Source organism: Mixophyes fleayi, chromosome 1, assembly GCF_038048845.1.
Source record: "Mixophyes fleayi isolate aMixFle1 chromosome 1, aMixFle1.hap1, whole genome shotgun sequence".
Taxonomy (NCBI): domain Eukaryota; kingdom Metazoa; phylum Chordata; class Amphibia; order Anura; family Limnodynastidae; genus Mixophyes; species Mixophyes fleayi.
The window spans coordinates 197,704,833-197,849,011 of record NC_134402.1 but is presented as its reverse complement, the minus strand read 5'-3'; the positions used below and the strand labels follow the sequence as shown (position 1 = coordinate 197,849,011).

The 144,179-nt window shown below is 42.8% G+C and overlaps 2 protein-coding genes across 4 annotated transcripts; one reads left to right on the top strand and one right to left on the bottom strand.

The window, feature by feature from the left end:
- Positions 1-45,016: 45,016 nt before the first annotated feature.
- FZR1 (fizzy and cell division cycle 20 related 1) lies at positions 45,017-91,455 on the top strand. 3 transcript variants are annotated; one of them, XM_075204745.1, is made up of 14 exons: positions 45,017-45,115; positions 53,237-53,409; positions 57,700-57,825; positions 58,146-58,209; positions 60,457-60,584; positions 60,724-60,806; positions 60,890-61,073; positions 64,349-64,414; positions 70,358-70,460; positions 70,578-70,762; positions 70,845-71,078; positions 83,245-83,349; positions 84,129-84,221; positions 90,053-91,455. In XM_075204745.1, exons 2-14 carry the CDS (start codon positions 53,341-53,343, stop codon positions 90,092-90,094), a joined length of 1,482 nt encoding a protein of 493 aa, XP_075060846.1. In that variant the 5' UTR covers positions 45,017-45,115; positions 53,237-53,340; the 3' UTR covers positions 90,095-91,455. The 3 variants fall into 3 exon arrangements, with proteins under 3 accessions (XP_075060846.1, XP_075060848.1, XP_075060847.1); XM_075204746.1 differs by lacking the exon at positions 45,017-45,115 and adding an exon at positions 45,451-45,556; XM_075204747.1 differs by lacking the exon at positions 53,237-53,409.
- A 2,839-nt stretch (positions 91,456-94,294) lies between these two features.
- Positions 94,295-139,398, bottom strand: TEKTIP1 (tektin bundle interacting protein 1). The gene is made up of 4 exons (XM_075204748.1): positions 139,278-139,398; positions 136,289-136,470; positions 126,725-126,850; positions 94,295-94,414 (listed from the first exon to the last, which is right to left on the bottom strand). Exons 1-4 carry the CDS (start codon positions 139,352-139,354, stop codon positions 94,380-94,382), a joined length of 420 nt encoding a protein of 139 aa, XP_075060849.1. The 5' UTR covers positions 139,355-139,398; the 3' UTR covers positions 94,295-94,379.
- Between the last annotated feature and the right edge of the window lie 4,781 nt (positions 139,399-144,179).

Here is a 144,179-nt window from a genome sequence, read left to right as displayed (position 1 = left end):
AGAATAGTAAATCTTTTAAGTGTTATTATGCAAAGATGTTTTATACAGATGGTAGTTATCATAGATAAAATGAGACTGGAGAGTTATGTAAAGGATATGCAAGTAGCACTCACAACAGTGTGTGAGTGGGCGCTCACACACTGTAAAAGAGTAAAAATAAGTTAAAGAGTTAAACATCTACACAGATAGTAGATATGTATTTGGTGCATTATGGTGTCTTTGAGATTTTCTAACTGCAGTAGGTACTTCAATAGCACAATTTCAATATGTAAGAAGTTGTTAAATGCTATTCAGATGTTATTGCAAGTAGCAGTGATTAAGTGTGAAGATCCCACATGTAATGCTGATCCAATTGCATTTGGTAATAAAAGGGCAGATGAAGTTGCAATAGGTGTAGCAAGAAGTTCATTACTAAATAACATGTTTTCACAGGACATGAATTTGATGATGTTTCACTTAATTACTGATCAGAAATTAATCAGAATGTAAAAGTTTTGTTATCCCCAGGAAGTGTTCCTCTGGAAGTTTAAGGGATGTGTACAAGATACCAATGGTTTGTGGAGAGATGGTAAAGATAGATCAGTGGCCTCAGAGGCTTACCTACCAGCACTAGCATAAGCAGTCTATGGACTGACTCATTTATGCAAGGATGGTATGTGTGGACTTGTTGAGGCCTACTGGTGTGCACCTGGCTTCTCTTCTAATGCAGGTAAAAAGGCTGGTTCATGCTTTATTTGCCTGAGGAAGAATCCAGGTAAAGTCATATCTGTAGAACCATCACATATCCCTCCTGCAGAGGCCTATTCCAGGTAATAAAAATTGACTTCATCCAAATCCCAAAATGTCGCAATCTACAGTATGAACAAATGTTTGTAAATGTGTTTTCTAATGAGATAGAAGTGTAATTCAACTGCAAGTTGCACTGCAGTGTTTATAGCAAGGAAATTGGTATATGAATTGCAAGAAGGTATCGATCTGATAGTGACCTCGAAAAATGCAGAGACTAATAAAGTTTTGAAATCAGATATAACAATTCTGTTTCAGGTCTCTGACAAAGATGTGGTTCAAGAAGAAGAATCTAACCCAGAAGTCAAAGAATAATATCCTTATTACTGATGCCATCTCTATAGGCATGATCTTTTTTTTTGATTGTTAAACCTTATATTATTTTTGGACATTTCTTTAATGATGGTAAGATCTGGTTGCCGTAATGGAGTGCAGAGTGCATTTCACTCCCGGAATGAAGTGCAGAGTGCATTTCATATCCATTCCCGCTGCTGGAATGGAGTGCAGAGTGCATTTCACTCCCGCAATGGAGTGCAGGGTGCATTCCCCATCCATTCTGGTTGCCTGATGGAGTGCAGAGTGCATTTCACTCCCGGAATGGAGTGCAGAGTGCATTCCATATCCATTCCGGCTGCCGGAATGGAGTGCAGAGTGCATTTCACATCCCCAGGAATGGAGTGCAGGATGCATTCCCCATCCATTCCGGCTGCCGGAATGGAGTGCAGAGTGCATTTCACTCCCGGAATGGAGTGTAGGGTGCATTCCCCATCCATTCTGGCTGCCGGAATGGAGTGCAGAGTGCATTTCACTCCCGGAATGGAGTGCAGAGTGCATTCCCCATCCATTCCCGGCAGCCGGAATGGATGGCAAAGGTACAGGCAAAAACATTCTCGTATCTTGAATAAGGCCTCTCTCACTTTTACATGGAGTTCTAGCATAGTATATGTATTGGAAACTTTTGCCTAAACCATTAAATCTGTCATTTATACTCAAAGTAAAATGGGTCTTGTATCTACACATCTTTCCTATTGTATGTAAACCAAATTGCTAAAAAACGCTACTCAGATTTATACTGCTACATTGTCACTTTGATTGGCAGAAGTGGTAGAAAATAGAGCTAGCTAACTTTTACAATAAACACACTTTAGATCTTAATACATAGATACGAAGTAGAAAATTAGTGATTACACAAGTGTGTTGGAGAGGAATTGAACTCAGGTTTAGAGTGTGCAAAGGTGCATTCTCTAACTGCTACACCAATTAGCAAGTGATCTCAAAATGATGTCAAGTGTATAGAATTAAATACACACCAGCAACCTTAGCTAGGGCCAAGTTTGGGGATTTATAGGTAGGGATAATGGCAATCATTTCACGATAAATGATTAGAGATGGCACTCCTTGGGATATGCACTGTGTAACATAGAAAACATAAAATCACACAGGTATTTTAAATGTGGGTTAAACATTTCATTTACCATTTAGGACACTTTCGGGTCAAAGGGGTTTGGGGGTCATTTTGGAAATTACACCACTCTCATTAGTGGATGAATCCTAAAAGTGTTTGCAATCAACTTATTAGGTTCAGCTGCTTCTCTGGCTTGTTCCTGTATACTGTTTCATTTTGCAGTTATTACTATCAACATGAGGGATAACGTGCTATCAAGTAGATCACCCTACATACACACACAAAAATGACTGTTTTTCGAAACCTGCAGAGCTGTAAAGACTAAAATAGAAACAATGAATGATTGCGAATGCGAATCTTAGGCCGAATTATGAGCATTCGCATATTCAACTTGACTTTTATTCTTGTGTGGAAACTTAATGAAGGCTCTTATACCACTTTGTACTAAAGGTTGACTTGTGGGCTCGAAATTTAGACCTTAGCATTGATGGGTGGAATACCTAACCACCACACTATCATCTACACCAAATAGTAAATATGTTCTCTGACATACCTTTCAAATGTACACTCATCAAACCATGATATTTGAACAACACAGTCAGCTAAGCTCATTTGTCAAATATGTGAGCAATCGTTAGAAAATACACTTACCATACATTGAATACACTTTGCTAACATGTCAGATCGCTTTTCTAAACAAACACACTCAGTCACTCGGAACGCACCTGTGTGCTCGTAATGAAGTCCGGCGTACTCACCGGCATATAATTCTCTAATCACAGTGGTAGTTAAAAACGCCTTTCTCGAAATTCAGTGTTGTTGGGAGTTTCAGCGGTCTGGGTGAGTAGACTGCAGATGGTCAAATGATGTTTCAAGCCGTTTACTGCTGTACCTGTGTCATCCTTCAGTATGTTTAATTACTTATCAAAGCATTGCTAGGTGTTGGAGAGCTAGAAAGGCCTATATCATATCCCTATCATACTATATGTTTTATGTAACTTCACTTGCTGCTGAAAGGGGTTAACATACTGTGTTAGAGGATTATTAATGAATGTGTAACGGATTTACTGGATTCACTACTAACCTTGATTAACGCTGGCTTACCTGAGGTGCGGAGTCTAACGATCTCCCCGGTATTCACCAAGAACCGCCGCAAGGCGGGATGGGCTTTGCTGCCAGGAGTCGCAGGTCGCGGTCCTCAGGTTTGCCCCAAGGTGTAGTACAGCGGAGCAGGAGCGAGATGAGAGTAGTCGGACAGGCCGGGTCGGTACACAGGCAGGCAATGCAGACAGAATCAGGAAGCGGTCTCGGAGTCAATCAAACCGGGTCGGTACACGGGTCACAAGAACAGAAGTGAGGTCAGCTAGCTGGGTCGGTACACAGAGGACAACAGAATCCAGAAGAGTGAACAAGCCGGGTCGGTACACTGGGAGTCCATACACACGAAGCAGGAACAAGGAAGGACACAGGAATCAGGAGCCAGGAACTGGTAAGTTGCTCTGACACTCTCCAAGTGTCAGAGCTAGGTTTTTATGCAGAGTCCCATTTGAATTCCCCGACCTGGGTGATCATGTGACCTCCCTAGGTAGCGGTCACGTGATGCTGAACCCGGAAGTGCGGCTTCCGGGTCCGATGGAGCGGCGGGGGAGCGTGGAAAGGTAAGTATCGTAACAGTACCCCCTACCTTAAAGGTGGACTCCGAACACCTATACAGGTTTACAGGGGAATCTTTTATGAAAGAGTTTGAGTATACGGGGTGCATGAAGGTCGACTGCTCTTACCCAGGAGCGTTCCTCGGGACCGTAACCTTTCCAGTCTACTAGGAATTGTACACCACCTCTGTTTTTACGGGAGTCCAAGATTTGTTTCACTTCATATTCACCCTGATTCTGAATAATAACAGGGGGAGGAGCCCTAGGAGGGGTGGAAAACTTGTTGGTAACCAATGGTTTCAGCAATGATACATGAAAGACATCTGGGATACGTAGAGAACTTGGTAAGCTTAATCTGAACGCTACTGGATTGATAATCTCTGAGATGGAAAATGGACCAATGAACCTGGGAGCAAATTTCTCACTGGGAACCTTTAACCGAATGTTCTGTGTAGATAGCCAAACTTTATCCCCGATAGAGAGATTAGGGCCGGCTCCTCTCTTTTTATCATAAGACTCCTTAGAACGAGAGATGGCTTTTTTGAGACTTGATTTGGTTTGTTCCCAGATATGTGCGAAGTTACGAAATAATACGTCCACTGCTGGGACTTCAGAAGCAGTAATTTGGGAAAAGGTGGGTAATCTAGGATGACAGCCATAGAGAACGAAAAAAGGAGAATTAGAGAGAGCCTCATGGAAATGGTTATTATGGGCAAACTCAGCCCATGGAAGGAGGTCCACCCAGTTGTCTTGATTGGCAGATATGAATATTCTTAAAAATTTCTCCAACTCCTGGTTGGTTCTCTCTGTGAGACCGTTAGACTGGGGGTGATATGCAGAGGAAAAATCAAGCTTGACCCCAGATTTATGACAAAAGGATCTCCAGAATTTGGATATAAACTGAGATCCTCGATCGTAGACAATGTGATGAGGACAACCATGAATGCGGAATATCTCTTTGATGAAAATATCAGCCAACGAGGAGGAGGATGGAAGACCTTTCAATGGAATGAAGTGAGCAGTTTTCGAAAAGCGGTCTGTGACCACAAGGACCACAGTACAAGACTTGGAGGGAGGTAGGTCAGTGATAAAATCCATGGAGATTTGTGACCATGGGTATTCAGGAACTGGTAATGGAAGTAGATGACCATAAGGCCTCCTCCTGGGGGTTTTGTGTTAGGCACATATGGAACATGAAGACACAAACTTCCTTACATCTTCCCGTATGGAAGGCCACCAGTAATTGCGAGATAACAGGGCCCAAGTCTTGCGGATGCCAGCATGACCCGAGAAGAGGGAACGATGAGCCCATCGTAGAAGTTTGATGCGAAGAGGTGCAGAAATGAAGGTTTTGCCTGACGGACAGCTTTTCTTGATATGGGTTGCTGCCAATATTCGACTAGGGTCCAGAATAAATTTATTCTCCTCCAAGGGTTCCGAGTCAGCAGGATCAAATGGGTGAGATAGAGCATCTGCCTTGATATTTTTAGATCCAGAACAGAAGGAAATGTTGAAGTCAAATCGGGAGAAGAATAAGGACCATCTTGCTTGTCGAGGATTTAGGCAGCGTGCCATACGTAGATATAGCAAGTTCTTGTGATCAGTGTAGATGGTGATGGGGAACTGGGCTCCTTCTAGAAGATGCCTCCATTCAAAAAGAGCCAATTTGATGGCCAGGAGCTCCTTATCCCCGATACCGTAGTTCTTCTCAGCAGAAAGAAGATGACGGGAAAAGAATCCGCATGGACGGAGTTTTCCGGTAGTGTCTCGTTGAGAAAGAACTGCTCCTGTACCTACGGAGGATGCGTCCACCTCTAGAATGAACGGGCGGGAACAGTCAGGTTGCTGGAGGATGGGTGCTGAGGAAAAGAAGGATTTTAAGGTAGTGTCACTCACCGGACCGTGAGTGCCTCTTCCCGGACATTTAGGAACCGTGGCCGTCCGCCATCCTGAGGGTCTGCGCATGCGCAGCCCTTTTCTATACTTCAGTGTATACTCCTTTAACTTAATTGGCAGATCAGGCAACCTCCCTATATTAAGCACCTGTGGTCACCACCACGTTGCCTGATCTTGGAGTCTCATTCCTCATGAGTCTCTGAAGGTGTTCCTGTATTACTCGTTTATTCAGCGCTGCTGATTCCTGTGGTTTCCTAACCACTTCTTCTACTGTGGTTCCATACCACTCCTACCATCAACTGTATCATCATGACTGTTTGCTGATTCCTATCCGCTGCCTCCGTGCACTACAGTCTTCTACACCACTTCAACGTTATTTTATATCAATGTGACTGTTTGCTCATTGCTATCCGCTGCCTCCGTGCACTCCAGCTTTTATCTCACTCACCTGCTTCTCATCAAGTCTGTTTGCTGATTTCTATCCGCTGCCTCCGTGCACTACAGTCTCCTGCTTGCAACTCGCCTGTGTTCAACATCGTGACTGCCAGCTGACTACTATCCGCTGCCTCTATGCACTACAGTCTCCTGCTTGCAACTCGCCTGTGTTCAACATCGTGACTACCAGCTGACTACTATCCGCTGCCTCTGTGCACTACAGTCTCCTGCTTGCAACTCGCCTGTATTCAACATCGTGACTGCCAGCTGACTACTATCCGCTGCCTCTGTGCACTACAGTCTCCTGCTTGCAACTCGCCTGTGTTCAACATCGTGACTGCCAGCTGATTACTATCCGCTGCCTCCGTGCACTACACTCTCATCTCATCTTTGCTGTGACTTCCTCGAGACTGCCGCCTTTCATTACCATCTGCTACACTTCGTGATCTACAGCTCCTGCCCTGCGCTGCACTCCTGTTTCCCATCGCTGTTGGTTCCTGTGGTTGCTACTGGTTACCTCCGTGAGCCGCTGAGTCCTGCCGCTGTGGTCAGCGCTATCGTCCATCTCCTGCTGATCCACTCTCCACGCCTTCACGTGTTCCACTGGTCTCTACCCTCCTGTCAGCATTGGATTTGTATCTCTTCTACTACCCTCTGCTGGATCATCTCCATTCTCCTGGGTTTCCTATGAGTCCAGTTCCACGTGTTGCTGACTCCTGTGGATTCGTGTCCCTGTCGGTCTACTCACCTGTGCGCTGCACCTGCTAGACCGCTGCTTCTCCTATCCAGGGACTTCCTATCCAGTCGGCCTCCAGCCGCTCAGGTACCGCTGCAATCCCATCTGACTGCTACTGCTGAACCACGGTATGCATACTTCTCATTGACTGTGCTGTGTATTGCATATCTTGCTGGACTGTGTTTGGTTCTCTCTGGAGTCTGCTATCCGCTGAGTCTATTGCCATCATTGACTGTGTTATCATTGTGCTGGACTACTTCAAGAGACTTTCTAGATTGCAGACCTGATCAGTCATTTACATATATATATATCTATATTGTGCATATTACTGTGGATCGTGTATAAGGTGCCTGTGTATATCCTGTGTTGCAGTCTTCCCCCGTGCACCTCCTCACATATATATTCAGTGGTACAACTTGCTGATGTCAGACCACTGATCCCTGTTTCCGGTATCACCTGTTCCATTATCCTTTCACATAGCAGTGGTACAACTTGCTACCGCAGACCACTGACTACCTGGATACCTCCACTTGGATTCCATTCATTCACTCAGACAGCGGTACAACTTGCTACCCGCAGACCGCTGACTCTCATCACCTCCTTGTTTCTGTTGGACATTCCTCCTCACTATAGCAGTGGTACAACTTGCTATCGCAGACCACTGACTACCTTCACGTGTCCTTGTCCATACAGTTCCTTGTGTATTATTACCAGTGTTGCTAGTCATAGACTTTCCTGAGCATCTCATCGGCCATCATTTCATGTTCCGTGATCACCCAGCTACCAGAGTACCCTATTACCATCTACATTGCTCTGGTAAGCCTACCATCTGGTGATCCCTGGGTAAAGACTCCTAGTGCCCGTGACAGTAAGATCAGGCCATGACAGACCCAGATGTGGAACCTACCGCCAAAGAGATGCTGCAACATCTGGTTAGCCGTGTGGAGCAACAGGATGCCCGCCAACAGCTGTTACTTCAGTGCTATCAGTCATTAACCTCCCAAGGAACATCTGGACAGACTGTGACAGCTACTACTGAAGCTCCTGTGCTTTCCTCCGTTTCCCCATTGCCATCCCAGGTGTCTATAGCTTCCACGCTTCACCTGCCTACTCCGTCAAAGTACGATGGAGACCCCAAAACTTGTAGGGGTTTCCTTAACCAATGTTCAGTCCATTTTGAGCTCCAACCTCAAAATTTTTCTACCCATCGTTCCAGAGTGGCCTATCTTATCTCTTTGTTTTCAGGACAAGCCCTGGCTTGGGCCTCCCCTCTGTGGGAGAGGAACGATCCAATATTACAAGATAGTGCCAAATTCATTTCTACATTCCGAAGTGTGTTCGATGAACCAGGTCGTGTGACCTCCGCTGCTTCCAGCATCCTCCGTCTGCGACAAGGATCTCATACTGTAGGCCAGTACGTCATTCAATTTAGGATCTTAGCCTCTGAACTTCAGTGGAACACTGAAGCCCTAGTTGCCGCCTTCTGGCAGGGGCTTTCCGATAAAATTAAAGATGCACTGACTACCCAAGAGCTTCCTTCGTCACTTGAAGATTTGATCTCTCTATGCCATCGTGTTGATATGAGATTTCGTGAAAGAGAGGCTGAGAAAACGACTTCTGCTAAAGCACCTTTTCGCTCTAACCCTCAATTTCGTCCAGTGTCACCCGCTGTGATTCCCATGGAGATTGGACGTTCCAAGTTATCTTCTGAGGAGAGGAAACGAAGAGTCAAGAATAGACTCTGTATCTATTGTGCTGATTCCACTCATGTCCTCAGCTCCTGCCCTAAGAGATCGGGAAATGCCAGGCCCTAACTAGTTCTGGAGAGGTGAAGTTAGGGTCCCTGGAGTCCTCTCCATCGTCTATGAAATCTAAAGTCTGCGCTTTTGATGTGACTATTTCCTTTGCTACCAAGACCTTTGAGTCACAGGCATTGATTGATTCCGGAGCAGCAGGAAATTTTATTTCCAAATCGTTAGTTAATCAATGGTCTCTACCAATGATTACCTTAAAAACTCCCATTACTGTGACGGCTATCGATGGATCACGTCTCATCAACGGTCTCATCACCCAGAGTACGTCTCCAGTAACCCTTCAGATTGGTGCTCTGCATCATGAAGAGATATCGTTTTTAATTCTTCCTGTTACGACAAGTCCGATTGTCCTAGGCCTTCCATGGCTTCAGTGTCACTCTCCCCAGATTGACTGGCGCACCCCTCAAGTCACGTCTTGGGGGCCTGAATGTCACCATCATTGCCTTTCCCAAGTCATCCCTCTCAAGGTACAGCAAGCTTCCATCTCAGCTATTTCACCGGGACTCCCTCCTCAATATGCTTCATTTACCGATGTTTTTGATAAAGCTCAGTCTGAACGTCTTCCTCCTCATCGTTCTTGGGATTGTCCGATTGATCTTCTTCCTGGCAAGACTCCTCCCAGGGGCCGGGTCTATCCACTCTCGTTACCTGAAACTCAAGCTACATCTGAATATATACGGGAGAACCTCCAGCGTGGGTTCATTCGACCTTCCACCTCGCCCGCTGGAGCTGGGTTCTTCTTTGTCAAAAAGAAGGATGGATCATTACGCCCTTGTATAGATTTTCGTGGACTCAATGCCATTACTATCAAGAATCGGTATCCCATTCCGTTGATCACTGAGCTATTTGACCGCATCAAGGGAGCCCGTATTTTTACTAAGTTGGATCTTCGTGGTGCCTACAATTTAATCAGAATCCGTTCCGGTGACGAATGGAAGACGGCGTTTAACACCAGAGACGGGCATTACGAATATCTGGTAATGCCTTTCGGGCTATGTAATGCCCCCGCTGTTTTTCAGGGCTTCATCAATGAGATTTTTCGGGACTTATTATATGTATGTGTCGTCGTCTACCTGGACGACATATTGATTTTTTCACAGGACCTGCCTTCTCACCACCAACATGTGGCAGAAGTCCTCTCCAGGCTACGGAAAAATTCATTGTTCTGTAAATTAGAAAAATGTTCATTCGAATTACCCCAGATTCCATTCTTGGGGTATATTGTTTCCGGAGTTGGTCTGAAGATGGATCCTGACAAAGTAAATGCTGTACTACATTGGCCCCAGCCAACTACTCTTCGTGCCATCCAGCGTTTTTTAGGTTTTGCCAATTACTATAGACGCTTCATTCAAGACTTTTCTTCCATTGCATCTCCTATTGTGGCCCTGACTCGAAAAGGGGCTAATCCTAAGCAATGGTCTACTGAGGCTATTCAAGCCTTTCAAACATTAAAAGAGTCCTTCTCTTCGGCTCCAATCCTTCGTCAGCCTGATGTGACACTCCCCTTTTTTCTAGAAGTAGATGCCTCTAATGTGGGCTTAGGAGCTATTCTCTCCCAACGCTCGGAACAGCAAAAATTCCACCCTTGTGCCTTCTATTCTCGGGGTCTCCTACCCGCAGAGAAGAATTATACCATCGGAGACAAGGAATTACTGGCTATCAAAGCCGCATTAGAGGAATGGAGATACTTGTTGGAGGGAGCTCGCCATCCGGTGACGATCTTCACGGATCATAAGAACTTGTCATATCTCCAGTCTGCCCAATGCTTGAACCCTCGTCAAGCAAGATGGTCTCTTTTCTTTTCCCGTTTTGAATTAATAATTACCTTCAAACCAGCTGCCAAGAACAAAAAAGCTGATGCCTTATCTAGAGCCTTTGTTACGTCCTCTGATATAGAAGAGGTTTCCAACCATACCATTCTAGATCCCAAATGTATCTCACTGGCTGCTTCATCCACCAAAACGCTACCATTTGGGAAGACCCTCGTGCCTCCTACTCTAAGGAGGAAAATCCTTTCGTGGTTCCATGCCTCTCGTTTTTCTGGACACGCCGGTGAACACAAGACTTTTGAGATCCTCTCTCGAAGTTACTGGTGGCCTTCAATGAGGAGAGACGTCAAAGAGTTCATTGCTTCCTGTGAATTATGTTCGCAATTCAAATCCTCTCGCAGAACCCCAGCAGGGTTGCTGCGACCACTACCCATTCCGTCCAAACCATGGACCCATATTAGTATGGATTTCGTTACTGACTTACCACCTAGTAAGAACCATAACACTATTTGGGTGGTAGTGGACAGATTTTCGAAGATGGCTCATTTCATCCCTCTGTCTGGTTTGCCTTCCTCGTCTATCCTGGCTGAACATTTCATTAAAGAGATCTTCCGTATCCATGGATGTCCATCTGAGATTGTGTCTGATAGAGGAGTACAATTCGTGTCCAGATTCTGGCGAGCCCTTTGTAAAACCTTGGGCATACGATTAGCACTCTCATCTTCTTACCATCCACAATCCAATGGACAAACCGAACGTGTCAATCAAGATCTTGAGACTTTTATAAGGATATTTTCATCAGCCAATCAAGACAACTGGGTAGAGTTACTCCCTTGGGCTGAGTTCGCCCATAACAACATGTACCATGAGTCATCATCCAAAACTCCATTCTTTGTGGTCTACGGTCACCATCCGTCTTTTCCGGAATTTCCTGCCCTCCCGCCCACCCAAGTTCCTGCGGTGGAAACGGTTTGTCAGACCTTTAAAAATATCTGGTCTCAGGTCAGAACCTGTTTAAAGAAGACATCTGTCAAATATAAATCTTTCGCTGATAAGAAGAGGCGGGCTATTCCACCACTAAAAATTGGAGATCGTGTCTGGTTATCCACAAAAAATATTCGTTTGAAGGTTCCATCCATGAAATTCGCCCCTCGTTTTATTGGTCCATATAGGATCATTCAAGTTATCAATCCAGTATGTGTGAAACTCCTTCTTCCTAAGAGTCTTCGGATTTCTAATGCCTTCCATGTATCTTTGCTCAAACCTCTTATTATCAACCGTTTTTCAACTCCTCCCTCAGCTCCGCAGCCAGTTCAAGTTCATCAGGAGGAGGATTTTGAGATTACCGAGGTATTAGATGCAAAAATTTCGCGAGGAGTCCTCCACTTCCTCGTTCATTGGAAGGGCTTTGGTCCTGAGGAGCGCTCTTGGATCAAAGCTGAAGATCTTAATGCTCCTGCCCTTTTGAAGAAGTTTTACTCCAAAAATCCGGACAAGCCCGGTTCCAGGCGTTCTGTGCCCACCTTTAAAAGGGGGGGGTACTGTCACTCACCGGACCGTGAGTGCCTCTTCCCGGACATTTAGGAACCGTGGCCGTCCGCCATCCTGAGGGTCTGCGCATGCGCAGCCCTTTTCTATACTTCAGTGTATACTCCTTTAACTTAATTGGCAGATCAGGCAACCTCCCTATATTAAGCACCTGTGGTCACCACCACGTTGCCTGATCTTGGAGTCTCATTCCTCATGAGTCTCTGAAGGTGTTCCTGTATTACTCGTTTATTCAGCGCTGCTGATTCCTGTGGTTTCCTAACCACTTCTTCTACTGTGGTTCCATACCACTCCTACCATCAACTGTATCATCATGACTGTTTGCTGATTCCTATCCGCTGCCTCCGTGCACTACAGTCTTCTACACCACTTCAACGTTATTTTATATCAATGTGACTGTTTGCTCATTGCTATCCGCTGCCTCCGTGCACTCCAGCTTTTATCTCACTCACCTGCTTCTCATCAAGTCTGTTTGCTGATTTCTATCCGCTGCCTCCGTGCACTACAGTCTCCTGCTTGCAACTCGCCTGTGTTCAACATCGTGACTGCCAGCTGACTACTATCCGCTGCCTCTATGCACTACAGTCTCCTGCTTGCAACTCGCCTGTGTTCAACATCGTGACTACCAGCTGACTACTATCCGCTGCCTCTGTGCACTACAGTCTCCTGCTTGCAACTCGCCTGTATTCAACATCGTGACTGCCAGCTGACTACTATCCGCTGCCTCTGTGCACTACAGTCTCCTGCTTGCAACTCGCCTGTGTTCAACATCGTGACTGCCAGCTGATTACTATCCGCTGCCTCCGTGCACTACACTCTCATCTCATCTTTGCTGTGACTTCCTCGAGACTGCCGCCTTTCATTACCATCTGCTACACTTCGTGATCTACAGCTCCTGCCCTGCGCTGCACTCCTGTTTCCCATCGCTGTTGGTTCCTGTGGTTGCTACTGGTTACCTCCGTGAGCCGCTGAGTCCTGCCGCTGTGGTCAGCGCTATCGTCCATCTCCTGCTGATCCACTCTCCACGCCTTCACGTGTTCCACTGGTCTCTACCCTCCTGTCAGCATTGGATTTGTATCTCTTCTACTACCCTCTGCTGGATCATCTCCATTCTCCTGGGTTTCCTATGAGTCCAGTTCCACGTGTTGCTGACTCCTGTGGATTCGTGTCCCTGTCGGTCTACTCACCTGTGCGCTGCACCTGCTAGACCGCTGCTTCTCCTATCCAGGGACTTCCTATCCAGTCGGCCTCCAGCCGCTCAGGTACCGCTGCAATCCCATCTGACTGCTACTGCTGAACCACGGTATGCATACTTCTCATTGACTGTGCTGTGTATTGCATATCTTGCTGGACTGTGTTTGGTTCTCTCTGGAGTCTGCTATCCGCTGAGTCTATTGCCATCATTGACTGTGTTATCATTGTGCTGGACTACTTCAAGAGACTTTCTAGATTGCAGACCTGATCAGTCATTTACATATATATATATCTATATTGTGCATATTACTGTGGATCGTGTATAAGGTGCCTGTGTATATCCTGTGTTGCAGTCTTCCCCCGTGCACCTCCTCACATATATATTCAGTGGTACAACTTGCTGATGTCAGACCACTGATCCCTGTTTCCGGTATCACCTGTTCCATTATCCTTTCACATAGCAGTGGTACAACTTGCTACCGCAGACCACTGACTACCTGGATACCTCCACTTGGATTCCATTCATTCACTCAGACAGCGGTACAACTTGCTACCCGCAGACCGCTGACTCTCATCACCTCCTTGTTTCTGTTGGACATTCCTCCTCACTATAGCAGTGGTACAACTTGCTATCGCAGACCACTGACTACCTTCACGTGTCCTTGTCCATACAGTTCCTTGTGTATTATTACCAGTGTTGCTAGTCATAGACTTTCCTGAGCATCTCATCGGCCATCATTTCATGTTCCGTGATCACCCAGCTACCAGAGTACCCTATTACCATCTACATTGCTCTGGTAAGCCTACCATCTGGTGATCCCTGGGTAAAGACTCCTAGTGCCCGTGACAGGTAGCAAAGGCTTGGATGGCCTCTCCAGACCATATTTTGGCATTCGCAGACTTACGGGTTAAAGCAGTGATGGGAGCCACCAAGGTAGAGTATCCTTTAATGAACTGGCGGTAGTAATTGGAGAATCCCAGGAACCGCTGTGTAGCCTTAAGGCCCGAGGGTTGAGGCCAATCCAGTATGGCTTTTAACTTGGTAGGATCCATTTGCAATCCAGTGCCAGAGATGATATAGCCTAAGAAGGGAACTTGCCTTTGTTCAAAGATGCACTTCTCTAATTTACAATATAGATAATTCTTCCTAATGCGGGACAGAACCTCCAAGAAATGTTTGCGATGTGATACTAAGTCTTGGGAGAAGATGAGGATATCATCCAAGTAGATGACCACACATTGATATAATAGGTCTTGAAAGAGTTCATTCATGAAGCCTTGAAAAACAGCCGGGGCATTGCATAACCCAAACGGCATGACCAAGTATTCAAAGTGACCGTCCCGGGTGTTGAAGGCGGTCTTCCACTCATCTCCATCCTTAATGCGCACCAGGTTATAGGCCCCTCTGGGGTCCAATTTAGAAAAGATGGTAGCCCCCTTTATCCGATCAAATAATTCTGAGATTAATGGTAAAGGGTACCGATTTTTTACGGTGATGGCATTAAGGCCTCAATAGTCAATACAAGGGCGGAGGCCCCCGTCCTTCTTTTTTATGAAGAAAAAGCCTGCCCCAGCAGGAGAAGAGGATTTCCGGATAAAGCCTTTTCTGAGATTGTCTTAGACATAATCCTCCATGGCCTTAGATTCGGGAACGGAAAGTGGATAAACTCTGCCTCGGGGTACTGGTTTGCCAGGAATAAGATCTATATTACAGTCCCAAATTCTATGTGGAGGGAGTTTCGTGGCCTCTTGTTCACAAAAGACATTGGAAAAGGTTTGGTAGGGTTCAGGAAGCAGTGCCAAGGGTACCCTCCTGTGGCGTTTGGGACCCTCCTTGGGAACTACTTTTGATAGACAATGATTAAAGCAATGTTGTCCCCAGGATAAGATATGACCGGACTGCCAATCCACGTTAGGAGAATGGAGACGGAGCCACGGAAGTCCAAGGATAACAGGATTGGTAGTTTTATGGATGACGAAGAAGGAGATACTCTCCTGATGTAGGGCTCCAATCTGAAGACAAAGAGGAGAGGTGCGTAAAAAGATAGATCCTTCAGGGATTCTTCCCCCATCGATGGCTAAAAGGGAGATAGGTTGTTCTAGGGCTAGCGTGGAGATAGAGAATTGCTTTACCAAGGCAGCCGAAATGAAATTCCCAGCTGCTCCGGAGTCAAGGAGTGCGGATTGAGAAAAGGTATGTTGTCCAGACTGTAAAAAAATGGGAATAGTGACACAATCATTATTATAAGGAACTGAGGAAGAAGAAATAAGGAGGCCTAACGACACAGTTCCTGAACACGTAAGCCCTGTCGTTTCCCGGACGTTTGGGACAAGAGTTCAGAAGATGCCCGCTCTCTCCACAATATAAACATAACTTGTTTCGGAATCTTCTCTCTCTCTCTTCGGCCGATAGGCGGGTCCTTCCCAATTGCATTGGTTCCTCGGGTGGAAGAACAGGGGTTTGGAAATTGGGAGCTAGACGGATCATACTGCGTCGGGACTGTTCCTTCTCAGAACTACGCTCCTTGAAACGTAAGTCAATCTTAACGCAGAGGGAGATGAGATCGTCTAAAGATGCAGGGAGTTCCTGAGACACCAGCTCGTCTTTAATTTGATCTGAAAGACCCTGCCAGAATGTAGCTACAAGAGCCTCATTGTTGCAGGGGAGTTCCGAGGCCATAGTTCTGAAGTGGACCGCATATTGACCCACAGACTGGTTTCCTTGGCGGAGACGCAATAACCCAGCAGCGGCATTGGAAACCCTTCCGGGCTCGTCAAAAATCTTCCTAAAGGTGGACAAAAAGGTGGATAAACTATGCAGGATAGGATCATTCCGCTCCCATAATGGAGATGCCCACGTTAAGGCTTGACCAGAGAGCAGTGATATTACATAGGCCACTTTAGCCTTTTCAGAAGGAAAATTCCCTGGCAACAGTTCAAAGTGGATGGAGCATTGGTTCAGGAATCCTCTGCAAAGTTTAGGGTCTCCACCGAATTTAGGCGGATTAGGCATCCGAATTTGGGAGGAAGAAGCTGCTGCTGCAGGAGGGGGGTCCGGAGCCGCACTCACTGGTGCTGGAGGTCCGGTAGCCACTAAGGTGTTCTGAACAACGTCCAGCCGGGTAGATAAGCTCTGAAGGAATTTTAAAAGTTGCTCTTGGTTCGCCTCCTGTTTATCCATTCTACCCACTATATGCTCCAGTAGATCTTTAACCGCTGGATCCATGGTCAGAGCAAACTGTAACGGATTTACTGGATTCACTACTAACCTTGATTAATGCTGGCTTACCTGAGGTGCGGAGTCTAACGATCTCCCTGGTATTCACCAAGAACCGCCGCAAGGCGGGATGGGCTTTGCTGCCAGGAGTCGCAGGTCGCGGTCCTCAGGTTTGCCCCAAGGTGTAGTACAGCGGAGCAGGAGCGAGATGAGAGTAGTCGGACAGGCCGGGTCGGTACACAGGCAGGCAATGCAGACAGAATCAGGAAGCGGTCTCGGAGTCAATCAAACCGGGTCGGTACACGGGTCACAAGAACAGAAGCGAGGTCAGCTAGCCGGGTCGGTACACAGAGGACAACTGAATCCAGAAGAGTGAACAAGCCGGGTCGCTACACTGGGAGTCCATACACACGAAGCAGGAACAAGGAAGGACACAGGAATCAGGAGCCAGGAACTGGTAAATTGCTCTGACACTCTCCAAGTGTCAGAGCTAGGTTTTTATGCAGAGTCCCATTTGAATTCCCCGCCCTGGGTGATCATGTGACCGCCCTAGGTAGTGGTCACGTGATGCTGAAGCCGGAAGTGCGGCTTCCGGGTCCGACGGAGCGGAGGGGGAGCGTGGAAAGGTAAGTATTGTAACAGAATGTTAGTTGTAAAGTGTTTGTTTACCTTTTGGAGTTAGAATCTTTCCGGCACTGTGTATACTTTGATGAGGGACTGCATACAGACCTCTAGAATGTAGTAAATAAACTAATTTTTATCCCTCTTCCTGCCTTGATTTGTTACCTGTTGACCCTCCCCCACAGATTTTTGATCTCTGCTGGGATTTTGGTCCAATTAGTTGCATTTGCTGTTATTGTGCAGAGATATCTGTAAATTGTGGCGTCTGTGTGTGTCGTAAGTATAGAGTGGCAAAATTTAATAACATATACAAATGTTTTGGGTTTGGCACTAATAAGGGGCATGCTGTGTTTTAGTGTGTTTTCCATGGGTTTTTTTTAAAAAAAAAATAATCATACACTATTTGCTTAACAGTCTGTATTTTGTGTTGCACAATCCATAATAGATTACATCTGAACAATTTTAATGTAACTAATGTGATTTGCACAAGGTGATTTGCCTATGGTAAGTATCACGTTTGCATGCACATTGGTGGTGTTTCTATATGGTGAGGTGCTGCTTGTTCATTCAATAGGGCTGTTTGTTAAAAAAATGCAATTTTTTTTTTCCCTTATGTAAAAATCCATTATTATGGACTGTTCTTTGCCACAAAAAGCTTGAGGATGGATTTCCATTACATTGTAAGTATTGGTTGCATCATTTGTGGCAAAGTTAGAAAAAGCAAGGTTGAAATGTGTCACCTACTTTTTGGTTTGTTAACTCTGGCTTTTGCAACACATACAGGGGCTCCTGGAGTTGGACCACAATCTGTTTCACGGGGGGCCTGCTCCTCCGCCCCATCCAAACCAGCAACTACGACAACATCGCCGTCCGAGAGAGCGTGTCTTCAGGACACGTGTCAGCCTCTTTGGAATGTCGGATGCGGAGGTTGATCTTCGTTTCCTCCACATGTGATCTTGAACACCCTGCGCATTGTGCAGCGTGACCTTGAGCCAATGCGCAACATCCCGACAGCAGTACCGCCTTTGACCAAACCTGTGGCGGTACTGCACTTCTGTGCCTCTGGATCCTTACAGAGCACAGTCAGGGTTGCGGCAGGTATGTCCCAGGCGACCTTCAGCCGCACGCTGGAGGTTGTCCTAAGGGCGTTCCTATCGCGACTCTGGCAGTTTATCCATCTGCCACTCGATGAGGTGTCTCTTGTGCGGATTAAGCAGCAGTTTGCCACCATAGCTAGCTTTCCGCACGTCATAGGGGAAGTAGATGGGACTCATGTGGCACTGGTCCCATTGAGTGGAAATGCTTCGGCTTTGATGAACCGTAAGTATTTCCACTCAATCAATGTCCAGGCCATATGTGACCCGTCTCTCCAGATTCGGAACTTGGTTGCGAAATGGGGTGGGAGTACCCATGACTCCTATGCCTTTCGTAATTCTGAGTTGTGGCCTAGATTGCAACAGAGGCAAGGGGGTGTCAGGCCACATGGAGATGCGTGGCTTCTTGGTAATTATTAGAATATATTGGATCTGTGAAGTTGAATTTGTTAGTAAAAATGTATTTCAAATACAGATTTCGTAAATATAATATAGTACTTGAGATGTTACTGTTACACAATGTGTTATATAGTGCATGTGCTTTGTATTTATAGTTGGCCCAACTATACAGTACTTATAGAAATGTTACCACATTTTGGAGATTTAATGGTAATGTAAGTCTATTACTCAAGCAGACCTAACAGTTAAGGTTATGTGTCCTGTGAAAAGTGTACACCGGCAGGTGTGTAAGTATTAGTTTGGTGTACAGTGTAATACTAAAATATGGAGTGCACTTTGGTTTGCGGCCATTCTTAGACATTGTTCATTTTCAAAGGATGGTAATTATACAGTATTATGACTCATTAACCTTACTATTTAGCATAGAATGAAGCTATGACTCATAATTTAGTGTGTTTTGATATTGATGCAGGTCTATTATTACTCTTAAATTGTATTAATGTTTGTTTCTTATGTCTTTCCTCTCATCCTACATAGGATACAATGTGTATCCCTCCTGCCCTTGGCTCCCCACTCCCATCTTGAACCCACACACAGAGAAGGAGGAGGCCTATAACTCGGCTCATCGCGCCACCAGATCTGTCATTGAAAAGGCGTTCAGAGTCCTTAAGGCGTGATTTCGATGCCTTGACCGGTCTGGTGGTGCACTCATGTATGAGCCGAGGAAGGCCTGTAAGACCATCGCTCTGTGTGTGGTGTTCCATAATATTGCCATCAAGAGTGGGGCTCCAGGGGTGATGGACGAGGTTGCTGGGGTGGACGAGGCGGAGGAGAAGGGGGAAGATCTTGAAGACCCCCCTCGTGAAGCAGTGCGTGGCTCCAACTTCAGGCAGTATGTTGTTGAGAGATACTTCTGAGGTAAATTAGTTTTTGGAACTGTTTAATTTTAAACAACAAAGCTCTCTGCTGTAATAATGACCAAGCTTACTCAAAATAAGAATCACTAATGTATGGCCAGTCCAAATGTGGATAGAAATATACATGGACTGGTGTGATAGTGAAATGTCTTACATGTGTCCTAATGGTAAAATCAATGACAACCTATAAGTTAGTTTTCAATTGTGTGTTGGATGTCTAGGTAAATGCCTCTAAGTTTAACCTCAGTGTCTTTTGTGAAATGCACCTTAATGTGTTTGAGTTCATCTCCTGGCTAATGTGCCTACATCAACGTCCTTGCGTTGAAATGTAGAGTACAGTTTGCACAGTCCATGCTTTGCAAATTTGCTGCTTGTATTAGCTATGTAACTAAAGGCCAGAATGGTCCAGTATGTAAATGTCCCCTAGTGTCAAACTGTTAATGTCAAATATTTGTATTGAAATTGTAGCCTAACTCTGGTCAGTCATGCATGTGAGGTTTATATGTTATTGTACAGCACATACAGTGTTGAGAAGTGCACATTTGAGATACTTTGTGTTTCTTATATATACAGGCTGTTTCTACCATTAGGCCGTTAGTGCTGGCCTTAGTGCCATAGCACTTTCCATTGGAGTTGGTGGATGTTGCCATGGTGAAGGTTGTTGACAAATGTAAGTATCTATAGTGTTATCATCACTAAAATGTAACTGTCAAGTGTGTGCTGCATCCAATAATGACGTTTGTAAGCATTGAATGTGTGGGTCTGCTAAGTCAATGTATGGCCATGTGCTAGGTATGTTACTTATGGGTTTGGGAGTTACTTTCCTGTCAAATAGAACACTCTGAAACCAAGATTTAGCTCACACAAGCCAGTATTAGAGAATACTGTGTAGAACCTTACAAGACCTTTAAAATTTCAATACGCAACAATCTATACGTAGTGCTTTTGTTACCATTGTGGTACATGTCTACTTGTACAATATATTGAATCAATGTGTGGTTCTTTTGTCCTTTGCCACAGACACACCGTAGCCTACAAACCCACTCTCTGGAGTGGATTTAAACTAATAGCCATTATGGTTAGTTAGGAGGTTTGTATGTGTGGTTGCTTGTTAACTAGCCATTTTGTAGTCTTTTCTGAGCTTGAATGTCAACATGGTATGTGTACACAAACCTCTTAAATGTGAAATATAATATGTTAAAAAATGTCCCTTAAATGTTAGAAGAGTTGCCTCAAACACTACCAAGTTGTGGACCTTTTGCAAACAGGGCCAAAATAGACTTCTGGCCCAATTGGCACTTTGTTTACAAGTGGGCCCACACCCAAATGGCAACCACAAAACCCACACAATCAATGTAAACGCGTTTGTGTCTGACGCTAGTGGAGCATTTTTGGAAGGCCGTATCCACATTACGTGGAAACCAACTTTTGAACAGCAGATAAACCATTAATCACCCTTTTCAGTGTGTATTTACATTGTAAGCTATGTGTGATATGTTATACATCACCTATATTGATCATTGGTCCAACCATACAATGTTCCATTCACGGCCCACACAGATACTCATTTTTGGTGCTTCAAAAATGTGTCTGGATACACATATTGATAGCCAGCACACACTGGCCATGTTTTGTGGCCCTCACAATGTATGCTCAAAATAGTTTGTGTACAAAATAGAGATTGGATCATGGTTTAAAAATGTTTCATTGTTTGTCAATACAATTTACATTGATATTGGCCTCTGAAAGGGGCAAGTCTCCAAAATAAGCCACATTCAGGATGGGTTTCTCTTCAAGTTATATCTGTCAGTGTGTGTGTGTGTGTGTGTGTGTGTGTGTGTGTGTGTGTGTGTGTGTGTGTGTGTGTGTGTGTGTGTGTGTGTGTGTGTGTGTGTGTGTGTGTGTGTGTAAAGAATCTTTAGGGATACTTTGTGGCATAGTAACAACTATGCCTGTTTCAACATGATAGCAAATGTAAGGAAATTACCAGTACTTTCAAAGTGTTAGACATCACATTATTGTTATCTAACTTACATACTGACTCGTATTTCATGAGGCACACGAATACTTTATACTTTATTTGTACAATGAAACGAAAAGATTCTATTTTTGTGCTAAATGCTAAAACAGTCATTATGTAATTTATGTGCCAAACCAATTACTCATTTTCACCTCTTGCATTTTGACATGGTTTGGGCAAGGAGACTTATTTTATAAACATTTTAATGTTAGTGGCTTTAAGATTAAGGGCTCATGTACAATTTTCTTTAGGGTCTCCATCTTATCCAAGAGTGTCTGCCCTAGCACACATTAGTCCTTTGACTGTTTAATATCTGGGTGATATTGTAGCTAATGTATTAATGGAATTGTGAGGCTTCATAGTTGATACTTTCATAGTTGAGGCTTTTGCTAAATGGGTAACTGTCTATTATCAAACAATCCAAACATACCTAAATAACAATTTGATGTGGTTGGGCGTAATTTCGAATACCATGACCTTGCTTTAATTAAAGCAACTACTGTAGGGAAGCTTTAGCCTACTGACCTGGCCTCTATAAAAGTGTATGCATGCAAGTGTTCTGAAGCAAACAAACACAATGGGCAGAATTGGACAAAAAGCCATACAGAATGACGTATTGTATATATTTGGCGTGGTTGGCCAGGCTCAGACCATTGTGATTTATTACATCACTACTGGATAGTGCAGTTTTAGAGACAAATGAGCTCTTGGACATCCATCACTAGTCGATGGAGATAAAGTGCTGTCTACTTACTAGGATTACAGGGTGTGTTTCTTTGGCAGAGGTAATAATTCCAAAACCTCCCTGTGTATTATATTACCAAACATTAATATCCACACACACAGCAAACAGCTCACACAACACAACAGCCTCAGGTTGTTTCCCCAAATATGTGCCTATTGCAATAAGGACAAGAATTACCATTGATCTAAGTGATTTGGTGAAGCCCTGTCGGTGTGCCAGTCACTGTGCATTATCACTATTCTAAAAGGCTAATGGCTTCGTATATATTATAAATTTGCCCATAATCATACCAGTACATATTTTTAGTTACCATTCATGACCTTGTTGCATACCTAGAATGAATTAAACTACTCCATTAGCTGCATTTTCACCTGTGATTTGTGTCACATTATTGACAGGTAATTAAAATAGTCAAATATCCTTGACTGGAGGAATTTTGCTACCTAGCAAGGTACACTGTAGTAGTTATATGCTTTGTTCGCCACCATTAACTCACACAAACCAAGAGACACGGCAAGCTTCTTATTTCAGTCTCCTGGACATGTTACAATGCAAGTGGTGCAAATTAGTATTCAGTTTTGCACACAAGTTAAATACTGACTGTTACAAATATCAACTTTAAATTTCAGTGTACAAATAAGCTATCAAGTATTTGTGTGCTACATGAAAAAACAGGCAGTATTTAACTTGTGTGCAAAACAGAATGCTAATTTGCACCCCTTGCACTGTAACATGGTTTTGTCCAGGAGACTGAAATACGAAGTTTCTCAAGTTAAGATCCTTAATGAATCACACCCTTAGTCTAGATATAAACTTAACACTTGACACATGAATGTCTTGTCAGACACGTCGCAAATTTTTTTTTAGGAATGTAGACTCAGTGTTGTGAGTTATTATTATTTATTATTATTATCATTTATTTGTTAGGCGCCACAAGGTATCCGCAGCGCCGCACACAGTATTAACAGTAGACTATACAGGGTGAAACCATACAGAACAATGAACAAAAAGTAGTAATACTTCAGAAACTCTGGCTAGTCATATGTAGTAAAGACGGAACGGAAGAACAGGTATGGAGACAGGAGGGGAGGGGGCCCTGCTCATACGAGCTTACATCCTAAGGGAGGGTAAACAGACCAGGAACAAGGGGAACCAGTTGAGGCAAGAGGAGAGAAGGGAGGACGAGCTAAAGGGAGGTGATGGGGGTTAAGTAGATGGTTGGTAGGCTTTGAGGAAGAGGTGAGTTTTGAGTGCACGTTTGAAGGAGCACAGAGTAGGAGAGAGACGGATGGAACGAGGGAGGTCATTGCAGAGAAGGGGGCTGCACAGGAAAAGTCTTGGATTCTGGAGTGGGAAGAGGTGATAAGAGTGGAGGAGAGGCGGCAGTCGTTGGCCGAGCGCAGGGAGCGGGCTGGAGTGTGAATGGAGAGGAGGTTAGAGATATAAGGGGCAGTAGAGTTGGAAAGAGCCTTGTAAGTGGTGGTGAGGAGTTTGAAAAGGATCCTGTAGGGGAAGGGGAGCCAGTGTAAGGCAAGGCAGAGAGGGGAGGCAGAGGAGGAGCGGCGTGAGAGGAAGCTAACAATGTCATTAGACGTATTAAAAGTTAAAGAATTTTAAAAACCATCCTAAAAAATGCTATAGCAACTTTACAGCCACATAGTTTTGGTATGAATATAAATTTTAATAGAAACATAACAAAATGGTTTTTTTGGTGACACCTTACAAAATAAAAAATAAAAAAATAGAATCAAACAAGAATTATTTTTTTTCCTCTTTTTTGTTTGGATTGGTTCACTACGACGGGTGTGACTTATCCGTGATGTGGAGGAGTCAGAGGAAGCATCCAAACTCACAAGGGGAACAGATTGTGTCCGACGCTGTGAAGGTGCAGGGTCATGGCCAGGGGCGGTGGCAGGGGGCAGGACAAGGGGGGTGGCAAAAGAACGTGCATGGGACATATAATAAAGATGGGTTAGGGTCGGGTCAAGGAGGGGGGAGGGAACAGACAGACCAGGGAGGGAGGAGGGAACAGACGGACCAGGGAGGGAGGAGGGAACAGACGGGGTAGGGAGGGAGGAGGCAACAGACAGGGCAGGGAGGGAGGAGGCAACAGACAGACCAGGGAGGGAGTAGGCAACAGACGGACCAGGGAGAAAGGAGGCAACAGACGGACCAGGGAGGGGGGAGGCAACAGACGAATCAGAGAGGGGGGAGGCAACAGACGGATCAGGGAGGGGGGAGGCAACAGACGGACCAGGGAGGGAGGAAGCAACAGACGGACCAGGGAGGGAGGAAGCAACAGACAGACCAGGGAGGGAGGAAGGAACAAACGACTGGGGATGGGGGCTGGTGAATCAATAGTCTGAAATGGGTGAATGTAATGTGCCGGAGGTGCGTTGGGAGTGGGCATGCAAGAGATCACCCAGGAGTGTTGCTATTGTAGACATTGTGGTATTTAGAGTAGCCATTTGGGTGGTGTGTGTGCTCATGAAAGGGGTGAGTGTGCTATTGAGAGTGGTGAGTTGTTGCTCCATGCGGGGTAGAGTGCTCGCTATTTGTGCAAGGTGAGTGTTCTGTGATACAGTGGCGTCTTCAAATCTTTGGGATGTGAGTGAGAGTGTCTGCACCCTTGCACGTTCAGCCGGATGCAGCTGAGGCTGCTCCACATCACGGGCAACTTGCTCCTGCACCTGTGGACCCGCCTGGTGTTCACAATCTGTAAATAGAGAAAAAGAAACAAGAAAATATTATATCCAAACAGTAATGCTAAAGCAAAATTAAAATATAACCAACACACATATATAAGGGGCGCTAATTCTCTTGAAAGACCTGATTGAGATGCTGCTGTCTGAGCAGGATCTGGACCCGCTCGTGTATAGAAAACGAAAAAAATTGGGTAGACAGCACAAAAGAGCTCTAATCAGTACAATATTTAATACACATAAAATAAAAATCCAATCGGAATGTACATCACTATGGGCATATATAAGTATACCCAAAACTTCAATACACACTGGTCTTATATTTGAACACTCATTGAGAAATGATGAATAAACAATTAGGTTGCTGCCACAATGACATTCAGTGCAAAGATTAAGAGAAAGGCAATGCATAAATACATATAGACACCACATGTGATCAGGATGTGGCGTCAATACCATCAGAACACTTGTAGAAAATGATACAGCTGACTCCACTCCAAGTGTTCTGATGGTATTGACGCCACATCTCTCGTTTTTTGGGTGTTTTTTTCGGTGGGGGGAGAAACCCCCCTAACAATCATGCGTGCGCCCTTGCTAGGGGTGTTAAAGATGTGTCCAGGGGAGGCCCCCCCCAGTTCCTTGCGCATGCTTGTGCGCCCGCACCATCTTTGCTTTAAGGCGGCCTTTATAGTCTTCCCATCTGTGCAAATGACAAAGATTATGCCGTAAAATAGCAGCTTACAAACGGAAAAGCAACTTAATTGTGTACTTTTGCTAATCACAAAAAATAACGAAACAAATACACTGTAAAATGTGTGGCCCTTTTTCAGCGTGGATAATGTAGAAAACTGAACATGTTAACGTGACAAGGTCCCATGGTGATTTTATATTTCAACTAAGGCCCTGATAGAGAAATGATTTACAGATACAAGGTGGGTTAAGCTCACAGTTGTCTAACTAGTACTATGGTTACAGTCATCAATGTTGCTTAAAAACAAATATTTGATTTGTACCGTTTCTGGACTTCTTGCGTTCTACGCTCAACAGTAGAAATTTCATTAATTAAGGTCGTTATTGCTGCCCATTTTTGTGCACGTTCATGGCCCGTTATTGGCTGCTCATCGCTGTGGAACAGCAAGATTACTTGATCCACTAGTACTTCCAGCTCAGCTTCAGATAAATTCGGTCTCCGGCGGCTTGGCAGCCCTGGGGTCCGCTCTGCGCTGGGCCCTGCATCAGCCATATTGCTCTAGACAAGAATAGAAGTGTGTTTATTGGCAAAGCAAACAGTCAGGTGCAATGAAACATTGTAGGCCAACCCACCCCTTACAGATTGCATTTTCCAGACTCCAACCTATGTATCAAGCACATGCCCCTTAATCTAATAAACATTGTTGTTTTTATATATAACCAACAGTCACTTAGGCAACTGTATTTTTATATCATTTGGCTAAAATAACTAATTAAACATTCTGCTAATACTACCACTCCCCACTTTATATTTTATTACATTGTTTATCACGTTGCCAACACAATTAACTCACCTATCTCCCATTCAAAATCCTGAGCAGGAACACAAGAATGTGATTGGAAATGTAAGGTCATTGTAAAATACAGCCACCACCAGGATTAAGAGTGTAGACTAAAAATTTTGGATTTTTTTGGATTCAAAAGTGCATAGATACATTTGCAGTAATCTGACCATCAATGCTATATTCAACTTATTAGTGTGTTTGTTAGGGGGAAGCCCATTAACAGAGTGTAGCATTAAATTGTATACTTTCCATGTACATTTGGAGGGCAAGGCCACTTTTTTTTTATTTTTTGCAAAGCAAAGTCACACATATTTCATCCGAAAAAGCTGCCTCCATAATGTGAGACAAACATTTTATCACACTACAATTAGATCACATCACATTTTACTTACTGTTTGTTGATGAGACAAAAATCACCCACAACTGCCCACAATTGAAAACGTCACTTGGCCTGGCCTGCAAAATAGAAATTGAACAGGAAGGGAAGCCAAGTCCAGGTAATGTGAGCATCAATGCTATATTCAACTTATTCGTGTACTTGTTAGGGGGAAGCCCATTAGCAGAGTGTAGCATTAAATTGTATACTTTCCATGTACATTTGAGGTCAAGGCCACTTTATTTAAATTTTTGCCCAAGCAAAGTAACACATATTTCACCCTAAAAAGCTGGCTCCATGAGACAAATATTTTATCACACTACAATTAGATCACATCAATTTTTACTTACTGTTTGTTGATGAGAAAAAAATCACCCAAAACTGACAATTGTAAACTAAACTTGGCCTGCCCTACAAAATAGCAATTGAACAGGAATGAAAGCTAAGTCCAGGTGGGTTTAAAAGCATGACTTGATTAATAAACCAGGGGGTAAATGTATGAATCTCCGGATTCTTCATCTCTGGCGTGTTCAGCCTCTTCAGCGCTTAAATTTAAAGCGGCGCTGCATTGTAAAGGGAAACTTCCCTTTATAATGCAGCGCCGCTTTAAATTTAAGCGCTGAAGAGGCTGAACACGCCGGAGATGAAGAATCCGGAGATTCATACATTTACCCCCAGGTGTACACTCTCTTCCTAATTGCAGAGCACAGAGTACTCGACTCACTTGTGACGGACACCATGTTGTTGGAGGGAGAAGCAACCATTACACACACAGGTGTCAGAAAGATCCGCGTGAGACGTGAGCGCTCCCATACTTGCTCAGAGAACCAATCAGAGCGCAAAGTAGACATTTGAGAGAAAACATGAGGGCAAGTGTATTATCTCAGCGTGAGTTCCGTGTCCTTACCGAGGGCATGGATAGTGTGCCCTCAGGGCGCTATGTTAGCAATGAAGTCAAGCTGCGGGCCTACCAAAGGGTCTGCAGATATCTCCGCCTGCGCTACCACACAAACTGCACAGTGGTTCAGCTCCAGTGGCACTGGAGTGATCTCCGCCAGCATCAGCCCCAGCTCCTTCAGGAACTGCGTCAGGCGATTAGAAGAAGTGAGTTTTCTATTAATCGCCAAAAACACGTGTTCACATATATCTTTGCTATATGTTTGAAAATATGTTCACCCTAATCATCTGACATGGCCTACCAGTACATATCAATGTTCCAGCACACTATAAAGGTCATTCCCCTTCCAATGCACCCAACCTGCTTTAGCTCCTGTCTCCTACATTTGTCTTCTGACCATTTACTTTGCTAAATGTTTTTGGGAGAAACTTCTGAACATTAAGGGAGGTTTTTTGAATCCTGCTTTCCAACTCTTGACCCCAGTGCTGTAACTTGCTGACCTAACCTTAAAAACAGATTTGAGTGGCAGATTTTTGGTTATTATTGTCAAAACATTTAAATGGCAGATTTTAAATCCCAAACACCTTAGCGTTTTTTAAAAAATATTTGTAGGTGACATAAGGTGCAAACAGATTACCTACTGTCAAAGTCAGCAAATTGGATAAAGTCATTTCAATTAATATCGAGCAAACTTGATTGTCTTTGTCTGAAATTATGCGTAGAGCACGCTACGGCGTGGAAGGGCGTATCCAGCCGCAACACGTGGCAATAACAGTTTTTCACTTTTGTATACATTCACACAAACACACACATTTGTAAATAGTACACATTAATCGTAGTTGCAACACATAGTTATTTATGTCGAAATATAGTAGTGTTTATGTGTAGTATTATAAGTAATATGCATATTAGTGATACATATGGTTCAGGTTAAAGGAAATGTGTCATGTCTGATATCATATTAATCCCCTTTACATCAGCAGCTGTCCGGTGCATTCGGCGAATAGATCGCACAATGCATACTCTAGTTATTGATGTTAGGGAATAAACCTTTAATATGATGCTGACTATAAAATGCTAATAGACTAGTTGTAATTGGAGTCTGGGCGGGAAGAAAGGAGCACATCCCCTGGAGAGATGACCCCCACCTTTGGATTCTTTAGTTTGATCTAGCCTATGATTTGCAACCCCCTGGACCTTCCTGAAGCCTGGACCAATAAAAGCAAGCCACACCATCTGCATTGTTTCACTGTATTTCTGTTTGCATATAAGCAGTAGCTCTCATCTAGTGTTCAGTCACATGGACCACAGACTTCAGACCTGAATGACTGTTCATTGGATCCAGAGCGCCTGCGATAAGTAACGGCTGTACTTATTATTATTTCGCTTGAATTATTCTGCTACTTTTTGAGAATAAATATTTGTGCGTTGGAAACACAAATCGAGATTCGACAATAGTTATTGGATAGCGACAAAACGTGCAGAACACTACAGTACTATATATAGCTAGTCAATCATTATTTAACTGACTATTTACAATGTGAGGTAGTCCCAACAAAGGCTGATTTAAAAAAATTACTCATCATCCAAAGTATTTGATATCCCTCCACTAATTCAGTGGCCCTGTACAGAGAGAACTAATTCACACCATTACCAGCCCCATGGGAGTTTGCAGACTTAAATTCCCTAACATTTCAACACAGACTACTGGCAATTTGTACAAAAAACAAATTACCTGCCCAGTTGTATGTTTTGAGAGTGTGGTAGTCAACGCTTGCAACTATGGAGCAAACATGCAAACTCCACAAAGATAAGGCTATGGTCATGACTCAAACTCTTGACCCCAGTGCTTTGAGAGCAAAGTGCTAAACACTAGGCCATAGAGATATTCCACATCCCTATACCAAAAACAAACATTTGTGACAGGTCATGTGAAATGCTTTGCGTGTATCATGTTTAGCTCATTACTTTTAAAGTAGGTAATATTTGTGTCTGCTGGCAATGAGAATGTATTTAAAAATGTCTGATCACATGATTATCGTACTACTATTGGTTTTTTACGCTGGAGAATCTGTTTACAATAACCTTTTTATTTGTGCCTTGTTTACAACAGACCGGGCACGGTTGGAACGCCGCCAACAGCAGCAGCACCGTCAGCCGGTTGTAGAAGAGGAGGATTATGAGGAGCAGGAGGAGGAGCAGCAGCAGCAGCCGCCAGTGGTGGATGAGGAGCAGCAGCAGCAGCCGCCGGTGTTGGTTGAGGAGGAGGAGGAAGAGCCGGTGGTGGTTGAGGAGGAGGAGGACCAGCTGCGCCAGCCGGTGGTGGTGCTGGAGGCGGAGAGTCCGGAAGAGAGTCCGGAGGAGGCAGCATCATCCAGCCAAGAGACAGAAGCCTTTGGAGATAGTAAGTATTTGCTATAACTGCTGGACATAATTGGATAACATTGAGATGTCCATTATCCATGTAAATGATCCCTGCTGTCACACATGTTGATTAAATGGTGACCTAAATGTCACAGGTTTAAAACATAATGGCCCTACAAATTTAAATTTCTTTAAACACTCAAACCACAGCCAGAGCCATCATAACACATGGGCACGCAGGGCAGAGGCAACACAAATGGGTCCGATAGCCTTGTCAACTTGTCAGTATATTAATCTTTTTTTTTGGACTTTCTGTGAGTGGTTGTGTAGGTAGTGCCCCACTGTAGTGCTTTGCCCTGGGGCCTATAATGCTGTTAAGCCCACCCTGTCCACGCCCCTTTCCCCGGGGCACACCAGAATGTAGAACATCTATCAAAATGCAACACCAAAGCCTTATCAACGTCTATTGTGCGGGCAAATGCATTTGTATCTAGAGGCCTAACATTTGAAAGTGATGTAACAGTACACATCTCTAGTAAATCCTGTCTGTTTGACAAAATAGGTTTACATGTATTTTAATAATTTTTATTTGGCTTCTTTCAGCACCCATGGAGGAAGCCCAAAATTGGCCTCCCCCACCACCAACTGTGGGTGAGCTTATGGGCCAAATGCTCCAATCTGTGACGGACCTGGAAGCCCTCCAAAACCAACAACGGCAATTGATTGCCGATTTTCATTTTAAAATAGCCTACTGGACCTCATTTTTGTAAATATTTTTATTTTTTTATTTTAATGTAAATATTTGTATTGTTTTTTTTACATAGTGGTTAAACATTCAAAAAGTTTTAAAATATATAAGTTGCTTAAAAAAAACAAAACATTGGTGTGTGTGTCTTTAGTCATCTAAATAAACAACATGTGGGTGTAAGGATAAAAGAGAAAGTATATAATAATCCTACAAGAGTAACATTTAAATTAGATGGTTTGTTTAGAAGTCCATCATCATTTCGATAGCAGAAAAGGTTTTAAATTGCTCTTTGCATGTCATCCAAAAAGAACATGTGCCCTCCACCAACAAGCCACCCTTGTAAGAGGTATGGCATCTGTAGGCCCTGTGTGCAAGATAAAGTCCAAAAGTTGACACGCCCTAGCTAGTTACCAATTTCCCAAAATCATGTGTCTTTGTAGTGATAGTCCAAGATTACGTTCAAGTGTCAGAGCAAAGTCAGTCACACATTGAAGAGAACATCGAAAGTGTACCCAGAAGTGGCGTCAGTGGTGTAAGGCAGAAGTGCAAGCGATGCAAAGCTCCATGGTACTGGAGTGTGATGAGCATTCTGTTTGGATAAAGCTGAGTACATCACATAACCTGTACGCCGTGGATCCAGATGAAAGTCGGTTTGCAGGCAATGTTGCATTTAACTCCAAGGAATCTGTCCCCTACAAACCCCGCCCCCCCCCCCCCCCCCCCCTCTTAGTCCATTCGTAGTAAAAAATGTCAGCATGCACATAATAATGTGCATGTGAACTGTGGGCCCTGAGGCTTTTTGAAAGTTTACCCCCAAAAAAAGTTTATTACAATACAGGATAAATATGAGGGCATAATTTACAATGTGGTTGAGCGTGTAGAACAAATCAAAAACATACACCAAATCCATTGTGTCAAGTTCCTGCGTTTCATGTTAGCATAATGATTCCAGTCCACACAATAGTTATGGGTATGATTGGTATTTGAACTCATGCCTGCTGTGTTGTGAGTCTAAAGTGCTAACCAGTGAGCTACCTGTGAGATTTCTATTTTAGCAGTAATTTGTGTGGATAATGAAGAGTACTATTAAGTGTCAGTTGCCTGTGTAGCACGCATGCTGTATTGTTGGTGTTCTTAATGTATTTTCAAATCTCAGGTTGTGCTAGTGGGTAGCTGTCCCACTTTCAATAGTCATTCATGAGTTCTAATCCAGACACAAACCCTTTATCTGTGTGGAGGTTGTATACACGTGTGTGCATCCTTTATGGAAGAGTATGCTATGCATTTTCCTGAAAACCCAGATGGATTTATAGTACAAAATACATTTTTAAAGATTCATTATTTATGTGTCTTTTAATGTAGCTATGTCCATGCATTTTTGCGTACTATACGGCGACTTGAAATCCAAAACACAGAAAGGCCATCAGCAATGTGTGTTTTAGTTAAAAGTGTGTATTACGCTAATTACTAGCAAACGAAAACCATCGTTCACAGTGTTCCACATCATTGCTATTTGCCACTGATTAATCAGTAAAGAGCTATCTCGTGAAAATAAGCCACAGGCATTGTGTTTTGTTCTGTGTATACAAACTGTTAGGAACTCCCACAGTGGGCGTGAAATATACATTTCTTAGGTTCACGTCAATTGCTTGAGATCCGTCGCTTGTGCTTGTACCTTGTTTAAAGATCCGCAGGTGGGTGTGTTTTTTTGAGTTTGCGATTCTTATTTTCATCCCTCAAGTGTAGAAGACCAGAGTTTGAGGTTCTTATTTCACTCGCTTAAGTGTCTGCATCACTCAAAGTATGCAACACAAATACGGATGCGTTTCCGTACCTTGATGAATCGGGCCCCAGAAGCTCAATTTCAGCCATTAGTTCAGACCCCTATCAATAACGCTAGTGTTTCAATGCAATGCAATGTTCACTAATTGATAAAAAAAACGCAATACAGAGCAGAAGTTCAAATGTTCACTCAGTCTGACACCTAATTAACCATGGTCAGACTGAGTGAACTTCTGATAAAGTTGTTGGTGGTGAACATTGCATGATGTGTCTATCCATTCACCTGCTAGGTGTGCTGCTTGTTACTATAAACAATTTTCCACCTTTTGGTAAACTACGTGAATGAAGTCTCTGCAAATGATGTAACAAGGAGGTGGTGCCTAGATGATAAATGTCAGGGCTCTGTTCTTGGCCCTCTACTCTTTTCGCTATACACTTCAGTCTCCAATATCCCCTTTACACCGATGACATTTAACTATACATCTCTTCTCCTGATCTCCCCCTCCCCCTTTCTCTTTCGTGTATCTGACTGCCTTTACGTAATTTCCTCTTGAAAGTCTCAAAATTAACATTACCAAACCAAACTCATTGTCTTACCTCCTTCTAGATCTTCATATTGAGCTCTCTATCACTGTCAATAACACATGTTCCCCAACTCTGCTACCTGGGTGCCACCCTTGACTCCTCCCTCTCATTTGTCCCCCACATTCAATCTCTCGCCCAATCCTGTCGCTTCCAACTCCGCGACATCACCCGCATCCGGCCCTTCCTATCTCAGGATGCCACCAAAACCATTATCCATGCACTCATCATTTCCCATCTTGATCATAATTCTCCTTACTGGCCTCCCACTCTCCCACCTAGCCCCCTTATATACTCAACGCCACTGCAAGATTTATCTCCCTCTCCCACCTCTGCCTCCCCTCTTTGCCTTGCCTTACACTGGCTCCCTTTCCCCTATAGAATAAATTTTAAACTCCTCACCCTTACCTACAAGGCCTTTTCCATGTGCCATCACACACGCACTACATTGCCATCACACACACTATATTGCCACAAGCCCCCTGTGCCATCACACACCCACTACATTGCCATCACACACACTATATTGCCACAAGCCCCGTGCCATCAAACACACTACAATGCCACAAGCCCCGTGCCATCACACACACTACACTGCCACAAGCCCCCTGTGCAATCACACACACACTACATTGCCATCACACACACACTATATTGCCACAAGCCCCGTGCCATCACACACAATACACTGCCACAAGCCCCCTGTGCCATCACACACATTACACTGCCACAAGCTCCTTGTCAAACACAGACACACAACATTGACATCAACCCCCTGCTGCCCTCACACACAACACTGACATCCGCACCCCTCACTTACATTTAGGTGCTCCTCTGCTGCATCGCCCCTCGCTGCTCAGACAGGAAGTGAAGTGAGCACTTCCTGTCTGAGGCCAATCAGCAACAGGCCTCACGATTGGCCACCAATGATTTGATCGCGGCACACCCCCCACTCGCTCGCTCCCCCCTTTTCCTACGTACTATAATCATCATCATTTATTTATATAGCGCCAGCAAATTCCGTAGCACTTTACAATTGGGAACAAACATTGATAAGACAATACTGGGTAATACATACAGAGAGGTAAGAGAACCCTGCTCGCAAGCATACAATCTATAGGACAATGGGAGTTAGAAACACAAGGGCATGTGCTACATCATTTTGGACAATGGACCAGCTAGAATGCAAAGCTAAAAGTATTGAGTGGGCTGTGTGTGTAGCAATGTTGGTCAGAGGGTTGTTGTCTTGCGTTAGCAGTGTAGAGGATGGTAATAGGGTAATCTAGGGAAATTAAGATGATGGTTGAGGAATATCATAACCTTGTCTGAAGAGGTGAGTTTTCAGTGAACGCTTGTAGGTTTGAAGACTAGAGGAAATTCTTATTGTGCGTGGGAGGGAATTCCAGAAAGAGGGTGCAGCCCGGAAAAAATCCTGTAACCGAGAATGGGAGGATGTGATGAGAGTGGAGGAGAGACGTAGATCTTGTGCAGAACTGAGGTGTCAAGTAGGGAGGTATTTCGAGACCAGTGAGGAGATGTATGTCGGTGCAATTTTGTTGATGGCCTTGTATGTTAGTAGAAGAATTTTATATTGGATTTGTTGAAATACAGGCAGCCAATGTAGAGACTGATAGAGTGGTTCAGCAGAGGTAAAACTGTTAGTAAGGAAAATCAATCTAGCCGCTGCATGCAAAATAGATTGTAGGGGTTCAAGTCTGACTTTGGGAAGACCAGTAAGAAGGGAATTGAAATAGTCGATGCGGGAGATGATGAGTGCATGAATTAATGTTTTTGCAGTGTCTTGTGTCAGATATGTGCGTATTCTGGAAATGTTCTTTAGGTGTATGTAACATGATTTAGATAGAGTTGATGTGGGGAATAAACGACAGTTGTGAATCAAGGATTACACCTAGGCAACGAGCTTGCGGGGTGGGATTTATGTTCATGTTATCAACAGAAATAGAAATGTCAGGCAGGAAGCTTCTGTTTTTGGGTGGGAATATTATTAATTCAGCTTTTGAAAGATTGAGTTTGAGTTGGCGAGAAGACATCCAAGATGAAATGGCAGAAAGACAGTCAGTAACGCGAGACAACACAGATGGTGAAAGATCAGGAGATGATAGATAAATTTGTGTATCATCCGCATAGAGATGATACTGAAATCCAAAGGAGCTTATTAGTTTTCCAAGACAAGTGGTGTAGATAGAGAATAGCAGAGGACCTAGGACTGAGCCTTGTGGTACTCCAACTGATAAAGGAAGTGGAGCAGAGGGGACCCCAGAGAAATTAACACTGAAAGAGCGATTAGATAGGTAGGATGAGAACCAGGATAGGACAGTGCCTTCAAGACCTAGGGATTGTAGCGTTTGTATGAGGAGAGAGTGGTCAACAGTGTCAAATGCAGCAGAGAGATCCAGGAGAATTAGAAGAGAGTAATGGTTATTATTTTTTGCTGTGATCAAATCATTAACAACCTTGGTCAGTGCAGTCTCTGTGGAGTGTTGAGAGCGAAAGCCTGAATGAAGAGGATCCAACAGGTTGTTTGCTGTAAAAAAGTGTGTGAGGCGAGTGTAGGCAATTCTTTTGAGAAGCTTGGAGGGGCATGGGAGCTGGGAGATGGGGCGGTAATTTACGAGAGAGTTAGGGTCAGAATTCAGTTTTTTTTAAAATGGGAGTAATCACTGCATGCTTGAATAGTGATGGAAAAATACCAGTAGAAAGAGATAGATTACAGATTTTAGTTAGAGGGGGAATGAGCACAGGAGATAGGGACATACCAATTTGTGAGGGAATGGGATCAAGAGGACAGGAAGTAGAGTAGGAAGATGAGAAGAGAGTAGAAACTTCCTCTTCATTTGTGGGATCAAATGAAGAGAGAGTGTCAGAGGGTGCTACAAAGGAATTGAGCCGATTGCTTGTCAAGGGAGATGATACCATTTCAAGCCTGATCTTATCAATTTTGTCCTTGAAATAGGAAGCAAGATCCTGTGCACTGATGTTAGTTGGAGGATTTGGGGCAGGAGGATTCAGAAGAGAGTTAAATGTGTTAAAGAGGCATTTGGGGTTAGAAGCCTGAGCATAGATGAGAGATTGGAAGTATGCTTGTTTAGCAGTGTCCAGAGCATTTCTATAGGAGTAGTAGATATCAGTGTATGTGATGAAATCATTAGAGGCACGCCAGTGACGTTCTGCTTTACGAGAAAGTTTTTGTAGAGTTCGTGTTACTGTAGTGTGCCATGGTTGCCAACGAATTCTACGCGAAGTATGTACTGTCGCTGGAGCCACTTGATCTAGGGCAGTTGCTAGGGTTTGATGAAAATGGGGTACTGTCCGATCAGGGGAGGAGAATGTAGAAATTGGGGAGAGAAGGTGTTGGAGAGAGGTGGAAAACTGTTGAAAATCAATAGAGTTGAAATTCCTGCGGTTGTGAGGAGGCTTGGAAGAATTTGACACTACGGAGAGTAAAGAACTGGGGGTGAGCAAGTAGCTAATAAGGTGATGATCCGAGAGGGGGAAAGGAGTGTTAAGGAAATGAGAAACTGAGCATAGTCTAGAGAAAACAAGATCAAGACAGTGGCCTTCCTGATGAGTAGCGGATTCAATCCACTGGGAGAGATCAAGTGAGGAGGTTAGAGAGAGTAGTTTGGAAGCAGCATTGGAACGTGGATTAGAAATAGGGATGTTGAAATCACCCATGATGATGGTGGGGATATCAGTAGATAAGAAGTGAGGGAGCCATGCAGAGAAGTGTTCAAGAAATTGTTCGTGTGGACCAGGGGGGCGATAGATGACAGCAACACACATAGAGAATGGGTTAAAAATCCTAACAGCATGTACTTCAAAAGATGTGAACGTGAGTGATGGGACACTTGATAGAACTGTGAATGTGCACTGTGGGGAGAGAAGTAGTCCAACCCCCCCTCCTTGTCTGCCTCCCGGTCTGGGGGTGTGGGTGAGATGGAGACCACCATGTGAAAGTGCTGCAGGTGAGGCAGTGTCTGATTCCTTGAGCCATGTTTATGTTATTGCTAGAAGCTTGAGGTTGTTTGAGAGGAAGAGATCATGAATGGAGGTAAGTTTGTTACAAACAGAACGTGCATTCCAAAGGGCACATTTAAAGGACTTTGGAAGAGATGGGAGACGGGTGATGCATTTAAGGTTTGCTGGATTTCTGTAGTGTTCAGATATATGCGTGTGGGAGAATTGAGGGGGACCTGGATTAGGTAATATATCACCAGCTAATAGAAGCAGGGATGAAGAAAGGTAGGTAAGATGATTTTAACATGTGTATTTTTTTAGTATCTGGTGGCAGGGTGCGGCTGTTAAAGTTATTGAATTTAAATAGGAAAACAGTTCATGAGTGTTCACTAGAGGTGAGTGAAGTAATGAAGGGGCAATGTGGACAGAGGTGTGTGTTGCAGGATGGGTGAGGGATGATATAGTCCTAAAGATAATGCCATGAAAAGAGAGAAAGAAAAAAATGTTGGCAAGCATTGGGATTTATGAGTCAAATAGCAAAAATGAGGGAATTAAGGAATTACCTAATTGCAATGTCCAGTGTAATCAGATAAGTAGTGCAGAGCTATGCTGCAGCAAATGTAGTTTATCCATGGATGTCTGGATAGTATAGAGTAATGATGTGGGAGTCATGTGGGGGAATGGGTGGAAATGTTGAATGGAGAGTAGAGATGCTCACTGACCCCCGTGTTTTGGTTTTGGTTTTGGTTTTGGATCTGGATTACCTTCGTGTTTTGGTTTTGCAAAACCACCCTTGCGTGTTTTGGTTTTGTTTTGCTATTTTCATTAAAAATCAATGTTTTTGGTCCTAAAATAACCAAATTTAGTGCTCCACCTGTTTCTAGGATAAGTAATGTAATTGTAAAGCTAATAAATTATCCAAAAAACTGTTTAATTCCTGGTAGCCCTTCATTAATTCTACACACAAACCAGATTGTCTTCCTCTCCATCTATGAATATTGGCAATGCAGCCATCGTCTTTGGATGTATATTACACCCTACACTTATACTTAAATATGTAAAGAAATGGACAAAGGCAGTTTGGCTTCTGTCTCTCTAGGCCCCACTCCAGTTATTGTAAATACCAAAAAATTCAGCCGTTATAGACTGTACAATATTAATAGAAATGGACAAAGGCAGTTTGGTTTCTGTCTCTATAGGCCCCCCTATATTTGTAGAAAATACTAAAAAATTCAGCCATTATAGACTGTACAATATTAATTGAAACGGAGAAAGCCAATTTGGTTTCGGTCTCTATAGGCCCCCCTCCACTTGTATAAAATACAAAAAAATGTAGCCGTTATAGACTGTACAATATTAATTGAAATGGAGAAAGCCAGTTTGGTTTCGGTCTCTCTAGGCCCCCCTCCACTAGTATAAAATACAAAAAAATTCAGCCGTTATAGGCTGTACAATATTAAGAGAAATGGACAAAGCCAGTTTGGGGTCACTCTGTCTATGACACCCTACCCTTAAGGAGAAATTGCCCAAACAGCAGCCTTACAAGACGGTACGTGATATGGAAATACCACAAGTCCCTTTCCTCTTTGGGAGTAGATTGCACCCTACACTTACATAGAAAGTTTTAAAAAGATGTTATTGTCATCATCTTCAGCTTCATCCTCACCCTCATCAGTGTTTATGTCATCATCCAGACTATCAATTCATCGCCGCTTGAATCCGCCATTAGAGAACAGTCAGTGCTTGGATGTCTTGGATGGTGAAGGCCTTCCTAGTGGAAGATGTAGTTCATTTTTATAAACATAATTTTCTCCACATTTTTGGGAAGTAACCTTCTACGGCGATCACTGACTAAGTTCCCTGCTGTGCTGAACACTCGTTCAGAGTACACACTGGAGGGTGGGCAGCTTAAGTATTGCAAAGCAAGTTTGTACATGGGTTTCCAAATGGCCTGCTTTTCTTCCCAGTAAGGAAAGGGACTGTCTGACATTTCCATATCAATTACCTCTTGAAAGTAATCCTCCACCATCCTTTGCATGTTAATACTCATATTGGATGGAGTTATGGGCAAGGTCACACATTTGTTTGAAAAATCCTTCAAACCAGCCCAGGGGGTAAATGTATGAACATGCGGGTTCTTCAACAAATGCGTGTTCAGGGATTAAATTTCAAGCGGCGCTGCATTGTAAAGGGAAGTTTCCCTTTACAATGCAGCGCCGCTTGAAATTTAATCGCCGAACACGCTGAACACGCGGGTGTTGAAGAACCCGCATGTTCATACATTTACCCCAGATGTTAAACTGTTCTGGTCTGCCCTCTGCGTCCTCCCTGCTTTTTTTGGGAAAATTCAATTTTTTACGAGCTGCAGCTGCTTGAGAAACTGAATAAGGACATGTCGTCAAGCCAAGGCCCAGTTCAGCAGACAACTTGCTGAGCAATAGCTCCTTGCAAAAGTTCACATCTCGTTCATTTTGAAGCAAAGACTCAATGTAGGTCTTATACCTTGGATCAAGCACAGTGGCCAAAACGTACTCATCCGAACTCAAGATCTTAATAACTCGAGGATCACTGTGAAGCGAATTAAGTACTTGATCGATATGGCCAACATACTTTGCGGAATTGCTTGCTTTCATCTCCTCCCTCAGTTTCTCAAGCTGCTTTTCCAATAGTCTAATTAAAGGAATGACTTGGCTCAAACTAGCAGAATCTGCACTCACTTCACACATCACAACTTCAAATGGTTTCAGCACCTTGCACAGCACTGAAAGTATTCCCCACTGCGCAAGACTGAAATACATGCCCCCTCCTTTCCCAATGTCATGGCTTGTGCAATACGCTTTGCGCTGTTCCTCCATCCTCTGCAGCATGTACAGGGTGGAATTCCACCTAGTTACCACCTCCTGCTTAAGTTGGTGTCAGGGCAAGTTAAACTGCTCTTGGAGCTGCTGCAATCTCCTTTGCTGTGGCCGAATGCCTGAAATGGCCTGAAATCTTACGGGCCACCGAAAATTCGTTGAATTCGTTGGCATCTCCTGCACCTCACGGTTATTTCGTAGGAAGCTCTGCACCACCAAGTTGATGGTGTGAGCAAAACAGGGAATGTGCTGGAAATCCCCACGCTGTAATGCTCGCACTATATTGTTGGCGTTATCAGAAATTACATATCCTGGGGAGAGTCCAAGTGGTATAAGCCATGTATCAATCACATCTCTTAGTTTGCGTAACAAATTGTCAGCTGTAAGCCGTTGATACAAAGAGTGGCCTGGCTGTGACAAATGTTACGTAGTGGTGTACATGCTGCTGCTGTTCCTGCTGGTGAAGGTGAATGACCAACCCAGTGGGCTGTCACAGTCATATAGTCTTTGGTTTGACCACTTCCACTTGTCCACATATCTGTGGTTAAGTGGACAGAATGGCATTTTTCAGCGTAATCTCTACATTTGTACAGACTTTTTGGTATAGTTGTGGAATAGCTTTACGGGAAAAATGGTGTCGCGATGGAATTCTGTAACGCGGACACAAAACCTCAATTAACTGTGAAAAACTAGCTGCGTTTATTGTGGAGATTGGACGCAGATCTAACACTAACATGGCAGCCATGGCGTCTGTGATTCGCTTGGCGACTGGGTGACTGCTGTCATATTTGCTTCCCCTAGCAAATGTTTCACAGTTAATTGTTTAAATGTAGGACTGCTCTTTTTCTTGGCCTTCCTCTGGGCTGATGATTCACCCCCAGCAGCAGCAACAGCAGCAGCAGTGGGACTAACACTTTGTTCAGAGGAATCAATAATAGTGCAGGAGTCATCCAGCCTTAATAATTGGGATGCAGGGCTAACTCCGAGCGCTACTGAGGATATTGATGAGGATGGTGTGGTGGGTGTATTTTGTAGCCGTCGGGATGTCGGTAAGCGGAGGGTCCTAGCTGATGATGGAGTGCTTGTAATTTTTTTGGAAGAACTTTCAGCTTTTCCCAACACTTTGCCATGAACTCTTGTCAAATGGTGTAACATAGACGAGGTTCCAAGATGGTTAAGGTCCCTCCCTCGACTGACTGTCGCTTGACATACACTACAAATGGCTATACAGTTGTTGTCTGGATTGGGGTAGAAATAATTCCACACATAAGAAGTGGATTTTTTTGTTTTATGGCCTGGCATGACAATGGCCTTTTTCTTGTCACATGCCAGAACTGCTGCCACTGGTGCAGGACTAACACAAACAACCTCATCCTCATCAACATCCTCATTAGCGCTTTCGTCACCTCCACAAATCTCCCCCTCATCCTCTTCTATTTCCAAAGTGGCATCCTCAATTTGTGTATCACCGGCTACACTCGGGCTGTTCAGGCACACATCAGCAGAACTGCTGAAAGGGTCCCTCTTTATGGGTACACTTACAGATCGCTCACGATTAGACATCCCACTGTTGGATGGACTCTCCACAGGGATTGGTGTCATTTGTGATTCAGAGCAAACATTATCCTCTAATGCCTTACTGTTATCTTGCAGCTCGGCTTTGACCCGTAACAGTAGTTTTGTACCACTTGTAGGCTCGGTAACATTTTTTGATCTGCCACTAATAGACAAAGGTGAAGGCCTCATTCTCTCTTTGCCACTGTGTGTATAGAATGGCATGTTGACAATTTTTTTTTATCGGCACTTAACTTTCCCTCAGTTACAATTCTTTTGCGCTTCAACGCGGTAAATATTTTTTTGGTGTGTGTTTTTTGGACTGATTTCAAAAGACTATGTAGTTTGACATCGCCTTTCCCAGATGAGGTCCTGGGAACACTACCATCAGGACTGGTGACAGAACCTGGTTGCTGATTCTGCTCATATGTGGACTGCTTAGAATCCATTATGAGACCAACGCACTTGTAATGCTACAAAATGTTTTAGATACTGCTGACAAATATGACTTTTGACAGCCAGAAATATTAATGCAAAAGAATGGGGGACACCCCAAAAGCACTTTGGAGTGCTAAAAATTATTTGGAATATTGCTGACAAACAAGACTTTTGACAGCCAGAAATTTTAATGCAAAAGAATGGGGGACACCCCAAAAGCACTTTGGAGTGCTAAAAATTATTTGGAATATTGCTGACAGATAGTACTTTTGACAGCCAGAAATATTTATGCAAAAGAATGGGGGACACCCCAAAAGAACTTTGGAGTGCTAAATATTATATTTGAAGTCTGCTGACAGATAGTACTTTTGACAGCCAGAAATATTAATGCAAAAGAAAAGGGGACACCCCAAAAGCACTTTGAAGTGCTAAAAATTATATTTGAGGTCTGCTGACAGATAGTACTTTTGACAGCCAGAAATATTAATGCAAAAGAATGGGGGACACCCCAAAGCACTTGTAATAATGAAAAAAAAGACTCCTCTACCCTCCTCTGTTCTCTATCAATTGTTATCAGAATTGTATTCTCTGGCTAATCAGCCTGTGACTACACCCTGCTCTCTCCCTCTGTCAAATGGCGTTGGATTGCTGTGGAGGCGGGTATTTATAATTTTCAAGTATCGCGAGAACCGAGCCCCGAGATCCGACGAAGTCACAATGACGTTCGGCCTCGTTTTGGAATCCGAGCGGGCGGGAGAGTACCGAGCCTACTCGGCTCGGTACTCGAATAGGCAAAGTTCGGGTGGGTTCGGTTCTCGGGGAACCGAGCCCGCCCATCTCTAATGGAGAGTAATAAAGAGCAGGTGATTGAATAGCTGAGTTTTTGCAGAGTCATGAGAGAGGAGAGTGGTTCAAAATCAGTATCAATTCTTCCTAGTTGTGATGGCAGACAAAGCATTCAGTAGAACTGAGAGCACAGTGATAAGATAGGGGACTGAAATAACTGTAGCATGGGTAGGGAGTGGTTGAGCAAGTAGTACAGCAGGCTGATTAAACATAGTGGATTTTGCATTGAAAACAAACTGACAGATAAAACAAACTTTCATGAGATGAGAAGAAAATAAGATCAGAGTCCAAAACAGTCCTCATGCTGCATGGAGCTTGTAGCCAGGGTGAGTTGAAGACATCAGAGGTGGAATATGGAGTTTCAAGTGAATACTGACTGTAGCCTTGTGTAGCTGAGTTAATAGGCAGAATGTTCTTCTCCTATTTCCTCCGGTATAACTCCGAATTATGCTGTTTAATTTTTTTGTTTTACACTTGTATCTATAAACTTAGATATATACACACTAACTATGCAGCCATTCTACAATGAATATATCTGGTTAACAGACACATGTGATCAGTATTCTTCAATCAAGCCCACAATAAACTCCCCCAACCAACACTAGCCATAAAAGGTTTAAACAAACAAATAGTGAAAGGACAACTTGCAATAAGACTGTAGTAATTACCATTAGAAATAAAATGGCATTTTCTTAATTTCAGATCAGATCAGTACTACTCTGTTTAATGTTATTACTGTGATCTTATTTCATAACTAGAGATGCTCACTGCCCCCCGTGAACAGGTTTTGATTTTTGGATCTGGATTAGCTTTGTGTTTTGGTTTTGGCAAAACCGCCCTCGTGTGTTTTGGTTTTGGATTTTTTTTAGAAAAATTCCTAAAATATGCTAAAATCACATAATTCTGATCTTTTTTTGTTCCTACATTATTATTAACCTCAATAACTCTAATTTCAAGCCATTTGCAGTCAATTTTGACCACCTCACAGATCAAAATATTATTTTCATACACTTTCGGACAAACACTGCAGCGACCTGGCCCCCGCCTAACCCCCCCTCATCCGCCCACGCCGGGATGGGAAAAAGAGATAAAAAAAAAGGATCAGGCAAGCCAGGCAGTACAGGGGTTTCCAGAGACTAGGACCCCCCTGCGTGCGCGTGTTTTAGTCATACTTGCCAACTTTTCCATATTGGCTTTAGAGAGATCCCGGGGAGGTGGGCGTGCGGGATGGGGCTTGACGAATTGCATCATTTTTGGCACCGCCCCCTAAACGATCACAATTTTGGCCAATTACAGCAGGGGGTGGGGGTAAAATGATGCGATATTTGCGTCATAATGCTAATGCCACTGATGTATTGCGGGGCGAGAACCGGATGGTTGCCCTGCTCTCCCTGGAGGCCTCTGAGAAATGCGGGAGTCTCCTGGACATCCCGGGCGAGTAGGCAACTATGCGTTAAAGAAAAGCAGCTAATGAATCTCTAGAGAATGAAATGTCTTTTACATTTCTGTCTCCTTTACATAGATGGCGACAGAGCCGTAACTTAGAATTCTAGCGCCTGGGGCGAGAAAGACAAATGCCGCCCCCCAAGTCCTCAATTTTAACCAAATTAACCTAAAATATTCTTAAATTGCGCCCCTGTCGCACAGCCCTAGATACGGCCCTGGATGGCGAAGCCAACCACGTCTTGTACTGGCTCAGCATCAGGGAAAATGCCAGAGTCTTCAGGGAGTGAGGAAGATCACCCCTATTTCAGGGAGTCTCCCTGACATTCAGGGAGAGTTGGCAAGTATGGTTTTATTCGCTTATATTTTGTTATTATTATTGACCAAGTACTCTTGGGAAGAGCTTCTACTAGTACATTGACTATGAGTGCCACAGAGTAAGAAATATGACTTGTGGTGCCATCACTGTAAACAGTTGAAAAACCACTGATTTATACTTAAGTAAACTCCATTGGATCGATCGGTTGCTATGGGGGTGAGCATAGCTCAATTCATACATAAACAAGTACATGCGGCGCTGGTCTCGTTGCTATGGAGACGCGTAGTGTCAGCCTTTTTTGTATTCATTCGAAAGAAGTGACGTTGCAAGCAGCTCCCGTCATGCATTGCGGGGACTGAGCCTGAAAGGGGGAGGAGAGAGTAAGATACAGCAGCGCCGCCATATTGGCACAGCGGAGTAAACTGAAGCTGGGAAACCGGGTACCAGGCAAGTGGGTCACTAAGTGTGGAGGGGGTGTTTTATGTATATAAATACATGTATGCCCATATCCTCTATGTCTTCGTCCATTTTAGAAGTCTGGTATACCGCATATACGTGCTAACCCAGCCCCCAATACATGTAAACCAAATACCTTTCACTGCTCTCTCCCGTCAGTCCATGGAGCCCAGTGGCTGATTGTCGATAATATTTTTTTTGTAAATCGGACCTCAATATGATTTGTGTACGTTGGTATCACCTTCCGCCTGTTTTACATATCCTTTCTCGTTTGTGATATCTGTCTTTCTCTCCTTTCTTCTATTGACACTACAGTATAGTGCTACCTAATGCAAAATATGTGTAACATCTGTCCAGCTGTCCCTTGCTCTGTCTTCCTCTCCGATGGTGTTGATTTCGTAACGATTCACACTCAAAATTAAGAATGAAAAGGTAATATTTATATGTGTATCTGTACCGTGACCCCAGTGAAGATGGTTGACACTGCTTTGCAAGCTACCACTATTTTGAACACACATCACCTTATTCCTATTCCCTTCCAGATTTTATCTGTCTTGTGTGATGCATGGAAAAGATCCATTGTCCCACTGATAGGTCCTTATGGTACTTTTAAAATAGCGTTTTAAACGTTTGTGATTTACTGTGCTTAATACTCGATGTATTGTAAAAACTAGTTTTTTTTAAATTTTTTAAACTATTTTAAAAATTATATTTTAAAGGATGCCATTGTGGGCATCTATGACAACTTAAGTGCTTCTTTTTGTTCATAATATATATTAGGTTTTTTTGGACACTTGGTGCAGCAAGGATTCATTGATGATTTTGGTATGATGCATAGTTTTTTAATAGAACCATATGTGGGAAAATCCCACAGATACTCTATTTGATTGAGATCTTGGGAATTTGGAGGCCAAGTCTACACCTTGAATTCTTTTTCATGTTCCTCAAACCGTTCCTGAACAATGTTTTTAGTGTGGCAGGGTGCATTATCCTGCTGAAAGAGGACATAGCCATCAGGGAAAACTGTTGTTATGAAGGGGTGTACTTGGTCTGCAACAATGTTTAGGTGTCAAAGTGATTGCCAGGACCTAAGGTTTCCCAGCAGGACATTGCTACTTTGGGCTTGCCTTCCTCCCATAATGTATCCTGATGCCATCTCTTCCACAGGTAAATGACGCGCCCGGCCGCTCACATGATTTAAAAGAAAACGTGATTCGTCAGACCAGGCCACCTTCTTGCATTGCATTGCATTGCATTGCAGCTTGCTATGGGTGTTCTGACGCCTTTCTATCATAAATAAAGATATGAAAGATTGTTGCATCATTTTAAGTTGCTAGTTCAAGACTAGGTACTCACTACAGAAATTTTCTTCCGATGTGTTAGCTAGAACTCTTTTTACCAACAACTGAGTTAAAGAAGAAAATATCTCCCGATCAGCATGCTGATTCATGTGAACACACTATGCACATTTTGCAAGATTTACCTTCATCTGTCATAAACATCAGCTGAAAAGGTCATGACTGTAAACTTTATGGAGATCCTGAACGTGAGTGCATACACACTGCAGAATTGGAACAACATTGTTCCATTGCTGAACGAGATTTTCAGTTCAGTTTGGAAATCAAATGAAATGATATGATAAGCTTTGGATCGACAATCGCTCGTAGTTGCAGTGTACACTCAAATGCAACATCGGGCAGAACAGTTGTTTATTGGGTGATTGGACCAATAATCAGCTGAAAACCCTGTAGTGTGTACCTAGTCTAAGGATTGTTGACCCAGTAATATAATTTCCCAGATATTGCTCATATAAAATTAGGGCGCTACTACAAAACTGGACTATATGAAAGCGTATAGAAGAGGTTCTTTTGGTAGTCCTATAAATTACAAATTATAGATGAATTAATTGTTCGTCTCGTCAAAAACAACTTTATTACAATTTGCTTAATTTTGTTAAAATCAGGAAAATAGTGATTTAGAGTTAAGTGAAAAATAAAATGTGATAATAAGATTTTTGAATGGACTTTATCATTTCAGTTTTTACTATTCATTCATTGCTATTTAATTTGTAGATCATCGGTTCAAAATTCCCTTCTGATAAAGTTATTGACCTTATTATGTTCTATATAATTGATGTTATTCAGGCAGTTAAGTAAGATCAGAATGTTCAATAGGAACTATCGATCCTTTCAATGTGTATATATAATGGATCTTGTGTTTAATACTACATACTACTCTGTTTAATGTTATTACTCTGATCTTAATTCATAACTAAAGATGCCCCCCCCCCGTGAACTTGTTTTGGATCTGTATTCGCTTCGGGTTTTGGCTTTGTCAAAACCTTCCTCGTGTGTTTTGGTTTTGGATCTGTATTTTTTCGAAAAATTCCTAAAATATGCTAAAATCACTTAATTTTGCTCCTTTTTTTTTTTTGTTTTTTTTTTGTTCCTACATTATTATTAACCTCAATAACACTAATTTTAAGTCATTTGCAGTCAATTTTGACCACCTCCCAAGTCACAATATTATTTTCATACACTTTCGGACAAATACTGCAGCGACCTGGCTGGATGCTAAGCGACAGAGCAATGACACGGCGGTTCCTAGCACATCTAGGACACATTGGCACACAGCAGTGGCAGAAAAGAAAAGTGGTGCAAGATGGAATTGTCCTTGGATCATGAAACCAGTTATGGTGCATTTGATTGCTCCACCTATTTATTGGATAATTGAGGTAATTTTACAGCTACTACATGGCAATGAGTGCTGAAACCCCCCCCCCCCCCCCCTTCCCTCCCCGTTCGTCACTGTGCTCCGAATCAGCCCCAATTCCCATAAAATTATAGTCTAGTTAGGTACTTTTGATATAAGGTGCAGATTACAAACACTTGATGAAACAGCAGCAATGTGGAAGGTAATACATATACACGTCTATTTAGACATCCATGCTTACATTACTTCTGCAAGCAACGTTGTTCTTTGTTATTAAAACTGTTGTCTTTATACGGTTCAAAAAAATTAAAAATAATCTATAGTTGCCAACACTGGCAACTTGTTTCCCGGGAGGTCCGGGAGGCAGGTGGGTGTTCGGGGGCGAAGCTCGAAGCATTGCATCGTTTGCCCCGAAGCCGGCATCACTTTTTTGGGGCGGGGCCACAATGGCGCATACTCTTCCCAAGTACACACTGGAGGATGGGCAGCTTAGGCAGTGCAAAGCGAGTTGGTTCATGGGTCTCCAAATACCCTATTTTTCCCCCCAGTATGTAAAGGGACTGTCTGATGTGTCTATTTCTATGCTGTCGTGAAAATAATCCTCCACCACCCTTTGGATGCTGATAGTAGGATCAGGTGTAGTTATGGCGGAGGTGTCGCGTTTTTTGGTCAATTCCTTTAGACCAGACCAGATGTCAAAATTTGGAGTCATCTGCATCATCCCTGGGTCTCTTAGGAAAGCTAAGTTTTTTCCTAGCAGCAGTTGAGTGAAAGGAGGAGAAGCTGTTTTGTCATGTAATATTTGAGCTGTCATCTTGCTCGCCGGGAGCGCCTTGCATCTCTTCAGATCTGGGTCAGTTGGAAACAAAGAGAAGACATCGCTCTTAAACCGAGGATCAGGCACAGTCACCAAAATGTAGTGATCCGATTTCAAGATTTTGATAACTCTTGGATCCTGGCGAAGAAAATAAAGTACTTGATCTACAAGTCCGACATACTTAGCGTAATTGCTTTGTTCAATCTCCTCCTTCAGTTTCTCAAGCTGCTTTTCCAGAAGTTTAATTAAGGGAATCACTTGACTCAAGCTAGCAGTTTCTGAACTCGCTTCACAGGTGACTACTTCAAATGGTTTCAGCACCTTGCACAACACAGAAAGTATTCTCCACTGTGCTTGACTAAAATACATCCCCCCTCCTTTCCCAATGTCATCGCTTGTGGAGTAAGCGTGGATGGGTTTTCGCTGTTCCTCCATCTGCAGAAGCATATACAGGGTGAAATTCCACCTTGTCACCACCTCTTGCCTCAGTTGGTGGCAGGGCAAATTAAATTGCTCTTTCAGCTGCTGCAATCTCCTACACGCTGTTGCCGAATGCCGGAAATGTCCAGATATTTTATGGGCCACAGACAGCATCTCCTGCACGTCCCTGTCATGTTTTAAAAAGCTCTGCGCCTCCAACTTTATTGTGTGAGCAAAACAGGGAATGTGATAGAATTCACCCAGCTGTAATGCTCTCACAATATTGATGGCGTTATCAGAAATGACATATCCCGAGGAGAGTCCAAGCGGGATAAGCCATGTTGCAATGACATTCTCTTTGTGTGTAACCTATATAACACCGTACAATTTAACTGCAAAGTCAGAAGAAAAGCCTGCTAGCCCTAGTATTTGTATTTCAGCAATGACAATTAGCAATGGAGCTCTCCTCTTTGTGTGTTACCTATATAACACTGTACATTATGGGACTACAGATTTAGAAGACCAAGCCTGCCCTATTCTATTTCAGCAATGACCATTAGCTCTCCTGAATGTCACTGTTGACTTTGAAGAACACTGCTACCCCCTCCTCTTTCTATTCTACCTATGTTGCTGCCCAACTGCTCCACCTTCTGTGTCCCTTTGTGAAATGACGCTTTATTGCGGCAGTACTTATAGAATGCAAAACTCGCGAGACAAAGTAACAATGACGTTTTGCTTTGTTTTCAATTCCGAAAAGCACGAAAGTGGCTCGGTACTCAGATGTGCTAAGTTCTGGTATGTTCGGTTCTTGGGGAACCGAGCCTGAGCATCTCTATTCATAACCTTGGATCCACTTTCTTAGATATAGTCTCAGATATAAACAGAATTGCAAGGTGCTTAACCCAGATGTGCAATCTCTCTTATTTATGAGTTCTTCAAAGAATACATTTGCTATTCTTTGTAAAATATTGTGTTCCCAGGTTATATAAAATGTAACATCCTCATTTTGCTGTTAAATAATCAAATGTATCAACTTACTTTGACATCTTTAGCTTTCATATATAGTGAATTGTTAACAAAATACTGGATTGGCTTAATCTTCCATTAATGGTTGCCCTTGCAACCAAGAAAGTACATGGGCTTTGTCCTGACCTTGTGACATCACTGCAATAGTTTTCTGTTATAACAATTATATACAAGCACACTGCATCTTCTCATTGGTTTAGTTATCTCTCCATGAGCCTTTCGTCCTCCCAAGCAGTTAACCTGGTGCTGAAAGAGTATACCTTTCTGTAAGATACTCTGTTAGGCAGAATTTGTGGGAGAATGCATGATGCTTGTGTAAAATACCTTACCTGGATATTAACATTATAGTATGATTAGTTTCATGTATACATTTTTAATATAAGTGTATGTGTGCTGCATACTATTGTCCTGTTTTATCAGTGAAAGTGTCCTGCAGTGGGCTCTCTGACAGGAAGCTAAATGAACCTGGAGGAAAACAGGATTATCTAAACAAATTCCTGATAGTCATAATATATTCTTTTTATTGAAGAAAGAAGTGAAAGGAATGTCATGTGACAAAACATAATTGGTAATAAGCATCAAACTAGGGGTTCAACACTACCATATAACAGAAGTCCTAAGCATATACCGAAAAGATTAACACATTTTTAATAGTTTCAATAAGGAATAGGCAAATTGTCTTTGCAGAATCTATATACTCTATTAAATATACAAATTAATAATATGAAAATGGTAAAATAAAACAGCATGGAGAAGGTAAGGAGGTGTGAGAGAGCAGGGGAGATTTTGTGGGTCAGTAGCCTAGTCTGGTAAAGGAGGCTATTCAGGTTAGACACGGGGCATCGGTATTAAGAATTTACAGTTTATAGCAAATATCTATTTGGACAAGTTGTGGCATACTGTAAGTTTTTATTTCTTGAAACTTTAACCATCTGATCCAAATGTAATCTGTTATTCTGTATGAGGATGAGCATATTGTCTCTCTCGCATCCTTGTAAAACTCCATTCTTGCATTTGAGATTACTGCTTTTGTAGCACTGTTTAAGTGTCTCACTAGGGGTTTCTTATAGTATTGGGTGGTCGGAAAGGAGGTCTCGTTTAACAGCCAGAAGCTGTGGTTGTATGGAATGTCACTCTGATAATTTCTTTAGATACAGAGTTCACCCCTTCCCAAAATTGTCAGTCTTGGGCAGTCCCAATAGCCAGGTTACATCTCCAACAAGTGTCAGGAGTTCCAAGACACCACCTGGTTAGGATCTTGTAGTGAGTCTCAGTTACCGCTACACTGAGTGAGCCTGCTACTTTCCTGGATTGTCTCATAGGTCGCTATCCCAGTCTCTAATGAATTAAGCTAATGTGCCGAAACGATTCTATTCGGAGCTTATAAATCCATGATGATGATGATGATGATGAATGCATGGGGAAAACTAAGCAACACAAATGGCTTTGAATGGTGTGAGCTTATGTGTACGTAGGAAGAGTCAACTGAATATAGTGCCAAAATTCAGAAGTAGGCATTTGTTTATATTATTAATACCGTTTTCCCTAATAGGAATTTGAAATTGCATATGTAGCATTTTGCATTTGTAGATTACCTGTACATCGCTTCCGGTTATGCATTGCGTGGTTCGTAATTGTGGAAGCTGTTAAATCTGTCGGCCCATTAGAAGACTGGCACAAAGTGGCAGTCAGGCTGGTGTCAGTAAAAAGCATAGGCCATATGTGCTGCTAATTTGTTTTTTAAAATTGCTAAATAGGTACATGTTTTCATCTAGCAGATAAGAAAAAACATTAAATGATAATTGCTGTAATCTGTTAGAAGCTATGAACTAAAGAAGTGTTTTTTCCCTACCAGCTAAAAAAAATGCTGAAACACACTTAGGTTTTGTAAAACGCAGAGATATTTCAAAAGCAAATAACTGCTGTAGATTTATGTGAAAGAAAAACAAATTAATTCCCTTAAAATTAAATAATCAAAGCCAGCCACAAAATATATTCATATCCACCGTTTGTTTCTTTCCTTGTCTCGTATTGATATGCTTCCTATTTGCATATTCTGTCACTTCATAGTTTCAAAGTTTTAGGGTCATGACATTTTAACTGGAGTTGGTTCATGTCAGCCGGACATGTATGAGACTGTGGGGTATATATACTAAACTGCGGGTTTGAAAAAGTGGAGATGTCGCCTATAGCAACCAATCAGATTCTAGCTGTCATTTTTTAGAATGCACTTAATAAATAACTAGAATCTGGTTGCTATCAGCATTCTGGGGCTGAGGTGTTGCTGCCCATGTAAGGCTTGTAGCACCTGTATTTTAGGACAGATGTCAGGCCTCTGTTTGTGCTTGCGTATGCCATGTATAACTGAATTGTCAAGTTTTTTTTGTAAAATTATCCATGATCCTTAAATTAGAGAGTGAGATTGAAATATCACATAAGGAGGCACTTCTTTACAATAAGTGTGATCTATCAATGTCCGTGTTCCAGCAGATCTGGTTATGACTATAAGGCTAGGTGCACTCTACAGAAAATTTCTTCTTATGCGATATCGCTAATGTTTTTTTTTTTTACTGAAACTCCCGATCAGCATGCCAATTCGTATGTACACACTATACACGATTTACCTTCAAGATTTACCTTCAGATCGGTGCTCTTCATCTATTACAACCATCAGCTGAAAAGATTGTGATTGCGAACTATATGGAGAGCTGCTTACACTGCTGTTCATGAGTGCGTGCACACTGCGGAATTTGTCCAGCATCGTTCCATTGTTTATAGAGGTTTTTTTTTTTAATCCATTTTTATCAAATGAAACGATACAATGTGTTTTGGAACAAGAAAACATGATCGTGGGAGCGTACACACTATTGCGATATCTGACCTAATGGTCATTTATCTTGTGACGGGCACAATAATTGGGTGAAAAACGTGTAGTGTAAACCCAGCCTAAGGATCAGACTAGATTGAGCTATTTTTTTTTCCTTTTCTTACAATTGGTAAGTAACTATGACATGCCTCAGTTTCACAATGCTAAAAGGGTATTATAATTTGCATGCATGGTGCTAAATACAAGTATTTTTAAGAGGTTTGCTAGTGCACACCTTCTGTATTTACTTACAGTGTATTTCTTTCCATAGCTCTCTGTCCTAGGCGCCAGGTGGATACTGCCCACCGGAGCTGAAACTCGTGGTGAACGCTATCCCCTTTTCCCTTCCCTTCCCTCCTGCACCTTGCAGTTGCCATGGACCAAGATTATGAGCGGCGCCTCCTGCGACAAATTAACCTCCAGAATGAAAATACTATGCCTTGTGTAGGTTGCATAACTGTTACTTTTTGTCATCTGCTTGTAAGTGTATCACTCTGACAATTACTCTCCCAACATAACCTCTTTCAACCACAAATCAGTGGTCTGCTCCTGTGTTAAAACTCTTTTTCTAGTTGCAGCAGCCTGGGCTCTGTAAAGCAATGTTAAAGAGAAGGAAAAATTACCACAAATGTCCCAATTTACCTAGGAAACATTAACAATTGACAATTAAGGGATGAAAAATAGGGTTGGAGCATTGTATGAAAATGGTTATCAATGGGATGCATGTGGTGATGTATTTGGTGTGTTTTTTTTTTTTCCTATCTGATTTGGAATTAATAAGGACCATAAAGAAGTAAAAAATAAAATAATGGACCATATACTCTCCTGTTGTGGACACATTGATGTCTGGTGTTGTTTGTACTTCAAAACGGCACAAAAGACTGGTTAAAAAATACGTCTCATCTCTTTAAATGATTTTGGTTAGGTGCTGGCTTTCTTTACTGACTATTTATTTGCTGTTTGTTTTTCTGTCTTTCCTGAAATGTTGACACAATGAAAATTGTATTTATTTGGACTAAGGGTAGGTTGTTATGGAGTGATGTGCACTGCACCACAAATATGGGGTCTCTTTAATTTAAAAGATATTGCTCATTCTTAGTTGAGCAGTGTTCAGTCACTAAAATGCCCTTCTCACTCTGCAGGTCTAAAAACACTTGCTGTTTTATTGTGTAACTCCCTCCCCCAAATTCCCCCCTCTTACTTGGTTCTCCCTCAACCATCTTCTACACCCCCTTCAAGCTATTCATTTGTCAATATTCAAGGATTCACCCTCCATTGTTGTATTTTTTAACCCAGCCCACAACATTTCACCCAAAGCTCCTTATGTTGTAGGATATCTCTGTGACCCAACTACAAGTCTGTTATTCAGAGACCACTTGTTTAGGATGAAGACACACCATTTTACTCCACGTATTGCACTTCAGAACTATAAACTAGGTGTAACTATTTTTTTAAACCGTTTGTTAAATTGTGTAAAATCTGTATATCTAAATTTGTGGAAAAGTTTCATGATCGGTCTTGACGATTTAAAGGCTAATAATGTTCCTTATGTATTATAAAGTGTAATCCCTGCTGTAAATTATATTCAAATTAGAAGTCGCTAAAATGTTATATGCCCATATAAAAACATGAGGCCTTAACTGAGTGGTTTTAAACCGGTCACAAAATTCTGTAGAGCTCAATATTTATACAAATAAAACCTCGTTTGTGTAAAATTCCCCTATGCAATTTCCAACTGAAGGATTCTGTGGGTTGCCCAAGACTTTAATCTAATTCATACTGTAGATGCATGCATAACCTTACAAAATGGTTTAATTGTTATGTTTCTATTGTAGAATTTGGCTGGAGTTACCTTTTAAGATCCTCTTGTCCTTTGAAACTATCTGGTTAGAAGACTAAATTATTTTACATTACTTTGAACCAGGTCACATGGAATGAATTAGCAAAAGCATTTGTTGAATTAGAATATTAAATTGTTAAAACCCTATACTGTCATTACAACATTTATTGAGCCAGTTCTCACATAATTCAAAGGAACCAGCTCTTATAGATGCATGAGTTGAATAAATTGAATAATGTATAGATAATTCTATATATTTGGCTAATGTACAAAATGTCATCAAGTAATAGGTTTCCTTAGGCTTGAATCACACATTGCTAGAATTGTGGGTGCAGTCTGTAGATGGTGTTGATAGAAAACTCATAGCAAGCCTGGCGGATATTTTTTTTCTTTCTTAATTTCTCTGATCGAGGACTATATCTTGTAGCACCAGTGTGAGCTTTTATGACTTTCAGATTTCTGATGCTATGCTTGAATTTAGATTGCTTTGTATATCATGTGAAATAACGTACAGCAAAACTATCATCATTTATACAGCGGCACTAATTCCGCAACGCTGTACAGAAAATATTTGTTACTCATATCGGTCCCTGCCCCATTGAAGCTTACAATCTAAATTCCCTAACACACGCAGACTAGGGTCAAATTCATAGCAGCCAAATAACCTACTAGTATGTTTTTGGAATTTGTGAGGGAACCGGAGGAAGCCCACGCAGAAACACGGGAAGAACATATAAACTCCACACAGATAAGACCATGGTTGGGAATCGAACTCATTACCCCAGTGCTGAGAGGCAGAAGTGCTAACCACTGTGCTGCCCTCTATATCTATTGGCCATCTTGCAAGGATGCTATTTGTTGCTAGGTAAAGACAAGGAAATGTTGCTGATAGTTTCAGAATATATAATCTACTTTAGATTTTTTTTAGATTTTTATTTTCAATTATTTTTATAACCTATTTGTAGCAGCTGCCTCATTGATTGCCCTGTCAATGTAATCTTCCATATACATCAATGTTGCATTGTCCCCACTTACTAGAGTAAAACATAAATGTGGAGAAACTGTTTTGTTTTATTTGTGTTACCTCTTTGAATTAAGCATTTTACATAAATTTGGTGTCATTTGTTTACTGCAGAGATACAAAATACATAGTTTTTAAAGTGTGCAACTTTTCAACACCATATACTTTATTGATGGGATTGTGTCAAAAGTTGTAAATAACTTTTGGAAAAGCTATATTAATATAATCATTATGGATCAAAATGACTTTCAAGATGTTTTTTCATTATCTCACAACCCTGTTCTTGGCATACTAAAATATGCATGACTTGTAACTTGCTGTTGTTAAACCCCAGTGATTTCATGATTGCTTTATATGACTGGTACTCAAGTGAACAACCCTGTCTTAATGCCCTTGTTATGTTTTATTTTTCCGTATTCATGCTTGACAACTGTTGAATAGAAAATAAAAAAACCTTATTTAAAAAAAAATATATATAGATATAATCTATCACAAGCAAATGTAGAAGACTATAAAGCTAGCTTGTGTGTAACTCATTTGTTTCATTAATGAATAATCTGTGTCACTAGGAAGAAATTGAAATTGTTTTCTATATATTCTTTGTACTTTGTAAATGTTGCCTAACGGAGTTTAAACATTTGATAGGCAATAAGAAAAAGTTTTGAGTTCAGATCATATTTAGCACTATTTGCAATTCTAGTAATTAATGTCAATTCCAGACTAGTTTCAAATGAGAAAACAAATATTTTAAAGCCATGTAAGGAAGGGGTGTATTTAACATTGTCAGACAATTTGCTCCAAGACAGAGGCAAACCTCAGAAAAAGGCTCAAGCAGATTCCTCCTTGTGTTTTGGGACTGCAGGTTTGTTTTTGGAAGAGGACCAAAGATTGTAATAGTAGATTTTCGGAAGGGATTAGTAGGTCAGATAAGTTTTTGGGGACTTAATGCATGGTATGTATAACAGATAGGCAGGAGAAGTGTAAATCTAGATTTTAGAATGACCATTTCATGTCAGAGAGCATATCACAGTGGTGGGTTGTGAATTGTCATTCAATGATAAAGTGGTAGATGAGGTATATAAAATATCAAGTTTACAGAGTCCTATTTTTACCACCTGAAGCATAAACTTCATCTGCTGGGTGATACGTTTTCGTAGTAGTGGGATATGATTTGGCTTTCCACGAGAGCTGGCTTAAATGTGTTCTAAATAAGTTAATTGTAGGCTTTTTGTTTGTGCTTGCACCAAATAATACTATTTTAGAAGGTGTTATGGAAGTTAGTTTCAACTCATCCAGTTCTTGAGCTCAGATTTAGTTGAGCATTTTAAATCTTACTAATAAGATGCTCACCATCTTCCTCACTCCATATTCAATTTCAAATATCTAAAACACTGAGTTTTATTATAATAATACTAGTACTGTTGTATTTGTTTTAAGTTTAAGAATTATTCTTATGCAAGTATGAAAAAATTATATTTTAAGTTGTGCTTGTATTCAATCTGTCATCTGCACGTTCAGGATGTGCTCAATTTTCAGAGGGTTGGGATGCAAAAACCCTTAGCCAATCAGATATTTGTCATCACAGCAGCACATAGTGTTTTAGAAAATATGCTGCTTTTGTGGGAGGGAGTGCCCTGTTTGCTTGTGTGATTGTGTATGGTTGGCAGGCCTGCATCCTCTGAAGAGGCGAATAGAGGCAAGTGGGAGGTCACAATCTGAGATTTGGATAGAGGAAGGAGATGCTCTGCATTCAACTTGTATTTTGCTTGGTTTTTGCTTTTTGTTTCAATAAGCAATTTTAATGGTATGGGGTTTTTTTTTTTGTTTTTTTCTCATACATTTCTCAACATTCTCATCTCTATTGTTATTGCAGGTGCCAGAAATGAGAAGGACGTTGACCCCATCAAATTCTCCAATGTCTTCTCCGAGTAAACACGGTGATAGGTTTATCCCATCCAGAGCTGGAGCAAACTGGAGTATTAATTTCCACCGGATAAATGTGAGTGGCTAATAATCAAGAGAACTTGGAGATGGTTCAATTAAAAGTTTCTTTCAGAGCTGCACTTTTGTTTTGTTTTTCCATTTGCTACACACAGGGATATTTCTGTCAAAATGACCATCCAATCTCTGCACATGAAGACTTTTTTTCTTCTTTTTTCTGGTCTCTGCCCAAATTTTGTTTATAAAAAATGGTTTAAAATACATTGTGAAACTTTTATATACATCTACCTTTTTCCAGACCTGTATCTACTAGAAATAAAAGTTTGGCTATATTTATGATGTCTTAAATAACAATTATTTGTATCCTCTTTATTACAGGAAAATGAGAAATCCCCCAGTCAAAACAGGAAAGCCAAGGATGCTACATCAGATAGTGGGAAAGGTGGGAAGTTTATTTTATTTTTATTTTTTTTATTTATTTTTTTAAACGAGAGAGCACTTCTGGAAAATTACATTTACATGTAAGTCCCTCCAACTGCTTGTTTTTAATAAACCTACCAATATTTGGTAGGATATTTATTTTTGTGTTTTTACTCCAAGGATCCAGAATCTGAGATGGTGAGCTTTACGTGATAGAAATGGAAAACATAGTTTTTATTTTTTGGACAATTATAGTGGCTTGCCAATAAATGTATTCGGATGCAGTAACAAATTAATATACTGAATAAACGCTACAAAATTCCTGTGTGGTGGAATTCTGACCACCATTTATGTTTGTTAAACCTAAATGGTCTGTTTAGTGTCCTATTGAGCTTGCATTTATTCACTTTAGTGCAAGAATGTATCCACTGCATCAGAAATTCCCTGTCATGTGCAAGTAGAATTGGCACAATGAACATTTTATGTTGGGAAGCTTTCTTTCTCGACCAACTTGTCCATCATCATCATCATTGTTTACTTATATGGCGCCACAGATTTCGCCAAGCCATACATCCGAAAGTGCAGTAAGTAAAATATAAATACAGGAGGCTACAATTAAGCGCAGTAACAAATGCAAGTAACTATCCAAATGACTGGCTCGGTCCAGTTTGGCCATTGAAGTGTGTACCACAGAACTGATAGTTTAGTGCTTAGACATCTTTATTAAATTCATGCCACATACATGGAAGATACTAAATAAAATTCCATAGATCAAACTGCATCTAAATACCATTTAAAGAATAAGTATTTACCTAATTTGCGTTTTCACACATTATGCATGCATGAGGTGAACAAAATAATGTGTTTGCTTGGAAATTCTTACCACTGATCTATACACAAGATTGTGTAATGTCTAAAATTAATTACAAATAAAGACATTTGTTTACACGGTATTTACTAAATAAACCTTAGTAGTATGTTAAGTTTTCTTCAGAAGTAATCTAGTTTGATTGGAGTCCACCTGTGTGCAATGAAAACGAGAGCTCCTCCATTTATTACTGCATTTCCAAATGAGCTTCACCATGAAGATCAAAGAAGATTCAAAGCAAACCTTAGAAAAAGGTTAATAAAAATCACCAGACAGGAAGGCTAAAAGAATATCAGACTGTTAACAAGGAAAGCTGTCAAGTCCATCATAATGAAATGAAGAGAATACAGAACAACTTTGAATTTGCTAGAGTAGGGTGTACTCCAAACTGAATACCTGTGTGAGAAGGACACTTTTTAGGGAGGCCACCAACAAAATTCTGACAGTGTTAAGGTCTTCCATGGCAGAGATGGGAGTAACTGTCCATAGAGCAAATAGCCTGGGCATTTCACACATTTTTGCTTTATGAAAGGGGTTGGCAAATAGAAAGCTGTTGTCCAAAACTTCCCTAATTTGTCATTTTATTTGACAGAAATCATGTGAGAGATCACATACCAAGTTGAAAAAAAGTGTATGCTCTGATGAGCCCAAGATTGAAGGGGTTGGCCTCAATTCTAGGTCCTATGTTTTCCTACGGAAGCTTAATACTGTTCATCATCCCAAGAAGTCTATGTCTACCATGAACCATGGTGGCAGTAATATAATGCTATGGGGATACTTCTCTGCTTCAGGTAATGGAAATTTTGTCAGATAGATGGAACAAGATCTATGTTAAATCTTGGAGGAAAGCCCTGCTAGAAATTTAGGATTTGGGAGAAGATTCTATTCCAGCAGGACAATGACCCAAAGTATACAGCAAAACCTACATTGGAATTGCTTAAATATAAAAAATAAAAAGCCAGATCCTAGAGTGCCCCAGACCTCCGTTCCATCAAGAACTGAGAATTTGCGGAATGCTTTGAAAAATGCTGTTCCCATCAAATACGATGAATACTTATGTAATCAACTATTGTCTGTTTTTGTTGCTTATAATTAAGACAAATATTTCAAATAGTTTTTATTTCACAATATATTGTGTTGATCAGTACCAATAATTTCCAAATAGATTTGAATTCATGATGTAAAACAATGTGAGACACCTTCTTTTTTTTGGTAAATTGAATTTACTCTTAACATACCAGATGCCGATGTACACATAAAATCATTTTTCAAGTTTAAAACCATATTATGTAAGTAGGATGGTGAAGGGTGTTGTTTTGTGTAGGTATGATTTATTTTTATTTTTTTGCGAAGTAAAAAATTGTACATGAACAAAGCTATAATTCCCCCCCACTTTTTTAGATGGCTTGGCATATTCCGCTCTTCTTAAGAACGAACTGTTGGGAGCTGGGATTGAAAAGGTTCAGGACCCCCAAACTGAAGACCGCCGTCTGCAACCATCTACACCAGAAAAAAAATCTCTCTTTACGGTAACACTTTTCTTAGAATTACACTAGCACATCTTTAATGAACATTTAAATATGTTTAATAACAATGAAATAACAATGTTTTGCTATAGTATTTATTTGTTTACATGTTTGTTTCTTTTTTGTTTCTTTTTTTAAATAGTACTCCTTAAGCTCCAAGCGATCAAGCCCTGATGATGGAAATGAAGTGTCTCCGTATTCTTTGTCGCCTGTGAGTAACAAAAGGTGAGCATTTTACTTATTCTTACAAAAGTTACAACAATTCTATGCCATACTGTAACTGATCTTCCCCTTCCACCTCCACATAGTCAGAAGCTATTGCGCTCTCCACGAAAGCCCACACGTAAGATTTCCAAAATCCCTTTCAAAGTACTTGATGCGCCAGAACTGCAAGATGATTTCTACCTCAATCTAGTGGACTGGTCGTCTCTCAATGTTCTGAGTGTCGGATTGGGGACCTGCGTGTATCTATGGAGTGCATGTACCAGCCAGGTTAGTGGGAAGAAACTATATTATAGCTCAGTATTTCTTTACTCATTGTCATGAACACTCTCCCAGCTGCCGTGACTTTGGGGTTTTTGCTGTATGAGGTTACACACTATTCCAGCACTCGAGTCTCTCTCTACCTAACACAGATTATAGACCTACTGAATCGCCCCCACATTGCGTTCTCACACCTCAACACACTTCAGGTTTGCCACCACCTATTGAATATGGGCAATAGGACCCCAATATACTGTCCCACACATTGGCACACAAGGCTTCTGGCTACCCACAGGCTAGCAAGGCCCACACCAGCAAACAAAGGGTTAATTCTTCACACCTCCAGACTGTTACACAAATGTAAATGCAAGCACACACTAGGCTTGTTAGTCAAATGTATTAACAAATCACACACCGGCATTCAAAGGGTTAACTTGGTCAAGCTATAATTCTTAACAGGCATTCAAATATAAAAAAAAAATCAATTGACAACATACACAAGCAAAGCAGTTTAAAAGAAAAGGGGTTACATTCAGCGTATAACTTACATGAGTTGTATAATCTGTGCCATGGGAAATTGGCTAGGAAGATGGATAACTTATCAATGTGGATTGATTTTTCCCAAACGACTGACAATTTGCACTTTCCCAAAACAGGTTTTTTAAGCAAAATGAAATTGGACGGTCTTCACAGGGGCAGTGTTAATGCGAACAGGAGGGGGTGTCACTGTAGTTTGTTCACAAATATTCTCAAAGTTTTGACCTTTGGGTAATTCTTCACAGATATATCCCAGAGACATAGCTCCCCCTTCAATAAACCGGTCATAATCGCCAAAATCTACTTAATATTTCTATTTATCAATAAAGAACATATATTTTACCGAAAATGTGTGCTGTAACAATACATATTTTAACTTGTATGTAAGTCTACATAACATTTATTTCAATCTCTATATTACGGTAATACATGTGAAAAAATGGATTTGATTTATGTAAGTAAGTTTACAATTGACACAGCATGTAAAACATGGCACAATTGTATAATCTCAAGGAGTTCAAATCTATATAACCATTCCACCCATCCCTTTATTTTTTTTGTCTAAATATCTCATGTTAAGCCCTTTTCCTTTAAAAACATTTGTTAGGCAGCGTTACATGCCCTGAAGGACATCACGTCTGAAAAGCATAGCCATTTGAACAAGGCAAACCAGCAGTATTCGTCTCGTACCAGCTAAAAAAATTTTTTGCTCATTTGCAGTTTTATTTGCTCATTTAATACGGCGAGATAGCTGTGTAGGCATTTATTGTGAATATCCAGTAGATCATTTCAAATGAGTAATACAATCTCTTACAGTGCTACCCAGTTTTTTGGGATATGGATGAAATAACCACTTGTATTCAGACTGCAATAATTAAGTGCCATGAGTGCATTCCAGGACAAATTATGCCCCGACTTTTAATAACCTTTACCTGCCATTTCTATGGGGTTTTTTGGGGACAAGGTGGGGTTTTTCAGGTGTCAATTTTTTTTTTTATTTTTTTTTTTGTACGGCTCATGATATTTTGGTGTATAATGTATTCCCGACATTCCTCTTAGAGAATATATCGGTCATACACATCACTTGTCATTTTTCTTTTTGTATTAACTTATTTAGTTGCTCGTACAGGTACATTTATTTTACTGAGTTATATTTAATAATGTAATTGTTTTAATCACTACTTCATATACAAGGTGCACAATGATTTGTTATGTGATGTCTAATCACTGTTTTCACAATTTGAGTCCCAATTTTTCTAACTTATGTATATTTCAGTCTTATTACACAAATGCTGAACTCCATTTTCAATATTATTTTGTTTTCCAAATATTTACCTTTCCATAATGAATCCATTTTGCTGGAGGTCCCTCTAAGACAGAACAATGTCTGTGTACCACTGCACCTTTATCATTTTGTAATTTTTTATTTAATTTTTTTATTCATACATATAAATCTAGAATAAAAAGTTTTTTAAGGTGCCGCAACTCTCCGCAGCTCTGTAAATTAGTGAAAACAAAACATGGACATACAAGGTTGACAAAATAAATAGACATTAAAACGGAAGGGTAAGGAGGTTGTGGTCGGAGAGTGGGAAGATTAATGGAAGGCAGGTTCTGTAGCTCTGAGATAACACAGTTGAGCGCAGCGGGCAGTTGAACAGATATTGAGATGGCTATATAGATATATACTATACAAGTTAACCCGTGCATGATACTCATGCATTCTAGTCAAATCAAGCTACTTAAGGTGTTAAAAAGGTTCTTGTCATGCATTTGGGCCATAGTCCAGACCTCAGGGGAAGAGCGTTACTTCCCGACGCAAGCGCCCTTTTTTAACCTGGATTTGTCCACATGTCACCACCATCATTTTTCTACATCACCTCATCCTTCATCTTTATCGCCACATCTATCCAGATGTCTATCCAGACACAGGGATCTCTCTCAGCGGTCCTGAGTATCACACTCCTCTCGCTCTGTCACCCCCGGCAACAACCAACCACTCCCCACTGTCACCCCCGGCAACCACCAACCACTCCCAACTGTCACTTCTCCTTCAAGAAATATACCGTATATATATTTTTTTAAAATCTTTATAAACACTTTTAACAATTAACAAATTAAAAACATCTTGGTATATTTCAGCCCTTTCTGAGTTGTTGTTTTTTCCACACACTAATTTAGTAGGTCAGTGTATAACTCTGCCCAGCAGGTGGCGCTGCAGCTGTTTTTTTTTTGTTTTTTTTTTTACACACACACAGACTAACACACGCCACTAGGCTTTTATATTATAGACATTGGATTGTGATATTTATACCATCAAAGCATAAGAAGTTGTGGTATGGCATACCTCCATATACTGGCCCACTTTGACCTCTATATGTATAAACATTTTGTGATCTGATATCTCTTGATAGCCTTTTTGAACGCATATAGGTATGGGGCTTCCTGTCTTAAAAACAAGAAAAACATTAACATTTTCATTGAGCTATTCCTCCAAGAGTTACTTTGCTGTGCTATTAAATTGTAATTTTAGTATATTTTTGGCATGGGACTCTAAATTAAGGCAAACCCTTTATTCAGAAAACACAAAATCCCTAGCATTCTGGACAATACCTGAACAAGCTTTGTGTCATTCACTCAGTGCTATATTAGGAATTGGAGGTTTGGAGGTGTAAATATCAGTTTACATCTTGTTTCCTTTTGAGTTTAGGTGATTATAATAACCATTCTTTCTCTTATGTTTTTAGGTGACTAGGCTCTGTGACTTATCATTAGAAGGAGACTCTGTGACTTCAGTGGGTTGGTCTGAGAGAGTGAGTATTGGACTACAAAAAAAAAAAAATTCAAAATGTGTTTTGGGGTAGATGAACCCATTTCTAGGAATATTGCAAGGTGGTTAATCATGTATTCAAAAATATTTGTCATTGTGTTGGTGTTTATTGTACCTGTGTTTTTTTTAATTTTTTTTCACAAGCAAGAAAATCCACTGGTACAGATATAAAATTTAACTATACCATAAAAACGTATATAATTTGGTGTCTGTCTTGCATCAAGGTAATTGCACAGCCCCCCCACACCACACGCACACGCTGCTGTCAGGTGTCATACAGTCCTAATGATCAGTGAGTGATGCAATGCAAGATGACCCTTTTTAATGTGTCATTGCAATATGTGAAATATATGTAGTGGCTTTAGGATTGACAGCTGAAGTAAGCACCCTTCAATCCATTTTTCTCTTTCCTACCATTGGGAGACACTGCGAGACATTGGGGTATAGTAGGTGAGACTAGAAGTTTAGGCACTTAGACTTGTTTTTCCTCCCCTACTATGGCCCTCATATCCTGTAGCCTCCGTTTCTTTTAAGTGCCTAGGAGATGGGTCACTTCGGTATAGGCTCCTGCCTATACTTGTATTACTGTTAGGTTATTCATGTTTTTATTTTTATTCTTATCCAAGTGCAGCGCGGGACTGAATAAGACTGCAGCTCTGTTCACTCAAGGGTCCCGGCGCAGGTAAGAGGCAGCCTAGTCTCCCTTTTCTGGCACCTCTGCTTTCAGTCTCCCCTAGAAACGAGCCAAGAGGGCCACGTTATTATTTGTCTGTCTTTGGCAATAGCTACAAGGGGCACATCATTATTTTATACGGCCGTGTCCCAATTACTTTATAGGCGGTCGGGAGTGAAGCTCCTGCTGATCAAAGTCTACTTCGCCCTTTTCTTCTGAGGAATGGTCAGAATTATTCTCTTGGCCCTGTGTGACACTGTAAGCAGGCGTTCCTTTTCCTGACCTGATTGGGATTGTGAATATGTGCCCGCGTCTGCAAGTGGAAGTGTGTGAAACAGAAACCTCACGTACCTCTGCGAATTGTATCATCACCATGGCTGTTGTCAGTGACCTAGCCCAGGCCAGCTCTTCCATGACTGCTGCCCCCTGCGCTGAAATGCGTCGCTCTAGGATTTCAGCCTCGCGTGTCATGCAGCGAGCATCCTGGTTAGGCTGTCCAACAGATAATTTAGCATTACATTTGGCACAGGTATAATGCAGTGCAGACATGTCTGAGAAGGGGACGTCCAAAAACAAGGGTTCCTCTGCTATATTTAAAATGTATACAAATTAAATAGAATATACACTGTAAAAACTGTATTCTTAACGTTTAAAAGTCTGAGAGCTAGAGTCTGACTACGAAGGAAACGGATGCTACCAGGTCTCAATACCAGTTAAATCCTTGTAAATACACCAATCCCAAAACACTGAAGAATAGTCCTGATTGTGTAAACAGCCTAGTAAAGTAATACAATCGTTTGTAAAGAATTAAAATAAGAGTGCAACGATACCAGTAGAGGAGAGGCAGAGCAGAGGAGCAATGTGCAGCACGAGATCTCCGTGTTCCAGCAATGACAGATGGCCGGTTCCACAGCAGGAAGTAGGGAGGCAGTCCTTCCTACAGACCTCCCTCAATATGGCTGCCTCCATGGAACGCTGATGCCTTTGTTTGGCAGTTTTTAGAGTCCCCACGCAAGAAGAATAATTGCCCAGGCTGCGTGTACCCCTGTTTACAAACAAAATCACCTCCTAATGAGCGTGATTGTTGTCTCCGTTCTCCCGCTGCTCATGTCTAGGGGCAGAGATAATCTGTCGCATGCAGGGCGGGCGGGGAGAAGAGGCTGATAGAGAATGACTCCCTCAGCTCAGTAGATTCTACCCCTGCCCAGAATGTAGATAACCTCATTCTGGGTATAAGACATTCCTTAGGTTTTGCTGAACCTGAGCCCACGTCCCTTTCAAGGTTCTTCCTGTTTTAGAAAACCAAGGCACAGGTAGCTGCTATTCCACCACCCCTCAGATGATGGAGATGGTATCTGACGCACGGCAGAGGCCAAATAAACAATTTATGATTCCGGGTAGATTTAAATCTCTTTACCCGCTTCCGCCAGAAGACTCCATTATATGGGAAGCTTCCCCCTAAGGTTTACACCCCTGTGGCACGTTTGTCTTCCTCTTCGACTATTCCGACTCCAGAGCGGGTTTCATTAAGGGACCTGATTGATGAGACGTGCGATCAGGCCCTCCTTTCAGCTCCTGTTGAGGCAGGCAGCATGTTTAGACCCACTATGGCGGTTGCCTGAGCTAGCAAGGCTATACAGCATTGGGCTGGACTGCTGGTTAAGGGTATCCAAAACGACACCCCATGCGCAGAAATCCTTTCGTTGGCCGAGCATATCCTTGACACCTCAGATTATGTAGGCCAGGCAGCCATGGATGCTATGTCTGTCAATGCCAGATTCTCTGCCCTCATTATCGCAGCTCGTCATACTTGATGGTTGCGTTCTTGGACAGCGGACGCTGATTCAAAATGAGCTCTAGAGGGTTTGCCTTTTAATGGGGTTACTCTCTTTGGGTCAGAGTTGGAGAAGGTCATTCAGGTGGCCACTGGAGAGAAGAGCAGTGCTCTACCCATGGGTTTCAATAGACCACGTCAAGGACGGTTTTGGTCCTTTCGTTCCCGGGGTCTGGGTAACCCGCCCAGTGGTCAGTCTTATGCTTCCATGGGAGCGTATAGCAGAGGTAGGTGTGCTGTTAGGCGAGGAACCTCGAGACCAAGGGACAAGCCCGCTTCGTGACGATCTTTCCCCCGTTTGGACTCGATGAATTGTGTTCCGAGGCTATGTCATAGACTTGGTCCAGTTCCCACCTCAAAGGTTCTTCACCACAGTACCCCCCCTTTGTCCCCTCAGGCGCAGAGCACTTCAGGAGTCAATGGAGAATCTGTTTGCAGGCGGGGTTTTTGCCCTTGTCCCATTGCAGGAGAGGTGTCACAGGTTTTACTTCAGCCTCTTCCTGGTGCCGGAACAGGATGGATCATTTTGTCCAGTTTTAAATCTGCAGTGTCTCAACAAGCAGATTATATTGCAAAAATTCCGAATGGAGTCCCTTCGGACTGTCATTGCCGGAATGGAACAGGGAGGTTTTCTGGCTTCCATGGACATCAAGGATGCCTACCTACATGTGCCTATATGGAGGGGTCACCAATGCATCCTTCGCTTTGCAGTAGGAAACTCTCACTTTCAGTTCAAGGCCCTTCCTTTCGGCCTAGCGTGTGTTCACTAAGATCATGGCTATTATGCGGGCCTCCTGCGCCAGAGGGGAGTTACGATAGTTCCCTATCTAGACGACCTCCTTCTGAAAGCACCATTGGCGTCTTTTATCACTACACATCCTAATCACTATGCTGTTTCTAGAGGCACACAAGTGGGTTCTAAATTTGTCCAAGTCTTGGCTCATTCTGCAACAGCGAATCCTGGGCCGAATGCGATTCCTGGGCCTCTTGTTCAACGCGGTGACTCAGAGTATTCTTACCGAACAACAAGATCCTCATTCTCTTGCGCAAGACCAGGGCCCTCCTAAAGCAAAAACAGGTGTCTCTTCTCAGTTGCATGAAACTGATGGTGTTGGCGTTCGAGGCCGTGCCGTTTGCACAGTTTCACTCTCACCCACTGCAACGTGAGATTCTTCAGAAATGGTCAGGTTCTCATGTGCATCTAGACAGGCGGATCATCCGCCTGTCCAATCCCACTGGCCTTTCCCTTGCTTGGTGGCTATTCAAGCAGAATCTGGAGAAGGATTGAGTCTCTTCGAGCCTGGACTTGGACCTTAGTCACACAAACCAACAAACGCGAGTCTGTTAGGTTTAGGAGGGGATACAGGGTCTCCGAGTGACCAGAGACCCTGGAATCTCAGAGGCCATCCTCCCTATCAACGTTCTAGAGCTCAGAGCAGTGTACAAGACACTGATTCAGACAGACATTTCTGTCGGGAAAGCCTCTGCAGGTTCAGTCGGACAATGCCACGGCCGTGGCATATCTAAACCCCCAGGGAGGAACACGCAGTGCAGGGTATGGGCGGAGCGCCGTGTTCCCAATATATATCGGCCATTTACATTCCGGGTGTGGAAAATTGGAAGGCAGTCTTCCTCAGCAGGCAGAGGGTCCACCCAGACGAATGGACTCTCAACAGGCAGGTCTTTGCTCTCCTGGTGAAGCGCTGTGGCATGCCGGAGATCGATCTCATGGCATCCAGGCTAAATCATCGGCTTCCCCGACCCTCAAGCAGAGTTCATAGATGCCATGAAAGTCCCGTGGCAATTTTAGCTAGTGTACCTGTTCCCGCCGATACCCATGCTGTCGCGGGTGCTAAAAAAGTTTAAAAAAGAAGGGGTGTCCGCCTTTCTGGTAGCCCCTTATTGGCCCAGCAGGGCATAGTTTTCAGACATTCTGAAAATGGCTGCGGCGCCCCCTTCCACCTGCCAATCCAACCAGATCTCGCTCAGGGTCCTCTTCTTCGCCACTCTTTAAACTGCTAGCTTTGACGGCGTGGCTGTTGAAACTCTAACTCTCAAGGCCAGGGGTTTTTCACAGGAAGTCATCGGTACCCTAATTAGGGCCAGGAAGGTGTTCTCCTCGACCATATACCATTGAGTCTGGAAAGCAGCCATTCTTTGGTGTGAGTCCCACAGCCTTCACACATCCAGGTTTAGCCTCCCTGGGCTACTGTCTTTCCTGCAGTTTTGATAAGGGGCTCCGGCTGGGGTCCCTCAAGGTGCAGGTCTCAACGCTTTCCATTTATTTTCAACGCAAATTGGAGACATTTAGAGATGTTCAGACCTTTTTACAGGGGGTTCTTGGGATCTCAATTTGGTGCTAAACGCACTTACCCATGCTCCATTTGAACCTCGAGTCTTGATTTACGCCATCTCACTTGGAAGCCGGTGTTTGTTTTGGCTCGTCCGCTCGAAGAGTTTCGGAATTAGCAGCACTCTGCTGCAATTCTACTTTCTTAATTTTACATATGAATAGAGCGGTCCTTCGCACCTAACCTTCCTTTGTTCTGAAAGTGGTGTCCAGGTTCCACTTAAATCAGGAGATTGTGGTCCCGGCTTTTCGCTCTTCGTTCTCCTGCTTCTGCTAGTGACGAGTTTCTACTGCTGGACGTGGTTAGGGCTCTTTGTTGCTATGTTGACCGCACGGCCCCTGTTCGTAGAACAAAGGACCTTTTTGTTATTTATGATGCGCAGAAGCGGGGTTGGCCGGCTTCTAAGCAGGCCCTGTTGGATATGGGCCACTATTTCACTGGCCTATGGTCGGGGGTGTCTACCTGTCCCAGTATCGTTAAAGGCGCACTCGACCAGAGCTGTTGGCGCATCTTGGGCAGCCCACCATGGGGCTTCCGTGGAGCAGCTATGCAGAGTGGCAGCATGGTCATTGGTCCACACTTTTGCAAGATCTTACATGTTTACAGGGCTTTGCATCAGCAGATGCGAGTTTTGGACGCAGAGTACTGCGTGCAGCCGTTCCAGAGCATTCCCTCCCTTAGAGGCAGCTTTGGTATATCCCCAATGTCTCACAGTGTCCCCCCCAATGGTAGGAAAGAGAGAAGATTTTTACTCACCGTGAAATCGATTTCTCTTACTCCATTGGGGCACACTGCGCACCATCCCTTGCTCGTAAATAGTTATTTTGCTCCTCTCTCTCGGACACTTGGTTAGACAAAACTGAGGCTACAGGAGAAAAGGGATGTAGTAGGGGAGGAAAAACAAGTCGAAGTGCCTAAACTCCTAGTCTCGCCTACTATACCCCAATGTCTCGCAGTGTCTCTCAATGGAGTAAAAGAAATCTATTTTGCGGTGAGTAAAAATCTTCTTTTTTTTCCTGTTCGTTGCAAAAAGGAATGATCATGTTATTGTTTTTGTCTTGTTTACAGGGAAATTTAGTTGCTGTTGGGACTCATAAAGGTTTTGTACAGATTTGGGATGCATCAGCAGGGAAGAAGCTGTCCACTCTAGAGGGACATACAGCCAGAGTTGGTAAGACCAGCTTTGGTAACTTTTCCTTGAGTATAACAGTACTTTTTGTATTTTCTTTGCTTCAGTACCAACAGAGCAACTTGAGTTTATCTTTTTAATTACCTCTCTACATTATAGGAGCTTTGGCATGGAATGCAGATCAGCTATCCTCTGGTAGTAGAGACCGTATGATCCTACAAAGAGATATCCGTACTCCACCTGTGCAATCTGAGAGGAGGTTACAGGGTCACAGGCAAGAGGTGTGTGGTCTCAAGTGGTCCACTGATCACCAGCTGCTGGCATCAGGAGGGAATGACAACAAGGTACAATGATCCCTTCATTCTAAAGTTTATTTTGCTCTGGTTTTAAATTGTTCTATTCATATATGTATTCTGTTTCTTGCAGCTTTTAGTATGGAATCACTCAAGCTTGACCCCTGTCCAGCAGTACACAGAACACCTAGCTGCAGTGAAGGCAATTGCATGGTCCCCTCACCAACATGGTCTGCTTGCATCAGGAGGTGGCACAGCTGATCGCTGTATTAGATTCTGGAACACACTTACTGGTCAACCTCTTCAGTGCATTGACACTGGGTCGCAGGTCTGTAACTTGGCCTGGTCAAAGCATGCTAATGAACTGGTAAGTGTCACATTAAACTTGTGTTTGAGTGAGAATTAAAATCTTAGCATTTTAGTTCACTGTGGATGCCTTGTGGTTTGACCATGGTGAAATATCCACTAGAAACGCTTCAGGCTACTGCTTGCTAGTATGTAAGTGGTGAGGGGTGTGCTGTCTTTAGTTTCAATAATCTTGATCCCTGCTCTGAGCAAGCAGTCTTCATATTCTGACTTGTGAAGGTGCAGAGTGTCTATAGCGCACACTATCGCTTATATTGTAATGAGTGTTCAATGTGTAAGTTTCTGCTAAATTTGTAAGTGTGTTAGGTGTGACTAGGTTTAAAATAATCTGCGTGTGGACCAAATGCAAGAAAGTCTGTTGTTTTTTTTTTCTGTCTTGGATTGCCCAATTTATTATCCGGCAATTGTTGAATGCTAGACATGACCTTCCTGATTAGGTGACCATTTCACTTTGGACACACACACACCCTTACACACCCTTACACACACACCCTTACACACACACACACCCTTACACACACACACACCCTTACACACACACACACCCTTACACACACCCACACACACACCCTTACACACACACACACCCTTACACACACACACACCCTTACACACACACACACCCTTACACACACACACACACCCTTACACACACACACACACCCTTACACACACACACACACCCTTACACACACACACACACCCTTACACACCCTTACACACACACACACACCCTTACACACAAACACACACACACACACCCTTACACACAAACACACACACACACCCTTACACACAAACACACACACACACCCTTACACACAAACACACACACACACCCTTACACACAAACACACACACACACCCTTACACACAAACACACACACACACCCTTACACACAAACACACACACACACCCTTACACACAAACACACACACACACCCTTACACACAAACACACACACACACCCTTACACACAAACACACACACACCCTTACACACAAACACACACACACCCTTACACACAAACACACACACACACCCTTACACACACACACACCCTTACACACACACACACACACCCTTACACACACACACACACACACCCTTACACACACACACACCCTTACACACACACACACACCCTTACACACACACACACACCCTTACACACACACACACACACACACACACACACCCTTACACACACACACACCCTTACACACACACACACCCTTACACACACACACACCCTTACACACACACACACACCCTTACACACACACACACCCTTACACACACACACACCCTTACACACACACACACCCTTACACACACACACCCTTACACACACACCCTTACACACACACCCTTACACACACACCCTTACACACACACCCTTACACACACCCTTACACACACACCCTTACACACACACCCTTACACACACACACCCTTACACACACACACCCTTACACACACACACCCTTACACACACACACCCTTACACACACACACCCTTACACACACACACCCTTACACACACACACCCTTACACACACACACCCTTACACACACACACCCTTACACACACACACCCTTACACACACACACCCTTACACACACACACCCTTACACACACACACCCTTACACACACACACCCTTACACACACACACCCTTACACACACACACCCTTACACACACACACCCTTACACACACACACCCTTACACACACACACCCTTACACACACACACCCTTACACACACACACACCCTTACACACACACACACCCTTACACACACACACACACACACACACACACACACACACACACACACCCTTACACACACACACACCCTTACACACACACACACACACACACACACCCTTACACACACACACACACACCCACACCCTTACACACACACACACACACCCACACCCTTACACACACACACACACACCCACACCCTTACACACACACACACACCCTTACACACACACACCCTTACACACACACACACACCCTTACACACACACACACCCTTACACACACACACCCTTACACACACACACACCCTTACACACACACACCCTTACACACACACACCCTTACACACACACATCCTTACACACACACACCCTTACACACACACCCTTACACACACACACACACACACACCCTTACACTTAGACAGGATTCTACACATAGGATTTCATAATAAAATCTGCACTTGAAATTGCACTTGTTTGTGTGGCCTGCCTTGCATAAAATGTGTAGAAATAACAAAACAAGGCATGCCATTTTGAAAACTAGTCAACTTCCATATCTCTTGATTGCACCCCTGAATCTATTGAAGCCAGCGTGGTGGATGGGCATTAGAACACCCCTCCCCTATCCCTGGTCAACTTGATGTTTTCATAGTTTAGTGATCATCAGACAACAGATTTGATAACATGACCCCTGAATTTGTAAGTGCCAGGATGGGGGCTATTGGGCAGTTTTAGTGCCATCCACTGGCTGTTTAGATTTTTCTCTGTCATCCTACTGGGTGACACTGCGACAATGCGATATAGTAGATGGTCTCGACAATTCAATATCAAAGTGTTGGGAGAACAGCTCCACCCCTACTATGAAACATCGCATGGGAATTATCCTCAGTTTATTTTAAGTGGCCTTTGGAGTCGGTCTTGTGGTTTTAGGACTCCTGCCCTGGATTTTTTTTTTTTTTTTTTTTTTTAATGTGTTAGGTTCAGGGACGCCTCCCCAAGAGTGGATAGCTTGCGCCCTTTCCGCTCTGTGTTCCTAGCATGTGGGTTTCCCTCACCCCCAACGCACTGCACAAACCTCCTCAACCTCATCAACTCACATGCTGGAGATTGCCAGCGGTTGTCCGCAGCAGCAGAGACAATGTGCATGCTGCTACTGCTGACAGCTCTGCAGCTCCCCACTCAGCGGGGGGGACAGGCAACCACAGCAGATCTCTCTTGAACCTGAGAGTACAGCTGTGGCTACGCTATCTGAGGATATCTGAGCAACCAGCGCGGACAGAATGGAATTTCTGTTCCTTGTGCTGGGTGTGTAGATAGTGGAGATCTCTCTTCTCCCTCCCCTTGGTGCATTTCCTTAACGGAGATGCAATTATCCTTTTAGCCTGGTCTCCCCCTTGTGTGCTCCTTCTTTCATACTATATTTTTTTTCTACCCTGTTACTTCTGGTGTAGAGTGAGTTAGTGTAAGTAAGCCCACCTATATACTTTATAGCTATCAGTGACCAGTCTTTCTGTATATACAGTATCTGTGTTACTGCAGGAATATTTATTTCTGTCCTTTCTCTAATAATTTGTGTGATTTAAATTTGCCACTGACTGCGAATGGGACTTCCCAGACTAAGGGGTCTGCTGGAAAGTCTGTGCTGCATTATAGTGCAAAATGTAGTGCTAAATTGTCTTGTGATTAGTCTGACCTGGACGCCCTATGTGCAACGTGTGAGGCGGAGTTCCGGGAACAGCGATTACCTGTGACTGCATCGGTGGCTGTAGAAGAACCAGCTTGGCTTAAGTCTCAGACGACATCCATTGCTGTCAGGTGAGAGGCCATTAAGGGAGATACCAAGTCCACCGCTGAGGCAAAAGGGGGGCGCTTGGATCTCCGCGGCAAGAAGGAGAGGTGGTAAGGTGCTTCTATCAGAGCAGTGCCACTATTCTCTGACATCGGAGAGAACCGGAGAGAGATTTCTGCGGACTGTGTGGGGAGGAGACTGTTGTGAGAGGCTCCCCCAACACTTGGTACCTTACGGAGTAGTAAGGATTCACGCCAGTACTCAGCGGTACACAGAGTATCCTGACTGGGGACACTTCATTACACTTTGAGCTGTGCTGACTCTCTCTCCCTCTGTGTCCATCCTTCAGCTAAATCCCTTCAGGGGGTTTATGATTGTATAACTTTCCTTACATTTTGTATATAGGAAATTGTTGTTCTCAGTTAGATTTAGAGTTTTAACATAGATTTCTCTAATTGAGTAATCAAACATCTTTGGGACATATAGAACAGAGGTTTGTAGGCATTGGCCTGGGACAAGCAAGTAATACATTTATTTCACTCTGTGTGGTGCCTGTGTGTTTTGTAAAAACAAAAAGGTGTTTTTCTTGTCATTATGTCTGATAAAGGTAAAAGCACAAAAGTGAGGTTTTATGCTTGCTCTAAATGTACTGCCAAATTTCCTGTGGGTCAACAGGACCAGAGGGCTGTGTGCGCGCAGTGTGAAGTGGAAGTCGGTGGTGCGCAGGCACAGGGGGTCTCGGCAGTGACAGTGAAGGAGCCAACATGGGTTTCCTCGCTGGCACAGTCTGTATCTATGTTGGCTTATTAGCGAGACCGGGTCCATGGCGGTAGGGGCCCCTATGGGGTCTGTCCCATTTGCCTCGGCAGATAATGTTATGGCTGCTTCACAGGTTACTGAAAGGGACATGTATCAGACTGCTCCTATTGCCCCTCGGCACGCCCAGGTAGAGCCAGCTTGGTCATCTTCCCTAGGAAAGAGATTTGACCGTTTGAATAGGTTGTTGGACTCGCCTAGTATGGTAAGACCTAGGAACAAGAGACATAAATCCTCACACATTTATTTCTCTGTCAAATTTAGAGGGATCTTCTGAAGAAGAGGGGGATGTGATTGAGGATTCAGATTCTACCCAGTTGGGTGATTGGGACGAGTCTGTAAGGAACCAGGGTGTTAAAGATCTGTTTATGGCAGTACGTCAGACTTTGGATCTGGTAGAACCAGAGGGGCCGGGTCCTTCGAACCAGGGTCTGTTCACTTGCAAGAGACCTAAGGCGGTATTTTCCTTCCTCGGTTGAGCTCACAGAGATAGCGGAGGCAGCTTACAAACAGCCGGATGAAAATTTTCTGTTCTGCGTAGATTTGCAAATTTATACCCCATACAGGAACATAAGCGGCGCGCTGGGAGCAGGTTCCTAGATTAGACGCGCAAGTAGCTCGGTTGGCTCGCCATACCATCTTACAGGTACAGAGTTTGGCTGTCCTTCAGGACAATAGAAAAATAGACAGGAAAATAGAGAGTTGTCTTAAATCTATATTTTCTGCTGCTGGTTCAGCTTTCAGACCCATGTTTTCTTCGGCATGGGTTGCTAGAGCCATGGAATCCTGGGCTGATCAACTTGCGGTTGGGTTACAGGATTCAGAGTTTCTCCCGTTAGCCATGCATTTAAAAGAGACGGCAGATTATTTGTATGAAGCAGCACAGAACGCAGCCTCCATTTCTTCAGCGGTTTCAGCTGCGCCTGTTTCTGCTCGGAGAATTCTCTGGCTTAGGGCCTGGGACGCGGATGTGGAATCTAAAAGGTCTTTGGAGGCCCTGCCTTATTTGGGTTCGGCCCTTTTTGGGCCTTAATTGGATCAGTCAGGTTACGGGGGGAAGCAGTACTTCTCTGTCGGTCTATGCATCTAGAGGGCGAGCATCTAGGTTTTCTTTCCAGCAGTCCTTTCTGAGTAACCCATTTCACAGGGTTCAGTCTGCCAGTAGAGGTAGGACCCAGGGTTCTCTGGGACATGCTGTCGGGGTTTTACTCTGAGGCACCCAGTCCACAAGAATTCAGACCAAACCCTCTGCATGACGGGGTTTCCCCACTTCTCGTGTCAGCAGTGGTAGGGGGTCTCGATACAGATGGCTCTTGGAAATTATATCCAGAGGATATATATTGGATCTTTCAGGACCCTCTCTTCTGCGGGTTTTTTCACACTTCCCTTCCGAAAGACCCGGAGAGAAGACAGGCAATTAGTTCGGTCACCGATCTTCTTTCCGCGGGAGTGATATGTCTGGTGCCAAAGTCTCAAGAGAAAAACGGTTTCTACTACAGCCTCTTTTTTTTGTTTCCAAAACCAGACTGGTCATTTCGGCTGATTCTCAACCTGAAACCACAAAGAGTATGGCGGTAATTGCGGCTCACTTGAGAAATTTGGGGTTAAATATCGTGCCGTACTTGGACAACTTGCTTCTCAAAGCATCGTCTCGACTACTCCTAGAACAACAATTGAGTCTCGCCATTCGGATCTTAGAACAACACAGATGGATTATAAATTATCCCAAGTCTCACTTGGCTCCTTCTCAAAGAATGATATTTCTGGATCTTCTAATAGACACCAGGATCTCCTCATCAACTCGATTCTCAACGTATGATTCTTTCAGCGAAAGCTAGTCTCTCTCTCTCTCTCTCTCTCTCTCTCTCTCTCTCTCTCTCTCTCTCTCTCTCTCTCTCTCTCTCTCTCTCTCTCTCTCTCTCTCTCTCTCTCTCTCTCCTTTCAGTGGTTAGGTCTGAGCCACCTCACGGGGGGGGGGGGGGACTTTGGTAACTACAGATGCCAGATGCCAGCCTTCAGGGCTGCCTCCGGCAAATCAATATTCTGAAACTGAAGGCAATGCTTCTGGCTCTTCGGGGAGCGCAGTCTTGATTAGTCTTCAATCAGACAACGCGACTGCGGTTGCATATATAAGCCGACAGGAGTAACACAGAGTGCGGAGGCCATGACGGTGGCGAACCAGGTCTTCACTTTGGCCGAAGCCTTTGTTCCAGCCATCTCGGCGGTGATCATTCAGGGGTCCAGAATTGGGAGGCGGATTTCCTGAGCAGATATTCGTTCCTTCCAGGGGAGTGGTCCCTCCATCCTCAGGTTTTTCAGATGTTGGTTCAGAGATGGGGTCGGCCGTATCTGGATTTAATGGCATCCAGGCACAATTGTCAGGTTCCCAGATTTTGTTCCAGAACCAGGGACCCACAGGAAGTATCAGTGGATGTTTTGACAATGGACTGGGAATTCCAGCTGGGATATCTTTCTGCCGATGCCCATGATTCAACAGGTTCTCCGACCGGTTCGTCTGGGAGGTATTCCGGTACTCCTGGTGGCTCCAAATTGGCCCAGTTGTGTTTGGTACGCCAATATTCTAAAAATGGCGGACGGTCCGATTTGGGCCCTTCCTTGTCGTCCTGACCTACTAAGTCTGGCCATTTTATCATCAAGATTTTAATGGCATGGCTGTTGGGGCCGGCATCTGGATATCCAAGGGTTTCTCACAAAGGGTTGTACAAACCTTGATGCGAGCGCGTAAACCTTCCTTAGCTCGTAGATATCACAGGGTGTGGCGAGCTTACATCAGATGATGTGACCGGCATTCTTCCTGAGCGGACCTTTTCAAATTATTGCGTATGTTTTTGCTTTCTTACAAACAGGTTTGGAAGCAGGACTTCGACTGGCTTCTGTGAAAGTTCAAGTATCGGCTATATATTTTTTCAGAGAACATTGCCATTTATTCCGTATGTTTGTACTTTTTTTTTTTTTTTTTTTTAAGGAGTGTTACGAGTTCAACCGCTTTATGTTCCGCCCATGGCTCCCTTGGATTTGAATTTGGTGCTGGAAGTTCGACAGACGGTTCCTTTTGAGCCTTTACATTTGATTTGAAATTTTTAACATGGGAGTTGTTTTTTTGCTGGCCATAGCGTCTGCACGCAGGCTTTCAGAGTTGGGTGCATTGTCATGCCAGGGCCCCATATCTAGTTTTTCATGAAGACAGGGCTGTACTAAGGACGGTTCCTTTATTCTTGCCTTAGGTTGTGTCAGGATTTCACATTAATCAAGACATTGGGGTTCCAGCTTTTAAGGATGGTTCATCTACATCTGAGTCTTCTTTTCCTGCATCTTTGGATGTAGTTAGGGCATTGCAAATTTATGTGGATAGAACATCGTCTTCTAGGAAAATGGATTGTCTTTGTTTTATGATTCCCAAAAGAGGGGTTGGCCAGCCTCCAAACAAACCATTGCTCGGTGGATCAAGTCAATGATTAAGCAGGCTTATGTGAGCTTGAACAGGCCTGTGCCGGTGAGGATCACTGCTCATTCCACTCCTTCTGTGGGGGCATCTTGGGCCACGCGTCATGGGGCTTCTGCAGATCAACTGTGTCGGGCAGTCACCTGGTTCTCAGGTCATACCTTCACAAACTTTTATCAGTTTAATGTGTTTGCGTTGGCCGCAGTGTTTTGCAGACCGGGCTATCAGAGCGCCCTCTCCATTAGGGCGTTGCTTTGGTATGTCCCCATTGTAGCGCTGTCCCCCGGAGTGGATGGCGGAGAAAAGGGGATTTATGTACTTACGTTAAATCTCTATCTCTGAATCCATCTGGGGGACACTGTGTTTTGCTCTTCTGCTCTATGGTCTTGGTTGATTGCTCTTTTCCTTAGGGCTTTTGTATTACACTGAGGCTGGTAGGGGTTGCAGAGGGGAGGAGTCAGCAGCAAGTTTAGTTCACTGTTTAAGTGCCAACTCCTACGCTCTCATACAACCCCATTGTAGCAATGTCCCCCAGATGGATTCAGAGAAAGATTTAACGTAAGTACATAAATCCCCCTTTTCATATGGATAAACAAAGTCATCCTTTCGCCAGTACCTTAACTGGTGGTTAAACCGGTGACATCTTATCAAGGGGTCAGTCCTACCAGTCTTGGGAGTGGATCTAACTTGCTATGTTTGCCAGTTTGTCTGTCTGGGTGGGGCGCGGTTGTCTGTGCTCTCTGGTTCCAGGCACTCTGGGACCCCCAGGAGGCACCGCTGGCCATCAATGTGCTGGAACTCCAGGCGATCTACAGGGTGTTTTTACGGGCTTGGAGGATTCTGACAGGCAAGCCCTGAAAGTCCGGTCTCACAGTACGATAGCAGTATAGAAGGAGAGAACAACTATATCGCACCAAGACAATCCTACAATTTCAAGGAAGTTGAGTGTATTCATCGTAAATCTTTCTATAATAAATCCATCAACCCAGAAGTGGTGCACCCACACAAATTACTGAATATCGAAATTAACAAAGAACAAGTATGTGTTTTTAGGGCACTCAAAGGATAATGGGAGTAAAATAAACATATCCAAAGTTTATTAGTATTTGTTAAAAATAATATCAAATAGTATCATATTGGTTAGAGTAGTGAAATATTAAAACATGCGATGGAATGAATATCCAAAATTGGCAGTAACTGTTAAAACCAGCAGAAATACTGCCAGAACGCGCCGTCCCTCCAATAGTTGAATATAGATTTCTTATGGGCGCTTGATTATGATAGTATGACAAAAGCCCTACATTTTTTTAGATAATGAAAGGGTTCGTATCCTTTAATTTAATTAAGAGATCAATTTAATCGATAAAGTAGATAAACACTTGATGCAGCTGGGGATTTAGTAAATGTGTTATCAAAGAGAAAAGGAGCTCTATGTTTAGTCTCTTATTTCTCTTGCAGCTGCACTACATATTGTATATACGAGTCATGCTGAGTAAGTGTGTCCAATTTATCACTTAAAATAGTGCTTAAATAGAACAGGAAGCTCTATTTTCAACCTCCTGCTATATTAAAACAGAAGAACTAGATGTTATGTAAATACATTGTATTAGGTAGACACAGCTGTTACAGATAAGCGAGATCACCATGCTCCCTTATTGAGAAAGATACTGTGTAGTTCCCACAGATCTCTATTATGCGGACCTGGGCATGCTGAGAATTCTCACACTGAATATAATGAGCCGGCTAAGAATAGTCTATCAGCCACTTAAATCCCTTTAACTGCTAAATCTATTAGACATCCCATTGTATATAATTTTTATCATCAGAGGAGAGATCAGCGTGTGTGTGCTGGCAGTATTTCTGTTGGTTTTAACAGTTATTGCTAATTTTGGATATTCATTCCATCTCATGTTTTAATATTTCACAACTCTAACCAATATGATACTATGATGATATTTTTAACGAATACTAATAAACTTTGGATATGTTTTATAGTACGATAGTGGTAGCCTTTCTAAATAATGGAGGAAAATCGCAGCGCTGTGGCCATAAAGGACATGGTGAAGATTGTGTTCTGGAAGATACATCCTGTTCCCATGATAGCCTTCTTCATCCTGAGGGATGGAGAACTGGGATGTTTATTTCCTCAGCTGCACCATCCGGGATAATGGTCCCTTCACGTGGACATGTTTGGCGATAGTTTCATCTGGATATATTTTTCATGGCGTCCTGTCAGAAATTCGACATCCGTCTGTTCTGTGCAAAGTCCCAGGATCTCATTGTGGAGTACACCAATGACATGACTATTCTGTGGGGGTTTCATCTGGTGTACTTGTTTCCTCAGACTTCCTTGCTCACTCAAGCGGGAATGTGTATTCGCAAATCTAGTAGCACCGGATTGGACCTACTGGGCAAGGTACTTGGACGTCTTTGGGGTGACCTTATGCCCACCCTTCCGGTTGCCTCTTATGTTCTGATCTTCATTGCACTCTTCATTGCCACTCTTTAGGTTGGCTGGCTTTGGCGTAGCTACTGATTCTTCTGGCCAGGGGGTTCTCCTGTGCTTTTGTTCACACCATGTTAACGGCTATAAAAAATAAAAAAAAATCGTCTTTTGCAAGCTTTTTTCTGCAGGCGGTTTTCAACAAAGGTATTCGTGTCTCTTCATTGAAGATACAGGTTTCTAAGCTAACCATCTTTTTTCCAGCGCAAGTTGGCAGGTATGAAGGATGTTCAAATCTTCCTGCAAGTAGTTCTCCATGCTCTGCCCCCATTTGTGTACCTAGTTGAGCCATGGGATCTTAATTTGGTGCTCTGGGATCTTACCAGAGACCTGTTGGAGTCTGTGGATCTCCAGTATGTCATCTGGAATGTAGTGTTCTTACTTGCGATCTCTTCTGCTCGCCTGTTGTCCAAATTGGGGGCTTTGTGCTGTAATTCCACTTGTCTGGTGTTTCATTCAGACTGGACAGTGCTTTTCACTAAGCCTTCTTTTGTACCTTAAGTGGATTCACATTTTTATTTAAATGAAGATGAGATTGTTGCTGCAACATTTTCACCTTGGTCTCCTCTGGGTCCTGGCTGCTTTTGGATGTGGTACCAGCTCTTCCGTGTTATATGGACTGTACCGGTTCGGTTTGCAAGACTACTGACTTGTTTGCTGTACGATGCACACAAGCAGGGTTGGCCAGTCTCTAGGCTGTCTCTTGCTCTTTGGATCACTTCAACTACTTGGCTTCCATTCAGTTGGCTAGGCCTGTGCTGGTGAGCTTGAAAACTCGTTTGACCCGGGCTGTTGGTGCTACGTGGTGGGCGCGACGTGGTGCTTCGACCGAACAGTTGTGCCGGGTGCTACATGGTCATCTATCCACACTTTTTTTGCTAAATTCTGCAGGTTGTAGGGATTTGCATCTCGGGATGCTAGTTTTGGGCACAACATCCTTTCCTTAGGGGCAGATTTGGAATGTCCCCATTATCGCAGTGTCCCATAATAGGGCGACAGAAAAAGAGGATTTTTGTTTACGTCCTATAAAAATCGGGGGACACTGCACTCCTTCCCTTTACTCTGCTTGTTTGTTGCTTGCCTGTTATCCTATTTGGTGTTTCTTGTTTTACCTTGTTGGCCCTATCTTCTGGGCTTTTGTTATTAAAAAAAACAAAAAAGGTTCATCTGGAAGAGGCATAGTAGTGGTAGAGCTGTCCTCTCACCACTTTCAGATTGAAGTGCCCCTGACTCCAGGACCTACTATACCCCATTGTAGTAGTGTCCTCCAGTGTTCTAAGAGAAACAGATTTGATGGTGAGTAAATTAAAATCCTCTTTTCTTTAGTGCAAAGAACTGAGCACGGCACGCTCAGTGACTTCATCCTATTGCAAAAGATATTTAACGCCCAGGTGTATAAGTCATCCAAATGCAGCATGTGCTTATATTCATTTTTTTTTTTTTTTTTGAACGTTATATTATCATGGCATAGTTATCAAATCATGTTTTAATTGTTTATTTTATTCTACACATCCATCAATGTTGATTTTAGTTTTGTATTTTTCTTTCTTGGGTGGTGAGTTAATACCTCACCATCTGCATCTTCAGTTTTACAAAAACCCTTTGTGGTGCTTTATCATTCTGTGTGATTTATATGAAACATTACTATTCGCAACTCTTAAGTTTTTGCTCTATAGCATAGTGCCATCAGAACGTTCATCATAGCTTTAAAATAAAAGGTCTGGTTTTTTTTTTTGGTTTTTTTTATATTTGCTTTGTCATTTTAAAATATCTTTTCTCCCTTCCATGATAAATGTGCAATTTTCCTTTTACCAACAGGTGAGCACTCATGGCTATTCTCAGAACCAGATTCTAGTGTGGAAATACCCATCTCTAACGCAGGTGGCAAAGTTGACTGGGCATTCCTATAGAGTTCTGTACCTTGTGAGTGAATTTTCCTTCATTATCATGTCACAAAATACAAGGGTTACGGCAAGGGTTTGATAAGTCCTGTGGAAGTTTAGAATTACTTTTTTGATACATGGTAAAATATTTTAATGATTTGCCACTTATATTTGTGAGACTCCAACCTAACCTTAAGTCTTGCTAATTGTTATATCTTGAGGAATAAAGAATTAATGTAGTACCTTACCCTACCTTAGGTGAATTTTCATGCAAATGGTATGTTTTGAAGCACTTTTTATTTATTATTTAATTTATTTCATTTTAATTTTAATTTTGTCCTGATAACTAGGTATAGTGCACTTTGGGCATTGTGTGCGTGTTTTTGTACCGGTAGGTTCTGGTTCAGTAACATGTTCTGTGCGCACAGGATATTGCTCCAAAGAGGTAGATTACACCATTCCATGTCTCCTGTCATACCCCCATTACTTCAAAAAAGAAGTGCATGTCAGGAGACAAAAATGGCTCGTGTGCTGACTTAATCAATATGCCCACTATGACAGTAGATCAGAAATGGGAATGTGATGACAGGTGAACTGCAGTGGTTATTTCATTTCTATTATGATTATTATCCCAGCTAGATTATACTATCCGTATACTATATTAAAAAGAAAATCCCAAAACTTTTAAGCCTTTGAAATAAACTGGAATCTGCATTTAAAGTGATGTATTTGTATGGTATCTACGTATATTGGGTTAAATGTTGTACTTCAGTATGTTGACAAATTATTCAATGGCAGCACTTCATCCCTTTTCCATAGGCCATGTCCCCAGATGGTGAAGCTATTGTCACAGGTGCTGGAGATGAAACATTGAGATTTTGGAATGTTTTCAGCAAAACACGATCTACAAAGGTAAGCTATCATCGCTAAAAGAAAACGTATATTGTATGTATGTATGTATGCATGCGATATGTCAAAACAAGTGACAAATTGATTTGCCCCATGCCTTCGACCAGTGGAAAAGAAGACTACAGCAATGTATTTGTGCCCTTCTATATACACTCCATTTGCACTAACATTAAATTTGCAATATTAATAAATAAGGGTGAGTTATTTAATAGACATACCGTGTGTGTATTTGTATACATATGTGTATACATACATACATACATACATACATACATACATACATGTATCATCACACCATAGTGCGAGGACACATGCTGTAAGTTGCTAGTCGGGCAGGAGTGAAGCTGTAGCAGCCACCGCCACACACACCCCTCCCTCCTGACGGACCTGCCGGCATGCCCTTCCCCTAGAGAGCGAGCAGCGGGGACACAGTGCAGCGATCTCACTCATTAAGAGGCGATCCACTCGCTAACTGCACACACAGCCTGGGCACATTTTGAATTTTGCATTGATGCATACAGAGTCGACAGCCATACACTTGATGCACTGGTCAGCGGTTCAGGTAGGCGGCCATATTACCTGAGGCACTGGAGGAGGAACTTCCTCTTTACCCCTCACAGCTTCCTGGCCGGGATGGCACCATTCTCAATACTGCGATTGCACGCTGTTGCCAGACAAAGGAACCAGTATTTCAGGAGAGCAGCCATTTTGGGGAATGCTCTAGGAAGGACGTCCTCCCAACTTCCTGGTGTGGAAGGGGCCATCTTTCATTGTGATACACGGGGATCATCGTGCTGCACTCTACTCCTCTGCTCTGCCTCTCCTCTACTGGTATTGTTGCACCTTTTTATTGTAATTGTTAACAATCTATTACATTACTTTACTAGCCTGTTTACACTATCAGGACTATTGCTCAGTGCTTTGGGATTAGTGTATTTACAAGGATTTGCTTGGCATTGTAAACTGGCAAGCTCTTTGTCTCCTTGGTATTTGCACTTTACCTCTCAGACTTTACTAAATGTTAATATACAGTTTTCTACGTGTATGTTGTTTTTATTCTGTGTACTGTTTTAAATATGTCTGAGAAGGGGACATCCAAGAACAAGGGTTTATCTGCTATGTCAGCACTGTATTATACCTGGGCCAAATGTAATGCTAAATTATCTGTTGGACAGCCTAACCAAGATGCTTGTTGCACGGCATTCGGGGCTGAAATCCAAGAGCGACGCGCCCCCAGCGCAGGGGGCGGCAGTCATGGACAAACTGTCCTGGGCTAAGTCACTGACAACAGCTATGGTGGAGCTCACCCGGGCAATGATACGATTCGCAGAAATACGTGAAGTTTCTGTTTCACATACTTCCACACATTCACTAGCGTATGCAGGCACATCTTCTCAGTCCCAATCAGTGCATGAAGAAGAACGCTCGCTCACAGCTTCACACAAGGCCAAGAGAATCATTACTGTTGCATCTTAGGGCCGCGGCCAGGATTCTGACCATTCCTGAGAAGAGGAGGGTGAGGTAGACCTTGATCTGCAGGACGATGACTTACTCAGTTCACCAGATTCCTCCCACACCCAGAATGTAGATAACCTTATACTGGACATCAGACACTCCTTAGGTTTTGCTGAACCCGAGCAAACGCCCCTTCAGGATTCTCCCTGTTTACAGAAGAATAAAACACAGATTTAGATCTTTTTACCCGCTTCCGCCAGAAAATTCCGTTAAATGGGAAGCTTCCCCTAGGGTGGATACCCCCGTGGCATGGTTGTCCTCCTCTTTGGCTATTCCTACACAGGAGCAAGTTTCACTAAGGGATCCCACTGATAAAAAATGCGATCAGGTCCTCCGCTCAGCTTATATTGCGGCAGGTAGTATGTTTAGACCCACTATGGCGGTTGCCTAGGCTAACAAGGCTACACAGCATTGGGCTGGGCTGCTGTTTAAGGGCATTCAAGACGACGCCCCCCACACACGGAAATTCTTTCCTTAGCCGAGCATGTCCTTGACACCGCTGATTATGTAGGCCAGGCAGCCATGGATGGTGTGTCTGTCAATGCCAGATTCTCTGCCCTCATTATCGCAGCTAGTCGTATCTTATGGTTACGCTCTTGGACAGCGGATGCTGATTCAAAGCAAGCTTTAGAGGGTTTGCCTTTTGATGGGGTTACTGTTTTCGGTTCAAAGCTAGAGAAGGTCATACAGGTGGCCACAGGTGGAAAGAGCAGCAGTAGACCATGACAGCGACGTTTCATTCCTTTAACTGAGCGCGGGGAGGTTATAGCAAAGGTATTGGTAGTTATAGGCAAAGGATCTCCAGACTGGGTAATAAGCCCACAGCGTGACAATCTTTCCCCACAGAAATCTGTGATGGGAACACGCCTTGTACATTTCCAGCGCCAATGGCGGACATCCACCACAGACGTTTGGACACGAGGAATTGTGTCCCGGGGCTATGTCGTAGATCTAGTTCAGTTTCCACCACAAAGATTCTTCACCACACCTACCCCCCCTTTGTCCCCGCAGGCGCAAGGCACTTCAGGAAGCAATGCAGAATTTGCTAACAGTTTGTGTCATTGTTCCCGCTCCTACAAAGGAAAGAGGAGAGGGGTTTTACTCCAGTCTCTTCCTAGTACCAAAACCGAACGGGTCATTGCGTCCAATTCTAAACCTGCAGTCTCTGAACAAGCAGGTAAGGACTCAAAAGTTCAGAATGGTGTCCCTTTAACCTCTTGTCGCTGGAATGGAGCAGGGAGAGTTTCTAGCCTCTATAGACATCAAGGATGCCTACCTACACGTCCTTATATGGAGGGGACATTGCCTCCTCCGCTTTGTGGTAGGAGGATACTATTTTCAGTTCAGGGCCCTAACTTTTGGCCTAGCGACTGCCCCACGAGTGTTCACCAAGATCATGGCTGGACTCCTGCGGCAGAAGGGAGTCACAATAGTTCCCTATTAGATTATCTCCCTCTGAAAGCACCATTGGTGTCGCTCTTAACTTGTCACATCCAGATCACTATGCAGTTCTTGGAAGGGGTGGATTCTCAATTTACCCAAATAATAACTTATTCCGGCTCAGCGCGTGCACTTCCTAGGTCTCATGTTCGACACAGTGACTCAGTCTATTTACCGGAAAACAAGGTCCTCGCTCTCTTGCGCAGAACCAGGACCTTGTGCGGAAGGAGATGTCCATCCTCAGCTGCATGAAACTCTTTGGAACGATGATTTCAATGTTCAAGGCCGTACCCTTTGCACAATTCTACTCTCGCCCTCTTCAACAGGAGATTCTGTAAAGTGATCATGGTCTCGGGAGCATCTAGACAGGCAGATCGTTCGACTGCCAGGACCCACTCGTCTTTCCCTAGCGTGGTGGTTATCCAGAAAAATCTGGACAGGGGTTAGACCCTTCTGACTGGCCCATGGACCTTAGTTACGACGGACGCAAGTCTGCTAGGTTGGGGAGGGGGTAACAGGATCCCTGAGATTTCAGGGCCTTTGGTCTCCCCAAGAGTCCACAGTCTCGATCAACATCTTAGAACTCCGAGCGGTATTCAGGACGTTGACGCAAGCTCAGAGGTTCCTGGCAGGGAAACCTCTTCAGATTCAGTCGGACAATGTCACGGCCGTGGCATATTTAAATCACCAATCATGAACTCGCAGTGTAGGGGCCATGCGGGAAACGGCCAGGATCATGGCATGGGCAGAACGCCACATACCCCAGATACCGGCGTTTACATTCCAGGCGTAGAAAATTGGGAGGCCGACTTCCTCAGCAGGTAGAGGGTTCACTCTATGGACTCTCAACAGAGTCTTCGCCCTTCTAGCGGAACATTGGGGCATGCCGGAGATCAATCTCATGGCATCCAGACTAAACGATCAAGTCCCCCTGTACTGCTCAAAGTCTCGAAACACTCAAGCATTTTCCACCGATGCCATGTCAGTATCATGGCACTTCCGGCTAGTGTACCTTTTTTCCTGATACCCATGCTCTCGCAGGTACTAAAGAAGTTGAAAAGAGAGTGGGTCCCCGCCATCCTGGTAGCTCCCCATTGGCCACGCAGCACATGGTACTCGGACATCCTGAAACTGGCAGTGGATCCTCCCTTCCACCTGCCAATGTATCCGGATCTTCTTGTTCAAGGTCGTCTTCTCTGACACAATTTAAATCGGCTAACTTTAACGGCGTGGCTACTGAGACCTTAATTCTCAAGGCCAGGGGTTTCTCGCCAAAGGTTATTGGTACTCTTATCAAAGCCATGAAATCGTCCTCCCCGGCCATATATAATCGAGTCTGGAACACATACATTATTTGGTGTGAGGCCCAGGGTTTCCACACATCCAAGTTTAATCTCCCTAGACTGCTGGCCTTCCTGCAGGCAGGTATAGATAAGGGACTCCGTCTGGGCTCCCTTAAGGTTCAGGTGTCCATTTATTTTCAGTGGAAGCTGGCGATCGTCAGGGATGTTCAGATCATCTTGCAGGAGGTCCTTCATGGCGCAGCCCCCATTTGTTCATCCAGTAGAACCTTGGGACCTCAACTTGGTGCTCAATGCACTAATACATACGCCATTTAAACCTCTAGATTTACACCATCTCACTTGGAAGACGGTATTCCTGTTAGCGATTTCGTCAGCTCATAGAGTTTTGGAATTAGCAGCGCTCTGCTGCACCTCTCCATTCCTTCATGAGGATAGGGCAGTCCTTTGCACTAAACCCTCTTTTGTTCCAAAGGTTGTGTCCAGGTTCCATTTAAATCAAGAGATTGTGGTCCCAGCTTTCCGTCCTCCACCTTCCCCTTCCTCAGCTCCCTCTTCCTCAGGGGGCAATTTAATGTTGCTGAATGTGGTTCATGCTCTTCGGTGTTATGTAGACCGCACAGCCTCGGTCCGTAGGAGCAAAGATCTTTTTGTTCTTTACGATGCGCAGAAGCGAGGTTGGCCAGCTTCCAAACAATCGCTTGCTCGCTGGATCACTTCCACTATTCGACTGGCTTATGCTCGAGCATCTCTGCCTGTTTCTGTATCGTTAAAGGCTCACTTTACCAGAGCCGTTGTTGCTTTTTGGGCGGCGCGTCATGGGGCTTCGGCGGAGCAGCTATGCAGAGCGGCTACATAGTCATCTCTCCATACATTCTCTATATTCTACAGGTTGCAGGGATTTGCATCCTCTGATGCGAGCTTTGGGCGCAAGGTATTGCGTGCAACCGTTCCAGAGCATTCCATTCCTTAGAGGCAGCTTTAGTATGTCCCCAATGTCTCGCAGTGTCCCCCAATGGTAGGAAAGAAAAAAGATTTTTACTCGCCGTAAAATCGATTTCTCTTACTCCATTGGGGGACACTGCGCATCCTCCCTTGCTCTGTAAATAGTTCTGTTGTGTGAATTTTATGTTTATTTTCTCTGCCCTATGGGGCTCCCTTTTCCTTATACGCTTGGTTAGACAAAACTGAGGTATCCACAGGAGAGGAGGGGTATAGTAGGGGAGGAGAGTGAAGATCAAAGAAGTTAAGTGCCTAGACTCCTACACCCACCACTATACCCCAATATCTCAGTGTCCCCCAATGGAGTAAAATAAATTTATTTTACGTTGAGTAAAAATCTTCTTTTGCATATTAATTTATAGGTATATTACAATTGAACGAAATGTGTGAGATGCAGTCTATTCTATGATGTGAAGTGGTAAATGAAATTATACAAGTTTGTGATGGAAACAACTTTTCTATATTTTCATGTGTGTAAGTTTGATTGCCTGTCCAGCCAGTAACAGGACAATACCTGTTTTTGTTTACAGGTATGAATGTCGGTGAGAGTTACACTATTTTTCTGTTCTCTCCTAGGAGTCTGTCTCCGTTCTCAACCTCTTCACCAGAATACGATAAAAAATAAAAAAATCTTCATTGTTCTTCACTGGTCTTGGAATATGACTGCTTTCCTACGCTGAAGGGAGACTGCTAATGTTCTGGACACAGTGCAGGGATTCATCAAAAGACTTTTTTAGGGATGGGAGGCATTAAACAGCAATGTTCTATCTGTATATATTTTCCATCAATGGTAGGGGATTAAGAAGAAACCACAAATTTTCTGTATACAGGGAAGTGGGTAAAAGCAACCCTACTGACCATGTTCTATAGATATGTATTTAAGTGAGTGTATATAAATGCTTATTTATATCTTATCATTTGGGATCAACCCCTTGAGTAATGAGTTGCATCATTCTGTAGAGTCAAAGGGCTAAATAGAGTGACAGCCATCCCAACCCCTATTTTAGACTTTTTGGGACCATGCCCTGTTTCATACAGTGAATCCACATAACCATTTGTCTTGTTTGCATGCAGAGGAGAGAACATACTATTATGTACTGAGATGTGTGCAATATATATATTATATTCTCACACATACTCATTACAACTGTACTTGCAACCTTTCACCTAACTTTTTTTTATTTGTGAATATTTGTGTGCTCAATCTGAAGTCGTGGGTGGGGGGATAATATAGGGGCCTATTTTACAAATGTGTGAATGAAAGTTTAGTATTCTCAATGCTGCAAAATGTATAATGATGTGCAGTTTCTTTTTATGAGCGATGTTCTGTATTTTAAATGTTAATTTAAGGTCATTTTCAAGATCGGTCAACAATATCGCCTGGTCTTGTTCCCTTCTATTTTTGTTGCATCATTTTGCACAACAGAGGAATTTGGGGGGGGGGGGGGGGAATGAGATAGTCTGTTTGCTCAAGGAAAGCACTTAATCTTTGATTACTAAAATGCTCTCTCTACTCACTAGTTATTACAACCTTAACCTGTGAAGGGGTTAGTACAATTTATTTGTTCTATACTAAAATTGGAGTCCTCTGTTCTCCCCAGTGTTGGGGTATGTCATCACTTCTTTGTTTTTAAAGAAAAAAAAAATCCCATTTTGATGTTGAAAAATGACTGGATTATTTATTTTTGTGGCTGCCAAACTATACACATTTTAGATAAGGTTGTGATATGGGGGGCTAGATTGTTTTGTTTTTTGGTGTTTTTTTCTATGTACCCCAGTCTTTTGGTCAACTAACATTTAATGACTCAATAATAGGGTAATTTTTGCACTCTGCTACATGACAAAGTTACATATAGTTTGAAATTTAATGTCTGACAAGAAGACATTTCTTATATATGGTAGTGTTCGCATGTGTTTTACAGTTGACTCAAAATGTTTAGATGTAGTAGCCCCTTAAAGAAATATAAATAATTCACCAATGTTGGTGGTTGTTTTATTTATCAATAAGTCAAACCACACTGACTTTTATATCTCTTAGCACTCATATACATGGCTATTAATGTCTGACAAGCCTGGTAAACATGCTTTAACACTGATGGTCCATAAACTAATGTAAGTGAAATGAGCTGTAGGTTATACATAATCACTCCCACTTTGTTTCGGCAGTTTTGGAGCGGACATGAAGCACTTAAGTACATAGTACACCATTCTGTAGGGAGGCTTTGTCTATGCTTTTAACAATGTTCAATGCATTCTCTCAATACACAAGGCTTTGTCCATTAACAGGTGTTGCATAGTTAATTAGGTTGAAAATAAAGACTTGGGTCGATACAGTTCAAACTATTCATTAATTTTAATTGTGTTGATTCAGAGGAGGGCAGTAGTTGACAATTTCGCCTCCGTTCATTACTGTGTCCAAAATGATCTGGTAAATTCCCTGGATCAGTCAACAGCATAATGTCTTTCTACTTATATCCTCCGATATGGTCCTTCATACAAAAGGTCACTAGAAAAATCTTTCTGTTGACCTCAAATATATATATTTATACACCTATAAAGTGACTATTTTTGTAGTAAACCACAAAAAATCAAACCTTTTAGCATTTTATCCCTTCATTAATTAGGTTATATTTCCATATGTGTTTCTTCCAGTGAGGTGTCTATAACTTTATCCCATATTAAAGATGGGTGGTTGAACTTGTTAAACAATGGTTATATTTGGCATCATGTGCATTAATCGCTCTTTTTATGCATCCCAGGGTTTAATTTGCCTTTGCAGCTGTTGCCTGGCGCTGTTTCACTCTACTGTAAACTACTGTTACTAACTTCTTTCCCCCAATTGTTCCATTTAATTTTAAAGTAGTGTAATTATTACGGTGGCCTAAGTGCTTATAACCCTACATTTATGTGTACTCAATCTCTGCCTTTTCATGTTTTAATTTGCTGTTTTTAACCACTGTGCGTATGGGATATTAGGACTACAGAAAATGTGTTGAGACATTATGTGATTGATTGCCCAAAGATAAATAGATAACACAGAAAGGTTTTTCTTCTAAGTAAGCTTTTCCAGCTCAGAATCTTCTAGCATCCCCTGAATGAGCCATTAGTTGCATTAACCTCTATGGAGGAGGTTCATTCATGTAGCCGGAGAAGTTCATGTGCCAGTGAAAGAAATCATCACACTACAGTACTTCTGGAGAAGAGCACATAAGAGACTAATCTCATTAATTCATTGTTTCCTACGGTTGCCAGTCTAAAAATTGATCATATAACCTTGCCATTAAACTTGTCTTAAAATAAAAAAAAAATGGCTCTTTAGGGCTAATAGCCCTAGTCACACATGAATATCTTTAATTTGGGCTTTGTGCGCTGAACTTGCGGAAACATTTTTTTTTACTTCAATTTATCGAATAAGTGGGAAATGTACATGCATTCGAAAACCATGCAGATGTGCATTGGAACAGACTTATAATTTTGTTTTTGTTGTTTTTTTGTACTCATCAAAAAATAAAATTGTGGTCCCATAATTTGTGACCTGAGAAACTGTACAATATCCAGAGTAGCATAGTACTCTAGCATTTTTCCCTGCAGAAACAAAAATCAACTAATGTATTGAATGTCTCAACATTGGAAGCTGTGTTACAAGTGCAGACTGATAGAACATTATGCTTTTCACATGTACTGGTGCCAGGTGTATATGTGCAGTGTGAGCTAGTTTTTAGGACTTTGGCAGCAATTATCCGAGCCACTACTGATTTCCTGCAACAATCCTCCCACCCATCAAAAAATAAAATCTGTTCAGATCTTAATAAAATGTTATTGTTTCCCATAAATAAGGAACAAGAACCAGTATTATATGGCAGAGATGTAGGGATTTCTTGCTAAAGGTATTTGGATTTTTTTTGTTTTTTTTTTACATAAATTGGAATGCTGTCACTAAAGTTTTACTAATACACGCAGACAGAGAAAAAAATCTGCCATAAACATGAATGGTTTTTGAGCAAAGCTGTTGCACAGAAGTAAATTCCACTTTGCTCTTACAAGACAGATCCCTAAGCATACTCACACTTTAACTTCACAAACACAACTTGCTTTGCTCTGTTACAAAGAGCATTAGACATAGCTTCTTGGCATAACTTTTTGGATGTGAATTACAGTCTAGAAATTCCAGAGTACAAAAAATAAAAAAAAAACAGGAAGGAGGTAATATCTGGTGCCGGACATCTACCAATGCCCTCTTTTGGGACCAAGGAAGAAGCCTCAATGCATAGCTAATTGATATATATGGTTTTGGAGCTTCTGCCACTCATTCCTGTACCATTGCAATTGTGCCACCTACCCCTCCTGCTTAGTAGATTTGTTCTTCATAGCATGACTGGCTGCCAGTGACTCTTGGTCCTTGAGTTAAATGTTTAATATTAAATATGTATTTGGTGGCCATATCCTTAAAAACAGATGCCTACACTAGTGACGAACACAAATTTCAGAAAGTTATGTTTTAATAAAACGGACGAGTTCTCGGCACAGTGGAGGCAGCCATTTTGTGGGCTTAATTAATATTTGAATATTTAGACAATTCACTAGGAACTGTTAATGTCATGGAAACATTAGCAGCCCTTGAAGGGTAATTTAAATATTATTCAGGAATGTTTTTGTTTTTTTGGGGTTTTTTTTTTGGAACCTTATTGAAAAGATTACATTTGTGTAACAGACTGCAGTTCCAGAGTCAAGATGCAGTAACATAATGTAAGAATTTTTGGAATAAATAAAACCTAATGTTTTTTTTGGAAATGTTGACTTTATTAACTTTTTTTTTTTTTTTTTTTTTTTTTTTTTTTTTAACTTTGTGCACAATACCGAGCTGATTCAGACTTTGTAGACTGAAGGCACCATGGTCCTTTGATCATTTCTGGCTTCCAAATTTGTGCCTGTTAGGGACTGAAAGAGAAGAAATTTTTTACATTAATCACAACGATAAATTCCTTAACTGATTTCTAACAGACTTAACGGCCCCATGAAACACAATTATGGGCATTTTTATTATTTATTATTAGCATTTAGTCATGCCTAGGAGCTTGGGTATTATTTTCCAAGCCGTAATGTGTACTCTTGTTGATGACCATTATTCTTTAAATTCACAAAGTGAATAAACACTTGTTTTAAGAGCATCTAAGAAGCACACATACATAAAGTGACCCAAACATCTGCACATAGCAGGCCAGGCCTAAATATTGATATGTAGCTTGTGCACACTATATTTGCTAGACAGGTCTACAGAACTTGCTGAAATTTTATTACCTTTACCCCCAACACCTCTGGTTTTAACTTTCCCTAATCAACTGGGATTGAGAGGTTTGTGTGTCCACTGTCTTTTTCCCCATATCGGAAATTTATTTTTGGTAAGTATGATGATACTATTTTACCTTCTTCATTTCGGTTTACATGGAAGAGGGCACCAACCAGTTTATTGCAATTCCTTCATCAAGTACTACCATGAAGTCTTCCAGGAACACTTTAGCTTGAGGGCCCAAAATGCAGATGTTGCTTTTGTAGAATGAGCATTATTATTGTTTATTTTTAAGGCCTATGAGTTCTGGACAGTAGGCTTAACAGCATAAGTAATACAGGGGCATACAAGGTAGACCAAAGCAATGTAATGAGATACCTCTTAGGGTACATGTAGCACACGTAAAGAACCTAGGGCCTAAATTGAGCTCCCCAGCCTTCTGTCCTGCCATCTGTTGTTGTTATTACTGGCTGAGTTTTCAATTAGATTTCTATCTTTGAATTGGGTACATGCATCTACTATTTCAATTTATTTACAAAAGATGAGGGAATCAATATCAACTAGTTACCTATAGTGATTCCACTAGTGCAGAAACTTCAATTATGAGGGAAAAATGTGGAATATAGTCCGCTTGATACGTGTTTGCAAATTATATATACATTAATTTGCTGTAGTCAGTGGCTTCTGAACAAATTCCTGGATCCAATTATTTACCTCTTGCACTTCCTTTATGAAACGGCTCCATCCTGATTTGCCTTCAACCCCTCTGCTCTTTAGCACCTCTGCTTCTGATCCCCCTCCCACCCCACTCCGTCCTCTTTCTATTGGAGTACCCAAAGGCTTTGTCCTTGACCCTATGATCTTTCTCCACACTACCTCTCTTGGTGAGCTTATTCAACATTTGGCCTCCAATACCACCTTAAGGGTGACTCCAAGGCAGTGGCCTACTGTCTCACCACTCCTCCCTCTAGAATGTAAGCTCTCATGGGCAGAATTCTCTCTACCTATTGTCCCATGTTTGTCTACTGTCTGACTGCTTAGTACGTCCTGTCATGTTTTTTGCTGCACGCCAGGTGAGTCCCCATTAGCATCACACTCATCTGTGCTACTTATGTGTATTACCTCATCTATTTGTTACTTGCTTCTGTATCCGGCGCTATGGAATTTGGTGTCTTATAAATAAATAATCTTTTGAAGTACCTGGATTATCAGGAGTAGGTTAAGGATTGCACTAAACGCACCAATGATAAAATATCGCAAACCTCTCTTTATGCTTTTGCAGTTTCACACTGTGATGTTTAGCAATAATTGCTGGATTATTTTCTAGCGCTAACCTGTTTCTACAGTTTTTGGTGTCTTTCATATAACAAATAGTTGCGGAAGAGCACGGAATAACATGGTAACCTTGATTAGCCGCCTCCAATACCAATGTGTCTTGGAGTGCTTGAGAACACACAGGCCAAAACTCTCAAAATTCTATCTATGCTGGAATGGTAAGCTCACCTTCCTAACAATATTTCTCTTGGGGGTATAGTAGTGGGTCCAGGAGTCTTTTTGTCACTTTATCAACTTGCTTGATCTTTTACTCTCCTCCCCTACTATGCTCCTCCTTTCCTGTGGTTTCCTCAGTTTATTTAAAGTGACTAGGAGCAAAGGTCACTGGGGTATAGGCTCCTGCCTATACCAAGTTAGTTTTAGCATTTTCATGTTTTTATTTCCCAATATAGGTGCATCGCGGTGCTCAAACTCAAGACCCAGGCGAGTGACTAAGATATTTCTGCTCTACTCACTCCGGGTCCCGCACCAGGTAAGAAGAGACTGTTCTCTCTTACCTAGCACCTCTGCTGGCATTCCCCCTAGAAACGAGCTTACAAGGGGCACTTTGGAAACAAAGGGGCACAGCGATCACGGGGAAAGAAAGCCCCATTCATTAACTTACAGGACCGCAGCCTCAGCCTTTGTTATTGGACAGTGGAGTGAAGCCGCAGCAGCCCCTCCTCCCCGTCCATTATTAATGCCGGCAAGCCCGCTCCGCTTGCGTCTCCCTAGACAACGAGCAACAAGAGGGACTAAAATCAGCGCTCACACTGCTTAGGAGGTGAGGCGACTGTAATAGCGGTACACGCACCTGGGCACTGTAAATTGCAAAGTGCGCCATCCAGACTCGCGGTGGCCATATTGGGGGACACACAGGAAGTCGGGGCAGCTAGGAAGGAGGAGTAAACATCTAACTTCCTCCCATTCATGCATTTCCTGCCGTGAACAGAGCAGACTCCTCACGTGGAGACACAGGACAACATCGTTTAATACCGCTGCTCGATTCTGCCTCTCCTCAACTACAGTGCTAAGCTGTCTGGTATCGTTACAGGCTTTTGCCAATTAAGCGTTTCAGACAGGGTTGTGGTTTTCTGGGATTGTAATTTCTTTACAATATTACCTTTTCACATACAGCACTGTAATAATCTATTGTTGAGGGAAGTCTGCTTTAAGATTATAGGACTACCTAGTATAGTGACTCGGTAGACTCCTATCTTAGCAGTTTTTTTGCTTTAATTCTTTAATACAGTTTGTGTTATCTGTTACTTAAACAAGGGCAATGCCTGAGAAGGGAACAGCTAAAAGCAAGGGAGACTCTGTAGCTTCTGTGTTGTATTAAACCTGCGCCAAGTGTAAGACAAAATTTTCTGTTGGACAGACAAACCGAGAGGCTCTCTGTGCAGCCTGTATCGCTGACGCCCAGGCGCAAAACAGTTCAACCCAGGAGGTGTCTACAGTTGTGGAAGTACCACTTTGGCTCCAATTCTTCTCAGCAGCCATGGAAAGACTGACTAACGTGATGCTATGGGTAACAGAGGTACGTGAAAACACTACTCCACTCACCCTCATACACAGTCAGGCTGACGAAGCCAGAGTCTCCCAGGCTGATGCAACCCACAGGCAGGATATATTGTTATCTATTACTCAGGGGCAAAAGAATTGTTCTGGACACTGTTTTAGACCGAGATCAGGAGTCAGACCTCTCCTCAGCAGAGAAAGGGGAGTTAGAGTTGGACCCAGAGGAGGAAGGCCGTCATGACACTGATGCGGCCTCGGCACATAGAGTCGATAGTCTCATTCTAGGCATCGGACACATTGGGTTTTGCTGAACTGGAACCCTCAGCACCGGTAGGGGTTTCCCTTTTCAATAAAACCAAGGCACAATTAGCAGCCTTTCCACATTCTCCGGAAATGCTGAAAATTATAGCTGAAGCTTGGCAAAAACCCAATAAGCTTTTTGATGCCAGGCAGATTCAAGTCCCTTTACCCTTTACCACCAAAGGACACTGTAAAATGGGAGTCCTTACCTAGAGTAGACACCCCAGTAGCACGATTGACATCCTCATTCAAGAGCCGATAGCCCTTAAAGATCACACAGATAAAAAGTGCGACTTAGCACTCCGCTCAGCATATACTGCGATTGGCAGTTTGTTTAGACCAAACATGGTCGTAGCTTGGGCAAACAAGGCCATTCGGCTATGGACTAGATATCAGTCCTTTCGGAGTTTTACCCGAGGCAGGGGGGCCCCGGCAAGAGGTCAATACACTGCTCCCAGGGGAGCATTTAACAGAGGCGCAGCTAGGCGAGAAGTCTCGCACCCAACGGACAAAAACTCTGCTTGACAAAGCCTTTCTAGGGGAGACACAGGTGGGAGCACGACTTCTTAGATTCCGAGATCAATGGTGGGCCTCCACCACGGATCTTTGGATTCGAGGAATAGTGTCCGAGGCTATGTCATAGTCCTAGCCCAGTCCCCAAAACAGAGGTTCTTCGTCACTCCCCTTCCCCTGTGCCCACTAAAGCGCTTCAGGAGGCCATTCAAAAACTACTAACAGTACAAGTGATAGTACAGGTACCTCCCCTGGAAAGGGGACGAGGATTTTACTCCCAACATCTTCCTCGTACCAAAACCGGACAGCACCTTCCGGCCCATTCTAAATCTTCAGTTGCTAAACAGACAACTAAAGATTCAGAGCTTTCGTATGGAGTTCCTTCGTTCAGTAATAGCAGGTATAGAACAAGGAGAATTCCTAGCTTCCATAGACATATATGGAAGAGAAACCAGTGCCTACTACGCTTTGCAGTAGGAAAGGCACATTTTCAGTTCAAGGCCCTACCCTTTGGTCTAGCCACTACACCCAGGGTATTAACCAAGATTATGGCAGTCATGGGCAGGCCTCTTGTGTCAGAGGGGAATAACTATCATTCCCTATCTCAACGACTGTCTCACCAGATAGAGTTAGCAATGCAGTTCCTTTGAAAGCATGGCTGGGTGTGGAACATACCAAAGTTGTCACTGGTCCCAGCGCAACAAATGCATTTCCCTAGCCTGATATTCTATACCCAGACCCAAAGGATATATATTCCACTGGACAAGGCCCTATCACTGCGCAGAAAGACCAAGGCCCTCCTAGCAAAGAAGAGGGTCTCTATCCTCAGTTGCATGCAACTCTTGGGGACAATGGTCTCGGTATTCGAGGCAGTGCCATTCGCGCAGTTCCACTCACGTCCACTTCAAGCAGAGATCCTACACAAGTGGTCAGGATCTCAAAATCATTTAGACAGGCAGATAATTCGCCTGTCCACGGACACAAGGGGGTATCCCTTGCTTGGTGGACATCGAAAGCCAACCTGGAAAAGGGCCAGTCTCTACAGACCTCGTCTTGGACTCTTGTCACAACGGACGCGAGTCTGTCAGGGTGGAGGGGGGGCGTAACCAGGGCACCTGAGGCTTCAGGGCCTCTGGTCCCCCCCAGGAAACTTCACTGCCGATAAACATTCTGGAGCTCAGAGCAGTATACATGACACTTACAAGAGCTCAGGAGTTCCTAACAGGAAAACCCCTTCAAATACAATCGGACAACGTCACTACGGTGGCATACATAAATCACCAGTGCGGCACTCGCAAGCAGAGCGGCCATGCGAGAGGTGGACATATGACATGGGCAGAGCATCATGTTCCAAAGATTTCAGCCATTTACATCCCAGGGGTACAAAATTGGGAGGCCAATTTCCTCAGCAGGCAGACGTTCCATCCAGGAGAATGGGCCCTAAACAAGCAGGTGTTTTTCCTTCTGGTGGATCGTTGGGGCAGGCTGGAGATCGACCTGATGGCGTCCAAACTAAACCATCAGATCACCAGATATGGGTCAAAAGCAAGAGACTCACAGACGCCATGACTGTTCCATGGCGATTTTGGATGGTGTACATATTCCCTCCAATTCCCATGGTGGCTCGAGTCCTAAAGAAGTTAAAAGAGAAAAGGTTCCCGCAATACTAATGGCCCCGTATTGGCCACGCAGAGCGTGGTACTCAGACCTACTAGGGCTGGCAGCAGCCCCTCCATTCCGCCTTCCCATGAGAACAGACCTTCTACTTCAAGGTCCTTTTCAATACCAAGGTTTGGATCGATTAGCTTTGACGGCGTGGCTGCTGAGACCCTAATACTCAGAGCTTGGGGGGTTCTCGCAGCAAGTAATTTCTACCATGATCAAAGCCCGTAAGTCATCATCGTCTTCCAAATACTACAGAGTTTGGAAAACATATACTGTGGTGCGAGTCTAAAGGACTCCACACCTCAAAATTTACACTTCCCCAGTTGCTGGACTTCCTACAGGAAGGTCTACAAAGGGGCCTCCGTCTCGGATCACTCAGAGTACAGGTATCTGCTCATTCCGTGTACTTCCAGCGAAAGATAGCAGATCACAAAGACATTAAAATGTTTCTACAGGGGGTCCTACATATACAACCCCCATTCTGCCATCCAGTAGAGCCCTGGGACCTCAACCTAGTTCTACGGGCTCTCACTAAACCACCCTTTGAACCTTTAGACTCGGTGGCCTTGAGACACCTGACGTGGAAGACTTCATTCCTATTGACCCTAGCTTCAGCTCGTAGAGTGTCAGAACTAGGGGTGCTTCGCTGCGACCCCCCCCCCCCCCCCCCTTCCTCATCTTCCATGTGGACAGAGCGGTACTTCGCACAAAACTATCTTTCAGCCCAAAAGTAGTATCCAGATTCCACTTGACTCAGGAGATTGTAGTACCAGTCTTCCGCTCCTCCCAGGATTCCCAGGAACAGGGATTTCAATTACTGGATGTAGTTCGAGCATAACAGTATTACATAGACCACTGAGGCGCAGAAGCGAGGATGGCCAGCGTCAAAACAGTCTATTGCACGCTGGATTACATCCACCATCTGGGAAGCCTATTTACAGGCCGTTCCCCCAAAATTAAAGGCTCACTCTACCAGGGCAGTAGGCACTTCCTGGAAAGCTCGACACGGAGCGTCGGCAGAGCAGTTGTGTAAGGCAGCGACATGGTCTTTTGTCCACACTTTAACAAGGTTCTACAGATTACAGGCCTTTGCATCGGCTGATGTAAGCTTTGGCTGCAGGATTTTACGCGCAGCTGGCCCAGAGCAATCCCTCCCTTGAGCTAGCTTTGGTATATCCCCAATGTCTCGGAGTGTCCCCCAATGGCAGGAAAGAGAAAATAAGATTTTTACTCACTGTAAAATCCATTTCTCTGACTCTATTGGGGGACACTGCGCACCCTCCCTTGCTCTGTTTCTAGTTCTGTGTGTGAAAAATTATTTATTGACTGTACAAAGTCTTAAGCCCTTCGGGAATGTTGTTTTCTTTTCACCCTTTCCTCTCACGCTTGGTTAGTCAAAACTGAGTAAACCACAGGAGAGGAGGGGCATAGTAGGGGAGAAGAGTAAAAGATGAAGCAAGTTGATAAAGTGACCCACTACTATACCCCCAATGTCTTGCAGTGTCCCCCAATGGAGTCAGAGAAATGGATTTTACGGTGAGTAAGAATCTTGTTTTTTTGCACCTTGCCACCTTTTGGAGTAACAGGGAATTGCCATTCTTCCAGTATGCTATTGGTGGCTTTCCTAGACTTTTTTGTTTCTTTGACACCTTGAAAGTCACCTGATCATTCTCTGCCTAATTCACAGATACTATTTGAGTCCAAATAACTGATCACATTCAAAAGGTCAAGGGCAAATCTTACCTTTGGAAAGTGTTTGTGCATGTCTTTGTGTAATTTTCTCTTATGGCTTCAAATAAATTTTTCAATTGTAAATTAATGCAGTATCCTAATGTCTTGTAGCTCATCTATGACTGTCTCTTACTTATACAGTGACTATTCAAGTTTTTTAAACCAGATACTTATTAATCAGGCAACCATGGCGAAGACTTATATACAGCTTCAGGAACTATATATGCTCTTTTAAGTAAAACGGCCAGAGGGCGGTCCTGCAGAACATTAAATAAAACAGCTAGCTGCCTAGATAATTTAAAGGCTTTGGTGAAGACAGAAGGAAACAAGAAAGACAAAACTATATTTACTAAAAGTTACAGAAGGACATTTACAAACCAGTTAATGTAAATTGCCTTCAATCCCCCACTGCTTTCTGAATAAAGGAACACCTGAACAAATTCATTTTCTTCAGAATAGGAAAGAGATGTTATATTTTATGTAGTATCAGTGAGTTGTGCTTATGCAGAATACTTTAAAGGGTGAAAGCTGAGATTTAGGATGTGACAGGCTTCTACCCACCATTTGTCATTATCAGAGACTTTCAATAGTATTGTAGATCACAAACACCTGTGGAGAGGTTCACTTGACATACTAAATCAGCTTGGAAAACGCTCCCGGTCAACCAATTTCTGAGAGCTGCAGCAACACATCAACAATGAAAAGGTAAGTGGTCAAGTACAAGTGGGAAGGGTTGAGTAAATAAGTGTTGATGAGTCTATTGGTGCAGTGTTAAATGGACAAGAGCGTGACTAGCGCGCAATGCAACATGGTGGATTGCTCAGTTTTTAAAGAGTGGAAAATGTCCGGGCTAGTACAATAAATGTGCAAAGTCTGCAGGTATAAATCACTTATACAAACTGCATTAGTATTTCGCCTGACCCAACAAGGTTTTGGGCATGAAATCAGGGGGCAAAGTGGGCACAGATAGCATTTAGAGCATTTTGAATAAGTAGCTGCAATTTTGCAAGGGTTGATGTTTATATTAAAAATTGCAATAGAAATAAATCCAATATCACTTTGTCCAAGATAAAATAGACTATATACATTATCAATGGGTAAAAAGGACCAATATGAACAAAACTTCAAACACTCAATTCTACTACAATCCCACCACAAAACAACTAATACACCACTTCACAAATATATAAAAGACAAAAAAAACACAAAACAAAAACTTTACATGAGCGAAACATGCCAACCCCTAGCACAATACTCTGCATTACCACAACCCTGCCACCAATCTATAATACCACCCACACATCCTTTACTGTCAGGTAATGAAAGCAAATTTTAAATGTATGTAAACCTAACTATAAAAAAAAAGGGATTTCCACAAAATCTAATAGTGAAAGAATGGGATAGATAGCCAAGAAGGGAGAGACTTCCAGATGTTAGCTACCACTTAAGGAGGTCGCAACTCCCGCCAGAGTCTACCCCAGCTCGCAGCATCCATCTGGCCCCTCTCCATTACCCTTATTTTCCAAACCTCGTGCAGAATACTATCCACCACCTCACTACAGGAAAGGATTTTGCCCCTAATGGACACTAAACACCGTGCGCTCCACATGTAAAACCTAACCACTACGCTTACTAAAAAATGAGTGCTTAAATCAAAATCACACCTTTTGAGCGCTCCATACACCCACTCAGGGTAACTAAGCCCCCAAAGACATGGAAGGCCTAAGGTGTGGGGCACTCTCTTGTAAACCTCTATATTAAAAGGATACTGAAGCAAGTGGTCCATTGTCTCCACCTCTCCGTGACATTGCTCCCCTGGACAACCACGATCATCTACACCCCTATGCTTCAGGTTGCCCTTAACGAAGAGCCTCCCGTGAAATGCAAGCCAAGTGAGATCTCTTGGAATTCACCAAAGACAGACCCTTCGAGCCCATATCACCTGTGCAATCGTTTGGTATCGGGCACATCAAAGTGAGTACACAAAATCTCCAACACCCTTCTAGAGGAGTTTTTTTTGCCTCACCCACCTCAATCTGCCATTTCCTTGTCACCTTTAAACCCTGCACCACATAGGCCGGGAGGTATCCATGCTTAACTCGAAGATGTTTTATGGGACCCCCATCCAACCATGCGTTGAGAAAGGGGTGCACCCAAACACGAAAGCCAGCTACCCCCCGAGGGGGAGACTCGAAAAAGAGACTTCCGAGATGAAGCTTCAAGAAGGCAGTACTAAAGAACAGCACTGGGTTTACCATTCCCAGGCCACCTTCATCCTTCGGTTTGTAGGTCACACTCATCTTGATGAAGTTCAACTTGTTCCCCATAGCAACTGAAAGAACAAGGAAGTGACCTTGACCCTTAATGATTCTGCCAACAGACATATGTAACTGACGTACAAAAAAATTGGAATCAAGTAAGTCTTGATCAAATCAATCTGTTCTCTGTAGGGCAGCTACCACTTCTTCCAGTTATCCACCTTATAGGCGGCATCTGCTAGTTTCAATTTCGCTGAGCAGAATCACCCGAACCAAATAAATGTCTAAGATTTTAACCTCTCGACTGGCCTGAGGGAGCGCATTCAGAAGGACAAACTGCCGTCCTTCCTTCCCTAACCAGAGAACTTCACTCTTGGCTTATCTCTGAGCCCAAAGCCTCAGAATATTCGCATATTAGATTTTCAATGCCACGCGCCTCGGCCATGTCTGACAAGACGATTGTGACATCATCAGCGTAGGCTGCTACCATCAAAGGAACATCCACAGCCAGCTGCACTCCCCTCACTGCACCGTTCTCAATCCTCCTGATAAAAGGATCAATCGCAAATATATAGAGGAGAGGGCTCAAGGGACAACCTTGGCTGACTCCAGTTGACACCGCAAAAGTAGGACGCACCCAACAATTTACAAGAGGGAAGCTCTCGGCCAGCCTATAAATGGTACGTAGCCAATCAACCAACCTCACTGGCAGACCATACCTCTCAAGAAGTGGCCACAGATATTCAAGATTGACACAATCAAACGCCTTAGATTGATCAAGCGCCAGAAGGTACTTACCCCACTTCTCAGCCCTGCACCGCTCCACGGCCTCCCGGACGCCAAAGACAGCATTAAAGATGCTTCGACCCTTCACCGTACAGTGCTTAGAAGTGGCTTGATACTTCCATAATCCTGTTAAAAATGACCTTCGCCAGAATATTTCTACCTGAATTGAGAAGAGCGATGGGGCGTCAATTCTCTATCCTGGGTGGGTCTTTCCCCTTAGATAGCAAAATAAAGGCGGACTGCCTCATGAAGGGAGGGAGTAACCCTCTATCCAAGCTCTCATTAAAAACCGCCACTAGGTGTGGGCCAGGAGGTCCACAAAGGCTTTATAAACCTCTGAGGTTAAGCCATCCGGGCCTGGGGATTTCTTATTTGATAAACTATCAATTGCCCTCCTGACCTCGTCCACCATTATCTCAAAATCCAAGGGATCAAGAGAAGCCTGATGGCCACCAAGTCCAGACATCCCCCTCAGAAACCGTTCCATCTTCTCTCTAAGTACCTTCCCAGACAAAAGGTCAGAGTAGAAGGTGTGCACGACTGACAAGATACCTCCTTGGTCTTTCCGGAGGACCCCTCTGTTATCGCGCAGTTCCCTCACCTCCTTCGCATCAACCGAACTCTTACAGTTAAGGTCGGGATCCGCAGAGTGGTACTTACCGTAGTCTCTTTCCAAAACCAAAGAGGCATAACTGTCATACTGGCACTCTTATCTGGGATTTTACCCAGAAGATTTCCCCACTATCTCCACCCTCAGAAATCAGAAAATCAAGTTACCGTCTCAGGGCATGGCAGACATTCTTTTTTTAATCCAATTCCTCTGAACTACCAGTTCCCTAAAGAACCTCCGAGTTCTTCCTTTGATTTTCTCCCACCACTCTGGCCTAGCCCAACCTGTGTCCAAAAGTGTTTTTTGGGTTTCAAGGAAGTCCCTAAAGGATTGTCTAACTTCATCATCATCCAGAAGGCTAGAGTTAAGACGCCACAGGCCTCTGCCTTTCTGAGGGGTGTCTAAAGTGTTCAAAGCAAACGTGATCCGAGAACTCTACCGCCATCAACTTTGGAGTTGTTGTGACAGAGCTCCCTTTAACAAAAAACCTATCTATTCTTGACCTACTTCTACCTCTAAAAAAGGTGAACCCCGTGAGGTATGGAGAGTGACAAATATGCACATCTACCAGCCCAGCCTGACTTAGCATATTAACTAAGAAACCTGCCCAGCAATGTCCACAAGCCTTCCCTATCCTCTGGCCTAACAATGGCGTTAAAATCACCCCCGAAGACAATCTGCTGGCCCGTAAAAAGGTAAGGTTTAATTTCCTTGAAAAGGTATTTCCTGCCCTGTTGGATCTGTGGACCATAAATATTTATCAGCCTCAGGACCTGTATGGTTATGGAAACATCCATAACCATACATCTGCCCATGCTTATTTCTATAATCCGCTAAATGTTTACAATGCCAGTAAAAACGACTGCCACTCCACCATACGGCTCGGCCGCAAGAGACCAATAGGAGGGACCTCGCCTCCACTCCCGTTTGCATTTGTGGAGGTCCGCGAGGTGCCCAACCCTAGTCTCTTGCAAAAACAAAAAATCAAAGGCCAAATAACGAGCTCGATCAGAATGCACAGATGCCACATTAATGGTGGCAAACTGTATGGGTTGGGCAGCCATCACTAAAGATTATAGGCATGGGCATTGCCTTCATTACCTCTCAGCATTATATTACTTTACACCTATAAGACCTTTGACCCTATCCCCAGATCCTGTACATCATCACTTCTGGCCAGAGAATCTTCTGACCGAATCACACCGTCAATCCCCCCGAGTTCTCACCTTCTGGATATATTTCTTTCCCTCCCCTCCCCCCCTGGTTCCATCCCACCCACCTCCCTCCTATCCTCCTCCCTATCCCCCCGGTTCCCTCCACCTGAACTACAAATTACCTCAAAGATGGTGTCAGTATCGTCAGAAACCTTAGTAGGCCCCACCTACTTGAATAACAGACTTGCGAGTACATTTTTCACCCACAATATTGATTTCCCCACAATTCTCACCCCCTGCTACACCACCTGTTCCAACCTCAGCACCCACCACCTTTTGAACAAAGGGATCAGCCTGCCTAACCCTAACATTTGCCTTAGATCTCTGCACTTTGGACCTCAGGACCATCTCTGCACCAGAGGTGCACACAATTTCCCCATCCTCTTCATCACTTGACAGGGAAAAAAAAATCTGTTGGCCAAAACAACTGGTTCAGGAGAGCTTGGACTCGCCCTAACCCCTTTCCGCTCTCTTACCACCTTCCAGCTTCCACCTTCCACCTTTTTCCATATCCTCCTCCCCACCTTCCTTACTAGTACTAGGCTGTGCTGTGCCCACCTTTTGACCTTGGCTTAGGCTGCGGTTTCTCATTCTGTAGCTGAGCAGACATCCCATACCTAGGTCTTAGCTGAGGCTTATATTGAAATAAACACTTTCCTAGGTTTCACGTTAGGAGGCCTCCTCTCTTCTCTCTCTACCTCTTCAGCCTTTTCCGCCATCTCAGCATCGGATTCCCTATTGTGGTGTGCGTGGGGACAGTTGGTGAAAGAATGTCCCACTTCTCCACACAGGTTACATCTGATTACTTTACAACCTTTTGCCGTATTTCCAAGCTCTTGGCAATGCGCACACCTAACAACATCACATTCCCTGCTAAAATGGCGGAAAGAACCGCAGCGATAACATGCCAGGGGCTGGCCCGGATAGAAGCACTGGATTCTGTCCCTGCCTATATAGGCTGCAGATGGAAGGTGGACTGGTCTAAAATCCAGTTGCCTCAGGCTAATAACAGCCATCCAGGCCCCACCCCAGACGTGCCTCTCCGAATCTGGAACCTTAACTAGAGGAGATTCCATTATTGCATACCGTTTTACCCAAAAGGAAAGGTCTTCCACTAATAAGGATTCGTTGCGTACCAATATAGTCATTCAGATGTTATTCTGCTTGGTTATGGCTGAAGCCTCATAATCCCCCCAGGGGGACACATTCTTGACACTCCCCCACCGTGCTCAGAAATTCTGGAGGCCATAGGGGGTCTCAAAACTTAGATCAAACTCAGCTGTCCCCACTGGGTGAATACAGGCAAAGAGATCCTTGGCCACAAATCCCAATCCAAATACCTGGTCCACAAAAGTACCCCTATCTGGTGGGGAACCCTCCCCTTTCCATTTCAGTTGGACTACATTCCTTCTATTTGGTGATTTTCCCAAATTTGGCTGTGCTGGGGCTGATTTTTGCCCCCCCCAGAATTCTGGCATATGAATTGTATGGCTGCTTTTCCTGACCCCCCCCATCGTTATACCCTTCACTCCTTACTTCTCCACTCATACTCCTATTCCCCTCCCTAGCCTTTCTTTCCTGCTCATTTTCTAAAAAAAAAAAAAAAAGTAATTTCAGGTTCCTTAACAGAAACACCCATTTCCAACAGGCTATTATCAGTCACTTTCTTTACTCTCGTTGGTACATCCCAGTCTGCTTTTAACTTTTCTCTGGCTGCTAGGCAGTCCTTGGTCACCATACGAATTAAATTACTTCTTATGCTGAACTTAGACAAATTAGCATCACTTGCACCAGGCATATTCCTTTTTGCAACATTCTCGCCTGAAGTAGTCTCCATTTGCACAAGACTGCCTGAGGCCCCTGCTGCTTGCATACCTATGCCTAGTGCATCTGCTTCATGCCTGTCATGTCCAGGAAAGGGGATGCCAGCCTTCTCAAATATTTTTGCAACAGCTGCAGGAAAGTCTACCACAGCCAGCGACATTTCTGCAGACACCCCCTGAATCTTTCTGTACTGCGGCTGCAGATCCCCACTTGCAGATTTCCTTGTAGATGTTATCAGCCTGGGAATCCCTTTATTCAGTGGCAGCTGGACTATGGTCTCTGAGACTTCTTGGGATGAAATTACTGCAGGAATTTTCTCTATCTCCCTCTGCTGGATGTTCTGTGAATAACATGCTGACACACTGCTAGGCTCAGTCCCAGAGAGGATGAGGTCACGACCTGGAAGTGCTCTCCCTGCTGCATCCATGTTGCCAGAGTCTTCCACAGCTACCCCTGACTGCACAACCGTTTGTATACTGTTTTCCAATAAATTAATTTGTTCTAAAGTCACATTGTCTGTATTTTGTACATAGTATGAATGAACAGGCAAATTAGGTGGCATTTGTGATCTCTGTGTACTCAGAATTTTGCATGCTGGTCACTGATTCTTCCTCTGCACTTGTAGATTCAGCTTCCTCAGCATTTATCCAGGCACTTAGTAAACGCACTGTTGCTTCTTTATCTTTTTGCACACTTTCCAGTTCTTTTATTTCTTGGGGAAAAACTGCTCTATTTGAGCTAAAGGCTTTGTTTCTTTTCTTTTTAAGCAACTGTATCTGCTCCTTTAACTTCTCCATCTCACTTTTGTCTACTTCTAGTTTACTTTTCACTTCTTGCAACTCCATGGTATCACCCCTGTCACCAGAAGCACCATTCTCCTCTTTACTGTTTTCACAGTCAGTATCCATTACAGAGGCATTCTCTGCTGAAATTGTGGACTCTGTCGTTATCCTTCTCTTTACATTGCACCTTCTCCCCCAGTATTGCACCTTTAGCCACCGCAACATCTTCTGGGGCCTTAACCCCCTTTTTCTTTGCTTGCACAGGCTGAGTTCGTCCTCCAGGTTTTACCTCCCCAGATTTGGGGGGCTTCTAGGAAATCCCTGAAACACCTGCAGCTCCCTTTTTCCTACCCCGTTTGGGGTAATCACGATGCGGTTCATTTCCAGGCCTTACTCACTGGCTGCTGGTACTCACTGGTGTTTCTGTAAGTAGGCCTGGACTAGGCCCAACAGCCTGGGGACTCTACCAGGGAGGATCCCCAGGAGGTTCCATGAAATCTGGATAGACAGCAAACAAAGGTATGGAAGTCAGGAGCTCACAAGCACACCTTAATGCCTTTGGGCCAGCAATTTGACAGTGGGAACCAACATAGGGTGATCAGTCACATATAAAACACCTGTCTTTTGCCTGCCCCAACCATGTTTTGGGCATGCAATCAGGTGGCAAAGTGGACACAGATAGCATTTTGAGCATTTTGAATAAGTAGCTGCAATTTTGCAAGGATTGATTTTTTTATTTATTTTTTTAAATTAAAAATTTCAACAAAAATACCAAATCACTTTGTCCAAAATAAAATAGACTGTATACAACAGCAAGGGGTAAAATTGACCAATAGGAACTAAATTATGTTATTAAATTGAAAGCATACTTGTTTTCTGTTTTGAAATGATTTATCCCTGTGTATTTATCTACCTATATATGTATATACTCAGCCACTTCATTTTGTTCAGCTTTTGTCAAGTAAACATTTGTATATTTAACAGACACAAACAGGAGTTGAGCGTAAGTGGCTGAGTGTGACAATGGGCATTTCTTGTCGCTACAATTATCGCAGGAACACTGTGCCTTTTTCTGTCATCTATAATGCATGCAAAGCTTTTTCCACTTGGTGATTGGCTGTTTAAAAAGAAGAAAATGAAATCGGAAATATTCCAGTTTGGAAAAAAAGAGGATGGGAAACTATTATGAAGTGCTTATTTTCTATGCTTACACATTAGCAAAAAGAAAAACACACAAAAACTATTTATAGCCACACAACCCAAAAATGATGCAATTGTTTTGTCAAATTATATGCTGTAAATGCAAAATGATACAAACACCGATGCAGAGGTTTATAATCTTCATCAATCATCATCATTTATTTATATAGAGCCACTGATTCCACAGCGCTGTACAGAGAACTCATTCACATCAGTCCCTACCCCATTACAGTCTAAATTCCCTAAGACACACACACACACACTAGGGTCAATTTTTGAAAGCAGCCAATTAACCTACTAGTATGTTTTTGGAGTGTGGGCGGAAACCCACGCAAACATACAAACTCCACACAGATAAGTCAATGGTTGGGAATTGAACTCATGACCCCAGTGCTGTGAGGCAGAAGTGCTACCACTTCGCCACCGTGCTGCGCTCTGAGTTGTCACCCACCTGGCTCTTTCATAGCTGTCCACTGTTAATATGTTTTGTATCCACGAACGACGGCAAAGCACATTATATATAGGATGCATGTTTTCATAAGGGCTCCTTCTCTCCATTTAATTGGTAACTTCCGCAGTGGAATGCATATGCGTGTGTGTTCCACTAACTATATTTTAGTATACATTAGAAGAAGGTACCCCTCTACAAGTCCATGTCTTTGGCAATTTAAAGCGAACAACTGTAGCTCCACAACAGCATAAGCGATTTGTATGTTATACCTCTATTATTACTATTATATTACTGATAGTGCAGTTTCCAGACCAGGTGTAGTTCCACACATGGATGAGCCTCGGTGATATGTTATCATTGGACTCCGTCCACACGAGGTCTCAACCTCAAGCTGGCCCCACCCCCTGCAACCTGCACGACCCGGAAGCGGCATCTATAGCAGCGACCCCGGGGGGGATTTAAATCGTGTCAAGAGTAACAGTGCAGGAGCATGTTACGGTGAGTGCTGGCAGCGGGACGGGGGAGGAGGCCGGGTGCATTGTTCTGTGACTGACGCCAGCCAGGAGGAGACAGCGGGTTGTCCCCTTGTGGTTGGGAGCTAGGGGCACAGGCATTGAACGAGTCCCCCCTCATTATCGTAATAACCAGCTCAATAATGGTTATTTCATCCTCATGGCACACCATAATAGCACACAAGCTTTCTTTAACGTCAAGTAGTAGTGGGATCAGAAACAGACCTTTGTCACTCTAGGCTGACTGATATGTTGTGCTCCGTATATGTAGTCCTGTCAGTGGAAGTTAACAGGTGAGAGATCGGAGACACAGGTAAGTCACTCGAGTATAAGCCAAGGAGGGCTTTTTCAGCATAAAAAATGTGCTGAAAAACTCTGCTTATACTCGAGCATATACGGTATATAATTCTAATTTGTGAAGTGATGCAGTAGTTTTTGTGGAGGGATTGTTGGTCCATTTTACCCCTTGATGTTGTATACAGTCTATTTTATTTTGGACAAAGTGATTTGGGATTTATTTTTGTTGAAATTTTTAATTAAAAAAAAATTAATCCTTGCAAAACTACAGCTACTTATTCAAAATAACAAAAATGCTATCTGTGCCCACATTGCCACCTGATTTCATGCCCAAAACAGCGTTGGGCCAGGTAAAATACAGATGTTTTATATGTAACTGACCACCCTGAGTTGATTCCCACTGTCAAATTGGTGGCCCAACGGCAAAACTGTAGCTACTTATCCAAAATGATAAAATATGGCGACTTTGCCCCTGATTTCATGCCAAAAACCTTGTTGGGTCTGGCAAAATACTAATGCAGTTTGTATAAGGGACCCCCTTTAGTGTTAATCAGATGTGAAATCAGTGATTCAAATTGATTTAATCCTTTAAAAATAAGCTTTTCTGAATAAGAAGCTGGAGCATGAATAAGAAGTGAATAAGGAGCTAACTTCAGCCTCGTAGTGATGTCTCGGATGCTCTTGGTGTATGTGGAGAATGTGTAATTACCCTAAAATGGTGAAAGTAGCGCCTGGTAGGGGATCTCTGGTGATGGGGGTCAAGTAGTAATTGCAGACGCGTTTCGTCCGGCCAGGGACTTTTTTGAGGAGTTGATGAGTGCTGGTGGGAGTGACGATTTTAAAGACTGGGACAGCTAATGATTGGTATTGTGAACGAATTCCAAGTGGATTGGCTACTATGGGGGGTGTTGGTTACTCTGTATCTGGCGTGTGTTGGATAGAAATAGCCACTGAACATGAATAACAATATAAAATTGATTTGAAGACTCCTTTACACAGGTGGATACAGTAATTGCAGACGGATACAGTAATTATTATACTATACTATGGTGATCAGATGACAATTTCAATCCGTACTCTGAGCCAGAGAAGGCATATCAAATTGTAGGACTTAAGCTGGTTTAATGGGCGCTTTTTTTGTTATGGTCTGAGATTGATAGTCAATAGAGTAATCGAGGTGTGTACTTTAAGACGATATAAATGGATGGACACTAATTCTAGAATAATAATAATAATGAGTTATCGAAGTTACAATACAAGATGTACTTGACATAGATGGAAAAATGATTTACAATTCGACGATATGATGTAAATAATAATAATAATGATACTAACACTAATAATCCATGATACTGCGGTTTGGGCCAAACAGGCGCATATTCAGAAAATGTGATGTAGGATGCAATATGGATATGTGCCCTATTCATACTGGAATAGTTATTATTGTGATACGACTTATGGATCTAAGTCATGTGGCTGATAATCTTCAGTACGTAAATACATCCTGTGGTGATTGCTGAGAATAAATACGGGTGCTAATATGCAAGTATTGAGACGAATGTCCTACCATGTAATGTAGGATGATATGGGATTTAGTGGCCTAGTATGGGCTTGATGTCGAGGGTCAATATTTAATCCCTGGGGAGATCTGACCTCGTTAATCTGGTTAATGAAGTCCCCTCCTCTCCAATTTCTTTCCACCTGCTTGATAGCTACAAACTTGAGGCCCTCGGGGTTACAGTTGTGTATTTTGTGAAAGTGATCTAAAACACTGTGTAGTGAATATCCCTTTTTGATGCTGCAAATGTATTCCTTTACTCTGACTCTCAGTGTTCTGATTGTCCGTCCTACATATTGCAATTTGCATGTACACTCCAGTAGGTAGATGACGTTGGTGCTGTTGCAAGACATGAATTGGTTTATTGGGAACTTCTTGGTCATGACCTGAGATTGAAAGCTTACTCTGGGTTTCGTGGCCGTAATCTTTATGTTCTTACATCCCACGCATTGCCCACAGTAGTACAATTCACTGGGCTTGGAGGGGGTATCAATCAGTGTTTGTCTGAGTTGTGTTGGAGGAATGTGATTGTGTACAAGAGTCCTTTTGAGGCTAGGTGCTTTCCTAAAGACGACTTTTGGATTCGATGGTATAATACGGTGTAGAATGGGATCCTTCAGGAGTATTTTCCAATGTTTCCTGATTGATTTTGTGATTTGAATGGCTGATGTGGAGTATTTGGTGATGAGATATACCTTATTGGAGGAGTTTTGGTGGAGTAATAATAATAAGACATAGATGAAAACATTCTTTACAATTCCACAATATGATGCAAATAGTAATAATAATGATACGAACACTAATCCATAATACTGCGGTTTGGGCCACACAGGCGCATATTCGGAAAATGTGATGTAGGATGCAATATGGAATTAGTGTCCATCCATTTATATCGTCTTATAATTATTACTATTATTAGTATTGCAAATTGCAATATGTAGGACGGACAATCAGAACACAGAGTCAGAGTAAAGGAACACATTTGCAGCATCAAAAAAGGATATTCACTCCACAGTGTTTCAGATCACTTTCACAAAATACACAACTGTAATCTCGAGGTGTTAGGAACTCCCCAGCTGGCACAACAAAACTCGGAGTCTACTCCGAAAGCCTGGTGTTCGCTGGAGCCCCTAGTGGTGGGGACAGACTTGGCCGCAGGCTGACAGAGGGTCGAGAATCGTATACCGGCTAAGGAGAACCCAGGGATAGAGTGATTAGTGGACAACAGCGTGGGGTTCAGGCAGAGTAGATGCCGGCAGCAGACAGCGTAAGGTACAGAGAAAACCAAGGTCACAGGCACAGGTTCGGAATCCAGGGACAGGCGAAAGGTCAGGGGCACTAGCAGAGGAGCAGAATCCGGGTTCAGGCAAATGGTCAGGGTCAGAAGCTTAGGTTCAAGGTCCGGGAACAAGCGAGGGTCATACACGGGAAGTCGATCAAAGGTTTTAACACCAAGCACAGAGAGAATAAGCAGGCAGCAGAACTGTAAACAGGACGCTATAACCGGCAGTGAGGCTCTGATCTCACTGCCTTAAATAGCACTAAGAGCCAATCAGGACAGAGGAGGATAGGGCTGACAATCGGCCTCAGGAGGCAGCTAATTAATTACTAGCTAGAACTAGCATAAGTAATAACAAAACCAAGAAGCATGTATAAAAATATAAGTGAACCAGTTTAAATCATAAGAGAGCTCCCCCTGGTGTTGGAGGCTGTCCCTACACCCTCCTAAATCTATGCCACAAGGAAAATAACAGAGCATAGAACCTAAAGCACATGCCCGGCTGCTAGTTCACGCCAGGATGTGGCATACAGCCGCGGCTCATGACAGTACCCCCCCCCCCCCTTGAGGAGGGGTCAAAGCACCCTGACACCCTGGTTTTGTGGGAAATTTCTTAAAGAATTCCTTTGAGTCTCTCATCATGGAGACGCCTCTGTGGTATCCAACATCTCTCTTCTGGGCCGTAACCCTTCCAGTGGACTAGGAATTGAACTTGGCCTTGAACCTTCCTTGAGTCAAGGATTCTTTCGACAATGTATTTGTGGTCTCCGTTCACAATCAGAGGCCGGGGCCTGTTAGAGGAAGGCTGACTGAATTTGCTGGGAGCAGCGGCTTTCTTTAGAAGAGAACAATGGAATGTAGAGGATATTTTTAAAGAAGGTGGTAGCTTAAGCCTGAATGCTACTGGATTTATCCGTTTTACAATGGTAAATGGTCCAATGTATCGGGGGCTCCACTTCTTGCAGGGTTGTCTTAATTTGATGTTTCGTGTGGACAACCAGGCTCGATCCCCCACTTTCAACGAACAATGAGCACGATGGCAGTCAGCAAAGGCTTTGGATTTCAGGGAGGCTTGACCTAGTGCAGAGTGCACCCTTTTCCAAATAGACCTCAACCTGGCAGTAAAAGCAGGTGTTCTGGGAATCACCACTGGGAACAGTGGAGGCAAAGAATTAGATTTTGGGTGAAACCCGAGATTACAGAAGAATGGGGATGTGTGTGTAGCGGAATGGCAAGAATTGTTATAGGCGAATTCCGCCCAGGGCAACAGAGATGACCAATTATCATGAAACTTGGAGACATAGATACGTAAGAACTGTTCCAGGGACTGGTTGGTTCTCTCCGTCTGACCATTCGACTGAGGGTCATAAGCTGAGGACAGACTGATACTGATTCCAATGGAATTACAAAAAGATCTCCAAAATTGTGCAATAAACTGGGAGCCTCGATCTGAGACGATGTCTTCTGGAAGACCGTGGAGACGGAAGACATGTGTAAGGAACAAGGTGGCCAAGGTCCTGGCATCAGGTAGTTTGGGTAAGGAAATGAAATGCACCATCTTACTGAATCGGTCCACGACTACCCAAATGGTGTTATGACCCACGGATACTGGAAGGTGAACAATAAAATCCATAGAAAGATGGGTCCAAGGCCTGCTGGGAGTAGGCAAGGGTAACAGTAGACCAGGAGGACGGTTCCTAGCAGACTTATTTAGGGCATGCACGGACATAAGCCTCCACGTCAGCAAATAAAGGGGGCCACCAAAGCCAACGGGAAAGAATTTCAACGGTCTTACGAATTCCAGGATGAGCCGCTGAACGGTTGTCGTGACTATCCATGAGAACGGATTTCCTTAGGTGAACCGGAACAAACAATTTATTCGCAGAGGTCTGAACTGGCGCAATTTTCTGGAACTGTCGAATAGTGGCTCCCAGGTCCCGGGTTAGTACAAGATGAATAGAAGACAAAGGGACAATAGGCAGCGGGTCAGGAGGCTGAGGTTGACGTGCCAAAAAACTTCTAGACAGAGAATCGGCTTTAGTGTTTATCGATCCTGGGCGAAATGTGATGATGAACCTAAATCTGGTGAAGAACAAGGCCCAGCGGGCCTGCCTGGGATTCAGAGTTTTTGCGGTCTGAATATATTGGAGATTTTTATGGTCAGTGAAGATGGTAATGGTATGTGCAGCTCCCTCTAACCAATGTCGCCATTCCTCCAATGCCCACTTAATAGGCAGCAATTCACGGTTTCCGACATCGTAATTTATTTCAGCAGGCGAAAATTTTCTAGAGAGGAAGGCACAAGGATGTAATTTTTTACTCCGTGGGTCTTTCTGCGAGAGAATGGCACAACCACCAACATCCGAGGCGTCCACCTTCACAATGAACGGAAGTTCTGGGTCAGGGTGTCGAAGAACTGGTGCAGAGATGAATGCAGCTTTGAGAGCTGAAAAACTTGCTAATGCTTCTGGGGGCCAGTCAGCTGGGTTAGCTCCTTTTCGGGTGAGAGTGGTGATAGGAGCCACCAAAGAGGAAAATGAGCCAATAAACCTTCGATAGTAATTGGCGAATCCAAGGAATCTTTAGATCGCCTTCAGGTTAGTAGGGAGGACCCAATCTTGTATTGCCTGGACTTTAGCAGGATCCATTGCGAATCCTGATGAGGAGATATTGTACCCCAGGAAGGCCACTGTGGACACCTCGAATTCACATTTCTCCCGTTTAGCGTACAGGTGAAGTTCCCGCAATTTCAATAGAACCTGGCGGACATGCTGACGATGCTGAGTAAGGACTCAGAATAGATTAAAATGTCATCCAGATAAACAACAACTGTTTTTCCAAGGAACTCCCGTAATACATCGTTGATTAGGTCCTGAAAGACTGTCAGAGCATTGCATAAACCGAATGGCATTACGAGATACTCATAATGTCCCGACTGAGTGTTGAAGGCAGTCTTCCACTCATCCCCTTTCTTGATTTGGATAAGATTGTAGGCCCCTCGGAGGTCAATCTTCGAGAATATAGTGGCTGCTTTAAGCTGGTCGAACAGAAATCAACGGTAAAGGATACGTGTTCTTAATAGTGATGTTATTCAAACCACGGAAATTGATGCAAGGCCTAAGGCTGCCATCTTTTTTAGTAACAAAAAAACAACCTGCTCCTACGGGAGATTTAAAGGGGCGAATGAAACCTTTCTTCAGGTTTTCCTCCACATATTGCTCCATGGCCTGAGTCTCAGGGTTGGATAAGGAATACAGACGCCCTTTGGGCAACTTGGAACCTGGTACTAGATCAATCGCGCAGTCATATTCTCGATGTGGTGGAAGTGAATCAGCTTTCTTTTTGCAGAATGCGTCACAAAAGTCCTGATAGTGTGCAGGCAGTAAATCTGGACTAGGCTGGAGAGCTCTAAGGGGTAGAGTAAGGCAAGAAGCGGAACATTCTGGGCTCCAATGGATGATTTCCCCTCTTTTCCAATCAATAAGAGGATTATGGCTGCAAAGCCAAGGATACCCCAGAATCAACGGAACAGAGGGACAGGTAATTAGGTAGAATGAGAGTTCCTCCGTGTGGAGGGCTCCCACAGACAACCGAGCTATTGAAGTCTTAGCGAGAATTCTACCCCCAGGCAAGGGGTTACCATCCAAACCACAGGTGGTAATGCTTGATCCCAACTTGATATCCGGAATCCTGAGCGGGGGCTTGCTGAAGCTGCAGGTTTCTGGAAGCCTCTTCTTGGGCTGCCAAACGCTGGGATAAACCTTGCACGACTTGAGAAATCACCTGGATCTGGTTGGCCAGGACCTGGGCTGGAGACAGATTCGGGTCGCCGTTGTCCATGGCAGTATTGCACCAATCTGTTATTGGGCCGGTTATAATGTTAGGAACTCCCCAGCTGGCACAACAAAACTCGGAGTCTACTCTGAAAGCCTTGTGTTCGCTGGAGCCCCTAGTGGTGGGGACAGACTTGGCCGCAGGCTGACAGAGGGTCGAGAATCGTATACCGGCTAAGGAGAACCCAGGGATAGAGTGATTGGTGGACAACAGCGTGGGGTTCAGGCAGAGTAGATGCCGGCAGCAGACAGCGTAAGATACAGAGAAAACCAAGGTCAGAGGTCACAGGTTCGGAATCCAGGGACAGGCAAAAGGTCAGGGGCACTAGCAGAGGAGCAGAATCCGGGTTCAGGCAAATGGTCAGGGTCAGAAGCTTAGGTTCAAGGTCCGGGAACAAGCGAGGGTCATACACGGGAAGTCAATCAAAGGTTTTAACACCAAGCACAGCGAGAACAAGCAGGCAGCAGAACTGTAAACAGGATGCTCTGATCTCACTGCCTTAAATAGCACTAAGAGCCAATCAGGACAGAGGAGGATAGGGCTGACAATCGGCCTCAGGATGCAGCTAATTAATTATTAGCTAGAACTAGCATAAGTAATAACAAAACCAGGAAGCATGTATAAAAATATAAGTGAACCAGTTTAAATCATAAGAGAGCTCCCCCTGGTGGTGGAGTCTGTCCCTACACCCTCCTAAATCTATGCCACAAGGAAAATAACAGAGCATAGAACCTAAAGCACATGCCCGGCTGCTAGTTCACGCCAGGATGTGGCATACAGCCGCGGCTCGTGACACGAGGGCCTCAAGTTTGTAGCTATCAAGCAGGCGGAAAGAAATTGGAGAGGAGGGGACTTCATTAACCAGATTACCAACGAGGGGGCAGATCAGATCTCCCAAGGGATTAAATTTTGACCCTTGACATCAAGCCCATACTAGGCCACTAAATCCCATACCTTCCTACATTACATGGTAGGACATTCTTCTCAATACTCGCATATTAGCACCCGTATTTATTCTCAGCAATCCCCACAGGATGTATTTACGTACTGAAGATTATCAGCCACATGACTTAGATCCATAAATCGTATCACAATAATAACTCCTCCAGTATGAATAGGGCACATATCCATATTGCATCCTATATCACATTTTACGAATATGCGCCTGTGTGGCCCAAACCGCAGTATCATGGATTATTAGTGTTAGTATCATTATTATTACTATTTGCATCATATTGTCGAATTGTAAAGAATGTTTCCATCTATGTCAAGTATATCTTGTATTGTAACTTAGATAACTCATTATTATTATTATTATTGTTATTATTCTAGAATTAGTGTCCATCCATTTATATCGTCTTAAGTACACACCTCCTCGATTACCCTATTGACTATCAATCTGACCATAACAAAAAAAGTGCCCATTAAACCAATTTATGTCCTACAATTTGATTCACCTGCTCTGTCTCAGAGTATGGATTAAAATTGTCATCTGATCATCATAGTATAGCAGCGGTTCCCAAAGTGTGCGCCGCGGCTCCCAGGGGTGTTGCGGCGCTGTCACAGGGGTGCCGCAGCCAGGAAGAGAAGAAAAAAACTTGCCAATCCAGCGTCGCCCGGGACCCAGCATCCTTCCTCCTCGCTTCTCACTGAATGTTAGGCGTGACATCATCATGCCCGATACTCGGTGACAAGCGGCAGGAGAGAGGAGGATGCTGAGTCCCGGGCGCCGCCGGATTTGGTAAGTTGGTTTTTTTTGTTTGTTTGTTTTTTCCTGGCCTCCGGGATGCAGAGGGGGCACAGACTGTGTGGTTGCAGGGGCGGCACAGTGTGAGTTAGCTGTAAATTATTCTTTGACAGAAATATAACTGAAAAATTTTTATAAAAATAATCTTTTCCCTTGGATTTATGTGTATTATTTTTGCATACAACTAAATAAGTATTTCTGTCCTGACCTAAATACTTATTACTGTTTTTGACCCAACTACTTATAAAACGGGACTGCTGGTTAATTATTTTGGAGGGGTGCCTTGAAAATTTATGCAGGCACGAACTGCAAAAGTTTGGGAACCACTGTGTTATAGTATTATAATTACTGTAACAGTCTGCAATTACTGTATCCACCTGTGTTAAGGAATCTTCAAATTAATTTTATATTGTTAACTTTACATTAATTTTTATATTGTTATTCATGTTCAGTGGCTACTTTCTATCCAACACAAGCCAGATACAGTATAACCAACATCCCCTACAGTAGCCAATCCACTTGGAATTCATTCACCAAACCAATCATTAGCTGTCCCAGTCTTAAAGCAGTCACCCCCACCAGCACTCATTAACTCCTTGAAAAAGTCCCTGGCCGGATGATATGCATCGGTGTTTACTACTTGATTGTCACTGCATATACATTGCCACACAGAGCCGTAACTTAGTATTCTAGCGCCTGGGGCGAGAAAGACAAATGCCGCCCCCCTAGCCCTCAATTTTAACTAAATGAACCTAAAATATTCCTAAATTGCCCCCTCCTTCAGTGTTGCGTCCTGGGCGGTTGCCCCTGTCGCACAGTCCTAGTTACGGCCCTGTTGCCACATATCTGCTAATTATCTTTTACAATTTTCCACATATCTGCTGATTATATTTTATCAGAATGTAAGTGCTGTTATCGCTAATAAGGTTTGTTGACTGTACTTCACTATGTAGTTTCACTGCTCTTCCGAGTTCGCCAGCTCCGCATCCGCGGCTTCTAGCACGGCGTTGTATTCAGGAAGACCTACACCAGACTTTTACAGAGCATCACCGACAAGAAGCACCCACAAGACGGCTGGGTCAGCGGTCCTGTGACATGATCAGAAGAGCTCACTGCAGCGCGACCCCCCCCCCCATCACCAGAGATCCACTGCCAGGTGCTACTTTTACTATTTTAAGGTAATTACACACCATCCACATACACCAAGAGAATCCGAGGTATAGCTTGCAGTCTGCACATCTCCCTGCACTCTCACAGAAGCAGTGAACACACCGACATCATAGTCGTCATAACCAATTGATCACCGGACAGATTTATGCCTGCAGAGTTTGCACATTTATTGTACTACCCCAGACATTTTCCCCAGTCTTTAAACAGCAATCCATTACGTTGTATTGTGCGCTAGTCACACTTTTCTGCCCATTTTAGACATCTGCACCAAAAGACTCATCAACATTTATTTACCCAACCCTTCCCACTGGAGCTCTGAGTGGACTATCTTTTATCAATAAATACTGAGGAGTGTGGTTAACTCTGATAAGATCAGACTAGAAATGGTATCCTCTTCATTGACAAGCAATCAGCTCAATTCCTTCCCACTACCCTCTGACACCCTCTCTTCATTTACCCCACAAATGAACTGGAAATTTCTACTTTCTTCTTATCTTCCTACTCTACCTCCTGTCCTCTTGATCCTATTCCCTCGCAAATAGGTAGATCCATGTCTCCTGTGCTCATTTCACCTCTAACTAAAATCTGTAATCTTTCGCTCTCTACTGGCATCTTTCCATCATTATACAAGCATGCAGTGATTACTCCTATTCTAAAAAAAACAAGATTCCGACCCAAATTCTCTCTCAAATTACCGTCCCATCTCTCAGCTCCCTTGCCCCTCTAAGCCTCTAGAGAGACTTGCCTACACTCGCCTCACACGCTTCCTTTCTGCAAACAACCTGTTGGATCCTCTTCAGTCTGGCTTTCGTTCTCAACACTCCACAGAGACTGCGTTGACTAAGGTTGTCAATGATCTGATCACTGCTAAAACTAAACGTCATTACTCTCTCCTAATTCTCCTGGATCCCTCGGTTGCATTTGACACCGTTGACCACTCTCTTCTCATACAAATGCTGCAATCCCTAGGTCTTCAAGACACTGTTCTATCCTTGTTCTCATCCTACCTTTCTAATCGCTCTTTCACTGTTAATTTCTCTGGGGCCACCTCTGCTCCTCTGCTCCGCTTCCTTTATCAGTTGGAGTACCGCAAGGCTCAGTGCTAGGTCCTCTGCTGTTCTCTATCTATACAGCTTCTTTTGGAAATCTAATAAGTTCCTTTTGGATTTCAGCATCATCTCAATGCAGATGATAACCAAATTTATCTATCCTCTCCTGATCTCTCGACATCTGTGTTGTCCTGTGTAACTGATTATCTTTCTGCCATTTCATCTTGGATGTCCTCTCACCAACTCAAACTTAATCTTTCTAAACGGGAGTTAATAATATTCCCACCCACCAACAATAGCTTACCTGACATTTCTATCTCTGTTGATAACATGACCATAAATCCCACCCCACAAGCTCGTTGCCTGGGTGTAATCCTTGACTCACACCTATCCTTTTTTCCCCACATTGACTCTATATCTAAATCATGTTACATACATCTAAAAACATTTCCAGAATTCACACACATCTCATACAAGACACTGCAAAAACCTTAATTTATGCACTTCTCCCACATTGACTATTGCAATTCCCTCCTTACTGGTCTTCCCCAAAACAGACTCAAACCCCTACAATCCATTTTGCACGCTGTGGCAAGATTGATTTTCCTTGCAAATCGTTATTCCTCTGCTGATTCACTCTGTATGTCTCTACACTGGTTGCCTCTTTTCTACCGAATCCAATATAAAATACTTTTACTAACCTACAAGGCCACAAAGGTGCACAAACATACATCTCCTCTCTTGTTTTAAAATATCTCCCAACTCGGCAACTCTGTTTTGCACAAGATCTGCGTCTTCCATTCACCCTCATTACATCCTCCCATTTCCGGTTACAGGACTTTTTTCGGGCTGCACCCACTCTATGGAATTCTCTCCCTCGCACAATAAGACTCTCCTCTGGTCTACAAACTTTCAAGCGTTCTCTGAAAACCCACCTCTTCAGACAAGGTTATAATATTCCTCAATCACCCTCTTAACCTCACTAGATTACCCTATTACTGCCGTTACACAATTTCACACAAGACAACTACCCCCTGACCAACATTGTTGTGTGACAGAATCATTTAGCTTATGAGTCACTTTTACCTTTGCAGTCTGGCTGGGCCGAAATGCAAAATGTAGACTTAACCTCGTGTCAAGCTCCCATTGTCCCATAGATTGTAAGCTTGCTAACAGGGCCTTCTCACCTCTTTGTCTGTTTTACCCAGTTTTGTTTATTACTTTACTGTGTTTGTCACCAATTGTAAAGTTCTACGGAATATGTTGGCACTATATAAATAAATGATGATGATGATTACCTGATCGAACTAATGATCAGTACATAAGCAAATACAGGCGATGTAAGTGTGAATGGGAACCCTGTATGCATGTGTCCTAGGAGAAGTATCATAAATAGCTGCTCTCTCTATTAGAAGAATCAATCTCTAGCCATTTGGCTTGCTGAATAACAATTCCTTGTAGGGAATGGCGGCTGTATAGAGAAACTTCTTCAAATCTTCAGTTAGATGTAACTGTGGACAGTATTATCAGCAAATTGGATGAAACACCTCGCAACTTAGCTGTCTTATAGATATAGAAGTAAGGTGATTGCCTTGCTATCATACCAACAATCAGCTATAGATCATATGTGGATAACTTTGAGGGGTGGATTCAAATTTTTAGGATCCACCCCTAACTAGCTACTGTTTATTAGTACATAGCTACCCTAACATTAAAAAACATTACTTCACAGCTGTATTCCCTCTTAGGGGACAATTTAAAACTGTGCTCTGGTTACAGTCTTTATAATGAGATATGTTTAAATGACACTCAATAACTAGAAGGATAACAGTGGATCACTGCATACGTGGGTTTAACCCTTTTGAGATATAATATCTATAACAATTCATGTTTATCTAACAACAATAATATCACACCAACGGGTTGTAACACTTTATTGAATGTTCCAGCACTTTAAGCACCAATTGACATATCGCCTGTATAGTGTTTTGAGTGAACATTACTATAGGATCAACAGCACAATTTATGCAAATAAGGAGTAGCTACATGGCCAGCAGCCATTGACTGCTTTTTTAACAGTTCTGATTACCCTTGGATGACTTTCCATTTTTCTTTTTTAATATTTCGCTAGCTTATTTTATGACAATCCTTGTACATTTTTAATGAATACCAATAAAGCAATTTGCAAATATTAATTTAATTGAATGACTGGTCTTGAAGTGCCTCAACTTGACACATTTTTCTTTTTCTCGCTCCCAGAGAATTATATTTGTGAGGGTGCATCCCCCACCCCCCGAGTACTAAATACTTTTTTTTCAAAGTCAGAAAATTAATACAAAACAATGGGTGTTTTTGCCCGCTCTCGGTGCGGTATATAACTTTTGGTATAGATGGCATAATGTCAGAACATATAAATTAGAGTGGAGTATACAAAATAAACACAGGCAGTTCTGAGATTCTGGTGGGGAATAGTATCAGAGCTATGAGGCAGGTTATATAGCAAATGTAGATGGCACTATAGGCTTACTTGCCTACTCTCCCAGAAATTCCATGAGGTTCCCGACGAGTAGGCATCCTCCCGGGTCATGGTTGAGGCTGCGCTTAATGACGTGCTTCCGAGTAATTAAGCCATGTGCCCCACTTTGCAATGTCGCATATCCAATTTTGGCATTTCATAGCAGGGGATGGTGCCATGATAACGTAATGGCGTCCCAGTCCCCCTCATGCACTTGAGAGGGCCATGGGACTCTGGGAGATTCTGGAGGGGAGGTTTTAAAAATGTGCAAGTATGACTATAGGTAAAGTTTTAACCTTCTACCAAAGCTGCCTTTCTGCAATATTGTCAGGTGATTTCAACCTCCTACGTTTTATGTTAGATGCAGTAATAGTTGTGATAGGATTGATGCCCTGTTGCAGAATCCAATCTGCAAAGCCAAGAGAGTATTACAGACTGTCACCCAGTAATAACATGTAGATTACTGATACACTCAACATAAAGTTAACATTAAAAATAAAACCCTTACAAATTGTTATGACTCTGCCTATACTTTGTATGTGGCAGCAGTACCTCAAATCCACCAGAGGTGCTCCTGTTCTGCCCCTGAACTTTACACCATGCCTGTAGGCAGGGACGTCTTTCCCATTGGGCACAATGGGCAGGTGCCCGGGGGCCCTGCAGCCCAGGGGGGCCCGTCGAAGGCAGCAAAAAAAAAAAAACCTGAAAAAAAAGAAAATACTTACCTTGCGGTCAGCTGGCGATCCGGCTCCCTCCCTGGTCTCCTCCTCCGTACGGCGCTCGCAGTGCATGTTGGGCGTGACGTCATCACGCCTGCCCGACATCCATTGCAGAGCGCGACGGAGGAGGAGACCATGGAGGGATCCGAATCGCTAGCTGACTGCAAGGTAAGTATTTTCTCCTTTTTTTTCAGTTTTTTTTTTTTTTGCTGCCTCTGACGGGCCCCCCTGGGCTGCAGGGCCCATATATATAATAATTTAAATTTTTTTGTATATATAGGGGCCCCGGTGCACTGCTGTGCCCAGGGGCCCAAGATGTTCTTAAGAGGGCCCTGCCTGTAGGAGTTAATCTCCTTAACTGATTAGAACTACACCTGCCTCACAGCTTCTAATACCTGCCTCAATCTGTGCTCTGGACAGTTTATCATTTATACCTGACTGCTGCTTGTCTCCTGTTTATGCCTGTTCCAGTTTTGCTTTGCTGCTGTCTGATCTCCTGTTGTGACCCTCTGCCTGATTCCCAGACCCTGCTTGTTTGCCTTTTGCCCTGACCTCTGCCTGGTCACTGGACTAGTCTGTTTTCTTCCCTGGACTGCCTTGTGCCTCTGGCAATCTGGAATCCTGATCCCTGCCTCCTCAGTCTGGAGTCTCGTGCTGCCTAGCAATTGGGTAACTCCATATACTTGTTCCTGCATTTAAACTGTATTTGTCATTGCTTGGAACCTGTTGCTTTTGGGGACTATTCCTGCCATTCATCACACCTGTTCATATTTGTGTATTGGAGTATACCTGTTTATTCTGCTATCTGAAATCTCTATATTCCCACGAACTGAATTCTTGTTCGCATATTTTGCCTAAATAAAGATAATTGGTTTCTATACTTCAATTGCCGCTTCCTAAATTCGCTAGGAATCATAATACAAATCTGTGTAATATTCATTAAACTGCTAACATTGAGATCTGTGAAAGTTATCTTTCTGAATGTTATGTATGAAGTCTATATGTACATGGCAATGTGTGCATGCATGATATGTGGTAGCATTTATATTTATGTTGGCTGCTTATCCTATTATGTGCGCTTATCCTGAATTTGTTTTCAGTATTTTACTTACCAAACTCTTTACCAGGGACATGCTGATCCCTCCACAGGAAAGTGCCCCACCGAGCAGAGTCCTGCAGCTGCTGAGATGGCTGGGACGGATCATACCATGCTGTCTCCCTAAGGACCTGAGAGGCACCTGAAACAATCATATATATTTTAACACATTTTACTGTGACATTCAATATACAACATGTCCATATACACTTAGAGAAAATAGGTACTTCTACATAAAAACATGCAATTGTCAGACTATTCTCTCCTTTTTGTCTCTTTCTTTATCAGACTCAGTGGAAGGCCTTCCTGCCAGGCATCTCAGTGGTTCCAATGTAGTGTCAGTGTGCTGTGCTTGTTAAAAAGCCTGGCTTCTCACTTGCTTCTCAGTGTCTGGTGACAAAGCTAAGGCATCTGTAACTGCATGTGCTGGAGGGAGGGGGGTTAGAAGGGGAGTTTCTGGGTTAGAGTGACTTTCTGCTGGCAGACCCCTTACCTCTCCCTCAGAAGTTAATTGTGAGGACCTATCCTGCTCTGCTTGCCTGCGGGTGACCACTCACACTGAAGACATAGTTACATCCCCTACCTCCTTGGATACAGACAGTTTACCTAGGTCGGGTACAATTGAGCAATCATTTTTCTTGTCACATCCTAGTTTACAAACTTCAGATACAACTGAACAAACATTTTCCCTGTCACATCCTGATACCTGGGAAAAAACATGGTTAAGTTCAGAGTCCACAACATCACTACTAGCAACATAATGAGATAACATCTTGCCTAAATCGATTCCAAGCAAAACATTGGTAGGAATATGGTCTGACACCCCTACTTCCTTTAGACCTCTTCCAGCACACCAGTCCAGATAGACCCGGGTCATAGGCACAGCAGGGTGTATTACTCCCACCACTTGCACAGCAATAGTTTTCCCTGTAATTGTATCCGATGACCCCACAAACTCCGAACGCACCAGGGTAACATCAGCACCCGTGTCTCTTAACCCCACAGTCACCTTGTCACCGACAGTGACCCTTTGCAGATTGTCATTCCGGCTCACTTGGGGTCCCGCAACACACAGGACAGCTGGAGCAGACCGGGGAGGAGGTGGTCCCACAGTGGAGGCTGTAGATGTCTTTCGTTCTGGACAGGCGGCACTGAGGTGCTCTGTTCTGTTGCAAATAAAACAACGGCGGGTGTCTCCCTGAACAGGCTTGGCCCCCACCCTCCCAAAAGATGAAGAAACAACAGCAGGTGAAGGTGCTCCTCCTGGTCGCTCCCCTTTCCAGGCAGACTGCCCTGGCACAAAAGTTCCTCTTTTAGCTGCAGGTGCCCGGGTAACAGTATACTTGTCAGCCAGTCTAGCTGCTTCCGCAGATGATTTAGGGTCCCGATCCACTACCCATTCCTTCACATCCGCTGGGCACAAAGTCAGAAACTGCTCCTGGATCATCAAATCTCTCAGAGCATCAAAGGTGGTGATCTGTAACCCTCCAATCCACTGTTTGAAGGAAGCACACAGCTGAGCCACAAGTCCTGAATAAGTGTCAGAGGCACTGCATTTTAAATCTTGGAATTTCTGTCTGTGCGCCTCTGGCGTGATATTAAAATGCTGTGGCAGGGCATTTTTGATTGCCTCATAATCTCCGTCCATCTCTGGTGGAAGATCTGCAAAGGCCTCTAATGCTTTAACTCGCAAACCAGGGGTTAAATACTGAGCCCAATGATCTTTGTGCAGTCCATACTGTCGGCATGTCTTTTCAAGTCCTCGCAAAAAAGCATCCAAATCCCTGTCTTTTTCCAATACAGGGAAATTCTCTGGACGGGGTCTACTGATACCAGCCTCTCTGCCTTCTGACTGGCATTTGAGCCTGGCAAGCTCCAGCTCATATCTCCTCTCTGTATCTCGCTCGGCAGCTTCTCTTTCTGCCTGGCGCTCCGCTGCCTCCATAGCAGCACGCCTCTCTGCTGCCTCCATAACTGCATGCCCCTCTGCTGCCTCCATAACTGCATGCCCCTCTGCAGCCTCCATAGCAGCATGCCCCTCTGCAGCCTCCATAGCAGCATGCCCCTCTGCAGCCTCCATAGCAGCATGCCCCTCTGCAGCCTCCATAGCAGCACGCCTCTCTGCAGACTGACGTTGGAATTCTGCAGCTTCCTTCTCCTGGAACTGCTGTATGATGAAACTGTCACTGATGACGGAGAAACGCGTAAGGTGATTGACGATACGTCACTTCCGGGAATTCCCGATCGGCAGCGTCACGAGCACTAGTTGCTCGCAACATACTACAGTCTATCAGACATCCGGAATCAAGGCTAATAGCCTGCTACAGATGAGAAAGACGCGGACATCAGTACAATATCCAGTCCAGTCATTTACACTGAGATACTTTTCGATTGGACATATGTGTCCTTAAGACTGTGTATATTCGAGCTGGCAATTCTATGGAGGATCAATTCCGCTAATATATATTGGCATCTCACTTGCAGCTTTAATCAGATTATTGCGTATCTTCTATACTGGGATTCTACGTTATCGAGTGTTTTGGGTATATGTGCCCATGTGACTTTGATTCACAACGGATACATCAAGGCTAAGTCACTTCAATACAAATTCATATATATGTATACTACATATACCATTTCATGATACTCAGACATGGTGTATATGATTTTTTTTTATCTGGTATGATTGTATATGCAATCCGGATTGTTTTAGATGTGAACTATTTGTTTTTACAAGTGTTATATGTCACTATATTTATATGTTAAAATAAATAGTTAATTTTATCAGCGCTTCCCTAGATTTTTGTATATTTGCTGTATAATAAGTTGCATTTTAGTTGTGATGTCCGCTGGGCCCAAATATTTTAGGACAGTTTGCAAATAAACGTCCATAGCAGTGTCCACACGTGAACTATTAGAATCATCCGAAATTAACAGTCCACCGTTTTGAGCAATATCCACAGTCGGGTCCGCTTCTGAATCCGGGCTGTGCCCTTCCTGGGATGCATCTACGACTTGGTGCTGATCTCTCTGCACGAGAGCTTCAATCAATTGCTACTTGCTTTTGCCATGGCTGGGAATTCCATTTTCCTCACATTGCGCAATGAGCGCATCCTTGGCCATACGTTTATATGCAGCAGCCATCTCCACAGTTTAATACCAAATAAAAAAAGAAGAAAAACAAGAGAGGGAGGGGGGAGAAAAAAATTGTCCGGAAATCGTCGAGATGACGGCTTAAATTTAAAACGATGCTGCCTTGTAAAGGGAAGTTTCCCTTTACAAGGCAGCGTCGCTTTAAATTTAAGCTGTCATCTCGCCAATTTCCGGCGACTTGTACAACCCGCACTATGATACATTTACCCCCAGGTGTGATAGGTGTGGTGTAGATGGTGCAGATTTACTTCATTGTTTATGGCAATGCCCTCTGGTTAGAACTTCTGGTTACAAGTGCGAAATATAGCTCTGAGAGATCTAGTTAATTATATCCCTTTCACTCTGGAGTTGGCTATATTTGGTATTTTCCCCAAGAATCAGAAAATGACTATGGGTTGCAAGAAATTGTTATTAGCTATTAGTGCTGCAGCCCGTAAAACTATCTGACATACTTGGACGCACCGAGACCCTCCTCCCCCCCCTCCCCCTTGTAAAGTTAAAGCTTTTATTTCTATTTAGAATGGAATGGGTGGAAGTGTCACTGGATAAGGAAGTAAAAGCAGAACGTTTTTTCTCAACATGGGAAAGCTACATTGATACCTTAGGGGTATGAAAGTATATGTATATATTGAGGAATTCTAATTTTTGGTCTATTTTATAAGCATATTTATATACATAGTATGTTGATTCTTGTTCACTATTAAAACGTTGGTGTCTAAGCCGATACCTTTTTGTCTTGTGTACATCTGCGAAACATATGATTGATGTTATATTTTGTTTTCTGTAAATGCAAAAATGCTTCTAATAAAAAATAAAAAAAACACCAGGGAGAATGTGTAGATGTGTGAGAAAAGCTTCCCACAGAGTGTTTCCATGTGGTAACAAAAAATGGTAAGGGTCCCTGGAGTTATGCATGGAGAAAGAGAAGGGTGGGCTCCATACATAAGGCCTAGTTCGGGTCTTTTGGCCTGACAGTCTCTAAACAGACTGATCAAGAGATGCACCTGTGAGGTGCCTGTGAGTATATGCAATCATTGTCTCAGACCTGGGGAGGAGGTGGGTTGCCTCCTGAGAGACTCTGCTATGTTAAGTGTATGTTTGGACACAAGGTCCAAAACTTGAGAGAGGGTGTCGCTAAAATGTATTACCTAATAGCCAGACGGCTAGGATTTTGTTTACGTTTTGTTTTGTTTGCAAGCTGGTGAATAAACTAGCAGTGGCTGTTAACCTGAAACCTCTGGACCTGTGTGCGGTGTACTGCTGCTGTTCGTAGCCATCTTCCCCTGGAGTTGGCACCTATTTCCCTGATGGTTTCACAATAAATATATATATATATATATATATATATAAATGCGGGCAACTCAAAATACAGACATGGAAATGCAAGTGTGCAGACACACCTGTGCTAATACACAATTGGAGCATCTTTATTCTCTACTCTAAATCAGGCCCTATGTATATTTCTTATTATAGCTGTATTGGAGATTTAAAAAAAAACTTGCTGGTTCATTATTGTAATTTTGTATACCCTGGGGTCAGAGTGTCCATTTCCTATTTTAATACTTCAGTGGTTATATACTGCACTGCTCGGAACAGGAAAATGCTTTGCTGCTGAGGCACAGGAATTGCACATTTAATCAGTTATTCCCATTGTTGCAGCATCCCTTTTAGTCAATGTGCTTAGAGAGAAAACATATTTACAATTTAATTTATAAATTAATTTATAAATTTAAATCTATACCTTTATTCAGCAAGAATATACCAATAATAACAAAGAGAAGTTAATTGAGAATTATTCCATCAGATTTGGGTAGCAACGGGGTAACCCACCAACAGATTTAAGGGCTGATGTCCGCAATTGTGTCCCAAATCACAAATGCAATTCACGTTCTTTAAAAAAAGCCGCAATTGCGACCATCTGCAAAGCAGTCAGTATTCTGAAATACATGCTGCTCGGCATCAGTAGTATATGTGCATGGTTTACGCCTGACATACGTCACATACACTTACGTCCCACTTAACCATTTATTTTATATGCATTCACTATTAGGCATCAATACAGCTGCAAATATTCACTAATAGAGTACAAACATCTCACTGTCTTGTTTCCAAAAAAAGAGTTTTGCTTCAATATGCACACAAAAGCATATATAGTCTTAAAGAATATACAGAAAGTGAATAGATAGAAATTAGTCAATTAAAATATTTTCTCTTCAACCCCTAGGTGGAGCCAGCTTAATAGTGTTTAACAATAACTAATTTTCTTTTTATGACAGTAATATTGTATTAATAAAGTGTTGAAATGAATCCGTAATATTGTGTATTTATTGTTCATCACACATCTTAAATGTCTCTTAATAGATTTCAATCACTCATATATGTAGTTACTGTATCAACAGGACCATATATATCAAATATTAGATCTCTCCTCTATTTGTTTGGAATTTTAATATTCACCAAATTCACATCACATAATTAGTCAATGGTATATGGTTATCCCCCTTTTATTAGTTACTGCCTATTATTAAATATCTCTCATATTAAACCCTTTATATATATAAGAATCCCAAAAAAACATATACATCTATATATTCTCAGGCTGAATTATCCACAATTGCTGAACTATAGAGGGCTATGTTGGTCAGTTCCCTACATACTATTGGAAAGATAAATAAAAGTTTTTAAGGGACAACCTATTATTTAGATAGCTGATTTTAGATTAATAGCAGTTTATTTTGAAGTAACTTAAGTTCCTAGCTACTCCAATATTCATTGGACCTTACAAATTAGTCCTATAGTTCTTATGGGGAATCACTCAAACGTCATCTGAATAACTGGATTATAAGATGTATAAATAATATCAGACTCTTGCTCTGATATTGTCTCAGGATCTCCTATTATCATAGCCTAGTGGATCCTTCTCAGGATTTATCCTCCAACAGTAAATGTCTGCCCAATGATTGTTCCCAAATCCATTACTTTGTAGCATAAAAATAATCAAGTGCTACTTGTCTCATATAAGTTAGTCATATTGCAGCAGCCTCATATGAATAATATATTGTGATGTTGTATTTGGGAGCTCTGCGGCTCCGCCACTCGCTGGCCCCACTTCCGCGTTGTGACATCACAGATGAGGTCAGTTAGACCTAGGCCTTAGGATAATTGTCCAGATAATTTGTATTTGAAATGAGAATTAATCAAGATTAAGTTTTTAATTCATAAATTCCCTCCTGTGTGGGACTGGAGTGCCTTCTTATAGTACTGACACTTGTCTTTTGTTTCTTTGCTGATTATTGGTTAAAAGAGCACCCTCTCACCTTAAACTATAATATGGACACAATTGTAAGGATGAGATAAGTCCTAATTCTGTGCGGATCTATTTTCTTTTTGTTTTCCTTACTGTACTCTGCCTACTTTAGAATGCCCCCATACCACGCAGAGGCATAATTGGCAGGGTCATGCAAATCTGCATTTGCCCTTATGCGTGTGACCACTTTTCTGAGCATGTGTAGAGCGATTTCATACAAGTTACGCTACGTAAACTGGCATAGTACTCACTCTGCATCAGCTTCTTAATGGCAACAGCACAGAATGAAAATAATTTTCTCACAGACCATACCAGAAAGCGCTGACAATAAGATACACAAAGACACAATTTGTCATTTCAACTTGCATACATCTTTGTCACTTTATCTGGAGTACACGGGGATCTTCAAGCCCCCTTTCCCCACAACTCTATCATCCAACTTCAGTTCTGTTCTCAAATATAAAATAGAAAGAAAGTTCTTATCTTAGACAGCAGTAGCTTTCAGCTTCTCTCCTCCTTAACACAACACCACGCTATTGTTATATTACATTTGCATTTTATATTTCTGCACTATAGCGTCTCTGTGGCATTACTATAACACTAAGTTGATTAAAGAGCCGTTGTTAGGTGTGGGGCCCCGCTGGAGCTCAGGGCTCTGTGCGATGACATCCTTCCAAACCAGCTTTATTTAGTCCAAACCAAATTTAGTCTCTGTAGATTACATGTTATTGAACATGTCTTCGCTAAACCTTACTATCTAATTGTAAGTGATGGTGATACTTTTTCCTGGTTTCAGAATTAACAAGCATAAGAATCTAAAAAGGTATCTGCATCTATCTAGCCTGCTTAGGAAATACCTTACATTACATATTTAAATATCATATCTCTATTACGTATCAAGACAAATATTTTAAGATTGCAGATTCCAATGCACAAGTCACTCATCCAGTGATTTTCATGCTGGAGTGCCATTTACTGGCATATAGGGGAAACAGTCTGCAGCTTCTTACATGTGAAGCTGCAGACAGCTGCTCTTCTAGTCAATGTTACCCTGGGAGTGCAAAGCTTGGCTGATGTCAAGCACACACTCCCAGACTGAGGAGCAGAGGATTCCGCCTGCCAAGGTAAAAGGTAGCTGGGGTAGGTATGTTGCTTCTGATTGGGGTGTGCTGTCTTGGAGGCACCCAGAGCTTTGCAAAAATTTGCTGCTGTATATATCCATGGCTACCACAGCAGGGGCGGATCTAGAAAAGTACTGTACCCGGGGCGATTTAGGGGGTCGATTTAGGCCCCGCCCCTTTCTAAAATCTTAGGCTGCCGACGGCTGCACACTATGTGCAGGTCCGTCCAGCCGTGACAGGCAGGGACAGCCGGGCAGCACACTGTCCCTGCCTGTCACGGCTGGACGGACCTGCACATACTGTGCAGCCGTCGGCAGCAAGTGTCTGCTAGGGGGGGCGATCGCCCCTATCGCCTCCCCCCCCCCTGGATCCGCCACTGTACCACACTGAGGTCATAAAGAGATGCCAATGACTGCAATTTTCTTAAAGCTGCACTCCAAGGTAGGGTAAAAATCAGGGTGTCATTCTCTGGAGCTTCACTACATGGATCATAAACATGTTTTTACATCTAAATAAACCTCTGCCCTTTTTTTTTTTTATCTTCCTCACCCTTGCAAATGTACTTCCCATTTTATGCTTTAACAATAATAGTCCTGATTTTGAGTTGAGTGAAAAATTGGGACTATTACGTATATTCAAAAATCCATACATTTCTGCAGCTGTAATTTGAGACACATGTATCCTAAGATGTATGCAACTGTAATTCTAGTGTACAAATGCTGATGTAAAAATGCAGCCATCATCATCAAAGATATATATTAAAATTAAGGGGCAGATTCAATTCTAAAAAAAACCCTGCTGTATAGTGTCCTGGAACGGGCGCGAGACACTACACAGTAATTTATTTTAGTGAAAATAACACTCACTTCTGCTTGCGTCCCATAGAGATGCTTCGCTGTCAGTTGCCACCAATCACAAGCCCTCATACACTATATAAGTAAGGCTCAGACACCATTAGGGTGCCAGAGTATCATGGTCCCCTCATGCCCCAGCACTCTTGTCTGTGTTTCAGCACTCTGATTGACTAATTAGCAAAGTCTATGAACTTCTGGTTAGCCTTAAGACCAAAAGGTTGAGGACAACAGAGAACTGATACCACTTTCTCCAGATCCACTGCAGTCTGGACACTATGTCTTTAATAAATGGAAATCTCTCTTGCTCAAATAGGCATTTTTGCAACTTACAATAGAGACTATGAAACTGGAGTCATCTGAAAACCTCTTTCACCTGGTTATGGTGAGAATTCAAATCCTTGGAAAAGGTTAAAATGTCATTCAGGTACACAACCATGAAGTGGTATAAAAAGGTCCCACAAAATCTCGTTCACAAACCCTTGGAAGACTGCTGGAGCGTTACAGAGGCCAAATGACATTACCAAATACTCTTAGGGGGTATTCAATTGTCGGCGGGAACGCCGAAAATCCCGCGGTCCACGCACTATTACGGTTATTACGATAATAGTGCGCGTAAAAAACGTTAATACGGTAATTTTCTCACTGGATTTCAGCTCGCAGCTCCCTGAGCCGCAAGCTGAAATCCAGCTAACTACTACCGTTCGGTAGTAGTTTTACGCAGCGGGATTTCCCGACAATTGAATATGCCCCTTAGTGACAGTCATGAATGTTGTCTAGCATGTTCAGACAATGCAGCCATAGCTATCAATTGAACAATATTTAAAGTAAACCGTACCAAAATAATGTGTAATTTAAATAACAACCAGATAGCTCACTTCATAATATTCAGTCACACTGCGGATGATTTAATAAAATAGTGTAAAAGTATAAATGTGCAATAATCCAGTACAACCAATCAGATCTTTGCTGTCATTAGTCTAATTTGTACTGAACCAATCAAATTGTATTGCTCATTAATTGCTGTTACTGCTCATTTAAAATTTTGTTCCATGTTAGTTTATAACACCCAATAATGGTTAATAAAATAATATTAATAACAATTTTTTTAATCTAGCATTATTGTGTTCTCTTTGTTGTATGCTTACTGTGCTGCAGAGCATTTTGTTCTCTCTGTCTGTACTCATTTTGCCACCAATGAAAGTTCTCCTGCTTTTCATTGTAGATAATATGGGACTTAACTGCTGCACACCAAGGTCCAGAGTGAAAGCGGACTGCCTGCTGCAGGATAGGGGTATTGGAAGGTCCACAGATTGACACTAACTCGACACTAGAACAAAATAAAAAAATAATAATTAAGAAGTTGCATACAAAGTTGTTGGATTTAGATAAATATTCATGCAGTCTCTTCCAGTATTGATTCCCTCCTCATTCAGCTTGCTTGAAACATAGGTCAGAGTTGGTGTTATACTGTAGTATGAGTAGAGGTAAGATACTCCCGCATAGGTTTTATGAAGGAGGACAAAAAATATGTGAGGTACCTTCTATCTTCATTACTGTTATTAAACATCATTGAGTTAGTGACTAAACTAGTCACTAGGTCCGGGAGATCCTGGAGGGGTGAATGGGCGGAGGGAGCGGGGCTTCGCGATTTGCGTAATTTTGGCCCCGCCCACAGTAACGTAAAGCCTGCTTTGGGTCTTTTTACAGTGGCAAAAGACCCCAAACAAGCATTACATCACTGGAGGCGAGGCCAAAATGATGAGAATCGCAAAGCCCCGCCCTTACATTCCGGCTTTAATTTTATTGAAGTGGACAGATGGTCCAGATGCGGAAGAATCGCCTGCTCTCCCGGGAGTCCGTGAGACCTACCCGAAATTCGAAGTCTCCCGGACATTCCGGGAGAGTTGGCATGTATGTGGTAGTTGAGTTTAGACTTGTGCTTATATCGCTTTTGTGCACTTGCAGATTTGTCAGTGTTAGTGTAGCATGTATATAGATAATTCAGTCTGTGCCATCAATACTAAGAAACCTAATGGTTCTTGCTTGAAAGAAAAAAAATAAGCATATGTCTTTAATTACATAGTGCACTGTACAATGCACAGAGCATAATACAGCAAACAAGTAAACACTGCCTGCTAAGCATTGCATAAAGTAAATATTGTGTACACCAGATCCAACTTTTCATCATTTTATATCATACTTGTCAACATTTCAAACCTCTCTTATAGGATTGGCTGCTTTCAAAGTAGGACTATGATGACACAATCGTGTTAATGTGATAGGATGCGATCATGTCATTAGTGAATTAGGCGGTATCTGGGAGGGAGGCCTGTACTTCTGATAGAGCAGGCAATAATGTTTTATATAGCCCCATGCAGATCATTACAGCCCAATGTCCAGTACATGCAGTACACATACAGCACCAATGCATATAAAAGCCCACATGCATTTTTCAAAATTAAACTTTTCAGTTTTACTAAACTGTCAATGTTGGAATCTAGTTAATCCTATATAAAAAAAATTGTGATAAAACTGTATTGTCAACTTTGCCTTTTTGTATTTATAAACAAAACAAAAAGCATTAAGGTTATAACATTTTACACCAGTAGTTTTTAAAACCTTGAGGGGTTAATAATTCCTTCTGATCTTCATGGACCTTTACATGCTATTTCTACCTTTGCTTTTTTGAGAAATGCTTTTTGTTGGATAAAAATATACTCAGGGCCGGTGCTAGGGTTCTCAGCGCCCTAGGCAAAATTTTAAAATATCCCCCCTCCAAGACACGCCAAATACCCACTTCCCAGACCCTCACACACTTCACTTTGTCCTCTGTCCCTGTCCCCCCCCCCCCCCCCGCCGCACCATGATTTTATTGGCACGTCATGCTCTATATTTGACTTGCAGCAAGTCAATAATCGAGCATGAGGTGCCAATAAAGTAATTATTTTATCCATCATAGCGTTTAAATCAAAGATAGAGCATAAAGTGCAATATAATAGTCATTTTTCCACCGCATAGTTTGCAAAGCAAATATAGGGTATGACATGGCAAATAGTAATTTTTCAATGGTATAAAAATGACTATTTCCCACCTCATGCGCTATATTTAATTTTCAAGCTATGTGGGAGAAAAATAAATTATTTGGCACTTCATGCTCTATCTTTGATTTAAAAACTATGGTGTATAAAATAATTCTTTTATTGGCACGTCATTCTCTATTATTGACTTGAATTCTCTATTATTCTCTATTCTCTTATATTCTCTATTATTATTGACTTGAAGCAAGTCAAATATAGGGCATGAGGTGCAATAAAATAATTATTTTATCCACCATAGTTTTTAAATCAAACATAAGGCATAAAGTGCAAAATAATCAAATCCCACCACCAACATTTTTTTTTACTCCACACTTGGCCTTTGGGTACCCCATTTTTTATAAAATAAAATTATTAATACCAAAAAAAAAAAAAAAATTTAAATATACTTACTGTTTTTGATCCTGAAGGATGGTCAGATGCAGGGAGGCTCTTCTTTAATGGCTGCCCACCACTCCTCACCTTCTTACAACAAAGGAGAGGGGTGGAGAGGCCGGTGCATGCTGTGAAGGGAGGGGGGTGTTGGGTAGCAAACTTTATTCACACTGTCTGTCAGTGACAGTGTGATAATACAGCACAGGCGCGCAGCAGGCGCCGCCGGGTAAAGACATGTCACCTGATCACTGAGGTCAGTGATCAGGTGTGCGATGCGCCGGGCAGCCCGGGCGCATCGGAATTAATTGACAGTGGCGGCGCTGCACCTTTCTCCCACTTCTCTCCGCTGACTAAATTTTCAAATCTAGTCAGCGGCAGCGGCGCCCTGCAGGTCTCGGCGCCCTAGGCAACTGCCTAAGGTTGCCTAATGGGAGCGCCGGGCCTATATATACTATTGAATGGAGTCATGCAGAAGGAATGAAAACGTGCTCTGTGTTCTGTGAACTTTATTTAAAGCAATAAAGTGAATAACATGTTTCTATATGAAATTAGGTTCATACATCCAACTCATTTTTATTTATATAGTTAACATTCAAATAATTTGAATAAAGTGTTTGCAGCACTGGTAAATATACAACATAATTTGACTATTTTGATTCCTTACCTTTTTATTGATCTAGGGAATGCCGTCTCCAGTGATCTGCAGGGTACATACTTTCTAGGTTCAGAATACTCCATCATTTCCTTTACTATGATCTCCCTCTTGCAAATGCATGAACTGTTGTGCCTACAATACTCACCTTGGCAACCAACAGTTACTAGGAGAAGTAACAAAAGCAAGATAGAGACAGGGAACAGCTATTTCCAGTCTACTTTCAGCAATAAAAACACTAATACCAAATAGCTAGAAACATTACAATCCAGTGTGGAAAGAAAAACAACTGCAGCAGACCATCCACAATATGGAATAGATTAATTGTCATAACACATATCAAATATGGAATATACTGTAAAAGTCATGACTGAACCGTGGATTTAGCATTTATTGGAAAGATACAAAAGGTGGAAGGGTTGGTGTAAATGTAAAAACGTGTTTAAGGCCTGCCCAGCAGGAGAATACCTATATTCCTACATATCTATAGGTAGATACAAAGCCATAATTAGACATTTTAGTGCCCTGGGTGAGAGAGAACACTGGTGCCACCCCAAGGCTCAGCTGGTGCTTGGTATAATCTACGTAATTATTTCATGTTCTGAAATGTTATAGTCTCAGGAGTGCCCTTCTTTGTCAATTATCTATGATTACTCCTAATTTTGACAGACTGATGGAGCACTGGGCAATTAGCTACTGAGGTTGTGCCTATGTTTTTTACATGCTCAAATATGTACAGCTTTTCTACATCTAACATTCTACCACTAGGATATAGTGCATGCTCACTTGTGTATGTCATGCGACAGACCCTCCAGCTTTCTTACCGGGAACTAGCATGCTTACCTAGTCTCCTCCTTAGGCGAGTGCTATCTTGGATTCGGGTCTGTCCTTTCTCATTTTACCCTGCACTACTAGTATTATCATTTTGGGCCTTCTCCTCAACTGAAAGAATTAATAATGCCACTGTATAGGTCATTGGTATGGCCTCATCTAGAATACTGTGTTCAGTTCAGTTCAGTTTGTGGGCAGCACGGTGGCTAAGTGGTTAGCACTTCTGCCTCACAGCGCTGGGATCATGAGTTCAATTCCCGACCACGGCCTTATCTGTGTGGAGTTTGTATGTTTCCCCGTGTTTCGCGTTTCCTCTGGGTGCTCTGGTTTCCTCCCACATTCCAAAAACATACTAGTAGGTTAATTGGCTGACATCAAAATTGACCCTAGTCTCTCTCTCTCTCTGGCTGTGTGTGTGTGTGTGTGTATGTTAGGGAATTTAGACTGTAAGCTCCAATGGGACAGCTCCAAAGTTCTCTGTACAGTGCTGCGGAATCAGTGGTGCTATATAAATAAATGGTGATGATGATGATGAGTTCTAGAGGCCATGTCTCCAGAAGGATACAAATACATTAGAGACTGTACAAAGAAGGGCAACTAAAATGGTGCATGGCTTAAAGCACGGAACTTACCCGGTTAGACTAAAAGATCTTAATATGTATAATTTGGAGCAAAGAAGAGAAAAGGGGGACATGATAGAAACTTTCAAATATATTAAGGGTTTGAACAAGGTACAGGAGGGAAACATTCCTCAAAGGAAGAGAAGTACTAGAACACGAGGACTTGCACTGAAACTGGAGGGCAGTAGGTTCAGAGGAAATTTGAGGAAAAATTACTTCACAGAAAGAGTATTGGATAAGTGGAATATCCTCTCATCAGATGTGGTAGAGCAGTTTAAACATGCTTGGGATAGACAAAAGAATATCCTTTGAGGTTACCATAGGTTAATAAAAAAATTAGGCAGACTAGATGGGCCAAGCTGTCTGTATCTGCCATTAAATTTTATGCTTCTAAGGAGATTGGAGGAAAAATGACTTCACAGGGTAGAGGATAAGTGGAATAGCTTCCCATCAGAGGTGGTGGAGGCTAATTACAGTAGAGCAATTTAAACTAAAAGTCATGGAGCTCATTTCAAGAAGTTAGTGGTGGCCTACTATCTGCTCTGATGTCTCAGCCTGTATGGTATGTGCCCAACAGAAGGTTCCTCAACAAGTACCATACGGTCCACTCCTATCATTACCTGTTCCCTGAGACTGTGGACCTGTATTGCCATGGACTTCATTACCGATTTACCTCCAAGCAAGAGATTCAACACCATCTGAAAGGTAATAAATAATTTTTCTAAAATGGGTCAATTCATTCCACTCCTTGGTCTTCCATCAGCCTCCACTCTTACTAAGATGTTTATTAAAGAGATTTTCCATTTACATGGGTGTCCTCTGGAAATTGTCTCGAACCAGGAGTTTCAATTTGTCTCTAAATTTTAGAGGTCACTGTGTAAATCACTTAATATTCATCTTAGGTTCTCCTCTGCTTACCATCTCCAATCAAATGATCAAACCAAAAGGGACTGAATCAAGATCTTGAGACCTTAATCAGAATTTACACCTCTTCCAATAAAGATAATTGGTCAGACATTCTATCCTGGCCCGAATATGCACATAATAATCTTTTCATATAATCTTCCTCTGCCACTTCATTTTCCATTGTTTACTGGCTTCATCCTATATTCCCCAAGTTTTCAACCCTACCTCCTACTGAGGTTCCTGCTGTCAACTCCTTACATGAGGACTTTTCCTCCATTTGATCGGATGTGGTTGTGAGCCTCAAGGAATCCTCCAAGTGCTACAAATTCTTTGCTGACAAGAAACTGCGGACTGTGCCAGCACTTAATGAAGGCGACAAAGTCTGGCTGTCCATGAGAAACATTCATCTGAAAGTGCCATATATGACATTTGCTCCCAAATACATTGGGCCCTTTAGAATTATTCGAATAGTCAACCCAGTGGCCTTCCAATTAAAACTTCCACCTTCACTATGCACCTTTAATACTTTTCATACTTATTTATTGAAACCTCTGAGTTCGAGGTCAAGCAAATCCTCAATTTCAAACGTTCTCATGGGAAAATTCAGTACCTGGTGGTTTGAAAGGTCTTTGGCTCTGAAGAACGTTCTTGGATTGACTCTTCGGATATTTATGCTCCTGCTCTTTTAAATAAATTTCATATTAATGTCTCCAGTAAACTCAACGTAAGGTGTTCAGTGCCAACTGTTAAAAGGGGGGTACTGTCACACGCCGGATCCTCCAGCTTGCTTACCAGAGTCTGACACACTTACCTGGTCTCCTCCTTTGGGCTACCTGGTGCTGATGCACCACGCCTCCTCTGTTAGTGGGCACCATCTTGGATTTGGGTCTGTGTTTGTGTCTTTTATATCTTTCTGCTAGGAGTCAGCTGGAAGTGTCAGTTCAGAGCAGAAAATCACAGAAAAAGGGTTAATTGGGACATGCCTCAAAATTCCAAGCACCGATGTGATTACGCTCTTTTGGTTGGTAAAGTGGGTGCCCACTGTTTGATATTGTGTACAGCTAGACTGCTTGAAGCCACGTACCACAGGGTACCTGCTATAACCCAAAGACTTAGGGGGGAGGCTAGGTGACTGCCCCTCTGACAGATACCAATTATGCGAGGGTGGCACACCTAAGAACAGCCCTGCTGAATCCAAACCAGCATGAGAAGTGGACTAGGAATATAAGTGGGTATCATTCCACCAACGGGAAACTTATGCCTGGACAATTTTGACTAGGGGTTATAATTTCTGTTGATGAAACAATGGATTACAGTTCTAAATGTAAAAGCATCTGTGGACCCTATCACTTTGTGAGTCTGCCCAAAACTGGGTAGATGTTGGACTTGGAACCTACCTAGTTGGTAGAGGAGCAGAAGATTGTCGCTCAGCAGTTGTGATAGCAATACCAGAGAACAGTAACGATGACTATATTGGGAAAGGTTGTAGTTTAGACAGTAGTACAGTAAACCACCTTCCATTTGTTCTGTTAAGTGCTGCTAAGATGCATTAGAGCATATTTCTGCTTGTAACCAATTGTTTGCCTAAGTGATTCTAACTGGCAAATAGCATCAGGTTCACCTGGTGTGCTCACAGTTATTATGTGGCACTCAGTTTTATTGGAGGGCTAAGAAACATGATAATACGTAACAGCATAACTTAGACCGACTGTTACTTAAATTCTATGTAATATAAACAAGTGCCATTGAGTAGAAGGAAAGTGATAGATTAGCTTTACCAACTAAACACTTTAAACCCAACTGGGTTTAATGATAATTTTGATTTTAATGTATTGCATTTTAACTAAAACAAATCAATTATACCCATTATCATGTATTATATATTATGCACATTGTTATCCCCTATGTATTTAAATGACCTAACTTTGTTCTTTATTAATTATTTGAGGTTTATTTGATTTGTAACAATTGGGAATATATGGCATGTTGCGGTTTAAAAAAAACAAAACGTACATGAGCGTAGTTCATAATGTATTCAAATCTAGGTGGATACCAAGATGCGTTTCGATTTAAATCTGGGTGTAAGTGTGTTTTGCCTAAACTGTACTTGCCACAGTACAGTATATGCACATGCATATATGCAATAAAAGGTCACATCTGAAAGCTTACAAAAATATGTATATTATAAAATAAATGAACTCTGAACAGTATAATCAATTAAATAAAAATATGTTTGGTTTAAAATATTTTGTTTTGGGGGGGCGTGACCTGGCAGCCATATCGGGCAGTCGTGTATCGCACCAGCTCCTTCTCCCAGACCAGTAGAAAAACCGGGATATACTCCCTCAAATATAGGCTACCAGCTGGGAAAACCCTCAGGGTTACCTTACAGGGGACAAAAAAAAAAAAAAAGCGTTTCCCGTATCCATGGACCCAATATCCGACCTCTGCCACACTGAGGCCTGACAGACGCACTGTTGCGGACTCACCGCTGCGCACACCGATACCTCCCTATGTGACACACTGCTCACCGAAGAGCTGCAGACTTCAAAGCTTA

Excerpts from the sequence above, each read along its gene's own strand:
- FZR1 (XM_075204745.1), top strand. The coding sequence starts at position 53,341 with ATGGACCAAGATTATGAGCGGCGCCTCCTGCGACAAATTAACCTCCAG. Across the intron at positions 58,210-60,456 it reads TACATCAGATAGTGGGAAAG|ATGGCTTGGCATATTCCGCT; the intron begins GTGGGAAGTTTA and ends CCACTTTTTTAG. Across the intron at positions 60,807-60,889 it reads TCGCCTGTGAGTAACAAAAG|TCAGAAGCTATTGCGCTCTC; the intron begins GTGAGCATTTTA and ends ACCTCCACATAG.
- TEKTIP1 (XM_075204748.1), bottom strand. The coding sequence starts at position 139,354 with ATGATGGAGTATTCTGAACCTAGAAAGTATGTACCCTGCAGATCACTG. Across the intron at positions 136,471-139,277 it reads TTCCCTAGATCAATAAAAAG|TGTCGAGTTAGTGTCAATCT; the intron begins GTAAGGAATCAA and ends ATTTTGTTCTAG. Across the intron at positions 94,415-126,724 it reads TGTCCCTGGTAAAGAGTTTG|TCCCTAACAGGCACAAATTT; the intron begins GTAAGTAAAATA and ends CTTCTCTTTCAG.